This window comes from Aegilops tauschii, chromosome 2, assembly GCF_002575655.3.
Source record: "Aegilops tauschii subsp. strangulata cultivar AL8/78 chromosome 2, Aet v6.0, whole genome shotgun sequence".
Classification (NCBI taxonomy): Eukaryota; Viridiplantae; Streptophyta; class Magnoliopsida; order Poales; family Poaceae; genus Aegilops; species Aegilops tauschii.
In genome coordinates this window covers 18321784-18465962 of record NC_053036.3, presented here as the reverse complement: position 1 = coordinate 18465962, position 144179 = coordinate 18321784, and the positions used below count along the sequence as shown (strand labels likewise).

The window sequence follows — 144179 nt, the reverse complement described above, 5'->3', positions numbered from 1 at the left end:
CACTAGTGCAAGTTCTCTCAACAATGATAACAAAATTAGATCATATGACAATCCCTCAACGTGGGACAGAAGTCACTCCAAAGTTCCTATCGCGGAGAACATAAGATGAAATTGCTTGTAGGGTACGAAACCACATCAAAGTTATTCTTTCTGATCAATCCATTGAGCTATTCCTATAAGTGTCACAAACAGCCCTAGAATTCGTAGTAAAATAACACCATATGACACACATCAATCAACCCTAGTGTCACCTGATACTCCAATGTCACCACAAGTATCCGAGGGTCAATTACATGATATGCATCAAACAATTTCAGATTCATAATATTCAATCCAACACAAAGAACCTCAAAGAGTGCCCCAAGATTCCTACCAGAGAAACAAAGACGAAAACGTGCATCAACCCCTATGCATAGATTACCCCAATGTCACCCCGGGAATCCGCGAGTGGAGTGCCAAAACATACGTGAAGTGAATCAATAGAACACCCCATTGTCACCACGGGTATCCCACGCAAGACATACATCAAGTATTCTCAAATCCATAATAGTATTCAATCCGATAATAGTGAAACCTCAAAGATAAAACTCTGAAACACCATATGATCCAACTATAATAGCAAAGCTCGCGGCACATCAAGATCGTGCCAAATCAAGAACACGAGAGAGAGATCGAACACGTAGCTACTGGTACATACCCTCAGCCCCGAGGGTGAACTACTCCCTCCTCGTCATGGAGAGCGCCAGGATGATGAAAATGGCCACCGATGATGATTTACCCCTCCGACAGGGTGCCGGAACAGGGTCCCGATTGGTTTTTGGTGGCTACAAAGGCTTGCAGCGGCGGGACTCCCGATCTAGGTTTCTTTTCGGTGGTTTTGGTATTTATAGGAATTTTTGGCGTTGGTCTCACGTCAAGGGGGTGCACGGCAGCGACAAGTCGTGGGGGCGTGCCCTAGGGGGGTGGGCGCGCCCCCCTAGCTTGTGGTTGCCTCGGGACTCTTCTGGCCCAACTCTTGTGCTTCGGGGGTCTCTTTTGATCCATAAAAAAACACCGTAAATTTTCAGCCCATTCTGAGAACTTTTATTTCTGCACAAAAAACGACACCACGGTAGTTCTGCTGAAAATAGCGTCAGCTTGGGTTAGTTCTAATCAAATCATACCAAAATCATATAAAATTATTGTAAACATGGCATGAATACTTCATAAATTATAGAAACGTTGGAGATGTATCAGCGGCCCATCATGTGGCATCGTCGAGGGGCCCAGCACGATCCAGTGTCAAGAATTCATGACCAAGGACCTTGCAAGGGCCCCCGCCTCATGAGGCGAGCATCAACAAGCATCATCAGATGCGCAAAGTACTTCCCGAGGGGCGGCCTCCCGAGGCCCCTCATGCGGCGGACATCTCTAGGTTCGCCACCCCGCCTCGCGATGCACGTGGGTGGTGCGATCCGCGACATGCGGATCCAGAAGAGGGCCAGCGGGCGCAGACAAGGACACTTTCCTCTTTGGTGCTAAGGAAACAAGATATCTCGCCGGTTCCCGAAGCGATCCCCAAAGGTTGTCGTTCCGGTGCTACAAGACCAAGTCGTGGGCTCGTCAGGACGGAGGTCATCGCCGAGCCCACCAGCGCGTCATGGACAGAAGCTTTGGAGGCGAAGACCACCTTTAGTCAGGATAGGGTGTACTGCTGCCCCCCTTCAAAATTGGCTGTTGTGGTATCCCTTCCCGCCGAGTGTTTTCGGGGAAGAGGACCAAGGCTAGTATAAGTATAGGCTAGTTTCCACCATAGAGGGGATCGAGTCCTTGGATCCCTCATCTTATCTTGAGCCCTCCCGAGGCGCCAGACTCTTGTACTAGTTCATACTCATCATCCCTTGCGAGGCAATCCAGGATACGTCTCCAATGTATCTATAGTTTTTGATTGTTCCATGCTATTATATTATCCATCTAGGATGTTTTATATGCATTTATATGCTGTTTTATATGATTTTTGGGACTAACCTATTAACCCAGAGCCCAGTGCCAGTTTCTCTTTTTTCCTTGTTTTTGAGTTTCGCAGAAAAGGAAAACCAAACGGAGTCCAATTGACCTGAAATTTGACGGAGATCATTTTTGGACCGGAAGAAGCCCACGGAGCATCGGAGATGGACCAGAAGAGTCCCGGGCTGCCCACGAGGGTAGGGGGCGCGCCCACCCCCCTGGGCGCGCCCCTGCCTCATGGACAACCCGGAGACCCCCCTGACTTGTTTCCGACGCCAATACCTCTCATATATACCCAAACTTCCAGAATAACCTAGACCGGGAGTTCCGCCGCCGCAAGCCTCTGTAGCCACCAAAAACCAATCGGGACCCTGTTCCGGCACCCTGCCGGAGGGGAGATTGTTGGAAATATGCCCTAGAGGCAATAATAAATGGTTATTATTATATTTCTTTGTTCATGGTAATTGTCTATTATTCATGCTATAATTGTATTGTCCGGAAATCGTGATACATGTGTGAATACATAGACCACAACCTGTCCCTAGTAAGCCTCTAGTTGACTAGCTCGTTGATCAACAGATAGTCATGGTTTCCTGACTATGGACATTGGATGTCATTGATAACGGGATCACATCATTAGGAGAATGATGTGATGGACAAGACCCAATCCTAAGCATAGCATAAAAGATCGTGTAGTTTCGTTTGCTAGAGCTTTTCCAATGTCAAGTATCTTTTCCTTGGACCATGAGATCGTGCAACTCCCGGATACCGTAGGAGTGCTTTGGGTGTGCCAAACGTCACAACGTAACTGGGTGACTATAAAGGTGCATTACGGGTATCTCCGAAAGTGTCTGTTGGGTTGGCACGGATCGAGACTGGGATTTGTCACTCCGTGTGACGGAGAGGTATCTCTGGGCCCACTCGGTAATGCATCATCATAATGAGCTCAATATGACTAAGGCGTTAGTCACGGGATCATGCATTGCGGTACGAGTAAAGAGACTTGCCGGTAACGAGATTGAACAAGGTATTGGGACACCGACGATCGAATCTCGGGCAAGTAACATACCGATTGACAAAGGGAATTGCATACGGATTGATTGAATCCTCGACACCGTGGTTCATCCGATGATATCATCGTGGAACATGTGGGAGCCAACATGGGTATCCAGATCCCGCTGTTGGTTATTGACCGGAGAGGCGTCTCGGTCATGTCTGCATGTCTCCCGAACCCGTAGGGTCTACACACTTAAGGTCCGGTGACGCTAGGGTTGTAGAGATATATGTATGCGGAAACCCGAAAGTTGTTCGGAGTCCCGGATGAGATCCCGGACGTCACGAGAGGTTCCGGAATGGTCCGGAGGTAAAGATTTATATATGGGAAGTCTTATTTTGGTCGCCGGAAAAGTTTCGCGCTTTATCGGTATTGTACCGGGAGTGCCGAAAGGGGTCCGGGGGTCCACCAGCCCCGGGGGGCCACATGGGCTGTAAGGGGTGCGCCTTGGCCTATATGGGCCAAGGGCACCAGCCCCAAGAGGCCCGTGCGCAAGAGATAAGAAAGAAGGGAGAGTCCTAAAGGGGGAAGGCACCTCCGAGGTGCCTTGGGGGGGAAGGACTCCCCCCTGGCCGCACCCTTCCTTGAAGGAAGGGGCAAGGCTGCGCCCCCCCCTCTCCCTTGGCCCTATATATAGTGGGGGGAAGGGAGGGCAGCAACATCTAAGCCTTGGGCGCCTCCCTCCTCCCCTGCAACACCTCTCTCTCTCTCGCAGAAGCTCGGCGAAGCCCTGCCGGAGACCCGCTACATCCACCACCACGCCGTCGTGCTGTTGGATCTCCATCAACCTCTCCTTTCCCCTTGCTGGATCAAGAAGGAGGAGACGTCGCTGCACCGTACGTGTGTTGAACGCGGAGGTGCCGTCCGTTCGGCACTCGGTCATCGGTGATTTGGATCACGGCGAGTACGACTCCGTCATCCACGTTCATTGGAACGCTTCCGCTCGCGATCTACAAGGGTATGTAGATCCACTCCTTTCCCCTCGTTGCTAGTAAACTCCATAGATGCATCTTGGTGAGTGTAGGAAAATTTTAAATTATGCTACGATTCCCAACAGTGGCATCATGAGCCAGGCCTATGCGTAGTTACTATGCACGAGTAGAACACAAAGAAGTTGTGGGCGTTGATGTTGCCAATTCTTCTTGCCGCTACTAGTCGTTTCTTGTTTCGGCGGCATTGTAGGATGAAGCGGCCCGGACCGACCTTACACGTACGCTTACGTGAGACAGGTTCCATCGATTGACATGCACTAGTTGCATAAGGTGGCTAGCAGGTGTCTGTCTCTCCTACTTTAGTCGGAACGGATTCGATGAAAAGGGTCCTTATGAAGGGTAAATAGAAATTGGCAAATCACGTTGTGGTCATACGTAGGTAAGAAAACGTTCTTGTTAGAAACCTACAAACCACGTAAAACTTGCAACAACAATTAGAGGACGTCTAACTTGTTTTTGCAGCAAGTGATATATGTGATATGATATGGCCAGAAGATGTGATGAATGATATATGTGATGTATGAGATTGATCATATTCTTGTAATAGGAATCACGACTTGCATGTCGATGAGTATGACAACCGGCAGGAGCCATAGGAGTTGTCTTTATTATTTTGCATGACCTGCGTGTCATTGAATAACGCCATGTAATTTACTTTACTTTGTTGCTAAACGCGTTAGCCATAGAAGTAGAAGTAATCGTTGGCGTGACAACTTCATGAAGACACAATGATGGAGATCATGATGATGGAGATCATGGTGTCATGCCGGTGACGAAGATGATCATGGTGCCCCGAAGATGGAGATCAAAGGAGCATGATGATATTGGCCATATCATGTCACTATTTGATTGCATGTGATGTTTATCATGTTTTTGCATCTTATTTGCTTAGAACGACGGTAGCAAATAGGATGATCCCTTATAATAATTTCAAGAAAGTGTTCACCCTAACTGTGCACCGTTGCGAAGGTTCGTTGTTTCGAAGCACCACGTGATGATCGGGTGTGATAGATCCTAACGTTCGAATACAACGGGTGTTGACGAGCCTAGCATGTACAGACATGGCCTCGGAACACACGCAATACACTTAGGTTGACTTGACGAGCCTAGCATGTACAGACATGGCCTCGGAACACGGAGGACCGAAAGGTCGAGCATGAGTCGTATAGAAGATACGATCAACATGGAGATGTTCACCGATCTTGACTACTCCGTCTCACGTGATGATCGGACACGGCCTAGTTGAACTCGGATCATGTTTCACTTAGATGACGAGAGGGATGTCTATCTGAGTGGGAGTTCATTAAATAATTTGATTATATGAACTTAATTATCATGAACTTAGTCTAAAATCTTTACACTATGTATTGTAGATCAAATGGCCCACGTTGTCCTCAATTTCAACGCGTTCCTAGAGAAAACCAAGCTGAAAGATGATGGCAGCAACTATACGGACTGGGTCCGGAACCTGAGGATCATCCTCATAGCAGCCAAGAAAGATTATGTCTTAGAAGCACCGCTAGGTGAAGCACCAATCCCTGAGAACCAAGACATTATGAACGCTTGGCAGCAGCGTGCTGATGATTACTCCCTCGTTCAGTGCGGCATGCTTTACAGCTTAGAACCGGGTCTCCAAAAGCGTTTTGAGAAACATGGAGCATATGAGATGTTCGAGGAGCTGAAACTGGTTTTTCAAGCTCATGCCCGGGTCGAGAGATATGATGTCTCCGACAAGTTCTTCAGCTGTAAAATGGAGGAGAACAGTTCTGCTAGTGAGCACATACTCAGAATGTCTGGGTTGCACAACCGCTTGTCTCAGCTGGGAGTTAATCTCCCGGATGACGCGGTCATTGACAGAATCCTCCAGTCGCTTCCACCAAGCTACAAGAGCTTTGTGATGAACTACAATATGCAGGGGATGGAAAGACCATTCCCGAGGTATATTCAATGCTGAAATCAGCTGAGGTAGAGATCAGAAAAGAACATCAAGTGTTGATGGTGAATAAAACCACTAAGTTCAAGAAGGGCAAGGGTAAGAAGAACTTCAAGAAGGACGGCAAGGGAGTTGCCGCGCCCGGTAAGCCAGTTACCGGGAAGAAGTCAAAGAATGGACCCAAGCCCGAGACTGAGTGCTTTTACTGCAAGGGAAGTGGTCACTGGAAGCGGAACTGCCCCAAATATTTAGCGGACAAGAAGAAGGCCGGCAACACCCAAGGTATATGTGATATACAAGTAATTGATGTGTACCTTACCAGTACTCGTAGTAGCTCCTGGGTATTTGATACCGGTGCGGTTGCTCATATTTGTAACTCAAAACAGGAACTACGGAATAAACGGAGACTGGCAAAGGACGAGGTGACGATGCACGTCGGGAATGGTTCCAAGGTCGATGTGATCGCCGTCGGCACGCTACCTCTGCATCTACCCACGGGATTAGTTTTAAACCTCAATAATTGTTATTTAGTGCCAGCTTTGAGCATGAACATTGTATCTGGATCTCGTTTAATTCGAGATGGCTACTCATTTAAATCTGAGAATAATGGTTGTTCTATTTATTTGAGAGATATGTTTTATGGTCATGCCCCGCTGGTCAATGGTTTATTTTTGATGAATCTCGAACGTGATGTTACACATGTTCATAGTGTGAATACCAAAAGATGTAAAGTTGATAACGATAGTCCCACATACTTGTGGCACTGCCGCCTTGGTGTCAAGCGCATGAAGAAGCTCCATGCAGATGGACTTTTGGAGTCTCTTGATTACGAATCATTTGACACGTGCGAACCATGCCTCATGGGTAAGATGACCAAGACTCCGTTCTCCGGAACAATGGAGCGAGCAACCAACTTATTGGAAATCATACATACCGATGTGTGTGGTCCAATGAGTGTTGAGGCTCGCGGAGGATATCGTTATGTTCTCACTCTCACTGATGATTTAAGTAGATATGGGTATGTCTACCTAATAAAACACAAGTCTGAAACCTTTGAAAAGTTCAAGGAATTTCAGAGTGAGGTTGAGAATCAACGTGACAGGAAAATAAAATTCTTGCGATCAGATCGTGGTGGAGAATATTTAAGTCACGAATTTGGTACACACTTAATGAAATGTGGAATAGTTTCACAACTCACGCCGCCTGGAACACCTCAGAGAAATGGTGTGTCCGAACGTCGTAATCGCACTCTATTGGATATGGTGCGATCTATGATGTCTCTTACCGATTTACCGCTCTCATTTTGGGGTTATGCTTTAGAGACTGCCGCATTCACTTTAAATAGGGCACCGTCTAAATCCGTTGAGACGACACCGTATGAATTATGGTTTGGGAAGAAACCTAAGCTGTCGTTTCTAAAAGTTTGGGGATGCGATGCTTATGTCAAGAAACTTCAACCTGAAAAGCTCGAACCCAAATCGAAAAAATGCATCTTCATAGGATACCCTAAGGAAACTATTGGGTACACCTTCTACCTCAGATCCGAAGGCAAGATCTTCGTTGCCAAGAACGGGTCCTTTCTAGAGAAGGAGTTTCTCTCGAAAGAATTGAGTGGGAGGAAAGTGGAACTTGATGAGGTGATAGTCACCCCTTCCGAGTCGGAAAATAGCGCAGCGCGGGAAAATGTTCCTGTGGTGCCTACACCGACGGGGGAGGAAGTTAATGATGATGATCATGAAGCTTCGGATCAAGTTGCCACTGAACTTCGTAAGTCCACAAGGACACGTTCCGCACCAGAGTGGTACGGCAACCCTGTCCTTGAAATCATGTTGTTAGACAACGGTGAACCTTCGAACTATGAGGAAGCGATGGCGGGCCCGGATTCCGACAAATGGCTAGAAGCCATGAAATCCGAGATAGAATCCATGTATGAAAACAAAGTATGGACTTTGACTGACTTGCCCGATGAGCGGCGAGCCATAGAAAACAAATGGATCTTTAAGAAGAAGACGGACGCAGATGGTAATGTGACCATCTACAAAGCTCGACTTGTCGCTAAGGGTTATCGACAAGTTCAAGGGGTTGACTACGATGAGACTTTCTCACCCGTAGCGAAGCTGAAGTCTGTCCGAATCATGTTAGCAATTGCCGCATACTATGATTATGAGATATGGCAGATGGACGTCAAAACGGCATTCCTTAACGGCTTCCTTAAGGAAGAGTTGTATATGATGCAGCCGGAAGGTTTTGTCGATCCTAAGAATGCTAACAAAGTATGCAAGCTCCAACGCTCAATCTATGGGCTGGTGCAAGCATCTCGGAGTTGGAACATTCGCTTTGATGAGATGATCAAAGCGTTTGGGTTTACACAGACTTATGGAGAAGCCCGTGTTTACAAGAAAGTGAGTGGGAGCTCTGTAGCATTTCTCATATTATATGTGGATGACATATTATTGATGGGAAATGATGTAGAATTATTGGAAAGTATAAAGGCCTATTTGAATAAGTGTTTTTCAATGAAGGACCTTGGAGAAGCTGCTTATATATTAGGCATCAAAATCTATAGAGATAGATCAAGACGCCTCATTGGTCTTTCACAGAGTACATACCTTGACAAGATATTGAAGAAGTTCAGTATGGATCAGTCCAAGAAGGGGTTCTTGCCTGTATTGCAAGGTGTGCAATTGAGCACGGCTCAATGCCCGACCACGGCAGAAGATATAGAACAGATGAGTGTCATCCCCTATGCCTCGGCCATAGGGTCTATTATGTATGCCATGCTGTGTACCAGAACTGATGTAAACCTTGCCGTAAGTTTGGTAGGAAGGTACCAAAGTAATCCCGGCAAGGAACACTGGACAGCGGTCAAGAATATCCTGAAGTACCTGAAGAGGACTAAGGATATGTTTCTCGTTTATGGAGGTGACGAAGAGCTCGTAGTAAAGGGTTACGTCGACGCTAGCTTCGACACAGATCTGGATGACTCGAAGTCACAGACCGGATACGTGTATATATTGAATAGAGGAGCAGTAAGCTGGTGCAGTTGCAAGCAAAGCGTCGTGGCGGGATCTACATGTGAAGCGGAGTACATGGCAGCCTCGGAGGCAGCACAGGAAGCAGTCTGGATGAAGGAATTCATTACCGACCTAGGGGTGATTCCCAATGCGTCGGGCCCAATGACTCTCTTTTGTGACAACACTGGAGCTATTGCCCTTGCGAAGGAGCCCAGGTTTCATAGGAAGACCAGACATATCAAGCGTCGCTTCAACTCCATTCGTGAAAGTGTTCAAAATGGAGACATAGATATTTGTAAAGTGCACACGGACCTGAATGTAGCAGATCCGTTGACTAAACCTCTCCCTAGGGCAAAACATGATCAACACCAGGACGCAATGGGTGTTCGATTCATCACAATGTAACTAGATTATTGACTCTAGTGCAAGTGGGAGACTGTTGGAAATATGCCCTAGAGGCAATAATAAATGGTTATTATTATATTTCTTTGTTCATGGTAATTGTCTATTATTCATGCTATAATTGTATTGTCCGGAAATCATGATACATGTGTGAATACATAGACCACAACCTGTCCCTAGTAAGCCTCTAGTTGACTAGCTCGTTGATCAACAGATAGTCATGGTTTCCTGACTATGGACATTGGATGTCATTGATAACGGGATCACATCATTAGGAGAATGATGTGATGGACAAGACCCAATCCTAAGCATAGCATAAAAGATCGTGTAGTTTCGTTTGCTAGAGCTTTTCCAATGTCAAGTATCTTTTCCTTGGACCATGAGATCGTGCAACTCCCGGATACCGTAGGAGTGCTTTGGGTGTGCCAAACGTCACAACGTAACTGGGTGACTATAAAGGTGCATTACGGGTATCTCCGAAAGTGTCTGTTGGGTTGGCACGGATCGAGACTGGGATTTGTCACTCCGTGTGACGGAGAGGTATCTCTGGGCCCACTCGGTAATGCATCATCATAATGAGCTCAATATGACTAAGGCGTTAGTCACGGGATCATGCATTGCGGTACGAGTAAAGAGACTTGCCGGTAACGAGATTGAACAAGGTATTGGGACACCGACGATCGAATCTCGGGCAAGTAACATACCGATTGACAAAGGGAATTGCATACGGATTGATTGAATCCTCGACACCGTGGTTCATCCGATGATATCATCGTGGAACATGTGGGAGCCAACATGGGTATCCAGATCCCGCTGTTGGTTATTGACCGGAGAGGCGTCTCGGTCATGTCTGCATGTCTCCCGAACCCGTAGGGTCTACACACTTAAGGTCCGGTGACGCTAGGGTTGTAGAGATATATGTATGCGGAAACCCGAAAGTTGTTCGGAGTCCCGGATGAGATCCCGGACGTCACGAGAGGTTCCGGAATGGTCCGGAGGTAAAGATTTATATATGGGAAGTCTTATTTTGGTCGCCGGAAAAGTTTCGCGCTTTATCGGTATTGTACCGGGAGTGCCGAAAGGGGTCCGGGGGTCCACCAAGGGGGTCCACCAGCCCCGGGGGGCCACATGGGCTGTAAGGGGTGCGCCTTGGCCTATATGGGCCAAGGGCACCAGCCCCAAGAGGCCCGTGCGCAAGAGATAAGAAAGAAGGGAGAGTCCTAAAGGGGGAAGGCACCTCCGAGGTGCCTTGGGGGGGAAGGACTCCCCCCTGGCCGCACCCTTCCTTGAAGGAAGGGGCAAGGCTGCGCCCCCCCCTCTCCCTTGGCCCTATATATAGTGGGGGGAAGGGAGGGCAGCAACATCTAAGCCTTGGGCGCCTCCCTCCTCCCCTGCAACACCTCTCTCTCTCTCTCGCAGAAGCTCGGCGAAGCCCTGCCGGAGACCCGCTACATCCACCACCACGCCGTCGTGCTGTTGGATCTCCATCAACCTCTCCTTTCCCCTTGCTGGATCAAGAAGGAGGAGACGTCTCTGCACCGTACGTGTGTTGAACGCGGAGGTGCCGTACGTTCGGCACTCGGTCATCGGTGATTTGGATCACGGCGAGTACGACTCCGTCATCCACGTTCATTGGAACGCTTCCGCTCGCGATCTACAAGGGTATGTAGATCCACTCCTTTCCCCTCGTTGCTAGTAAACTCCATAGATGCATCTTGGTGAGTGTAGGAAAATTTTAAATTATGCTACGATTCCCAACAGAGATCCCTCACCGGTGGCCATCTTCATCATCCTGGCGCTCTCCATGACAAGGAGGGAGTAGTTCACCCTCGGGGCTAAGGGTATGTACCAGTAGCTATGTGTTTGATCTCTCTCTCTCTCGTGTTCTTGAGGTGGTACGATCTTGATGTATCGCGAGCTTTGCTATTATAGTTGGATCTTATGATGTTTCTCCCCCTCTACTCTCTTGTAATGGATTGACTTTTCCCTTTGAAGTTATCTTATCGGATAGAGTCTTTAAGGATTTGAGAACAGTTGATGTATGTCTTGCATGTGTTTATCTGTGGTGACAATGGGATATTCACGTGATCTACTTGATGTATGTTTTGGTGATCAACTTGCGGGTTCAGTGACCTTGTGAACTTATGGATAGGGGTTGGCACACGTTTTCGTCTTGACTCTCCGGTAGAAACTTTGGGGCACTCTTTGAAGTTCTTTGTGTTGGTTGAATAGATGAATCTGAGATTGTGTGATGCATATCGTATAATCATACCCACGGATACTTGAGGTGACATTGGAGTATCTAGGTGACATTAGGGTTTTGGTTGATTTGTGTCTTAAGGTGTTATTCTAGTACGAACTCTATGATAGATCAAACGGAAAGAATAGCTTCGTGTTATTTTACTACGGACTCTTGAATAGATCGATCAGAAAGAATAACTTTGAGGTGGTTTCGTACCCTACAATAATCTCTTCGTTTGTTCTCCGCTATTAGTGACTTTGGAGTGACTCTTTGTTGCATGTTGAGGGATAGTTATATGATCCGATTATGTTATTATTGTTGAGAGAACTTGCACTAGTGAAAGTATGAACCCTAGGCCTTGTTTCAACGCATTGCAATACCGTTTACGCTCACTTTTATCGCTTGTTACCTTGCTGTTTTTATATTTTCAGATTACAAATACTCATATCTATCATCCATATTGCACTTGTATCACCATCTCTTCGCCGAACTAGTGCACCTATACAATTTACCATTGTATTGGGTGTGTTGGGGACACAAGAGACTCTTTGTTATTTGGTTGCAGGGTTGTTAGAGAGAGACCATCTTCAACCTACGCCTCCCACAGATCGATAAACCTTAGGTCATCCACTTGAGGGAAATTTGCTACTGTCCTACAAACCTCTGCACTTGGAGGCCCAACAACGTCTACAAGGAGAAGGTTGCTTAGTAGACGTCAAGCTCTTTTCTGGCGCCGTTGCCGGGGAGGTGAGTGCTTGAAGGTATATCTTTAGATCTTGCAATCGAATCTGTTAGTTTCTTGTTTTATCACTAGTTTAGTTTATAAAAGAAAATTACAAAAAATGGAATTGAGGGTGCCTCATATGCTTCATCTTTTTAATATCTTCCGTGAAAATAAGGATTTCGATAATTGTGCTCAATTGCTAGAGGAAGAATGCATTAAAATGTTTGGCACTAAATATTTGAATGATGAGCATGATTTCAATGTTGTTAGTATGAATTCTTTGAATACCCATGATGCTAATGATATGCAAAGCCACAAGCTTGGGGATGCTATGTTTGATGAAGATGATATGTTTAGTCCCCCAAGTTTTGATGACCAAATTTATTATGATGAAAGCATGCCTTCTATCTATGATGATTATTGTGATGACATGTATGCTATAAAGAATAAAGATAACCATGAAACTTGTCATCATGATTTCAATTTTCAATTGGATTATGCTTCACATGATAGTTATTTGGTTGAGTTTGCTCCTACTATTCCGAATGAGAAGAATTTTGCTTATGTTGAGAGTAGTAAAATTTATATGCTTGTGCATCATGAGAATAATGCTTTATGTGATGGTTATATTGTTGAATTCATTCATGATGCTACTGAAAATTATTACGAGAGAGGAACATGTGCTCTTACATATTGTAATAATATCAAGTTTCCTCTCTATGTGTTGAAAATTTTGAAGTTGCACTTGTTTTGCCTTCCTATGCAAGTTGATTATTGTTCCCATAAGTTGTTTGCTCACAAAATACCTATGCATAGGAAGTGGGTTAGGCTTAAATGTGCTAGTCATATGCTTCATGATGCTCCCGTTATGTTTCAATTCTTATCTTTTATGTGAGCATCATTGTCATCATCTTGCCTAGCTAAAAAGGCATTAAAGAAAAGCGCTTGTTGGGAGACAACCCAATATTTACCCCTACTGTTTTTGTGTGTTCACATGATTATTCTACTGTAGTAATCATGTTTTATAGCTTTTGCTTCAATAAAGTGCCAAGTAAGACCTTTTGGACGGCTTACGGTGATAGTTAATTTGATCTTGCTGAAAAACAGAAACTTTTGCGCGCACGAGATTAGTTTTCATAAATCACAGAAACGTGCTTTGCAGTTGATTCTTTTTGCAGAAGATTAATAAAAAAATTCTTAGGACTTCCTAATTTGGTAGAATTGTTTAGGTTCCAGAAGTATACATTTGATACAGATTACTACAGGCTGTTCTGTTTTTGACAGATTCTGTTTTCATTATGTTGTTTGCTTATTTTGATGAATCTATGAGTAGTATCGGAGGGTATGAACCATAGAGAAGTTGGAATACGGTATATATTACACCAATATGAATTTAGAATGAGTTCGCAACAATACCAAAAGTGGTGATTTATTTTCTTATACTAAACGGAGCTTACAAGTTTTCTGTTGAGTTTTGTGTTGTGAAGTTTTCAAGTTTTGGGTAAAGATTTGATGGACTATGGAATAAGGAGTGGCAAGAGCCTAAGCTCGGGGATGCCCAAGGCACCCCAATGTAATATTCAAGGATAACCAAGAGCCTAAGCTTGGGGATGCCCCGGATGGCATCCCCTCTTTCGTCTTCATTCATCGGTAACTTTACTTGGAGCTATATTTTTATTCACCACATGATATGTGTTTTGCTTGGAGCGTCATTTTGTTTTATTTTGTTTTGCTTGCTGTTTTAATAAAATACCAAGATCTGAAATTCTTAAATGTTAGAGAGTCTTCACATAGTTGCATAATTATTCAACTACTCATTGATCTTCACTTATATCTATTGGAGTAGTTTGTCATTTGCTCTAGTGCTTCACTTATATCCTTTTAGAGCACGGTGGTGGTTTTATTTTGAAGAAATAGATGAACTCTCATGCTTCACTTATATTATTTTGAGAGTCTTAAACAGCATGGTAATTTTCTTTGGTTATGAATTTAGTCCTAATATGATGGGCATCCAAGAGGGATATAATAAAAACTTTCATATAAAGTGCATTGAATACTATGACAAGTTTGATTCTTTATGATTGTTTTGAGACATGACGATGGTGATATTAGAGTCATGCTAGTTGGGTAATTATGAAATTGATAAATACTTGTGTTGAAGTTGGTAAGTCCCGTAGCATGCACGTATGGTAAAAGTTATGTGACAAAATTGTTGCATAGGGTGCTCTTTTGATTGTCTTCCTTATGTGTGGAGGTCGGGATCGCGCGATGGTTAACTCCTACCAACCCTTCCCCTAGGAGCATGCATAGTAGTACTTTTCTTCGAGGGCTAGTAAACTTTTGCAATAAGTATATGAGTTCTTTATGACTAATGTGAGTCCATGGATTATACGCACTCTCACCCTTCCACCATTGCTAGCCTCTCTATTACCGCACACTTTTCGCCGGTATCATACACCCACCATTTACCTTCCTCAAAACAGCCACCATACCTACCTATTATGGCATTTCCATAGCCATTCCGAGATATATTGCCATGCAACTTTCCACCATTCCGTTTATTATGACATGCTCCATCATTGTCATATTGCTTTGCATGATCATGTAGTTGACATCGTATTTTTGGCTAAGCCACCATTCATAATTTTTCATACATGTCACTCTTGATTCATTGCATATCCCGGTACACCGCCGGAGGCATTCACATAGAGTCATATTTACAAAAACAAGAGAGGTCGAGTTCATACTAGCTTTTGAGACCGCAAAACATGTCACTCTTGGCTAGCCCTTTCTGAGACCGCAAAACATAAATGCAGAGCACCTTTAAAGATCAAGGACTGACTAGACATTGTAATTCATGGTAAAAGAGATCCAGTCATAGTCATACCCAATATAAATTAATAGTAATGAATGCAAATGACAGCGGTGCTCTCCAGCTGGTGCTTTTTAATAAGAGGGTGATGACTCAACATGAAAGTAAATAGATAGGCCCTTCGCAGAGGGAAGCAGAGATTTGTAGAGGTGCCAGAGCTCGATTTTAAAGCAGAGATAAATAATATTTTGAGCGGCATACTTTCATTGTCAACATAGCAACCAAGAGATGGTGATATCTTCCATGCTACACACATTATAGGTGGTTCCCAAACAGAATGGTAAAGTTTATACTCCCCCTCCACCAACAAGCATCAATCCATGGCTTGCTCGAAACAACGAGTGCCTCCAACTAGCAACAGTCCCAGGGGGAGTTTTGTTTGCAATTATTTTGGTTTAGTTTGCATAAAGCATGGGACTGGGCATCCCGGTGACTAGCCATTTTCTCGTGAGTGAGGAGCGGAGTCCACTCCTCTTGAGAATAACCCGCCTAGCATGGAATATACGGACAACCCTAGTTGATACATGAGCTATTCGAGCATACAAAACAGAATTTCATTTGAAGGTTTAGAGTTTGGCACATACAAATTTACTTGGAACGGCTGGTAGATACCGCATATAGGAAGGTATAGTGGACTCATATGGAATAACTTTGGGGTTTAAGGGATTGGATGCATAAGCAGTATTCCCGCTTAGTACAAGTGAAGGCTAGCAAAAGACTGGGAAGCGACCAACTAGAGAGCGACAATAGTCATGAACATGCATTAAAATTAATAAAAATTGAGTACAAGCATGAGTAGGATATAATCCACCATGAACATAAATATTGTGAAGGCTATGTTGATTTGTTTCAACTACATGTGTGAACATGTGCCAAGTCGAGTCACTTAAATCATTCAAAGGAGGATACCACCCCGCTATACCGCATCACAACCATTTTAAAAGCATGTTGGCACGCAAGGTAAACCATTATAACTCATAGCTAATCAAGCATGGCACGAGCAACTATAATCTCTAATTGTCATTGCAAACATGTTTATTCATAATAGGCTGAATCAGGAACGATGAACTAATCATATTTACAAAAACAAGAGAGGTCGAGTTCATACCAGCTTTTCTCATCTCAGTCAGTCCATCATATATCGTCATAATTACCTTTCACTTGCACGACCGAACGATGTGAATAATAATAAGAGTGCACGTGCATTGGACTAAGCTGGAATCTGCGAGCATTCAATAAACAGGAGAAGACAAGGCAATATCGGCTCTTGGTTAAATCAACAATTATGCATATAAGAGCCATTTCAACAATTTAATTATGGTCTTCTCCTATCGACCCCCAAAGAAAAGAAAAGAAAAGAAATAAAACTATTTGCATGGGAAAGCTCCCAACAAGCAAAACAAGAACGGGAAATCTTTTTGGGTTTTCTTTTTAATTATTACTACTACAGCAAGAAAGTAAACTAGCTAAAAGCTACTACTAATTTTTTTTGGTTTTCTTAAAGTTTATCAAACACACAAGAAGAAAGCAGGAAAAAGAAAATAAACTAGCATGGATAATACAATGAAAGAGTATGAGCACCGATAACTAGCAATGAGTGTGCAAACATAAATGTAATGTCGGTGGGAAATACGTACTCCCCCAAGCTTAGGCTTTTGGCCTAAGTTGGTCTATTGCCACGGATGGCCTGGCGGATATCCATAGTTGTAACCGGGGTCGTACTGAGATGCAGCGGCTATTGCCTCCTGAGCTGCAGCGTGGCGGCGAGCTGCCTCCGCCCTCGTCTCGTACTCATCTGCCTCCTCTCTGGTAATAAAACGTCTTCCTTTTGCCTGATAGTCAAAGAAGGCAGGAGCAGGGAGAGTAATATGGACAGCACGACGTCTGTCAAAGATTAAGCGATACTGGAGGGACTGCTCGTTCCTCTCAAGAAAATGATGATGAACCATGGCATTATAATCTAAATAAACATTAGTCAACTCAACATCATACTCACGTATAAGTACCTCAAGAAAATTAGCTAGACAGGTTGCATAAATTCCTCCAAATAAATCTCCATTAATTTTATTATTATGCAACCTACGTGCAACAATAGCTCCCAAATTATAAGATTTATTTCCTAACACAGCACTCCTAAGAAACTGAGGTCGGGGACACACATGTGACATGCTTCATCCTTACCATTTATGCACCTACCTATGAAGAGAGCAAAATAATGTATAGCAGGAAAATGAATACTCCCTATGGTAGCTTGTGTTATGTCTCTAGATTCACCCACAGTTATACTGGCAAGAAAATCCCTAAATTCAGATTTGCGAGGTTCAAGGGGACTACCCCATTGTGTAAGTTTGCAAGCAGTGGTAAAATCCTCTAAGTCCATGGTATAAGAATTTTCATAAAGATCAAACAGGACAGTTTGAGAATTACGTGAAGATGAATATTCAAACCTCCTCACAAAGGAACTAGTGAGATAGTGGTACTGGGGGCACTTTTCTGCCTCGAAGCTCACGAGATCGGCGTTACGCAAATATGCGTTAAATTCTTCCTTGATTTCTGCTCGATCCATAAAGTTTTCTGAAGGCCATTCACAAGGCCTCACTGGGGCGTTCCTTGGTGGCTCATCGTCAGCATCACGCATTGCAAGCCTGGGTCCTTGCTTCCTTGAAGAACCACCTTGGTACATTTTCCTAAGCATATTTCTTCCTCTGAAAAATTTCTGAAATTTTTAGTAACTTCAAATAAAAGTGAGCCAAGCTCAACAAAATTGATAGCAACTACTCCTACAAGTGCCTAGAGACTATATCATGCATTAGAAGTACTTGGAACCATATAAATTTGACATGCAAGCTCAAGAACATGGTCACCTAGGAAGCACAAATTTGCAATAAATAAAGCACTAGAACAAAAACTAATTGGACCAATGGAGGAGTCACATACCAAGGAACAATCCCCCCAAGCAGTTTTGTGAGAGGTGCTTTGAGCAAGGAGATCAAAAATCGCAGCAAAATGAGCTAGAACTCGTGCTTGAGCTGGATGGTGATTTTTTTGGGAGGAAGAAGAAGTGTGTGGGTGCAGGAATAAGTGGAGGGGAGCCACCATGGGCCCACGAGGCAGGAGGGCGCGCCCTGGACCCTCGTGGCCAGGTGTTTGCTTCCCCTGCTGTGTTCTCAGTGCCAGATATTCTCAAATATTCCAGAAAAAATCATATTAAATTGGCAGGGCATTTGGAGAACTTTTATTTTCGGGGTATTCTTATATGCACGGATAATTCAGGAAACAGACAGAAAAATACTATTTTTACTTTATTTCTACTAAATAACAGAAAGTAAAAGAAGGGTACAGAAGGTTGTGCTTTCTAACTTCATCCATCTCATGCTCATCAAAAGGAATCCACTAACAAGGTTGATCAAGTCTTGTTAACATACTCATTCCGAATAGCATGGAACCGGAGAAATTTCGAATAACACTATGTTACCTCAACGGGGATACGCACATCCCCAATAATAAGAATATCATATTTCTTCTTGACAGTAGGAAGAGGAAATTCAAAACCTCCAATAATAATCGATGGAATTTTTCCAATAGAATTGATACTATGAACTTGAGGTTGTTTCCTCGGAAAGTGTACCGTATGCTCATTACCATTAACATGAAAGGTGACATTGCCTTTGTTGCAATCAATAACAGCCCCTACAGTATTCAAAAAGGGTCTTCCAAGAATAATAGACATACTATCATCCTCGGGAATATCAAGAATAACAAAGTCCGTTAAAACAGTAACGTTTGCAACCACAACAGACACATCCTCACAAATACCGACAGGTATAGCAGTTGATTTATCAGCCTTTTGCAAAGATATTTCAGTAGGTGTCAACTCATTCAAATCAAGTCTACGGTATAAAGAGAGAGGCATAACACTAACACCGGCTCCAAGATCACATAAAGCAGTTTTAACATAGTTTCTTTTAATGGAGCATGGTATAGTAGGTACTCCTGGATCTCCAAGTTTCTTTCGTATTACACCTTTAAAAGTATAATTAGCAAGCATGGTGGAAATTTCAGCTTCCGGTATCTTTCTTTTATTAGTAACAATTTCTTTCATATACTTAGCATAAGGATTCATTTTGAGCATATCAGTTAATCGCATACGCAAAAAAAAAGGTCTAATCATTTCAGCAAAGCGCTCAAAATCCTCATCATCCTTTTTCTTGGATGGTTTGGGAGGAAAAGGCATGGGTTTCTGAACCCATGGTTCTCTTTCTTTACCATGTTTCCTAGCAACAAAGTCTCTCTTATCATAACGTTGATTCTTTGATTGTGGCTTATCAAGATCAACAGCAGGTTCAATTTCTATATCATTATCATTGCTAGGTTGAGCATCATCATGAACATTATCATTAACATTTTCACTAGGTTCATGTTCATTACCAGATTGTGTTTCAGCATCGGAAATAGAAATATCATTTGGATTCTCAGGTGGTTCAGCAATAGGTTCACTAGAAGCATGCAAAGTCCTATCATTTTTATTTTTTCTTCTTTTTAGAAGGACTAGGTGCATCAATATTATTTCTCTGAGAATCTTGTTCAATTCTCTTAGGGTGGCCTTCAGGATACAAAGGTTCCTGAGTCATTTTACCAGTTCTAGTAGCCACTCTAACAGCAAAGTCATTGTTCTTACTATTTAATTCATTTAGCAAATCATTTTGAGCTTTAAGTACTTGTTCTACTTGAGTGGTAACCATAGAAGCATGTTTACTAATGAGTTTAAGTTCACCTTTAACTCTAGACATATAATCACCCAAGTGTTCAATCATATAAGCATTTTGTTTTAACTGTCTACCAAAATAAGCATTAAAATCTTATTGCTTAACCATAAAGTTATCAAATTCATCCAAACATTGGCTAGCAAACTTAGTAGGAGGGATTTCAACTTTATCATATATATAGAGAGAATTTACCTTTACTACCTGTGTCTGGTTATCAAGACCATGTGCTTCTTCAATAGGTGATGATTTAAGACCATAAATTTCTTCAACAGGCAGTAAATTAAGACCATGTATTTCTTCAATAGGGGGTAAATTCTTAACATCTTCAGCTTTAATACCTTTTTCTTTCATAGATTTCTTTGCCTCTTGCATATCTTCAGGACTGAGAAATAGAACACCCCTCTTCTTCGGAGTTGGTTTAGGAATAGGCTCAGGAGCTAGCTCAGGAAGTGTCCAATTATTTTCATTAGTCAACATATTATTCAATAGAATTTCAGCTTCATCCGGTGTTCTTTCCCTGAAAACAGAACCAGCACAACTATCCAGGTAATCTATGGAAGCATCGGTTAGTCCATTATAAAAGATATCAAGTATTTCATTTTTCTTAAGAGGATGATCAGGCAAAGCATTAAGTAATTGGAGAAGCCTCCCCCAAGCTTGTGGGAGACTCTCTTCTTCAATTTGCACAAAATTATATATATCCTTCAAAGCAGCTTGTTTCTTATGAGCAGGGAAATATTTAGCACAGAAGTAATAAATCATATCCTGGGGACTACGCACACAACCAGGATCAAGAGAATTAAACCATATCTTAGCATCACCCTTTAATGAGAACGGAAATATTTTAAGGATATAAAAGTAGCGAGTTCTCTCATCATTAGTGAACAGGGTGGCTATATCATTTAATTTAGTAAGATGTGCCACAACAGTTTCAGATTCATAGCCATAAAAAGGATCAGATTCAACCAAAGTAATTATATCAGGATCAACAGAGAATTCATAATCCTTATCAGTAACACAGATAGGTGAAGTAGCAAAAGCAGGGTCAGGTTTCATTCTAGCATTAAGAGATTGCTTCTTCCATTTAGCTAATAACCTCTTTAGATCATATCTATCATTGCAAGCTAAAATAGCTCTAGCAGCTTCTTCATCCAATCATATTTATTAGGAACAACAGGCAGTTCATATTTATTAGGGGGAGAGTCTTCATCATCACTATCATCGATATTATCGGTTTCAATAATTTCATTCTCTCTAGCCCTAGCAAGTTGTTCATCAAGAAATTCACCAAGTGGCACAGTAGTATCAAGCATAGAAGTAGTTTCATCATAAGTATCATGCATAGCAGAAGTGGCATCATCAATAACATGCGACATATCAGAATTAATAGCAGAAGCAGGTTTAGGTGTCGCAAGCTTACTCAAAACAGAAGGTGAATCAAGTGCAGAGCTAGATGGCAGTTCCTTACCTCCCCTCGTAGTTGAGGGATAAATTATTGTTTTCCCATCCTTCAAGTTCTTCATAGTGACCAGCAGATATAAATCCCAAGTGACTCAAAGAATAGAGCTATGCTCCCCGGCAACGGCGCCAGAAAATAGTCTTGATAACCCACAAGTATAGGGGATCGCAACAGTTTTCGAGGGTAGAGTATTCAACCCAAATTTATTGATTCGACACAAGGGGAGCCAAAGAATATTCTCAAGTATTAGCAGTTGAGTTGTCAATTCAACCACACCTGGATAACTTATTATCTGCAGCAAAGTGTTTAGTAGCAAAGTAGTATGGAAATAACGGTAACGGTAGCAAAAGTAATATTTTTGGGTTTTGTAGTGATTGTAACAGTAGCAACAGAAAAGTAAATAAGCGAGGAACAATATGTGAAAAGCTCGTTGGCATTGGATCGGTGATGGAGAATTATGCCGGATGCGGTTCATCATGTAACAATCATAACATAGGGTGACACAGAACTAGCTCCAATTCATCAATGTAATGTAGGCATGTATTCCGAATATAGTCATACGTGATTATGGAAAAGAACTTGCATGACATCTTTTGTCCTACCCTCCCGTGGCAGCGGGGTCCTAATGGAAACTAAGGGATATTAAGGCCTCCTTTTAGTAGAATACCGGACCAAAGCATTAACACATAGTGAATACATGAACTCCTCAAACTATGGTCATCACCGGGACTGGTCCCGATTATTGTCACTTCGGGGTTGCCGGATCATAACACATAGTAGGTGACTATAGACTTGCAAGATAGGATAAAGAACTCACATATATTCATGAAAACATAATAGGTTCAGATCTGAAATCATGGCACTCGGGCCCTAGTGACAAGCATTAAGCATAACAAAGTCATAGCAACATCAATCTCAGAACATAGTGGATACTAGGGATCAAACCCTAACAAAACCAACTCGATTACATGATAAATCTCATCCAACCCATCACCGTCCAGCAAGCCTACGATGGAATTACTCACGCACGGCGGTGAGCATCATGAAATTGGTGATGGAGGATGGTTGATGATGACAATGGCGACGGATTCCCCTCTCCGGAGCCCCGAACGGACTCCAGATCAGCCCTCCCGAGAGGTTTTAGGGCCTGGCGGCGGCTCCGTATCGTAAAACGCGATGAATCCTTCTCTCTGATTTTTTTCTCCCCGAACACGAATATATGGAGTTCGAGTTGAGGTCGGTGGAGCGTCGGGGGGCACGCCCAGGGGGGCAGGCGCGCCCCCACCCTCGTGGACAGGTCGAGGCCCCCCTGACATGGATTCTTCTTCTAGTATTTTTAATATTTTCCAAAAATATGTTCCGTGGAGTTTGAGGTCATTCCGAGAACTTTTGTTTCTGCACAAAGATAACACCATGGCAATTCTGCTGAAAACAGCGTCAGTCCGTGTTAGTTCCATTCATATCATGCAAGTTAGAGTCCAAAACAAGGGCAAAAGTGTTTGGAAAAGTAGATACGACGGAGACGTATCAACGTGGCGCACGGTGCGCCTCCGACTCCTCCCCTGCGCAACGACCACACCGATCTCGGGCACGACGTGAGACCTCGCGTCGCGTGGAGCGCGGGTGCCTGCCTGTGACGAAGCGAGCTCCCAGATTGTGCATCAGCTGCTGCGCGACGTGCACGCGCCACCCGCGCCACTGTGCCAGCTCCAGGGCCGGGCCATCCAAGAAGCTGTGGCACACGGACGTCATGACCGCGCCGCTCCCACGTGGGTTGCGCCCGTGAGCACCGCGGGCTACCGCGCCTTCGCCCGTGAGCTGTGCCGGGTGGTCTGGCCGGTCAAGTTCAAATCGGAGCTGCCTCCTCGCTACGACGGCGTCCCCGACCACACGGAGTTCCTCAAGCTCTACGCGCTGAGCATCGAGGCGGCGAATAACGATGAGAAGGTCATGGCGAACTGATTTCCCATGGCTCTCAAGGATGGTGCGCGCTCTTGGCTTATGAACCTTCCAGAGGGGTCAATCTCCTCATGGGAAGAACTCCATGGGCGGTTCATCGCCAACTTTCAGGGCACCCGTGACCGCGCCCTCACCATCAACGACCTGCGGCGCGTGAAGTAGCGCCCAGGCGAAACCCTCGGCAAGTACATTCAACGCTTTACTCAGATCCGCCTCAAGATCCCAAAGGCCTCGGACGAAGCCATCATCTCGGCGTTCACCGACGGTGTCACGGATGTCAGGATGAGCGAGAAACTCGCCATCAACGATGACCTCTACACGGCCTTGGAGCTGTTCAACTTGGCTGACAAGTGTGTCAGGGCAGAGGAAGGCCGCCTGTCCCTCCTCGGTAACCCCGACATCGAGCCTGAAGACAAGAAGGCCAAGGCCAAAGACGTGAAGCGCCAGGGCCCTGCCGTGCTGGCAGCGGAGCCTGAGCTGAAGCGCGGTCGTGACCGCGATGAGCCCGCCAAGGATGGTCGTCCGTTTTGCATCTTCCACAACGTGCGCACCCACAACACAGACGACTGGCACGAGCTCAGGGCGCTCCGTGATGAGCGCTTGGGCCGCCGCCCCGAGCGCAGTGACCGTGGTCTCGGTCACGGAGGAGGCCGTGGTGGAGGACGCTGGGACAACCGCAACCCTCGCCAGGGCTGGCGTAACCAGCCTCGCGAGGATGGCTGGCACGATCAGCCTCGTGACGGCGCCTGGCGCAATCAGCCTCATGAGGTCCGTCCTCAGGGCAATGCAAGCCTTTCGCCACTGCCATCACCCCCCCAGGAGGAATGCCATCAACCAGCCAAACGACGGGGCTGGGGGCTACCAGGAGCCTCACACCATAGCCTGCATCCTCGGCGAAGCTCAGGCCTCCGCGTCGAACCGCATCTTCAAGCAGTTCTCCTGTGAGGTGAACGTGGCCCTCCCGAGGCTTGAGGCTGTGCGCCCCCTCAAGTGGTCGCAATACGCCATCACGTTCGATTTCAAGAACCACCTCAGGTGCTCAGCCACCGCCGACGCGCTTCCCATGCTGTGCACGCCCACCATCAGCAACGTCTCAATCACCAAGATTCTCATCGATGGCGGTGCCGACCTCAATGTGCTCTTTGTCGAGACCTTCGAGATGCTTCAAGTGCCTTATGAACAGCTCATGCCGACCAGGCCATTCTATGGGGTGACCGACAGCTCCACCACTCCCCTGGGGTAGGTGCACCTCCCAGTCACCTTCGACACTCGCGACAACTACCACACCGGAGCTCATAGACTTCAACGTGGCCCACATTAGCCTCCCGTACAACGCTATTCTCGAGTACCCTACCCTTACCAAGTTCATGGCGGCGACCCACCACGGCTACAACGTCCTCAAGATGCCAGGATGCAGTGACATCATAACTGTCGCCTGTGATGAGAAGGATGCGGTCTGCTCCCTTGAGCACGCTTACCGGCCCGCTGCGGCCGAGAACTCCGATGGCGAGGGAAACATCACGCCTGAGGCTGTCCCTGCGAAGAAGAAGCAGCTCCTCCCCAAGAACTATCTCGAGGCAAGGAAGATGCCGGCCGACGATGCCTCGAGCACCATGCCTATCACCGGGGTGTGCCTTCCTCCTGCATAGGAAGGCGCACCCAGCACCTCCCTCAGGGCAGGCTCAGGGGCTTCCACCTGGAGAGCCACTGACCTGGCCGCCGTGACGAGGGAGGCGCTCGGGCACAACTTGGAGATGCGCTTTGACACGCGCCCTCGCAAGCAAGGAGCACGGCGTGAGGCGCCAGGAGCACGAGACTTCATCATCAAGGCGATCGGCGAACTTCAGGAAGCGCGGGCCATGCGTGGCGAGCGCCGCCCTGATGGCTCAGCTGCCGCCCCCGACCCAGGCGGCGGGCTGCGCGCCTGAGTCGACATCCCAGGCCTCAACAGGGCCGCATCTTAGGAGCTCTTTTGGCCGTCACGCGTCGGCCGGAGCGGGGGCTACATCTGCACCTACATATGCATGCCCTTCAGCCTGCTGAACGCATGCACCACATACCAGTGGTTCACGCGGCTCGCGTTGGCATCTCATGAGGCCAGGAGCTCAGCACTGGCGCCTCATGAGGCCCCGACCCTTCACGAGCCTCCCGAGCCTTAGGAGCTGCCCGGCTTGTGAGGAGCGAGCCCCCGCAACATGCTTCATAATCTTCCTCGACGCTACCACAACAACATTGCCAGGTGACTTTTTGGTTTGTTCAATTGAGGGCGCCCCCCCGGGCTGCGTTATCCTCAGGCTGAGAAGGGTCCGCCCCTACAGCTGCCTTGCTTTTGCTCATGTATCGAGACCCGTTATGTTTTCATGAATTTCTATGGCTGTTAACCCTGTGCTTGATACCGCATTGAGTTCAGAGGCGCCATCCCCAGGGGCCCTGCGCACTGACATCTCTCCTCCCGAACATCCCATGAGAGGGGGCTATTGCACAATGCCTGTGCTTGGGTCCGTCCCTGCAACGCTGATAAACTTAAGCGACCGAGCACTGGCTCGTGGGCCGGCTCCGCACACGTCACCTCGTCGGGTCCTTAAGTGCCTTACCGTCTCACGGAATAGTGATGAGCAGATTGGTCACCGTGCGTTGCCCAGTGTACTCTTTAAGCTGTCGGCATGCAGGAGTTTCGGGAACCGGGCATTCGGCGACGGTCGAGCGATGCTTTGTCGCCTGAGGAGGACCAACCTCGGTCGGGCAGAGGCCTGGCCGTACCTCCAGATGCAAAAGCTAAGTACAACCGTCTCATACGCCGTGCCCTTGCCGGACGAGATCCCCTCCTTTACGACCTCGCGGAGCATGTCGCTTCTTTTCCGCGCAAGTCGCTTGCACGTTAAATGGGAGATCTTGATCATCGTGTCTCAGGAGCTCTTACTTGCTCTTGAGCCCTCACCCCCTGGCCTTGTCCCAGGCATCGCGACCTGACATACCAGCGGCAGCTGAGCCTCGCTCGAGGGCTGGGTCTTAAGGACGTAGAGAACCCTAACGAGCAAGGAAAAGAGAGGCAGGCCTCGTGAGGAGGTTTAGGGCAGATGGTTTCAATCGATTAGGATGCAAGGACATCGATTTTTCACGCACCCCTTGCGGGACCTGTGTTGATTTGCCGCAGGACGGAAGGTGAGCAGGAAGCCAAGCTCTAAGGGAGTTCGCCCGCATGTTGCAAGGATTCTCCCAAGATTACACCCTAAGCTAAGTCGTCTCTTCCACGCCGTGCACAAGTTTTACTAACAACATTTCACCACAACTTTCACGATCTCGTCTGGGCGGAACCCCTTCTTCTCTCGTGAGTAGCTTGCGCGTCAAGGGGGACCTCCTGAGGATCACGCCTCAAGAGCTCTCAGCGGACCTCGAGCCCCTCACCTCCTGGTCTTGCCCTAGGCATCGCAACCTGGCATACCAGCGACGACTGAGGCTGACTTGGGGACTGGGTCCCGGCGACGCAGAGCACTAAGCGATCGTTAAAAAGAAGGCGGTTAAGCCCGAACGAGAAGCACCATGATGATTTAAACACAAGCTAAGCAACATTAAAGATAAAGGCGCAAGCGCGAGAGTCCTTACACGCCCCCACGGGGCCCATGGTTGTTCGACGCAGGAAATAAAGGAAAAAAGAAAAGAAAACTTCCTCCAGACCGCCGCGGCTCCCGAGACCTGGGCTCCAGCATCACCAGCGCCTAGTCGAAGTCCTCCTCCGTCTTGAGGCGACGGCGCAGAGGCTCATCGGAGTCGTCGCCGCTCCCGCATCCCCCGGAGGAGGTGCCACCGCTGCCGCTGCCACCGTCGGAGGAGGTGTAGCCGCTACTGCTGTTGTCGCTCTCCACGCAGCACTCCAGGCGGAAGCCAGCTTCCCCAAAGATCTTCGCGAAGAGCGTCGCGGCCCCGTCGAACTCGAAGTGGAGGGTTTGCCCCTCCCTCCGGCCGCGGGCGCGGGCGAATGACTTCCACCCTCGCGTCAGGTACACGAAGCCGGCAGGGATGACCTCTGCCGCCACCCAAGAAGACTTGTTGCAGTAGCTATCTGGCTACAACCACATGCCTAGGCGAAGGAGTTCATGAGCTGGAGCCAGGTGCGGGGCAGACTGTCCATCCACACCATGAACTCGCGGGCCGAGTCGGCAAAGTGAGACTGTGCCCGCGGAGGCTGGACTATGCCCACGGGCATGATTGTGCTCAATTGCTAGAGGAAGAATGCATTAAAATGTTTGGCACTAAATATTTGAATGATGAGCATGATTTCAATGTTGTTAGTATGAATTCTTTGAATACCCATGATGCTAATGATATGCAAAGCCACAAGCTTGGGGATGCTATGTTTGATGAAGATGATATGTTTAGTCCCCCAAGTTTTGATGACCAAATTTATTATGATGAAAGCATGCCTTCTATCTATGATGATTATTGTGATGACATGTATGCTATAAAGAATAAAGATAACCATGAAACTTGTCATCATGATTTCAATTTTCAATTGGATTATGCTTCACATGATAGTTATTTGGTTGAGTTTGCTCCTACTATTCCGAATGAGAAGAATTTTGCTTATGTTGAGAGTAGTAAAATTTATATGCTTGTGCATCATGAGAATAATGCTTTATGTGATGGTTATATTGTTGAATTCATTCATGATGCTACTGAAAATTATTACGAGAGAGGAACATGTGCTCTTACATATTGTAATAATATCAAGTTTCCTCTCTATGTGTTGAAAATTTTGAAGTTGCACTTGTTTTGCCTTCCTATGCAAGTTGATTATTGTTCCCATAAGTTGTTTGCTCACAAAATACCTATGCATAGGAAGTGGGTTAGGCTTAAATGTGCTATTCATATGCTTCATGATGCTCCCGTTATGTTTCAATTCTTATCTTTTATGTGAGCATCATTGTCATCATCTTGCCTAGCTAAAAAGGCATTAAAGAAAAGCGCTTGTTGGGAGACAACCCAATATTTACCCCTACTGTTTTTGTGTGTTCACATGATTATTCTACTGTAGTAATCATGTTTTATAGCTTTTGCTTCAATAAAGTGCCAAGTAAGACCTTTTGGACGGCTTACGGTGATAGTTAATTTGATCTTGCTGAAAAACAGAAACTTTTGCGCGCACGAGATTAGTTTTCATAAATCACAGAAACGTGCTTTGCAGTTGATTCTTTTTGCAGAAGATTAATAAAAAAATTCTTAGGACTTCCTAATTTGGTAGAATTGTTTAGGTTCCAGAAGTATACATTTGATACAGATTACTACAGGCTGTTCTGTTTTTGACAGATTCTGTTTTCATTATGTTGTTTGCTTATTTTGATGAATCTATGAGTAGTATCGGAGGGTATGAACCATAGAGAAGTTGGAATACGGTAGATATTACACCAATATGAATTTAGAATGAGTTCGCAACAATACCAAAAGTGGTGATTTATTTTCTTATACTAAACGGAGCTTACAAGTTTTCTGTTGAGTTTTGTGTTGTGAAGTTCTCAAGTTTTGGGTAAAGATTTGATGGACTATGGAATAAGGAGTGGCAAGAGCCTAAGCTTGGGGATGCCCAAGGCACCCCAATGTAATATTCAAGGATAACCAAGAGCCTAAGCTTGGGGATGCCCCGGATGGCATCCCCTCTTTCGTCTTCATTCATCGGTAACTTTACTTGGAGCTATATTTTTATTCACCACATGATATGTGTTTTGCTTGGAGCGTCATTTTGTTTTATTTTGTTTTGCTTGCTGTTTTAATAAAATACCAAGATCTGAAATTCTTAAATGTTAGAGAGTCTTCACATAGTTGCATAATTATTCAACTACTCATTGATCTTCACTTATATCTATTGGAGTAGTTTGTCATTTGCTCTAGTGCTTCACTTATATCCTTTTAGAGCACGGCGGTGGTTTTATTTTGAAGAACTAGATGAACTGTCATGCTTCACTTATATTATTTTGAGAGTCTTAAACAGCATGGTAATTTGCTTTGGTTATGAATTTAGTCCTAATATGATGGGCATCCAAGAGGGATATAATAAAAACTTTCATATAAAGTGCATTGAATACTATGACAAGTTTGATTCTTTATGATTGTTTTGAGACATGACGATGGTGATATTAGAGTCATGCTAGTTGGGTAATTATGAAATTGATAAATACTTGTGTTGAAGTTGGTAAGTCCCGTAGCATGCACGTATGGTAAAAGTTATGTGACAAAATTGTTGCATAGGGTGCTCTTTTGATTGTCTTCCTTATGTGTGGAGGTCGGGATCGCGCGATGGTTAACTCCTACCAACCCTTCCCCTAGGAGCATGCGTAGTAGTACTTTTCTTCGAGGGCTAGTAAACTTTTGCAATAAGTATATGAGTTCTTTATGACTAATGTGAGTCCATGGATTATACACACTCTCACCCTTCCACCATTGCTAGCCTCTCTATTACCTCACACTTTTCGCCGGTATCATACACCCACCATTTACCTTCCTCAAAACAGCCACCATACCTACCTATTATGGCATTTCCATAGCCATTCCGAGATATATTGCCATGCAACTTTCCACCATTCCGTTTATTATGACATGCTCCATCATTGTCATATTGCTTTGCATGATCATGTAGTTGACATCGTATTTTTGGCTAAGCCACCATTCATAATTTTTCATACATGTCACTCTTGATTCATTGCATATCCCGGTACACCGCCGGAGGCATTCACATAGAGTCATATTTTGTTCTAAGTATTGAGTTGTAATTCTTGAGTTGTAAGTAATAAAAGTGTGATGTTCATCATTATTAGAGCATTGTCCCATGTGAGTAAAGGATGATGGAGACTATGATTCCCCCACAAGTCGGGATGAGATTCCGGACTAAATAAAAAAAGAAAAAAAAGAGAAAGAGGCCAAAAAGAAAAAAAGAAATAGGCCCAAGAAAAAAAGGAAAAAAGAATGATGAGAGAAAAAGAGAGAAGGGACAATGTTACTATCCTTTTTCCACACTTGTGCTTCAAAGTAGCACCATGATCTTCATGATAGAGAGTCTCCTATGTTGTCACTTTCATATACTAGTGGAAATTTTTCATTATAGAACTTGGCTTGTATATTCCAATGATGGGCTTCCTCAAAGTGCCCTAGGTCTTCGTGAGCAAGCAAGTTGGATGCATACCCACTTAGTTTCTTTTGTTGAGCTTTCATACATTATAGCTCTAGTGCATCCGTTGCATGGCAATCCCTACTCTCTCAAATTGATATCTATTAACGAGCATCTCCATAGCCCGTTGATACGCCTAGTTGATGTGAGACTATCTTCTCCCTTTTTGTCGTCTTCACAACCACCACGCTATTCCACCTATAGTGCTATATCCATGGCTTGCGCTCATGTATTGCGTAAGAGTTGAAAAAGCTGAAGCGCGTTAAAAAGTATGAACCAATTGCTTGGCTGAAACCGGGGTTGTGCATGATGGGAGTATTTTGTGTGATAAAGATGAAGCATAGCCTAACTATGTGATTTTGTAGGGATAAGCTTTCTTTGGCTATGTTATTTTGATAAGACATGATTACTTGTTAGTATGCTTGAAGTATTACTATTTTTATGTCAATACTAAACTTTTATTTCGAATCATTTGGATCTGAATATTCATGCCACAATTAAGAAAATTACATTGAGAATTATGCTAAGTAGCATTCCACATCAAAAATTCTGTTTTTATCATTTACCTACTTGAGGACGAGCAGGAATTAAGCTTGGGGATGCTTGATACGTCTCCAACGTATCTATAATTTTTTATTGTTCCATGCTATTATATTATCCATCTAGGATGTTTTATATGCATTTATATGCTGTTTTATATGATTTTTTGGACTAACCTATTAACCCAGAGCCCAGTGCCAGTTTCTGTTTTTCCTTGTTTTTGAGTTTCGCAGAAAAGGAAAACCAAACGGAGTCCAATTGACCTGAAATTTGACGGAGATCATTTTTGGACCGGAAGAAGCCCACGGAGCATCGGAGATGGACCAGAAGAGTCCCGGGCTGCCCACGAGGGTAGGGGCGCGCCCCCCTGCCTCATGGACAGCCTGGAGACCCCCCTGACTTGTCCCCAATGCCAATACCTCTCATATATACCCGAACTTCCAGAAAGAAACCTAGATCGGGAGTTCCGCCGCCGCAAGCCTCTGTAGCCACCAAAAACCAACCGGGACCCTGTTTCGGCACCCTGCCGGAGGGGGGATCCCTCACCGGTGGCCATCTTCATCATCCCGGCGCTCTCCATGACGAGGAGGGAGTAGTTCACCCTCGGGGCTGAGGGTATGTACCAGTAGCTATGTGTTTGATCTCTCTCTCTCTCATGTTCTTGAGGTGTTACGATCTTGATGTATCGCAAGCTTTGCTATTATAGTTGGATCTTATGATGTTTCTCCCCCTCTACTCTCTTGTAATGGATTGAGTTTTCCCTTTGAAGTTATCTTATCGGATTGAGTCTTTAAGGATTTGAGAACACTTGATGTATGTCTTGCGTGGGATACCCGTGGTGACAATGGGGTATTCTATTGATTCACTTGATGTATGTTTTGGTGATCAACTTGCGGGTTCCGTGACCTTGGGAATCTATGCATAGGGGTTGGCACACGTTTTCGTCTTGACTCTCCGGTAGAAACTTTGGGGAACTCTTTGAAGTTCTTTGTGTTGGTTGAATAGATGAATCTGAGATTGTTTGATGCATATCGTATAATCATACCCACGGATACTTGAAGTGACATTGGAGTATCTAGGTGACATTAGGGTTTTGGTTGATTTGTGTCTTAAGGTGTTATTCTAGTACGAACTCTATGATAGATCGAACGGAAAGAATAGCTTCGTGTTATTTTACTACGGACTCTTGAATAGATTGATCAGAAAGGATAACTTTGAGGTGGTTTCGTACCCTACAATAATCTCTTCGTTTGTTCTCCGCTATTAGTGACTTGGGAGTGACTCTTTGTTGCATGTTGAGGGATAGTTATATGATCCAATTATGGTATTATTGTTGAGAGAACTTGCACTAGTGAAAGTATGAACCTTAGGCCTTGTTTCGAAGCATTGCAATACCGTTTGTGCTCACTTTTATCATTAGTTACCTTGCTGTTTTTATATTTTCAGATTACAAAAACCTATATCTACCATCCATATTGCACTTGTATCACCATATCGTCGCCGAACTAGTGCACCTATACAATTTACCATTGTATTGGGTGTGTTGGGGACACAAGAGACTCTTTATTATTTGGTTGCAGGGTTGCTTGAGAGAGACCATCTTCATCCTACGCCTCCCATGGATTGATAAACCTTAGGTCATCCACTTGAGGGAAATTTGCTACTGTCCTACAAACCTCTCCACTTGGAGGCCCAACAACGTCTACAAGAAGAAGGTTGCATAGTAGACATCAGGTATTACACCGCAAGGTGGCCCGAACTTGGGTAAATCATCTTGTTCTTTCCTTCTCCCATCGCTCGAGCACGCCGGAGCGTCGTCGTGAGGAAGTGGGCATCCAACCATAGCTTCACAGAGTTCTCCGCGCACACCCAGAGTTCGAACCTTTCTTTGGGTCTGTGGAGCCCCGATTCCGACATTTGGCGCTAGGTAAGGGTGTGCCGAAGTTTCTCCGCTTCGCCTCATCCTCGCCCCACCGTCCCCATGGCTGACGCTCGCCATGCTCACGCAGAGCGCCGCACGGCTCATGTCGCCCAGACGGCGCCGGTGGGCCACGCCGCCCATCGCCAATCCACTTCGGCCGCAGCCAACGCTGCTACCGACCCCGCCGCTCGCGAGCAGCAGGACTCTTCGCTGCAGCTATCCGTGTAGCATGAGGGCCGCACCGCCACACCCTCACTCACTCCGGCCACGGCTTCGTCTTACCACGTGAGCCGTAGTCTGGCCAACGCCTAGGCTACGCTACTCATGGCACATGAACTGTTGCACTATTGCCTCGCCAACGAAGGCTATGACGCCTGGCTTGGTCGCATCACCGAGCTCGTCAATGTTGCGGGCGCAGCCTCGGCGCCTTCCTACTCGCTCCGACCTCCGCCCTCTCACACAGGTGACGTGTGATAACCCACAAGTATAGGGGATCACAACCGTTTTTGAGGGTAGAGTATTCAACCCAAATTTATTGATTCGACACAAGGGGAGCCAAAGAATATTCTCAAGTATTAGCAGTTGAGTTGTCAATTCAACCACACCTGGATAACTTAGTATCTGCAGCAAAGTGTTTAGTAGCAAAGTAGTATGGAAATAACGGTAACGGTAGCAAAAGTAATATTTTTGGGTTTTGTAGTGATTGTAACAGTAGCAACAGAAAAGTAAATAAGCAAGGAACAATATGTGAAAAGCTCGTAGGCATTGGATCGGTGATGGAGAATTATGCCGGATGCGGTTCATCATGTAACAATCATAACATAGGGTGACACAGAACTAGCTCCAGTTCATGAATGTAATGTAGGCATGTATTCCGAATATAGTCATACGTGCTTATGGAAAAGAACTTGCATGACATCTTTTGTCCTACCCTCCCGTGGCAGCGGGGTCCTAATGGAAACTAAGGGATATTAAGGCCTCCTTTTAATAGAGTACCGGACCAAAGCATTAACACATAGTGAATACATGAACTCCTCAAACTATGGTCATCACCGGGACTGGTCCCGATTATTGTCACTTCGGGGTTGCCGGATCATAACAGATAGTAGGTGACTATAGACTTGCAAGATAGGATCAAGAACTCACATATATTCATGAAAACATAATAGGTTCAGATCTGAAATCATGGCACTCGGGCCCTAGTGACAAGCATTAAGCATAGCAAAGTCATAGCAACATCAATCTCAGAACATAGTGGATACTAGGGATCAAACCCTAACAAAACCAACTCGATTACATGATAAATCTCATCCAACCCATCACCGTCCAGCAAGCCTACCATGGAATTACTCACGCACGGCGGTGAGCATCATGAAATTGGTGATGGAGGATGGTTGATGATGACGATGGCGAAGGATTCCCCTCTCCGGAGCCCCGAACGGACTCCAGATCAGCCCTCCCGAGAGGTTTTAGGGCTTGGCGGCGGCTCCGTATCGTAAAACGCGATGAATCCTTCTCTCTGATTTTTTCTCCCCGAACACGAATATATGGAGTTGGAGTTGAGGTCGGTGGAGCGTCAGGGGACCCATGAGGCAGGGGGCGCGCCCCCACCCTCGTGGACAGGTGGAGGCCCCCCTGACATGGATTCTTCTTCCAGTATTTTTAATATTTTCCAAAAATATGTTCGGTGGAGTTTCAGGTCATTCCGAGAACTTTTGTTTCTGCACATAAATAACACCATGGCAATTCTGCTGAAAACAGCATCAGTCCGGGTTAGTTCCATTCAAATCATGCAAGTTAGAGTCCAAAACAAGGGCAAAAGTGTTTGGAAAAGTAGATACGACGGAGACGTATCAACTCCCCCAAGCTTAAGCCTTTGCTTGTTCTCAAGCAATTCAGTTGATAAACTGAAAGTGATAAAGAAAAACTTTTACAAACTCTGTTTGCTCTTGTTGTTGTAAATATGTAAAGCCAGCATTCAAGTTTTCAGCAAAGATTATGACTAACCATATTCACAATAACACTTAGGTCTCATGTTTACTCATATCAATGGCATAATCAACTAGCGAGCAATAATAATAAATCTCGGATGACAACACTTTCTCAAAATATGATATAACAAGATGGTATCTCGCTAGCCCTTTCTGAGACCGCAAAACATAAATGCAGAGCACCTTTAAAGATCAAGGACTGACTAGACATTGTAATTCATGGTAAAAGAGATCCAGTCATAGTCATACCCAATATAAATTAATAGTAATGAATACAAATGACAGCGGTGCTCTCCAGCTGGTGCTTTTTAATAAGAGGGTGATGACTCAACATGAAAGTAAATAGATAGGCCCTTCGCAGAGGGAAGCAGAGATTTGTAGAGGTGCCAGAGCTCGATTTTAAAGCAGAGATAAATAATATTTTGAGCGGCATACTTTCATTGTCAACATAGCAACCAAGAGATGGCGATATCTTCCATGCTACACACATTATAGGTGGTTCCCAAATAGAATGGTAAAGTTTATACTCCCCCTCCACCAACAAGCATCAATCCATGGCTTGCTCGAAACAACGAGTGCCTCCAACTAGCAACAGTCCCAGGGGGAGTTTTGTTTGCAATTATTTTGGTTTAGTTTGCATAAAGCATGAGACTGGGCATCCCGGTGACCAGCCATTTTCTCGTGAGTGAGGAGCGGAGTCCACTCCTCTTGAGAATAACCCGCCTAGCATGGAAGATACGGACAACCCTAGTTGATACATGAGCTATTCGAGCATACAAAACAGAATTTCATTTGAAGGTTTAGAGTTTGGCACATACAAATTTACTTGGAACGGCAGGTAGATACCGCATATAGGAAGGTATAGTGGACTCATATGGAATAACTTTGGGGTTTAAGGGATTGGATGCATAAGCAGTATTCCTGCTTAGTACAAGTGAAGGCTAGCAAAAGACTGGGAAGCGACCAACTAGAGAGCGACAATAGTCATGAACATGCATTAAAATTAATAAACATTGAGTACAAGCATGAGTAGGATATAATCCACCATGAACATAAATATTGTGAAGGCTATGTTGATTTGTTTCAACTACATGTGTGAACATGTGCCAAGTCGAGTCACTTAAATCATTCAAAGGAGGATACCACCCCGCTATACCGTATCACAACCATTTTAAAAGCATGTTGGCACGCAAGGTAAACCATTATAAATCATAGCTAATCAAGCATGGCACGAGCAACTATAATCTCTAATTGTCATTGCAAACATGTTTATTCATAATAGGCTGAATCAGGAACGATGAACTAATCATATTTACAAAAACAAGAGAGGTCGAGTTCATACCAGCTTTTCTCATCTCAGTCAGTCCATCATATATCGTCATAATTACCTTTCACTTGCACGACCGAACGATGTGAATAATAATAAGAGTGCACGTGCATTGGACTAAGCTGGAATCTGCGAGCATTCAATAAACAGGAGAAGACAAGGCAATATCGGCTCTTGGTTAAATCAACAATTATGCATATAAGAGCCATTTCAACAATTTAATTATGGTCTTCTCCTATCGACCCCCAAAGAAAAGAAAAGAAAAGAAATAAAACTATTTGCATGGGAAAGCTCCCAACAAGCAAAACAAGAACGGGAAATCTTTTTGGGTTTTCTTTTTAATTATTACTACTAAAGCAAGAAAGTAAACTAGCTAAAAGCTACTACTAATTTTTTTGGTTTTCTTAAAGTTTATCAAACACACAAGAAGAAAGCAGGAAAAAGAAAATAAACTAGCATGGATAATACAATGAAAGAGTATGAGCACCGACAACTAGCAATGAGTGTGCAAACATAAATATAATGTCGGTGGGAAATACGTACTCCCCCAAGCTTAGGCGTTTGGCCTAAGTTGGTCTATTGCCACGGATGGCCTGGCGGATATCCATAGTTGTAACTGGGGTCGTACTGAGATGCAGCGGCTATTGCCTCCTGAGCTGCAGCGTGGCGGCGAGCTGCCTCCGCCCTCCTCTCGTACTCATCTGCCTCGTCTCTGGTAATAAAACGTCTTCCTTTTTCCTGATAGTCAAAGAAGGCAGGAGCAGGGAGAGTAATATGGACAGCACGACCTCTATCAAAGATTAAGCGATACTGGAGGGACTGCTCGTTCCTCTCAAGAAAATGATGATGAACCATGGCATTATAATCTAAATAAACATTAGTCAACTCAACATCATACTCACGTATAAGTACCTCAAGAAAATTAGCTAGACGGGTTGCATAAATTCCTCCAAAGAAATCTCCATTAATTTTATTATTATGCAACCTACGTGCAACAATAGCTCCCAAATTATAAGATTTATTTCCTAACACAGCACTCCTAAGAATACTGAGGTCGGGGACACACATGTGACATGCTTCATCCTTACCATTTATGCACCTACCTATGAAGAGAGCAAAATAATGTATAGCAGGAAAATGAATACTCCCTATGGTAGCTTGTGTTACGTCTCTAGATTCACCCACAGTTATACTGGCAAGAAAATCCCTAAATTCAGATTTGCGAGGTTCAAGGGGACTACCCCATTGTGTAAGTTTGCAAGCAGTGGTAAAATCCTCTAAGTCCATGGTATAAGAATTTTCATAAAGATCAAACAGGGCAGTTTGAGAATTACGTGAAGATGAATATTCAAACCTCCTCACAAAGGAACTAGTGAGATAGTGGTACTAGGGGCACTTTTCTGCCTCGAAGCTCACGAGATCGGCGTTACGCAAATATGCATTAAATTCTTCCTTGATTTCTGCTCGATCCATAAAGTTTTCTGAAGGCCATTCACAAGGCCTCACTGGGGCGTTCCTTGGTGGCTCATCGTCAGCATCACGCATTGCAAGCCTGGGTCCTTGCTTCCTTGAAGAACCACCTTGGTACATTTTCCTAAGCATATTTCTTCCTCTAAAAAATTTCTGAAATTTTTAGTAACTTCAAATAAAAGTGAGCCAAGCTCAACAAAATTGATAGCAACTACTCCTACAAGTGCCTAGAGACTATATCATGCATTAGAAGTACTTGGAACCATATAAATTTGACATGCAAGCTCAAGAACATGGTCACCTAGGAAGCACAAATTTGCAATAAATAAAGCAATAGAACAAAAACTAATTGGACCAATGGAGGAGTCACATACCAAGGAACAATCCCCCAAGCAGTTTTGTGAGAGGTGCTTTGAGCAAGGAGATAAAAAATCGCAGCAAAATGAGCTAGAACTCGTGCTTGAGCTGGATGCTGATTTTTTTGGGAGGAAGAAGAAGTGTGTGGGTGCAGGAATAAGTGGAGGGGAGCCACCATGGGCCCACGAGGCAGGAGGGTGCGCCCTGGACCCTCGTGGCCAGGTGTTTGCTCCCCCTGCTGTGTTCTCAGTGCCAGATATTCTCAAATATTCCAAAAAAATCATATTAAATTGGCAGGGCATTTGGAGAACTTTTATTTTCGGGGTATTCTTATATGCACGGATAATTCAGGAAACAGACAGAAAAATACTATTTTTACTTTATTTCTACTAAATAACAGAAAGTAAAAGAAGGGTACAGAAGGTTGTGCTTTCTAACTTCATCCATCTCATGCTCATCAAAAGGAATCCACTAACAAGGTTGATCAAGTCTTGTTAACATACTCATTCCGAATAGCATGGAACCGGAGAAATTTCGAATAACACTATGTTACCTCAATGGGGATATGCACATCCCCAATAATAAGAATATCATATTTCTTCTTGACAGTAGGAAGAGGAAATTCAAAACCTCCAATAATAATCGATGGAATTTTTCCAATAGAATTGATACTATGAACTTGAGGTTGTTTCCTCGGAAAGTGTACCGTATGCTCATTACCATTAACATGAAAGGTGACATTGCCTTTGTTGCAATCAATAACAGCCCCTACAGTATTCAAAAAGGGTCTTCCAAGAATAATAGACATACTATCATCCTCGGGAATATCAAGAATAACAAAGTCCGTTAAAACAGTAACGTTTGCAACCACAACAGACACATCCTCACAAATACCAACAGGTATAGCAGTTGATTTATCAGCCTTTTGCAAAGATATTTCAGTAGGTGTCAACTCATTCAAATCAAGTCTACGGTATAAAGAGAGAGGCATAACACTAACACCGGCTCCAAGATCACATAAAGCAGTTTTAACATAGTTTCTTTTAATGGAGCATGGTATAGTAGGTACTCCTGGATCTCCAAGTTTCTTTCGTATTACACCTTTAAAAGTATAATTAGCAAGCATGGTGGAAATTTCAGCTTCCGGTATCTTTCTTTTATTAGTAACAATTTCTTTCATATACTTAGCATAAGGATTCATTTTGAGCATATCAGTTAATCACATACGCAAAAAAATAGGTCTAATCATTTCAGCAAAGCGCTCAAAATCCTCATCATCCTTTTTCTTGGATGGTTTGGGAGGAAAAGGCATGGGTTTCTGAACCCATGGTTCTCTTTCTTTACCATGTTTCCTAGCAACAAAGTCTCTCTTATCATAACGTTGATTCCTTGATTGTGGGTTATGAAGATCAACAGCAGGTTCAATTTCTATATCATTATCATTGCTAGGTTGAGCATCATCATGAACATTATCATTAACATTTTCACTAGGTTCATGTTCATTACCAGATTGTGTTTCAGCATCGGAAATAGAAATATCATTTGGATTCTCAGGTGGTTCAGCAATAGGTTCACTAGAAGCATGCAAAGTCCTATCATTTTTCCTTTTTCTTCTTTTTAGAAGGACTAGGTGCATCAATATTATTTCTCTGAGAATCTTGTTCAATTCTCTTAGGGTGGCCTTCAGGATACAAAGGTTCCTGAGTCATTTTACCAGTTCTAGTAGCCACTCTAACAGCAAAGTCATTGTTCTTACTATTTAATTCATTTAGCAAATCATTTTGAGCTTTAAGTACTTGTTCTACTTGAGTGGTAACCATAGAAGCATGTTTACTAATGAGTTTAAGTTCACCTTTAACTCTAGACATATAATCACCCAAGTGTTCAATCATATAAGCATTTTGTTTTAACTGTCTACCAAAATAAGCATTAAAATCTTATTGCTTAACCATAAAGTTATCAAATTCATCCAAACATTGGCTAGCAAACTTAGTAGGAGGGATTTCAACTTTATCATATCTATAGAGAGAATTTACCTTTACTACATGTGTCTGGTTATCAAGACCATGTGCTTCTTCAATAGGTGATGATTTAAGACCATAAATTTCTTCAACAGGCAGTAAATTAAGACCATGTATTTCTTCAATAGGGGGTAAATTCTTAACATCTTCAGCTTTAATACCTTTTTCTTTCATAGATTTCTTTGCCTCTTGCATATCTTCAGGACTGAGAAATAGAACACCCCTCTTCTTCGGAGTTGGTTTAGGAATAGGCTCAGGAGCTGGCTTAGGAAGTGTCCAATTATTTTCATTAGTCAACATATTATTCAATAGAATTTCAGCTTCATCCGGTGTTCTTTCCCTGAAAACAGAACCAGCACAACTATCCAGGTAATCTCTGGAAGCATCGGTTAGTCCATTATAAAAGATATCAAGTATTTCATTTTTCTTAAGAGGATGATCAGGCAAAGCATTAAGTAATTGGAGAATCCTCCCCCAAGCTTGTGGGAGACTCTCTTCTTCAATTTGCACAAAATTATATATATCCTTCAAAGCAGCTTGTTTCTTATGAGCAGGGAAATATTTAGCACAGAAGTAATAAATCATATCCTGGGGACTACGCACACAACCAGGATCAAGAGAATTAAACCATATCTTAGCATCACCCTTTAATGAGAACGGAAATATTTTAAGGATATAAAAGTAGCGAGTTCTCTCATCATTAGTGAACAGGGTGGCTATATCATTTAATTTAGTAAGATGTGCCACAACAGTTTCAGATTCATAGCCATAAAAAGGATCAGATTCAACCAAAGTAATTATATCAGGATCAACAGAGAATTCATAATCCTTATCAGTAACACAGATAGGTGAAGTAGCAAAAGCAGGGTCAGGTTTCATTCTAGCATTAAGAGATTGCTTCTTCCATTTAGCTAATAACCTCTTTAGATCATATCTATCATTGCAAGCTAAAATAGCTCTAGCAGCTTCTTCATCCAATCATATTTATTAGGAACAACAGGCAGTTCATATTTATTAGGGGGAGAGTCTTCATCATCACTATCATCGATATTATCGGTTTCAATAATTTCATTCTCTCTAGCCCTAGCAAGTTGTTCATCAAGAAATTCACCAAGTGGCACAGTAGTATCAAGCATAGAAGTAGTTTCATCATAAGTATCATGCATAGCAGAAGTGGCATCATCAATAACATGCGACATATCAGAATTAATAGCAGAAGCAGGTTTAGGTGTCGCAAGCTTACTCAAAACAGAAGGTGAATCAAGTGCAGAGCTAGATGGCAGTTCCTTACCTCCCCTCGTAGTTGAGGGATAAATTATTGTTTTCCCGTCCTTCAAGTTCTTCATAGTGACCAGCAGATATAAATCCCAAGTGACTCAAAGAATAGAGCTATGCTCCCCGGCAACGGCGCCAGAAAATAGTCTTGATAACCCACAAGTATAGGGGATCGCAACAGTTTTCGAGGGTAGAGTATTCAACCCAAATTTATTGATTCGACACAAGGGGAGCCAAAGAATATTCTCAAGTATTAGCAGTTGAGTTGTCAATTCAACCACACCTGGATAACTTATTATCTGCAGCAAAGTGTTTAGTAGCAAAGTAGTATGGAAATAATGGTAACGGTAGCAAAAGTAATATTTTTGGGTTTTGTAGTGATTGTAACAGTAGCAACAGAAAAGTAAATAAGCGAGGAACAATATGTGAAAAGCTCGTTGGCATTGGATCGGTGATGGAGAATTATGCCGGATGCGGTTCATCATGTAACAATCATAACATAGGGTGACACAGAACTAGCTCCAATTCATCAATGTAATGTAGGCATGTATTCCGAATATAGTCATACGTGATTATGGAAAAGAACTTGCATGACATCTTTTGTCCTACCCTCCCGTGGCAGCGGGGTCCTAATGGAAACTAAGGGATATTAAGGCCTCCTTTTAGTAGAGTACCGGACCAAAGCATTAACACATAGTGAATACATGAACTCCTCAAACTATGGTCATCACCGGGACTGGTCCCGATTATTGTCACTTCGGGGTTGCCGGATCATAACACATAGGAGGTGACTATAGACTTGCAAGATAGGATCAAGAACTCACATATATTCATGAAAACATAATAGGTTCAGATCTGAAATCATGGCACTCGGGCCCTAGTGACAAGCATTAAGCATAACAAAGTCATAGCAACATCAATCTCAGAACATAGTGGATACTAGGGATCAAACCCTAACAAAACCAACTCGATTACATGATAAATCTCATCCAACCCATCACCGTCCAGCAAGCCTACGATGGAATTACTCACGCACGGCGGTGAGCATCATGAAATTGGTGATGGAGGATGGTTGATGATGACGATGGCGACGGATTCCCCTCTCCGGAGCCCCGAACGGACTCCAGATCAGCCCTCCCGAGAGGGTTTAGGGCTTGGCGGCGGCTCCGTATCGTAAAACATGATGAATCCTTCTCTCTGATTTTTTTATCCCCGAACACGAATATATGGAGTTGGAGTTGAGGTCGGTGGAGCGCCGGGGGGCCCACGAGGCAGGGGAGCACGCCCAGGGGGGCAGGCGCGCCCCCACCCTCGTGGACAGGTGGAGGCCCCCTGACATGGATTCTTCTTCTAGTATTTTTAATATTTTCCAAAAATATGTTCCGTGGAGTTTGAGGTCATTCCGAGAACTTTTGTTTCTGCACAAAGATAACACCATGGCAATTCTGCTGAAAACAGCGTCAGTCCGGGTTAGTTCCATTCATATCATGCAAGTTAGAGTCCAAAACAAGGGCAAAAGTGTTTGGAAAAGTAGATACGACGGAGACGTATCAACGTGGCGCACGGTGGGCCTCCACCTCCTCCCCTGCGCAACGACCACACCGATCCCGGGCACGACGCGAGACCTCGCGTCGCGTGGAGCGCCGGTGCCTGCCTGTGACGAAGCGAGCTCCCAGATTGTGCATCAGCTGCTGCGCGACGTGCACGCGCCACCCGCGCCACTGTGCCAGCTCCAGGGCCGGGCCATCCAAGAAGCTGTGGCACACGGACGTCATGACCGCGCCGCTCCCACGTGGGTTGCGCCCGTGAGCACCGCGGGCTACCGCGCCTTCGCCCGTGAGCTGCGTCGGGTGGTCTGGCCGGTCAAGTTCAAATCGGAGCTGCCTCCTCGCTACGACGGCGTCCCCGACCACACGGAGTTCCTCAAGCTCTACGCGCTGAGCATCGAGGCGGCGAATAACGATGAGAAGGTCATGGCGAACTGATTTCCCATGGCTCTCAAGGATGGTGCGCGCTCTTGGCTTATGAACCTTCCAGAGGGGTCAATCTCCTCATGGGAAGAACTCCGTGGGCGGTTCATCGCCAACTTTCAGGGCACCCGTGACCGCGCCCTCACCATCAACGACCTGCGGCGCGTGAAGTAGCGCCTAGGCGAAACCCTCTGCAAGTACATTCAATGCTTTACTCAGATCCGCCTCAAGATCCCAAAGGCCTCGGACGAAGCCATCATCTCGGCGTTCACCGACGGTGTCACGGATGTCAGGATGAGCGAGAAACTCGCCATCAACGATGACCTCTACACGGCCTTGGAGCTGTTCAACTTGGCTGAAAAGTGTGTCAGGACAGAGGAAGGCCGCCTGTCCCTCCTCGGTAACCCCGACATCGAGCCTGAAGACAAGAAGGCCAAGGCCAAAGAGGTGAAGCGCCAGGGCCCTGCCGTGCTGGCAGCGGAGCCTGAGCTGAAGCGCGGCCGTGACCGCGATGAGCCCGCCAAGGATGGTCGTCCGTTTTGCATCTTCCACAACATGCGCACCCACAACACAGACGACTGGCACGAGCTCAGGGCGCTCCATGATGAGCGCTTGGGCCGCCGCCACTAGCGCAGTGACCGTGGTCTCGGTCACGGAGGAGGCCGTGGTGGAGGACGCTGGGACAACCGCAACCCTCGCCAGGGCTGGCGTAACCAGCCTCGCGAGGATGGCTGGCACGATCAGCCTCGTGACGGCGCCTGGCGCAATCAGCCTCGTGAGGTCCGTCCTCAGGGCAATGCAAGCCTTTTGCCACTGCCATCACCCCCCCCCCAGGAGGAATGCCATCAACCAGCCAAACGAGGGGCTGGGGGCTACCAGGAGCCTCACACCATAGCCTGCATCCTCGGCGAAGCTCAGGCCTCCGCGTCGAACCGCATCTTCAAGCAGTTCTCCTGTGAGGTGAATGTGGCCCTCCCGAGGCTTGAGGCTGTGCGCCCCCTCAAGTGGTCGCAATACGCCATCACGTTCGATTTCAAGAACCACCTCAGGTGCTCAGCCACCGCCGACGCGCTTCCCATGCTGTGCACGCCCACCATCAGCAACGTCTCGATCACCAAGATTCTCATCGATGGCGGTGCCGACCTCAACGTGCTCTTTGTCGAGACCTTCGAGATGCTTCAAGTGCCTTATGAACAGCTCATGCCGACCAGGCCATTCTATGGGGTGACCGACAGCTCCACCACTCCCCTGGGGTAGGTGCACCTCCCAGTCACCTTCGACACTCGCGACAACTACCACACCGGAGCTCATAGACTTCAACGTGGCCCACATTAGCCTCCCGTACAACGCTATTCTCGAGTACCCTACCCTTACCAAGTTCATGGCGGCAACCCACCATGGCTACAACGTCCTCAAGATGCCAGGATGCAGTGACATCATAACTGTCGCCTGTGATGAGAAGGATGCGGTCTGCTCCCTTGAGCACGCTTACCGGCCCGCTGCGGCCGAGAACTCCGATGGTGAGGGAAACATCACGCCTGAGGCTGTCCCTGCGAAGAAGAAGCAGCTCCTCCCCAAGAACTATCTCGAGGCAAGGAAGATGCCGGCCGACGATGCCTCGAGCACCGTGCCTATCACCGGGGTGTGCCTTCCTCCTGCATAGGAAGGCGCGCCCAGCACCTCCCTCAGGGCAGGCTCAGGGGCTTCCACCTGGAGAGCCACTGACCTGGCCGCCGTGACGAGGGAGGCACTCGGGCACAACTTGGAGATGCGCTTTGACACGCGCCCTCGCAAGCAAGGAGCACGGCGTGAGGCGCCAGGAGCACGAGACTTCATCATCAAGGCGATCGGCGAACTTCAGGAAGCGCGGGCCATGCGTGGCGAGCGCCGCCCTGATGGCTCAGCTGCCGCCCCCGACCCAGGCGGCGGGATGCGCGCCTGCGTCAACATCCCAAGCCTCAATAGGGCCGCATCTTAGGAGCTCTTTTGGCCGTCACGCGTCGGCCGGAGCGGGGGCTACATCTGCACCTACATATGCATGCCCTTCAGCCTGCTGAACGCATGCACCACGTACCAGCGGTTCACGCGGCTCGCGTTGGCATCTCATGAGGCCAGGAGCTCAGCACTGGTGCCTCATGAGGCCCCGACCCTTCACGAGCCTCCCGAGCCTTAGGAGCCGTCCGGCTTGTGAGGAGCGAGCCCCCGCAACACGCTTCATCATCTTCCTCGACGCTACCACAACAACATTGCCAGGTGACTTTTTGGTTTGTTCAATTAAGGGCGCCCCCCGGGCTGCGTTATCCTCAGGCTGAGAAGGGTCCGCCCCTACAGCTGCCTTGCTTTTGCTCATGTATCGAGACCCGTTATGTTTTCATGAATTTCTATGGCTGTTAACCCTGTGCTTGATACCGCATTGAGTTCAGAGGCGCCATCCCCAGGGGCCCCGCGCACTGACATCTCTCCTCCCGAACATCCCATGAGAGGGGGCTATTGCACAATGCCTGTGCTTGGGTCCGTCCCTGCAACGCTGATAAACCTAAGCGACCGAGCACTGGCTCGTGGGCCGGCTCCGCACACGTCACCTCGTCGGGTCCTTAAGTGCCTTACCGTCTCACGGAATAGTGACGAGCAGATTGGTCACCGTGCGTTGCCCAGTGTACTCTTTAAGCTGTCGGCATGCAGGAGTTTCGGGAACCGGGCATTCAGCGACGGTCGAGCGATGCTTTGTCGCCTGAGGAGGACCAACCTCGGTCGGGCAGCGGCCTGGCCGTACCTCCAGATGCAAAAGCTAAGTACAACCGTCTCATACGCCGCGCCCTTGCCGGACGAGATCCCCTCCTTTACGACCTCGCGGAGCATGTCGCTTCTTTTCCGCGCAAGTCGCTTGCACGTTAAATGGGAGATCTTGATCATCGTGTCTCAGGAGCTCTTACTTGCTCTTGAGCCCTCACCCCCTGGCCTTGTCCCAGGCATCGCGACCTGACATACCAGCGGCAGCTGAGCCTCGCTCGAGGGCTGGGTCTTAAGGACGTAGAGAACCCTAACGAGCAAGGAAAAGAGAGGCAGGCCTCGTGAGGAGGTTTAGGGCAGATGGTTTCAATCGATTAGGATGCAAGGACATCGATTTTTCACGCACCCCTTGCGGGACCTGTGTTGATTTGCCGTAGGACGGAAGGTGAGCAGGAAGCCAAGCTCTAAGGGAGTTCGCCCGCATGTTGCAAGGATTCTCCCAAGATTACACCCTAAGCTAAGTCGTCTCTTCCACGCCGTGCACAAGTTTTACTAACAACATTTCACCACAACTTTCACGATCTCGTGAGTAGCTTGCACGTCAAGGGGGACCTCCTGAGGATCGCGCCTCAAGAGCTCTCAGCGGACCTCGAGCCCCTCACCTCCTGGTCTTGCCCTAGGCATCGCAACCTGGCATACCAGCGACGAGTGAGGCTGACTTGGGGACTGGGTCCCGGCGACGCAGAGCACTAAGCGATCGTTAAAAAGAAGGCGGTTAAGCCCGAACGAGAAGCACCATGATGATTTAAACACAAGCTAAGCAACATTAAAGATAAAGGCGCAAGCGCGAGAGTCCTTACACGCCCCCACGGGGCCCATGGTTGTTCGACGCAGGAAAATAAAGGAAAAAAGAAAAGAAAACTTCCTCCAGACCGCCGCGGCTCCCGAGACCTGGGCTCCAGCATCACCAGCGCCTAGTCGAAGTCCTCCTCCGTCTTGAGGCGACGGCGCAGAGGCTCATCGGAGTCGTCGCCGCTCCCGCATCCCCCGGAGGAGGTGCCACCGCTGCCGCTGCCGCCGTCGGAGGAGGTGTAGCCGCTACTGCTGTTGTCGCTCTCCGCACAGCACTCCAGGCGGAAGCCAGCTTCCCCAAAGATCTTCGCGAAGAGCGTCGCGGCCCCGTCAAACTCGAAGTGGAGGGTTTGCCCCTCCCTCCGGCCACGGGCGCGGGCGAATGACTTCCACCCTCGCGTCAGGTACACGAAGCCGGCAGGGGTGACCTCTGCCGCCACCCAAGAAGACTTGTTGCAGTAGCTATCTGGCTACAACCACATGCCTAAGGGGGTGTCCGCCGCCAGTTCCCTGGCGAAGGAGTTCATGAGCTGGAGCCAGGTGCGGGGCAGACTGTCCATCCACACCATGAACTCGCGGGCCGAGTCGGCAAAGTGAGACTGTGCCCGCGGAGGCTGGACTATGCCCACGGGCATGATTCTTCCCACGGCTGCTTACGATGGTGAGGGCCGCCAATGGAGGGCGCCCGCGTCCCGCGGGGGGGGGGGGGGGGGGGGGTGGGGCGCCCCGGATGTAGCGGCGTGCTTGCGGGGGCGGCCCCGCCCCCTCTTGGGTTGTGGTTGCTCCGCCCCCTCCAGCACCGCCTTCTCCTTTTCGACGGCGGAAAACCTCCTCGTAGGCTCCATGGCTGTGGCGGTGGCGTTGGAGAAGACGAGCCGAGGAGTCTGTCCTTGGCCCTTATATAGCAAGGGAGGAATCGCCTCGGATCCCTTCACCTTCTAAGCAATGATGGCTCCGTGGCGTGCGCCAGGCTTTTGTCAGCCTGGGCAGTTGTCGAGGCGATGTAGGGAGGTGGGGGCCTCCCGTGCCCATCCGCGCGCCACGCGTCAAGCCGAGCCCGCATGCGCTTAGGGCCCGCGTCGCTTCGCCCCACTCTTCGGCTCCGCCTCCAAGCTAGGACATGCGCGCCACGGGCCCGGGGGCTACTGTCGGGACTCTAGGACTGGGGGTACCCAGACCCGTCTGCCTGCGGCCCATCGTGTGGCATCATTGAGGGCCCCAGCGCGGTCCAACATCAAGACTTCACAAGCAAGGACCTCGCGAGGCGAGCGTCAACAGGCATCATCAGATGTGCCAAGGACTTCCCGAGGGGCGGCCTCCCGAGGCCCCTCGCGGGGCGGACATCTTTAGGCTCGCCACCCCGCTCGCGATGCACGTGGGTGGTGCGAGCCGCGACAGGCGGAGCCAGAAGGGCGCCAGCGGGCGCAGACAAGGACACTTTCCTCTTTGGTGCTAAGGAAACAAGATATCTCGCCGGTTCCCAAACCGATCCCCAAAGGTTGCCATTCCGGTGCTACAATACCAAGTCATGGGCCCGTCAGGACAGAGGTCATCGCCGAGCCCACCAGCGCGTCATGGACAGAAGCTTTGCAGGCGAAGACCACCTTTAGTCAGCATAGGGTGTACTGCTGCCCCCCTTCAAAATTGGCCGTCGTGGTATCCCTTCCCGCCGAGTGTTTTCGGGGAAGAGGACCAAGGCTAATATAAGTATAGGCTAGTTTCCACCATAGAGGGGACCGAATCCTTGGATCCCTCATCTGATCCTGAGACCTCCCGAGGTGCCAGACTCTTGTACTAGTTCATACTCATCCTCCCTCACGAGGCAATCCACCACAAAGCCGGAGTAGGGTATTACATCGCAAGGTGGCCCGAATCTAGGCAAATCATCGTGTTCTTTCCTTCTTCCATCTCGCTCGAGCACGCTGGAGCATTGTCGTGAGGAAGTGGGCATCCAACGTTAGCTTAGAAGAGTTCTTCGCGCACACCCCAGAGTTTGAACTTTTTTTGGGTCTGCGGAGCCCCGATTCCGACAGTCACTTTTTGAAAAGTAGCAAACAAGGCAATGTCACTTTCGCATAAGTTGCAAACAAGGCAATGTTACTTTTTCCCATGCTTTTGTGAAACTAGAGAATGCATATGATGACCATTGAACCTTTTGATAGTGTTGAGTTGTTACTGAAATCTCTTGTTTGTCCCTGAAACTTGGTTCCCCGATTTTCTTTTCAAAAAAGAAAACTGGGATGGAAAGGATAGGAGACATCACGAAAATGGTTGGCAGATCATCTGTACTTAATGTTGGGTGCGTTAGTGTCTGTCGGGTACCAAATTGAAATGCATAAATAAATTGAAATGTTGCATTTTGGTATGTTAGTTTTCTAGTACAGTTAAGACAGTTTCTATGTTGATTGCATCTTTTGGGAATCTACAAACTGATTTTTATATGTATATCTTAGTTATGGCTAGCTAAGAAGTGAGAGAAGTCCACTTCACCCCTTTAAACTTGTCCTAAGGTTCAGATTACTACCTCGAACTATGATTTGGTTCAAAATACACCCCTTCTCTAAGTTGACCCTTGTTTTGTCCTGCCATGTCACCGATTTCTCCTCTCTCTGCACACTCGTCCGCCAAGTCAGCAATCTTGTGAGTTATTCTTTCTCCTCCCTCGCTTGGCTCTCTCCTTTTTCTCTAGGTAGCCTGAGAGGCGCCCAACTGCCTGTCGTTGTTGCCTGCTGGGCCCTACCTCAACCCAGCCTCCCTTCATCTCCTACAACTCACCGTCGCCTCCCATGACGCAAGCCATAGATGGATAGTCGATGATGCAAAGAACAAGGTACAACACGCCAAGGCATCAAGAGCACGGAAGGTCGACTTCACCCATCATCGTGATTTTTTTAACATAAACATACAAAAGATGATTTTGTATCCTATCGGTGTTCAACACCTAGGCATACTAGGATTCCTTCATATCCTTGAGAACTAGGGGGTTTGCTCAGACGTAACGACAACAAACATCATAAAGATAATCATGGCAATCATGGATAAATGACCTATGTAATACACATAGGGATCCACCTAGGGTTTTGGTATTACAAAGAGATGAATAGCGATGATGATGGTGACGGTGGTTGATGTCGGAGTCTCCTTGATTGGGTTGATGGCGTGGCGAAGCCCTTCTGCCGATTTCCCCTCCAGATCCCTTTTGGAGGCAGGGTTCTTGGTTCTGTCGTGTGTTCTGATTTCTCAGTATCTCCTCTCCATGATCCAAAAGCATGGGGTGCATGAAGTAGTTGACCAGGCGGTGGCGATGCTACTTTGTACGAGCGATGGTATGAGCAGGCACGCTCGTACCAGACGCAATCTTCGCCTCTGGAAGCCCCTATGTGTCTGCTTTCTCTCCCACTTGGTTGTTGCTTCATATGGTACGCTATTATCACACCAATTAGCATGATTTTCGCACACTGCTTGTTGTTCTCTTCTTTAATTCTTCAAATCCCCTCTTTCATTAAGATCCAGGTGAAATCAAACAAAAAGGATTCGCGAACGCGATAAAATCATGAAAATCCTATGACTATGTGCAAAACAAGATGCAAAATTGAACTCATCGGTTAGCCTAAATTTGTTCTTTTCACTCTCTCTTTGTCAAAAGAATCTGTATCTAAAATAATCCGGCCTTTATAGGACCCCTTTTGGAATTTGGAAAATGAGAGCACACAGAGGATCATGTTTGTGAGAACGGAATTGATCAAGGCCAGTCGCCCTCCAACGAAGAGCAATTGCCTTTCCAACTGCTCAATTGTTTCTCTAAGTGTTATTTGGCATATTTCCAATCCGCATTAGTGATGTGCCGATAATGAATCAAAATTCTCATATATGTAATTGGCAATTGACCTTGTGCACAACCAAACAAATTGGTGTGTGGCCGCCTCATTGGCTTCTACGAAACAAATCAAATCACTTTTGAAAGTTATATTTAAGCCCTTATATTTGTTCAAAAGCTGAAAACAAAAGTTTCAGATTTCTAACCTTGTCGAGATCATGTTCCTTCAAAAAAACATCTTATTCGCATTTTGCAATGTTGAGAGGGCCACATCTAGAGCTGCAAGAAAAGCTCAAGAAAAGCTCGAGGCTCGTGAGCCACTCAAGATCGACTCGTATTTTGACTCGACTCGAGATTGAACCGAAAAGAAATAAGCTGAATTTAAACACTTTATGTAGCTCGATAGAGAAATGAGCTAGTCTTGAGCCAACACTGGCTCTCTTGATTTTAACTTGATAGCCCGACGTCATATAATTATATTAAACAACCTTGGCATATATTAAAGGAAAATAAGATAATATATTGTGATATATGTTATTAATAAGAAAACATGGAAGCCTAATTAAGCACGGAGAAAACTTGGCCACAATATCATACGTGATCAGCCGTGTGTTAAATATTCTATTTTCTCGGCTAAAGTTTAAGAGGGGACGCACCTTCATTTTTTTATCTTTCTAGTTCATCCACAATCCCTAGTTATCAAGTGCTAGTCTTCAATTGAGAGAGAGTAAGTCAAAATTTAAAGTGGTTTCTTATGTTGTGTTGTGGCCTATTATTTTTGAAAAATTGTCTTAAAATATTAATAAAATTATCTTATTTAGCTCGAAACTAGCTCGAGATCGACACAATATGTGTATGAGCCACTTTCTACTGCTCGATCTTGAGCTTCACTCAGTTTGAGCTCGCTTATACTTTAGTATAATCTGAGCTGAGCCTAGTCCAACTCGCTCCAACTCGGCTCGTTTGCAGCCCTACCACATCCAAAAGGTGGGGCATCACCCCTGCAATTTGGTCATTCAGTTTGGACTGTTCAATCAGAGTAGCTAATATATCTTCAACAATGTTAAATAACATTGAAGATAGGGGGTCACTTTGACGTAGTTCTTTTTTTTTTATTTGAATCATGGCAGTATAATCATGGTCACGTTAACTTCTTTTTTGCGAGAAATTTTCAATCTATTCATTCTCAATCATGGCAATACAAAGAACAACAGAGGTAATAAAATTACAACAATGTCCTCGGACCACCTAGCGACCATAACCATGTCGATCATCATTGACTTTAATAATCACACTATCTATAGTAACAAAATTTTAGATCCACTCACACCATTCACGGGAGAAATGTTGACCATTGACCATTTGAATTTATTGCTTCCCCAAATGCTTCCGCAAAATACTCGTAGTACTAAATATTTGGCTATGGTGGAGCTCATCCATGGCTGCCCTTGCCCTTCTCGACGCCCTTGCCGTTCATCTCGCGGAAGTACCAGTCGAAGACGCAGTACGGATCGAGCTGGATCTGCTCGTCGCCGGAGCTGTCCTCCTTCTCCTTCGGTGGCAGTCCGGCCATGGCACAGACCGCCTGATTCTACTCTCGGGCAAGGGCGTGCGTGTTCCTCCGCTGCCGTTTCTTCACAATGCGGGTGCGGATGGCTTCCTCCTCTGCGGCCGCCCGCGCCGCCGCATCAGCCACCTTCGTCGTCGCCATTTCCGCCGCGATATGGGCCTCAGCGGCCCTTATCCTCTCCTTCCCACAGCGGGCCACCCATTCCCGATAGGACTCATACTCTGCCCGACCAATGATGGGGAAGGAGAGGTGTTTCGGCCGGGACCGTGAGGATCCAGTACCAGAGGACCTGAGCACCCGGTGAGCCGACGCTATGGCGTCGCGATGGACGGATCCGTCCATCAGCTGGACACTGTCCTCCCGGGAGCGGCGGAGTGCAATGTGAACTGCCATTGCCTCCTCCAACCCACATGGGACGCCATCCCAGTCGACGGATCCGGACTGGTCGGAGTCCGATCCGCTGCCTGCCATGGCGAAGGTCGCAAACCGCCGGAGGTGAGCTCGGGTGGTGGAGGGGAGTGGAGGGGAGGGAGTGAAGTGGCTAGGGTTTGGTCCAGCGAGAGGATGGGGACGAATATAAGTGGGGTCGGGTGGGCCAGCACAGGCTGGGTCCGACGTGGCGGGCGTGCCCCGGCGCGCCCGGACGCCCCCATATCCACCCTGTATTTGGGCAGGATATGGGGGTGCCGGTCAGCCCAAGCGTTTCAGGGGCCCGCCTGGGTCCAAATTTCATGACCGGGCAGCGACCGGATGGCGTTTGAGACGGATTTGAGGGGTCCGATTATAGATGCTCTTAGAGACTGTCCACAAACTCTCATATTGAGACCAAATATGGAGAGTATATAAGGGCTCGTGGACACGCTAGTCCGCCACGTAGGACATGGCCCACCTTGAACCACATTTTTTCATCCTTCTTTTTTTGTGGGGAAATTTCCAATCTATTCATTATCAATCATGGCAGTATGAACACAAAAAATAGTAAAAGTTACATCCAGATTCATAGACCACCTAATGATGACTACAAACACTGAAGCGAGCAGAAGGCGCGCCGCCATTATCACTCCTTTCTCAGCGGAGCTGGATCAAACTTGTTGTAGTAGACAGTCGGAAAGTCGTCGTGGTAAGGCCCCACAGACCAACGCATCAGAACAACAACTATCGCTAGATCAGAAGGATCCAACCTGAAGGCACACTGACGTAGACAACCGAGACCAGATCCGACCGGATCCACTAAAGACAAGCACCAATTGAATCCCGCGAGATCCGCAAGAGACACATCTTCACACGCCCTCCGACGATACTAGACACACCACCGGCCTAGGCGAAGAGAACCTTATTCCGCCTTCATGAAGCTGCCGCCGTCTCGTCTTCCTGAGCAGGACACAAACCCTAGAAAAACTCAAATAAACATATGAAAACGGAGCCCTCCCGCCGGCAAGGACCGGGATCCACCGCTCCTCCATGGCCTTAAGGCCACAGAAGACGAGGAAGATCGGCGGCGGCGCAGAGGGGGTCAACCGTTCTCTTGGCTTGGACAAGAGCGAGGAGGTTTCTTTCTTCCTTCACATGCAAGTGATCAGAAATATAGTATGGCTATATGAACGAATAAATAGGGGCTCAAAACGGACAGTCAACGGACGCATCCGTGGACGTCTGGGAGACCGGATTACGTGTGTGGATGCTCTTACACACCACGCAGCGAATACGATCGATCCCAGTGAAGCTTGCTGATAGATCATGGTGATCCATACGTTTACCTACCGACGAGTCCATGCGAGCTCAGTTAATTCATCACCAGCTTGTTAATTGCATTTGCCGCCTATATATAACACACACCAGTTACGTGCGTGTCAGTGTAGTCCAGAGGTAGCAGGTGGTACCCTCGCGGCAATGGCAACGGCGTCGAGCATGCAGCAGCCGGCGCTGCTTCTTCTTCGGCAGCTGACGCAGGACCCAGTGACGGCCTCCCTCCTCGCGGTCGCGCTCGCCACCGCGGTCCTTATGATCGCCGCCTTGAGCAGAGGCGGGGGCCGGAAGCCGCGGCTGCCGCCGAGCCCGAGGGGCTTCCCGGTGATCGGGCACCTGCACCTGGTGCGCCCGCCGGTGCACCGCACCTTCCACGACCTGGCGGCCCGGCTGGGCCCGCTGATGCACATCCGGCTCGGCTCCACCCACTGCGTGGTGGCCAGCTCGGCCGGCGTCGCCGCCGAGCTCATCCGGACCCACGAGGGCAAGATCTCGGAGCGGCCGCTCACGGCCGTGGCGCGCCAGTTCGCGTACGGCGACGACGGCTTCGCCTTCGCGCCCTACGGCCCGCACTGGCGCTCCATGAAGCGCCTCTGCATGTCCGAGCTCCTCGGCCCCCGAACCGTCGAGCAGCTCCGCCCCGTCCGCCGCGCCGGCCTCGTCTCGCTGCTGCAGAGCGTGCTGCACCAGGCGTCGGGTGCTGAGGCGGTGGACCTCACCGCCGCGCTCATCCGGCTGTCGAACACGTCCATCATCAGGATGATGGCCAGCACCGTGCCCGGGAGCGTCACGGGGGAGGCGCAGGCGCTGGTCAAGGCCGTGGCGGAGCTCGTCGGTGCGTTCAACGTCGAGGATTACATCGCCGTGTGCCGCGGCTGGGACCTCCAGGGCCTCGGCCGCCGGGCCGCCGACGTCCACCGCCGCTTCGACGCGCTGCTCGAGCAGATGATTCGGCACAAGGAGGAGGCCCGGGAGGCCAGGAAGATGCGTGGTGGAGCAGAAGGAGAGACGCCGGAGAAGAAGACAGCCACGGGAACGACGACGGAGAGCAGCAAGGACTTGCTCGACATCCTGCTGGACAAGTTGGAGGACGACGCGGCGGCGGAGGTGAAGCTCACCAGGAAGAAGATCAAAGCCTTCGTCATCGTAAGACCCAAGATTTGGATTAATCTTCTTCTTCGTGCCGTTGCGTTTATTGAATTCTTCTCGATCATGCACGTTGGATGGATTGATGTAGGACGTGGTGACCGCCGGCTCCGACACGTCGGCGGCCATGGTGGAGTGGATGCTGGCGGAGCTGATGAACCACCCGGAGTGCCTCCGCAAGGTGCGGGAGGAGATCGACGCGGTGGTGGGGCGCGACAGGATCGCGGGCGAGGGCGACGTGGCGAGCCTCCCCTACCTGCAGGCGGCGTACAAGGAGACGCTCCGACTGCGCCCGGCGGCCCCGATCGCGCACCGGCAGTCGACGGAGGAGATGGTGGTGACCGCGGCCGGCGGCGTAGGCGGGTTCACGGTGCCTGCGGGCACGGCGGTGTTCATGAACCTGTGGTCCATCGCGCGCGACCCGGCCAACTGGGACGCGCCACTGGAGTTCCGGCCTGAGCGGTTCATGGCCGGCGGGCGCAACGAGGCGCTGGACCCGCGCGGGCAGCACTTCCAGTACCTGCCGTTCGGGAGCGGCCGGCGCGGCTGCCCCGGCATGGGGCTCGCGCTCCAGTCCGTGCCCGCCGTCGTGGCGGCCCTCGTGCAGTGCTTCGACTGGGCCGTGGACGGCGACGCGAAGAAGATAGACATGGAGGAGGCCGACGGGCTGGTGTGCGCGCGCAAGCACCCGCTGCTGCTCCGCCCCTCGCCGCGCCTCAGCCCCTTCCCGGCGGTCGTCTAGGCCCGGCCGCACCACGCCGCACGGACGCCGGCGCGGCGTCGCTGTCGTCCACGTCCCTCCATACTTTTTCTTGTGCCGTCCGCACGTACACGTCAAGAGTGGTCGTTTCCTACAACTACTGCCGCTGGCACGTTAATGAAGCTGTTTACAGTCATTGTCAGGTGGTTCATAGGTTGTAACTTTTCCACTTCCATATGGATCTATGTATATTGCTGTCACATCTTACTAATAAATACTATAGGAATAATCCTACATCTACGGACATCTAGTACGTAAAGTTTTACGAAACCTTCCTAACCAACTCTTCATACTGGTGGGCCCCCTCCTTTCCCTATCTCCAATCAAAATTGTCCTTGTTGCTAATTACTAAAACACGTAGCTGATTGTACGTAGGTATAGCATTGCCTCCCTTCATCCCACAATATAAAAGCGTTTTTAACACTATAGTACTACTGTATAAATTAGGCAGCTCCACACAGTGATCTTATATTTTTATTTGGCATAGTCGATGTTATTAGAGCATCTCTAATAGCAACCGCCAAAAAAAAAAGCATCTCCAATAGATGGTCCAAATGTAAAAATATCTAACTTTTGGACCATATGTAAAAAATATATTTTGTGCTCTCGTTTGTTGTTTCAAATTGAGTGATGTTGAATGTTTGTACGTTCCATTGTAGTCTTGAAGACGAAGCTTTTTTGCACGCGGCAAATGTGGCAAATGATGATTTGGCGGCAACACGATGGGCGGCTTCGGAGGCAACATGACCGGCACGGGAGATCCCTTTGGCGGCAACACGATGGGCGGCTTCGGAGGCAACATGACCGACATGGGAGGTGGGTTTGGCGGCAACACGATGGGTGGCAACATGAGCGACATGGGAGGCAATGAAGGTGCTTTCGGTCATGCTCTCGACAACGATACTTCACCGCTTCACTACGTCGACAAAGAAGCCGATGATGATGATGATTGTACCATGGTTCACAACGCCGGAGGTGTTGATGATCCACATGAATGATATTCATGTGTATTTTAGTTTGTAGGCCAAAAAACTTTGATTGGGACATTGCACTTTTGGTAGAGGGATTTCAAACTATGATGATGATGATGCACTTTTATTATGATTCGAACTATAATGATGATGCACTTTATTTCAAATTTGAAGTGATATTTGAACGCAAAACCGCGGTTGTACAGTGGCTGAACAGCAGCCGCGCGGCCGCCGACTGGTTTTGCATCTTTTTTTTGGACCATCTGTTGGAGTTGCTCTATTTTTTACATCTCCGTTTGGACCATCTGTTGGAGTTGAGCCTTTTTCGGAGATGTAAAAAGCACTTTTTGGTGCTCCAAATATGGACCATCACCTGTTTGGACCGCCAAAATTTGGACCATCTATTGGAGATGCTCTTAGAATACATACACATTGAAGATTACGAACCAGAGATAATCAGATAATCTAGAATAACGTAGAGATAAAATATCTTCTTGGACCCAAGTCTCTAGGCTTCTTGCTCTCAACTCCCTTCGTTTTTTTTTTATTTCTGGTGTTTGTCGTACTGCCATGGTTGAAGATGAATAGATAGAAAGTTTTCTCGCAAAAAAAACACTCTCTTGGGTTTTATTAACTTTATATATTTAGCTTTGTCTCTAATCTAACTTTGTAAACTTGACCAAGCTTCAAAAAAATTATTAGCATCTACAATACCAAATCATTACCATTAGAATCATCATTAAATATTATTTCACACCATATATTTTTTGTGAAAGATTAGATTACCTTCAATAAACTTGGTCAAACTTTATAAAGCCTGACTTTGATTAAAGCTAATAGGCAGAGTAAATAAAAAAAGAAAAAGTACCACTATATTTACCCCACGAGGGTCAGAATAAGACAATACTAAATATTCAGCCCGTCTATATTTTTTACATGCATCAGAACTTAGGATCGGTGTTGTGCGACTAACTGCTCTTTTTTTCCCGCAAAAAAGAGCGGTTAGTCGCACAACACCGATCCTAAGTTCCTCTACCATTAATGCAACGCGCTGCCCTAAAGAGATTAATCACCTCTCCTCGAAACCGCAGCACCCAATTAATCAAAAGATTAAATCGATCTCCCATTCTTGAGTTCCCGGGGCCGTGTTCCCTATCATTAGAGCACTTTGAGTTTCAGTTTTCAAAATTCTATTAGATTAGTTTTTCGTAGCCACCAAATAAACCTTTTTGAACCTTGAAAAAATAAAAAATAAACGCGCGGCATGCAGATTGCTTCTGTCTGCTTCCAGCGCAAGCAAGACGCGCGAGCCGCAAAACGAGAGAGCCGGCCAGCTCGCCATCTCCACGCGCTACGGCGGCCGATCCCATCAATCCACGCATGCATGACTGCATGAGTGGCAAAGAGAAAGAAACCAATCCAGCCAAAGGTGCACGCATGGGTTATGCATGCATTTTAATTTTAATCTTTTATGCGGTGCGACAAGTAGAGCATCGGATCCCGTGTGCACAAACTGTGGACAAGACCCATGCATGTGCGTGCAGCATGACTGGGATCACATGATGACAGGAGCACCACATTACCACATGACATGTGTGGTCAGCTATCTTAAGTTAAGTTATGACAAGTATTTGTGGAAGAAGAAGAAGAAGAAAAAGGAGGAGAAGACAAACAGACAGGAGCACCACATCGAAGAAAAACCACGTAGCTTCATTCATATTGGGCCGAGCGACATCACCTGCTCCGAGCGATCTTCACCGACCCTGCGCCATGACGTCAAAGCTGTAATGACTACGTCGGGCGTGAGGGGAAAAAACGTCGAGCAAAGCCACATCAACCACACGCAGGCAGGCCGGTGTGAAACACGACTTCTCCGGCAGCAAGGCATCAACACACGATCGTCGACGAGGGACGCTTTCAAATGACACGGTGTTTTACGTCTGCTGTTTTTTCACCGACACGTCAATCTATATTAACATGCTCTTCACCAACAACATCGTCTACACACCATCGATGCCTCGTTCATAAATGGACACCTAGCATTCTTGGACAGTATAACTCCAGAGGTGACCACCAGACGGTAATGACCGCGCCATATACAGTGACACGAATGCATCCACATGGCGTCATTGTAGTGGTGACCCCATTCATAGCCACACGGTCCTGGCAAAATTGATGTGTGCTCGATGGGTTTCCTAGAAAACCGGTGGACTCATCGCCGACGGTACCCTCTGACATCTGCAAGATGCATCGTCCATGATTGCAGCTTCGTCATGTATAACATAACATAATTTTTTTGCGCCTCCGACTTTCTGCGGCTTCATCATCCACGACGACTACAACATCGAGCACGACTACTTCATGATCGGCTACCTTGACATCCACAACTACGTCTACAGCTACACATCGGCAACAACTCTAGTCAATAGCGTCCATCTCGTCATCTGCGCTCACGACACTCCTGATGTGATTGCGGGAGGGAATAGAGGAGAAGACAAAGAAGGCACCAAAAGGAGACACACTCACCGCCCTAGGTGCAGACCGGTCAATCATGGTGCTGCGAAGAAGATGAGTGAAGCGCAAGACTTCAAATTCAATCATAATTGTCTGCTTCACCGCCGCTACAACTCAAAGTGAATTTTAGAATACATACACACTAGAGATTATGAACTAGAGATAAATTAGAATATTGTAGAGGTAAAACATTTTCTTGTATCACAAGTCTCCAGCCTTCTTACTCTCTAAGTTTGTATCACTATACATACTTCATGAGCGTCAGATCAATACGACACCAACTATTTAGACTATCTATATTTTCTACAGTCGGCAGTAAAGTTCTTGTCTTGATCTTACAAAGACGCTCCTTCTCTGTCTTGCGATGACAGAAGATGCTTCCTCTGCAGTCACGCTTAGGAAACACCAAAGAGTATTTTTATAGCTTGGAGAATCACGAATACGTTAGGAATTCCACTTGGAACCTCTCACAGAATTACTCTATATTAATCCATGGTTTATGTATGATACTCCCTCTGTCCATAATATAGTGCACGTTGATTTTTGCAAAAGTCAAGCTTAACATATTTTGACCAAGTTTATACATAAAAATCATCTATAGCTAAAGTACCAAATATATACCAAATGAAAATATATTTCATAATGAACCTCATGATATTGATTCAACATTTTAAATGTTAATATTCTTTTTGTATAAACTTGATCATAGTTTAGCAAGTTTGACTTTAAGAAATGCTAATATGTGCTATATGTTGGGACGGAGGAAGTACATACTTTCAATTATGAGAAACACCTTTATAGAACAAAATCTAGTAGTATCAATTTCATCTCATAGAAATCACATACTAGCACTAGTAGAAAACTGGGCTTTGGTCACAGGGGCCTGCCGGGCCTCGTGGAGGCATTGGTCCCGGTTCGTCCGGACCCTTTGGTTCCGGTTGGTGGGACAAACCGGGACCAATGGGCCACGCTCCTGGCCCACCACCCTTTAGTCCCGGTTCATAACACAAACCGGGACTAAAGGGTTGATCCTAGTTGCGGCCAGTGTTTAGTCCCACCTCGCCAACCAAAGGGCGCTCACACCAGTTTATAAGCCCGTCCCTCTCTGCCTTGTTGAGCTCCTCTCAAAGTGAAAATAGATGCCCTTATACAGGGAATTTGACCTAAATTCACAGTAAATTTCTTTGAATTTCATAGAAGTTTATTATGAATTTAGGTTGAATTTTCTCTATAGGCGCATCTATGTTCATTTTTTTATAGTAAATAAAAATAAATAAACCTTAATAAAATAAAATAAAATAAACTATAGTAACTAAAATAAATAAACCTTAATAAATTAAATAGAAATAGCAGCAGTAAAATAAATAAAAATAGCAGCAGTAAAATAAATAAAAATAAAATAATTAAAGTAAAATACATAAGTAATTCGAAATAAAATAAATAAGTTTTTTGTTGTAAGTAGAAACAAAACAAAACAAATAAAGCAAAAGAGAAAACAAAAAATAGAGAAAAAAATTATGCCACCTACTGGGCCACCACGGCCTGAATACAACTTGAAACCCATCCGTGGGCCAGGATTCAGGCCCGCAGAAGGCCCAGTAGGCCCCACAGGCAAAGAGAACGGTTAGGCCCGAAAGCCTGCAGTTGAGAGGAGCTCGAGAGGGTGGGCGCAGCAGCGCTTATAAATCACTCTCGAGCCCTCTCAACTAGCGAGGTGGGACTAAACTTTTGACGCGGGGCAGCACAAGGCCTTTGGTCCCGGTTGGTGCCACCAACCGGGACTAAAGGGGGCATTGGTCCCGGTTCGTGGCACCAACCGGGACCAAAGGCCTTTAGTCCCGGTTGGTGCCACGAACCGGGACCAAAGAGTTCCCTATATATACCCCATCGCCACAGCAGAGCACTCCACAGTGCTCTGTTTTTTCTGGCCGGCGAGGGGAGGGCATTTGGGTGCTCTAGCTCACCTCCTATGCACATGAGGTGTTCGATGAAATGTCTGAGCCACACTACTTAATCTTTCTCCTCTCGAAACTCGACCTCCGAGCTCCATTTTCCCCGAGGTTTGTCTAGGTTTAGCGGTCCGTCACGTCCCGTCCCCGTCTTCACCGCCATCGATCGCCCGCGCCGATCTCGTCGCCAGCACCACCGTGGTGAGCCTCTTGTTCTTATCTTTTTTCTGAAAGGAAAAAATTCTTACTTTAGATAGTTACTTGTCTAATTTTGTTACTTTTATTATTCCTTCTTATTACATAGTGCGATGGTTTTGGTATCCGCCCCCGTCGTCCCTCGTCCTGTCTATGATTCGGATGTGGTATATATTATCTTTTTATAACTATTTGGTTCATTTATTGTTTATGACAAATATACCGACCAACGTGACATAGATTTTATTTATCTAGGAGGTGGTTGAACCGGAAATTCTAACCGACCCTATTGTCGAGAGGTTAAATTTAGTTGAAGAAGAAAACAATTACTTGAAGGAAAAAATAAAAAAAATTGAGGAGGAGAAGATGATATTGGAGTTGCATGTTGCGGATGTCGTCGATGATCACAAGATCAAGATGGATGCAATGCGCTTGAAGATTAGAAAGATTAGAAAATATGCCATTCATACCGAGGCTTGGTATCATTATGCCGTTGGATCAATTGTTACCTTGGTTGTGATTATGATCGCATTTGTTTTCGCATTGAAATGTTTTACATAGTTTCAATGTATGGTTTAATTAATTTGATGCTCTGGAGAGCTATATATATGTTGTTAGATGAGAACTATGTATGTACTTTGGTTTTAATGTGATGATGAACTTCTATTAATTTGGTCACTTAATTATCTATTCATGATGTTCTGCAATGGTTTTTGACACACTTAATTATATATAATGCACGCAGATGAACCGGCAATGGATGTACGGTGACAGACACACCTCCGAGTACATTAAGGGCGTGCATGATTTTCTCGAAGTGGCTGAGGCAAACAAGCAGAATGGTTTTATGTGTTGTCCATGCCCTATATGTGGGAATACGAAGTCTTACTCTGACCGGAAAATCCTTCACATCCACCTGCTTTACAAGGGTTTCATGCCACACTATAATGTTTGGACGAGGCACGGAGAAATAGGGGTTATGATGGAAGACGGCGAAGAAGAAGAGGACGATGACAACTATGTGCCCCCTGAATACGGTGATGCTGCAACGGGGGAAGCTGCTGAAGATCAAGAGGAACCAGACGATGTGCCCAATGATGCTGCAAGGGGGGAAGCTGCTGAAGATCAAGAGGAACCAGTGCCCGATGATGATGATCTCCGCCGGGTCATTGTCGATGCAAGGACGCAATGCGAAAGTCAAAAGGAGAAGCTGAAGTTCGATCGCATGTTAGAGGATCACAAAAAAGGGTTGTACCCCAATTGCGAAGATGGCAACACAAAGCTCGGTACCGTACTGGAATTGCTGCAGTGGAAGGCAGAGAATGCTGTGCGTGACAAAGGATTTGAGAAGCTATTGAAAATATTGAAGAAGAAGCTTCCAAAGGATAACGAATTGCCCGACAGTACATACGCAGCAAAGAAGGTCGTATGCCCTCTAGGATTGGAGGTGCAGAAGATACATGCATGCCCTAATGACTGCATCCTCTACCGCGGTGCGTACAAGGATCTGAACGCATGCCCGGTATGCGGTGCATTGCGGTATAAGATCAGACGAGATGACCCTGGTGATGTTGACGGCCAGCCCCCAGGAAGAGGGTTCCTGCGAAGGTGATGTTGTATGCTCCTATAATACCACGGTTGAAACGTCTGTTCAGAAACGAAGAGCATGCCAAGTTGATGCGATGGCACAGTGAGGATCGTAAGAAAGACGTGAAGTTGAGAGCACCCGCTGACGGGTCGCAGTGGAGAAAAATCGAGAGAAAGTACTGGGCTGAGTTTGCAGCTGACCCAAGGAACGTATGGTTTGGTTTAAGCGCGGATGGCATTAATCCTTTCGGGGAGCAGAGCAGCAATCACAACACCTGGCCCGTGACTCTATGTATGTATAACCTTCCTCCTTGGATGTGCATGAACCGGAAGTTCATTATGATGCCAGTTCTCATCCAAGGCCCTAAGCAACCCGGCAACGACATTGATGTGTACCTAAGGCCATTAGTTGAAGAACTTTTGCAGCTGTGGAATGGAAACGGTGTACGTACGTGGGATGAGCACAAACAGGAGGAATTTAACCTGCACGCGTTGCTGTTTGTAAACATCAACGATTGGCCCGCTCTCAGTAACCTTTCAGGACAGACAAACAAGGGATACCACGCATGCACGCACTGTTTAGATGACACTGAAAGTATATACCTGGACAAATGCAGGAAGAATGTGTACCTGGGCCATCGTCGATTTCTTCTGACCAACCATCAATGTCGAAAGAAAGGCAAGCATTTCAAAGGCGAGGCAGATCACCGGAAGAAGCCCACCATGCGTACCGGTGATCACGTACTTGCTATGGTCAATGATTTACATGTAATCTTTGGGAAGGGTCCCGGCGGACTAGCTGTTCCGAATGACGCTGAGGGACACGCACCCATGTGGAAGAAGAAATCTATATTTTGGGACCTACCCTACTGGAAAGAGCTAGAGGTCCGCTCTTCAATCGACGTGATGCACGTGACAAAGAACATTTGCGTGAACCTGCTAGGCTTCTTGGGCGTGTATGGGAAGACAAAAGATACACCTGAGGCACGGGAGGACCTGCAACGTTTGCACGAAAAAGACGGCATGCCTCCGAAGCAGTATGAAGGTCGTGCCAGCTACGCTCTTACAAAAGAAGAGAAAGAAATCTTCTTTGAATGCCTACTCAGTATGAAGGTCCCGACTGGCTTCTCGTCGAATATAAAGGGAATAATAAACATGCCAGAGAAAAAGTTCCAGAACCTAAAGTCTCATGACTGGCACGTGATTATGACGCAACTGCTTCCGGTTGCATGGAGGGGGCTTCTACCGGAAAACGTCCGATTAGCCATTGTGAAGCTATGTGCATTCCTCAATGCAATCTCTCAGAAGGTGATCGATCCAGAAATCATACCAAGGCTAAGGAGTGATGTGGCGCAATGTCTTGTCAGTTTCGAGCTGGTGTTCCCACCATCCTTCTTCAATATCATGACGCACGTCCTAGTTCATCTAGTCGACGAGATTGTCATTCTGGGGCCCGTATTTCTACACAATATGTTCCCCTTTGAGAGGTTCATGGGAGTCCTAAAGAAATATGTCCGTAACCGCGCTAGGCCAGAAGGAAGCATCTCCATGGGCCATCAAACAGAGGATGTCATTGGGTTTTGTGTTGACTTCATTCCTGGCCTTAAGAAGATAGGTCTCCCTAAATCGCGGTATGACGGGAGACTGACTGGAAAAGGCACGCTTGGAGGGGACTCAATAATATGCAGGGACGGATATTCTTGGTCTCAAGCACACTACACAGTTCTACAGAACTCTACCTTGGTGACCCCGTATGTCGATGAACACAAGAACAGTCTGCGCTCCAAACACCCGGAGCAGTGTGACGACTGGATTACATGTGAACACATCAGGACTTTCAGGAGTTGGTTGGAAACACGTCTCAGAGGTGACACCACTGTTTGTGATGAGTTGTACTCGTTGTCCAGGGGACCATCTTCGACTGTATTGACTTACAAAGGATACGAGATAAATGGGAATACATTTTACACGATCGCCCGAGATCAAAAGAGCACCAACCAAAACAGCGGTGTCCGCTTTGATGCAGCAACCGAGAGGGGAAAGGACACATATTATGGTTACATAATGGACATATGGGAACTTGACTACGGACATGATTTTAAGGTCCCTTTGTTTAAGTGCAAATGGGTCAATCTGTCAGGAGGCGGGGTACAGGTAGACCCACAGTACGGAATGACAACAATGGATCTGAACAATCTTGGGTACACTGACGAACCGTTCGTCCTAGCCAATGATGTGGCACAGGTTATCTATGTGAAGGACATGTCTACCAGACCGAGGAAAAGAAAAGATAAGGAAGTGAATACATCATACGATGAGCCAAAGCGCCACATAGTTCTTTCAGGAAAAAGGGACATTGTGGGAGTGGAGGGCAAGACAGACATGTCTGAAGATTATGAAAAGTTTCATGAAATTCCTCCCTTCAAAGTCAAGGCTGACCCAAGCATCCTGATAAACGATGAAGATTATCCATGGTTACGGCGCAATAAGCAAATGACACAAGCGAAGAAAAAGTGAAGACTTTCTCCCGCAACTATTATGATGATACCATGCCAACTTTGTAACAGACGAGTATGATACCATTGTCCGTTTTGTACACGAAGTGCATCTAGTTTTTGCCGTAACCCTCTCAACTTTCTTGCACATGCTATGTGGATGAAATGATGATATCATGCCAACTTTCAACCTTTTCAGAGTTTATTTGAAATGCTTTTCAATTTTAGGGTCTTATAGCTCAAAATAATTAGTAAATGCATGAAAAATAACAGGCCAAAAATTAAAAATTATGCCACCTACTGGGCCACCACGCCCTGAATACGATTAGAAACCCATCCATGGGCCAGGATTCAGGCCCGCAGAAGGCCCAGTAGGCCCACAAGCATGTACAGAGAGGTTAGGCCCGTAAGCCTGCTTTAGAGAGGAGCTCGACAGCTCAGGCGCACCGCACCTTATAAACAGGTGCGGCTCTCTCAGCTAGCGAGGTGGGACTAAACTCACCACCATGCCGCTGTGCAAGGCCATTGGTCCCGGTTGGTGGCACGAACCGGGACCAATTCCACCCTTTGGTCCCGGTTGGTGCCACGAACCGGTACTAATGAGGCTATGGCCCCACGAGCACCTTTAGTACCGGTTCGTGGCACGAACCGGTACTAGAGTTTCTTACTAAGCAGTTTTTTAGTCCCACCTCGCTAGCTGAGAGGCACTAGGAGCGGTTTATAAGCCCTGAGTGCAGAGACGATGAAGAAGAGGTGCAATGCTCACGTTGCTTAGCTTCAAACCTTGAGGAATAAGGTAGACTGCATGGAGCTATGTGCAGTGCAGTCTACACTATTCCGAAAGGCTTGAAGCAAATCAACGAGCATTGCACCTCTTTTTTATTTTTAATAACTTATTACAACTCCGGACTTCTTGTGTTCCGACAAAATAAAATAAACTTTAATAAAATTTATGAAACTAAAATTAACAAAGTATTTTCTGTTCAAAACATTATAAGAAACCTCTAGTATTATTGAAACTAAAATCATATAAAATTGATGCAACCAAAATTATCGAAGTATTTTCTGTTCAAAATCATTAAAAGCAAAAAGAATTTTCATAAAGAACTTTTTTTGATAGAAACTTTAATAGCAAAAAGAATTATCATAAGTAAAATAAATAAGTAATTAGAAACAAAATAAAATAAAATAAATAAGTTTTTTTTGTAAGTAGAAACAAAACAAAATAAATAAAGCAAAAAAGAAAACAAAAAAACTAAATACAGCAAAAAGAATTTTCATAAAGAACTTTTTTTGATAGAAACTTTAATAGCAAAAAGAATTATCATAAAGTAAAATAAATAAGTAATTAGAAACAAAATAAAATAAAATAAATAAGTTTTTTGTTGTAAGTAGAAACAAAACAAAATAAATAAAGCAAAAATGAAAATAAAAAAACTAAATACAGCAAAAAAAATTGTTGGGGCGCTGTCCGCTGGGCCCTCCAACCCTCGGGTTTGCAAATACAGGCTCAGAAGGGCTAGAGGGCTCAACGGGCAGCGCGCCAAAGTTAGGCCCAGAAGCCTGCTATAGAGAGGAGTTCGAGACAGCAGCCGCAGCGGGGCTTATAAACCACTCCGAGCCCTTCTCAACTAGCGAGGTGGGACTAAACTTTTGGCCGCGACGCAGGCAGCAAGAGGCCTTTGGTCCCGGTTGGTGCCACCAACCGGGACTAAAGGGGTGCATTGGTACCGGTTCGTGGCACCAACCGGGACCAATGCCCCCCCTTTAGTCCCGGTTGGTGCCACCAACCGGGACCAAAGGCCGCCGCTTCGCGCCCTTTGCGCTGCTGAAAAGAGGGCTTTGGTCCCGGTTGGTGGCACCAACCGGGACTAATGCCTACCTTTAGTCCCGGTTGGTGCCACGAACCGGGACTAAAGGCTTTGCTATATAAGTTCACACTTAGGAAATTTTTAGAGTTACCTAGCAGTTGCCGCCCCGACGACGCCGACGCCGCCCGCCGCCCCCTAATTCCTCCCTGTTTTTTCTGCACATTTATATGCTTATATGTATATGTATGTGTGGATATCTGTTTATATGTCCTTTTTTTAGATCTTTTTTTTTGCATTTTCTCTATGTATATGTATGTATATATGTTCTCTATGTATATATATGTTCATGTATATATGCAAAAGATAGATTTTTAGAAAAGTTAGGATTTTTTTCTGTTCATAGATTTTTTTTGGTGATATTAATTATTGTAGAATATGCAAATGTTTGTATATTCATATGAGCAGTGCATTAGGCAAAACCTTTACTTTTTTTCGAAATTTTCTATTTGAACATTTTTTTATGAATGAGAGGAAAAAGGAAAATAAGAAGAGGAAGAAAGGAGAAGAAGAGGAGAGGAAGAAGAGGAGAAATAAATAAGAAGAGGAAAAAAGAAGAAAAAGAAGAGGAGAAGAAGAAAGGAATAGAAGAGAAGAAGAAAAAATAGAAAAAAAAATTATTTTTTCTTCTTCTCTCCTCTATTCCTTTCTTCTTCTCCTCTTTTTTTTCTTCTTTTTTTTCTTCGATCTTCTCCTCTATTCCTTTTCTTCTTCTCCTCTTTTTGTTTCTTCTTCATTTTCTTATGTTTTATCGGGTCTGTCGTCGTCGATATACCCCTCTCCCGATAACTTCAACACGAGGGGGGGTCGATATACCCCCTCCCCGATAATATTATTTTCCCATGTACGTTCATTGTCGTTGTCGATATAACCCCCTCCCGGTAACTTCAACACGTGGGGGGGGGTCGATATACCCCCTCCCCGATAACATTATTTTCCCATGTATGTATGTCGTCGTTGTCGATATATATAACTCCCTCCCAGATAACGTCGACATGATGGACGGTCGATATTTATACCCCCTCTCGACCGTGATAACTTATACCACGGGAGCACCCCCCAGCCCTCTCGCTCGACCAAAACTCTCGATCACACCCAAACCGTAGAAAAAAACGATGTCGGTCTCCTACCCCCTCCCGCCGCGCCCCTACCCTTGAAGCGTTGCTGAGGCCACCCCAAACCCGGAATAAGCTAGGTCTACATTTGCACTAACCACCTGCTGTCATGTTTGTGTAATAATTGCCATGTTGTAATATTTGCAGAAACAATGGAGCACGGACGAGACGAGCAAGCAGAAGAGGTGTTGGGGGACATAATCTTAGCCGGAGGTGATATCTTGTCGTATCTTAACGACAATGATGGTCTGGAAGAACAGGGTGAAGAAGCAGGCTACGGTGATCGAAGAGTGGAGGAGGAAAGACATGATTATGATGGCTCCGGTGACCCAATGCTGGTGCAAGAAGGAGCCCGTGGTGACGGCTCCGGTGACCGAACAGAGTCCGGCCAGGTAAATATATTAGTTAAGCCTGTCCTGACTAGCTAATTGATGCATTCATTGTTTTGGTATGTACACATATTAATTAACACTCGTCTTTCTTCTTTTTTCTAGCCCTCCGGATCGAGCACAACTGCGGTAAAGAGATGAGGCCCGAAGAGAAAGTTGCGCTCGGATGAAAGGTTTGAGATCACAGCAATCACGCGCGACGGCCAACCGATTGAACCCATCCGGACAAAGGATGCATTTGCTGCTCAGTGCGGGGTTCTAGTTAGGGACAAGATCCCGATCAGCATCCACCAATGGTATAAGCCTAAGAAGGAAGACCCTGAGGTGTCTTATGTCAATGATATGCAGAAAGATGATCTTTGGACTGAGCTGAAGGAAAATTTCACCCTACCGCCAGAGGAGGATCCGGAGAAGCCAGTTAAAGAGCAATTAATCAAGTCTCATGCTCTTAAGAAGATGGCAGACCTATTCAGGAGGTGGAAGAATGAGCTGAAAACGTTTGTCGACAAAGAAGAGACACCAGAATTCATCGGCCGGTATGAGAAGATCAGAGATCACTGGCCCGCATTTGTGGCCCACAAGACATCGGAAAAGAGTAAGAAGATGTCAGCGACAAACAAGAAGAATGCTGCGAAGAAGAAGCTTCACCATCGCACGGGGTCAGGTGGCTACCTCAAAGCCCGGCCTAAGTGGGCCAAGGCTGAGAATGATCTGCTTGAAAAAGGGATCGAACCACAGACAATGAACTGGACAGACCGTTGCCGGACTTGGTTCTTCGGGGCTGGCGGAATCTTGGACCCTGTATCAGGGAGGTGCGTTTGGACGAACGATCTTTTGAGAATACCAGTCAAGAAGATTCAGCAATATATCGATGCAGCGCAGGAAGGGACGTTCGTTCCAGACAGAGAGAACGACGAGCTCACAATGGCCCTCGGGAATCCTGAGCGCCCTGGACGGACACGAGGCACGCCAGGCTCCGTTCCGTGGAAGGCTGGTTTTCCGGACGCAGGCGGTTACAAAAGCCAGGAGAGGAGGAAAAAAATGGAGCAGACCCAAATTCAGAAGCTGCACGAAAGGGTTCAAGCGCTAGAGGAACGAGACAGCAATCGACAAGCCGAAACTACCCCCGAAGCTACCCCGCCATCTCAGCGGAGAAGCAGCGTGGCTTCCACCGAGCTGCTTCAGCTGGAGCATGTCTTGACGGCTCCTGCTAGCTACCCCGTGGATGCTATCACGGAGTCTCAACATTGCCACCTTATGGCGCAATGGCAGAACTTCGAAGTCAAGGCGGCTGTTGGCTCTGTTTTACCTCCTGAACCCGGCGCAACCTATCATTGCCGGCCGATTCCAGAAGGATATGCTAGGGTGATGGTGGATGAAATAACGGAGGGATTTGAGGACCTCCAGCTTGACCACCCTACCGGTGAAGGGGAGACTCGGCTGGGTTTAGCTCTGAAGACTCCGTGCCTATGGCGGAAGGAGCTCATCAACCTTCCAAACTGGACGGCTCCGGCGAGTAAGGGCAGTCCACCTCCTCCTCCGCCTCCTCCTCCGACGAGTGATCAGGGCACTCAGCCTCCTTCTCCGGCGCGTGGCGGCACTCCGCCTCCTCCTCCGGCGAGTGATCAGGGCACTCAGCCTCCTTCTCCGGCGCGTGGCGGCACTCCACCTCCTTCTCCGCCTGCGCCGGCGCGCCAGAGCAGCCAGCCTCCTCCTTCTCCGCCTCGTCAGCAAGGGCGGAAGAGACCCGCCGCCGTTGCGGCTGCTCCGGCGCGTCGTAGTCCTCCTCCGCCTCGTAAGCAAGGAAAGAAGACAGCCGCAGCCGCTCCGTCTGCTCTGCCGGCGTCTAGCAGTACAGCTGCCAGAGGCGGGAGGCAATACAGATTCGGTCCTTCTCTGAAGACTCCAGAGAAGTTACCATACGAGAGGACCGAGGAGGAAACCAGGAAGATCGTGCGAGCCGAAGTGACAAACTTCTTTGAAGGGGTGAAAGCAAAGAAACATCCACCTCCGGAGGAGAAGGTAGATCCGGTGAAAGCAAAGCGCACTCTGGCTGCCCTGACAAAACCACCAAAGTCTCCGCCGAGAGGCAACTATGAGCGCATTCTTGCAAAGACATATGCCGAAGCGGAGCGGTCGGGAAGTACTGTCAGTGATCAAAGGTTAAAAGAACGACGAGCTGGGAAAAAAATTGCCCAGCTCGGCGAACAAGCGAACCAATCGTGCCCCCCGCTCAAGGTGTCAAAAGACATCGTCGCTAATGAACCGAGGATGGTGCCCGGTTATAGCAATCTTGGAGATTACCTGCCCGACGATGTACATTATGAAATCATGGAGGTGGACGAACACAAATACCATTACGGGAAGCCTCTCATCAAAGATGAAAGATCTCTAACAACGATGATACGAAGATTACATGATTGGTACATGAAAACCTGCAGAGAGTCTGATGGGACGAGTACTTTGACGCTGAGAGTTAAACCGGAGCATGACCTCGTTGGAATTGAACTGCTGAATGTTCCATTTGAGGATTTCTTCCAGTTTTACAATCAAAAGGCCCTTGATAAAACAATGATCACTTGCTACTGTCTATAAGTAGTACTACTTTTGTCATTAAGTCTCTCTATATAGGTCAGCTCTTTCATTGCATGTATTTATAATTATCCTCACTATATTATGCAGATTGAAGATCGCCGAATTGAAGAAAAGACAAATCGGTGATATTGGGTTCATTAACACAAATCTCATAGATGCATATACGGTTGAAAAACATCCCAAAGAAGCCGAGGCCAACTTGCTACAATCGTTGGTATTAAATCAAAACAAAGATATAATACTCTTTCCTTACAACTTCAAGTGAGTGTTACTGTCTTGTGCATATTCGGTTTCCCTTATTAGTCCAGGTTATGATAATGTAATTGATGACTTATGCATGCATGCGCAGCTTCCACTATATTCTCCTAGAGATTAAGCTTGAGCAGGGAGTAGTAACCGTCTTAGACTCGAGACGAAAAGATCCCCAGGACTATGCGAATATGACTCAAATGCTCGAGAAGTAAGTTAAATCGATCATTATCCACCATATCAGCAACTTTGTTCATTTCCTGATATCAAGTAATTGTTTTCTTTGTCTGGCAGGGTTTGGAGAAAATTCACCACAAAAGCTCTGGGACTGCCGAAGAAGCTGCAATTTAAACACCCGAAAGTAAGTACTATAGTAGCATGTTCCGCGCATCTCCTAGTGATTCAAGCGCTAGTTTCATCAATACCATTTAGCATGCTTGCTTATCAGTTTGATTGACCTCTATTTCTTGAAAAGTGGTTGTGGCAGGAATCCGGCAATAATTACTGTGGATACTACGTTTGCGAGTCCATCCGCTACACGACCTATGAGCGGGGCTACTCTGAAGAACAATATGAAGTGCGTAAGCAATAATATTCACAATTTTATTTTATTACCGTCATTTGTGTTGAGTTTCATTTATTCATATATATATATATATATATATATATATATATATATATATATATATATATATATATATATATATATATATATATATATATATAGTGATGCTATTCATCACCCAGGGTGCATAAAAAGTTATTCTTCACCCTAGGTAATCTTACTATGACTTCATAATTAAATTACATTGGGAATTCAAATAGTTACATTCATATTGATTCACTACCTAAAATTTGATATAAGAAAAAAAAATAGGTCATAAGACAAGAAAATTTGGAGTTTATGTATATTTTACACTATGTTTTTACGTTTGTAATTTTACATAACATAAAATATTTTTTACGGAGATTATATATTTTCTTACGATCTCTTTTTACGTAAAAAATAAGACAAAACTTACGAAACGTAATTACAGTGCATTGGTGGTAAAATAGAGGGGGGTGAAGAATAACTATTCCTCACCCAGGGTGACGAATAGTCAATCCCTATATATATATATATATATATATATATATATATATATATATATATATATATATATATATATATGTGTGTGTGTGTGTGTGTGTATTGACCCCCTTCTTCAAATTAGATGTTTCGGAAGCGGGATGAACTCCTAGCACCAGATCGTATGCGAGGAATTCAAGAGGAATTGGCGGCATTCTTCCTTGACCACGTGATCGCTGAAAACGGAGAATACTATGTGGACCCTGTGTTCTTACAATTTAATTAGGAGATTGTATTGTAAGAGATAATTATTGTATATATGTAGCCGGTAGTGTCGGATAGATATACGAGAACTTGTTGTTCGACCAATCTCTCGGAGAAGGAGAGGTGGTCGATATCACTTCTCTCTGTATGCATATGTTCATGACGATCTTCTGTTTCCTTCATTTGATTACTAGCTAGCGTGTCTACTCCTCTCCATACGTATATAGTACGTAGCGTCGACCAAGCACGGAGATAAGAGAGGACACTTCTCTCTATTAATTAGCTAGCTAACACAATATATGAAACACCTAAATTAACCCCCCAACCCCCCCCCCCCCTTCAAAAAAAACAAAAACCCCAGCCCCTGAAATGCTGACGCGTGGATGCATATTGGTCCCGGTTGGTGACACCAACCGGGACAAAAGGCCCTGCCTATTGGTCCCGGTTGGTGGCACCAACCGGGACCAAAGGCCCCCCTGCCTGGGCTGACAGCAGCGGCCACGTGGAGGACCTTCTGTCCCGGTTCGTGTAAGAACCGGGACTAAAGGGTTAGGGCTTTAGTAACGACCCTTTAGTCCTGGTTCGAAAACCGGGACAAAAGGCCCTTACAAACCAGGGTAAAAGCCCCTTTTTCTACTAGTGTAGCAAGATAATAATTCTCATTGAAACCACATGCAGGTCGGTATGACACACGACTTCTCCAACAGCAAGGCATCAACATACGTCATCAGCGAGGGACACCCTCAAACGACGCACTGTTTCACGTTTGCTTCTTCGCCAACACATCATTGTCAAGGTCTACCTCGACGTGGTCTTCACCAATCACCAACATCATTGTCCACACACCGCCAATGCCTCATCCACAAATGACAAATGGACACATAGCATCCTTTGAGAGTATAATTGCAAGACGCGACCACGACGACGACATTGACCGCGTCATATATGACGGCATGACTGCATCGACACGGCGTCATTGTAGTGACGACCCCATTCATGGCCACACGGTCCTGGAAAAAACGACGTGTGCTCGATGGGTTTCCTTGGGTCCTAACAAAACCGATTGGCTCATCGCCGACGACACCCTCTAACATCGACAAGTTGCATCGTCCACGAGTGCAGCTTCGCATGTACAAGATAGCATAATTCTTTTGCGCCTCCGACTTTGTGTGACTTCATCATCCATGACGACTACACCATCGACCATGACTACCTCATGATCGGTACTTTGACATCCACAGCTACGATTATAGCTACAGGTCGGCAACAACTCCAGTCAATAGCGTCCGCCTCATCATCTCCATCCACGACACTTCCGCTGTGACTGTGGGAGGGAATAAAGGAGAAGACAGTGGAGGCATAGAAGGGGACGTAGTCACCATCCTAGGTGCCAACCCATCAGTCATTAAAGAGCAGTCGATGATGATGATGTGATGGAGAAGACGACAGAAGCGCGAGACTTGTGTCGCTTATTTTGCACTACTCCACGTCTCCACGCCACTCATTCAGCCTAGCTGTGATCAAGCTTCACACGAGACAAGGAAGAAGACGACGAATACATGGCTCAATGTACTATAGAATAAACATTGAATACACTTGATACAGATCCCTATGTTATGATCAGATGGGCCGGATTGCCGCTGTTGCAAAACGGGTTGCATCACCTTATTTATTTTTCCTAGTTGACGGCCTTTTCGACTCCGATTTAGTTACATCGTTTGCCCAGACGGGTTCGGGTATTATCCGGAACGAGGTGAATCAACATGTAGTTGTATGGTCGGGAGGGCAGTGGTATCTTCAGCTCACCAAGGTTCAAATCCTAAACTTAACATTGCGCTAGCATTATTTCTGAATTTATTTCAGGCTTTCGAAGATCGCCGTTCAGTGAGAAAAGACGTTTGCTATAAAGGCTCAGTCTTTCGAATGTGCTCATAGAGATAAGGTGTGCATGTGTGCGTTCATAGAATGAGTGTATGCGAGCGACTGTGATTGTACTATGTTAGGTGTGTTAGGGTGTGCATGCGTGTGTTCACAGAGGTGAGTGTATGATCGTGTATGCAAGCGACTTCGATTATACTGTATTAGAAAAAGAAACAAGTGCAATACCGCAGCACCCGCACCAAAACACATATATCAGAGTTAAGCAAGTAACAGAAGAAACACGCTAGCTCCCTATACTTGGGCTCTTCACGCAGAAGTTACCAACGTCTTTATAAGCCGTACTACAATTTCAAATCATTCAAAAAAAATATCTGAAATATAGCACGTACCATTTGCGAAAGCAGGCGCCAAGGAAACAGAAATCCAGAAAAATAACTGTACTCAATTTGAAAGAGGAACCCAAATTCATATGCCTCCCTTCCCGTTTGTATTGTGTATTAGGTTTCGTTAAAACAATCATCAGTGAGCACTTTAAAAAAGATCTAGCGATACCAATCATGCCATATAAACCACATAGGTAATTCTTGGGCCAGACCTTGTCCTAACGAAAACTAATACTCCCTGCTCCTCCCAAAAAACAAAAACAAAACTAATACGCCCTGCACGGGAATGGAAGGGGCACTCGCAATTTGGTGTTGTTCAAAGAAGGAAATTATTCAGAGTTCGCAAGAAAACAGAGAGATTCTGCAAATGTACACTAGTGAACTGATGTAGGACAGTCTCAGGGGCACCACACAAATGCAAGGATTTTGTACCTAGGCCAACAGTGATGTTGGACAGGTCAGCTACATGAACTTGTTGTTAATAAGCAGAGCGGCGATCGACGGTCACGGGTCACATCCCACAAAACATCCATATCCAAGCAACAACCAGACTATGAGGTGTGAGCTACGCAGTACAAATCTAGCAGTGGATGGCACATCCGACATACAGATACCAACGTTTGCTTCTACTTGCCTTTTGCCCCATCGGCGCCTTTGGAATCGCCGTCGTACGCAGAAAGGAAGAAATGGGCTTGGTTCTTCTGCAGAAACCTGACAATTTGGTCCATATGATAAGCAAGCAGACCAGTTTGGCTTCAACCAAGAATCAAGCATACGCTGACAATTTAATCAAGAGTTGCTTACTTGAGAATGTCCAGTAATTTCTGCTGCAGTTTGTTGAGTGCATCTTCTTCCATGTTCACAGAAGAAAGTAGCTCTGGTAGTTTCACTGTAAAGCCGTTCAGACACCATGGTAACGATGTCATGGCAAGGTGACAGTCAGAAAAACAATATTGACATAATCAAGTTATCAATCCTACTAAACTAATCAAAACATAAGCAATGGGCTTTCTGAGGTACTGACAACTATCCCAGATCAGTTCAGCAAACATATAATGTACTTGGTGAACAAGTTTCCGCATAAAAGTAGAAAGCTAGTGGTGCATGGCCACTGTTTTCAACCCCTTTGCAAGGCAAGAAACATGGTTTGCTTCCAAGTAAATATGCCAGCTTTTTTTTTATTTGAGTTTTGGGGTGCCTTGCAGAAAGAGGACCAAACTGGGCTAGAGTCCCTTTGGAAGACCAGAAATTGTGCACCGAGCTTTATAGGAAGACTAAAATTATAATGCCTCCATGAGTAAGGCATCTTATCAGTTCAAACAACAATACCAAGGATGATACATACTGCTACAACTGACTGGCAGTGGATCAAGGAAAGTCAAGTAATAAGATAACATTGAATGTCATTTTCCAAAGCTCTGATGAGCACTTCCAACTGAGTCACTGGGGAACTATATGAAAGGATAAATCGAAGAAATAAGACAGCTCCTGTAGTGGAAAATTTGGACATACCAAACAGCCGTAGTAGATGCTCAGCTCCATATACAGTCGAGGGTGAAACGTCACCTTTAATTTCTTCCTTATACTGCTTTTGCTCTTTCTTGTATAAAAGCATGGCAGGCAATGCTTTATCGAAGTAACAGCGTAATCCTTTTGTTACCTCAGCACAAGAGTCACTTATCCTTCAAAACAAAAGGTAACTTTAATGGAGAGAACAATGCTTGACAAATGACACAAGTAGCTTTGGGTCACAATTGGAACACTATTGTGCAAGAACAGAATTTGCAACATTTAGACAGCCAACTGAATAAATAAAACAACTGTGCTTCATTAGCTTAAGTTGTTGGGAACTTCCCCACCCTGACTTGATCCAGGAAGGTTAGAAGGCCAATTGATGTTTTTTTTTCTTTCTGCCATATTAGTACACCTAAAAGAATTGGCACATAAATTATCTGCTGCATTGTAATAACGATCACTAGTAGGGGGCGCAAGGCACATCAGCAAAACTATAAGCCCATAATACAGATGACAATAAATCTGTGCAGATGGGATAAGTTTCAGCAAGTCTGATATGAATTGTTAGTATCCTAGCTGCAACAAATCATCCCAAGCGCATATGACAAGCCCAACAAGCACACAGTAGTAAAGAAATGGTGATTCATTTAAGAAAATTACAGACCCCGCTACAAATAAAAAAAGAATTGTTTTTGGTAATATTGCTGGAAGAAGCCACCTGAAGTTATGGAAGGCTTGAGTTCAATCTCGACATAAGACGCCATTTTTCTCACACAAACAAACAAAAACAGGTCTTTGTGCCTTACATATGCAAGCTATAACTTCCATCAGAACTAATCAGACCAAACGTTTTTGCTATATTGCTGGAAGAAACCATCTGAAATCAGGGGAAGCTTGAATTCAATCTCAACCTAAGAAATTCATAAAAAAAAATCCACACAACAAGCAAAAAGCAGGTATGTGTGTCTTGTACTACTGCCTAATTTTTATCTGAATTTCGCATGGAGCGGTTTTCCCTGACAGTAATTAAAATGGCACTATGATGCTTCAGCATTATGCAGTCAAGCCGTTGCTTAATAAGAAAAAAAAATGGCAAGTTCACAATTCTAGTAAACTACTTGTGTTACAGTCACAAAATACAAATGTGAGCAGAAAAAGAGAGGCTGATAAACAAGATATCATAACATAGATTACTGACTTGTTATCCTTCTTTACCCGATACTCCAAATACTTCGTTAGAATACCATCAACAGTGGGCGATCGAGGTAGTTTTACAAGCTGCAGGACAAGGAAAATGCTCAGATGATGTCATCAAATTATAGTAGAGAATTTCCTGGAAATAATCGAGCCAAGCAATGAGATTCAGCCCACAAGTCTGCAAGAACAAAGATATGGTTCTCTCTCTTTGATGACAAAAAACTGATGAGAATGATACCATGCTGAAAATGCAGGATTCTCATCAGTCATCATGATTTTCTAACAAATAGCAAAGTAAGTCCAAGTCTAGCACGGTGGCAATCGACTTAATGGAGACTGTTATGGATGGAGGTGCAGGATTATCCAAATTTCTAGCTCGAGGATAAGCTATTTTGTAAAGCGGGTGGAAATGTTACTTCTTTATGGGTGCACATTTTGAGCGTTGGAATCAAAGAAGGCCAGTAACTAGTAACATGACGAGTTTGGGGGTTTTGAATATATTTTATCAAAAACTAGGACTAGCAAATTTCTGCAGATTTTCTCAAGTTAATTAAAGCTCAAATGGGAATTTCATAGTCTTTTGTGTTCAGTATGATTAAATTATACTTCAACATAAGTTGCATGTACTTTATTTGGTTTCAGCATATTATAATATGCCTCACTGATTCTTCATGGATTTCCTGGAGTTCATTTGGTATTTTTCTTGCTTTATTTTATCTCAGATTTTCTTAATTTGAAAATGCCTATTTAATCCATCCAGCCTCACAGGCCAAATCTCCTCCCGGCCCATCTCGCTTCCCCCCTCAGTCAGTTTCCCAATCCACTGACCATGTAGTCCACACGCCGCCGGCTTAGGATAGGATTAGGTATCCTTTCCGGATACGATTAAGTAAACTAGAAAATGATATGATGATTGAGTAAAAAATCAGATTGCCAATTTAGTTTGGTTGGTCCTAAAAGGGCACATCCTATGTGATCTTTTCATCAATCAAGAAAAATTGCATCCCCCAAACAAAGCGCAGCTCAGAACCTTTTTGCTCCTGGCACAAGAGGGAGAGCATGAGCTATTTGTGCTACCCTTTTCAATCTCCCCGAGACAATTTCTTCTTCAATCGCCTCTTTCCCATCAACGAAAATCAGCCCCGTAAGAAGTAGAAAATATGTTTGAACAGGAACTAAAATCTCAACTACTGGATCATGTTTGGAAGTTAAATAATGGTTTCTTTTCTAGTAAATGTTGGTAGCTGTCTGATCCGAACCACATCTTATCGAATGGCAAAGACTGCTAATCCGTTATTTTATTCTAAGGCTTGTTCCTATTTAATACATGTCCTTCCATTCGCTACTTGTTTCCTTTTCTTGGTACATGTTATTTCCCAACCAGCTGAAACACTATATGCAACTACCAACTAGTGATGTATAAGAAAGAAGATGAGTGCAATTCAGATATAAATAAATGAATGAAAGATAGTGCAGTCAAGAATTGAATACCTTACCCAGCTGCGTGACAAACTCCCAATCATCAACAAGTTGCTTCTTTAGTGTTACAGGAAACTGTGACATTAGGAGACTCTCTGATGATCTTCTTTCCTTTTCCTGAATCAACCAAGGTGGAGTCATTAATACGTTACAGCAACATCATAAGACTATGCAAACTAATTTGTTAGTCTACCAATTTGGCAAAGATCTGAGCATCAAAGTTATTAGTCTATTTCATTAAGGTGGACCATAACTTCATACTGGATAAAATGATGGTTCCATTTCAAGCTATCGAAACTAGGTAAGTGATGCTCGCCAGGTCGCCTCAACTAGTGGCGATTTCAATTTTTATGATACAGACCATGCAAATGCAATAACTTGAACATTATGCAGATTAAGCTGTTGGCTCATTCGCCAAAAAAAGAAACTGCTGCATGCTGTTGCAGGCCATTATGCAGATGCTGCCTAAAAAATGAATTTGGAGGTCAAAGTGTTACAAGACGGCAAGAGAATGGTGTCATGTATTGCACAGTAGTAAACAATAAATAAGTATTAGCATTTTGGAAGAGCACAGAAGTGCAAAAGGAGATATGTTTAATATTAGTATCGTTCTGTAATATGGATAATATGCATAGAGTATGAACTTTATAGAAAATAAAATCAAATACTTCAGAATGTACATGTTTGGGGATCATAGCCACCTCAACGCCAAGCTGATTCTTGCGCTTCTTCCCCTTGACTGGAATTTCAACATAACAAGTATTATTAAAGTATGTATTATACAACTAAGTAGCTGGGGAAAATCTGAAAACAGATAAATGCACCAATAGAATAAAAGAAACAGACGACATAAGGAATTTTGTTAAAAAGAAGAGCAAACTTACCAAGACCCTTGGTGTCCTCTTTATCGGCTTTTGCATCCACTGAAAGCAAATATGAGAGCCAATCAGGAGAGATTTCAACCAAAAGACCATAAGTGTATAAATATGGTCGAGATATGTCGACTTTCTAAATGCCCTATCAAAGTTCTGAAAGACGGCCACCTAGCCTACCAAGGCTCTAAGAGACACCCTTACTAGAACAAAGCACCTTTTAGAACATTCATTACTTATCTATATTCATTACTGCATTAGTGCAGACAGGTTTGGGACTAAAGGCTTTGATGTTGTTGTTGTTGTTGTTGTTGTTGTTGTTGTTGTTGTTGTTGTTGTTGTATTAGTGCAGACAGGTATAACCGTATAACTAGTGACATACTTATCTATCACCAAAAGTTGTTTCAGCACCTATCACAAAATCATTCCAACAATGGGTTGCAACTATACAATTTACTTCAAAAGAAGATATGCAGGATGGAATCTGAGCTACATCAGTATGAGAAGATCAAAATGTTCAGTTATAGCCATCCCATCGATAGAAATGAATTGCTGCCATTACTGCAAAATGTCACCAACCATTAGAGCCTTTTGGGTTATGCTGTGCTGACCGTCCACCAGTCCTGACGGTCTTGTCCCCTGACTGGTTTTTCAGCTCTAGTTGTTTTCGAACATTCTCTTCAGTCAACTTCAATAAACGATCACTTGCGACCCATTCATCCCAACTATAACCATTGAAAACTGAATAAGTTGAAAAGAATGCGTACGACTGTACATGGAGGATTAGAACAGCAGGGATGGAGAATTAATTAACTGCAGTGATGCTGACATAATTAAAATGATAGAAGCAAGCACTAAACAGGGAATCAGGGATTCATGAAAAAGTTAATGGAATATAACTGTGCACAACCATAAATCTGAAGATGAAATACCATCAAAAGATGGCCTGCACGTCAACTCTTTTTAGTTGTTCATATTAACAGCAGGTAGCACCTAACATAGGAACCCTCTTCCGCAAAATTCACCAAGCCACTCAAACAGCTGTATTAGCTCATTCAGAAGTCCATATAAACAGAGGACAAACCATACACTTTAAAACTGGCAAGTGCATGAAAGCAGAATTTCGATTGGCACAATTACTGAACCAATCCCTCCGTCCTTCTGCTTTATTCATATTGCCAAATCCCATCCACCACCCACTCAAAACTCAGCCATACAAAGAACATGGAATCACTTAGGCTGCTGAGACATATCAATACCCTGTCTAAGATGCCTTCATTACCACAATCTTCGAACTTCAGGAAATGAAATGCACAGCTAAAAACAAATTGAGTAATAAAAAAATCAAGAATGGAACCATTAGACATCCGCATGGGACACAATCCAGGGCCTTGACTGTGATAATGAACAAAAAAAGTATCATTGCTGTAATATATTATCACTTTATTTTGCAATATTAGTACAAGTCCATTGTGTGTACAAATCACAGAGCTGCCTAATCTTAGTAATGAGTAATGACATTGGATCATACATAACACTGTCGATTGACAAACTACAAGTCTACAGCCACTTAACCTCCTTTATGGCATTAAAGTGGGAACAGAGAGTCGAGTATTGCAATAATTACAGTCTTGACTTCTTCGACGTACATCGTGAAATGATGGTGCACAAGTAAATGGCCTTATATTGTGAAATGGGTTTGCTTACTGTTAAGTTTACGAGGAGTATGTTGGCAACAGGCAACGAAATCAAAGGTATAATAGAATAGTACATAGACATCAAAGGACCAAACATATGATCATGCATAAGACTAGCACTGGCGCATTATACAACATCAGTCAACTGCATTAAACTAGAACATAAATTATTATGTTATAAGGGATCAAAACTGGCCGTGTTTAACATAACTTATGTACAATACAGGCAGAACATGCAGCTCAAAGTCAAGGCTTTTGAAATAATGTGATGTTACATAAAAAGAAGCAACATCATTTGATACAAATATATTTGGGTAAACGAAAAGGCATTTGGTTTAGTCAATGCTAAAAAGTGAAAAGTCATGCATAATTTCGTAACCCTCATAAAAACTAGGTCGTTGCACAGTATTCCATGATTCCAAAGATGTGCAGACAAACAAAACTGAACAAGTTCAACTATTTCCAAGACGCAGCGTGAAATTTTATTTCTTGAGCTTGAAATAAGAGCAGCAATAGTGCATCTGTGTTTAACTAAGTTTAGAACATTTCCTTTGTAGAGAGTTCAACTTGTAATGATAGAATGGCTACTGTATGTGATGATGATATCAATTGCTTGACCAATAAGAACATCGAATAAAGTATATTGCAACCAAAGAACTACATATCTTAGAAAGAACAGGAACAGCATAATGATACATTTGTAATTCCAAGTGAATATGGAAGACTTATCTAACAGCCACTGTGGTATGCACTTACTTTTTATTCCATCCCTGCAAAAAGGGAAGAGACAAAGTTAATAACAGAGGGAAAAAGGACCTACAAGGAAGAGCGGACACATATATAGAGATTATATCAACCGATATCTTAATGCTAAGAGTGGCCAATAATTTCAAAACAATGAGGAAACAATGCTTTGAGGTAATTATCATGTTTTACAATGGCGATTTGGGTGACTTACAAGATAATGGACGAAATACCGCCACTCGTCCTCCCGATTTTCAGTTTTTTGAACCTTCAGAAGATTCAAAAAGAATTGTCATCAGCAACATATTCAGCATGTATCAAAAAAAAACATCAGCAAAAAAATATACACCAAGGGAACATACACCGCATACGCTTATATCATGCAATCCCCAACCGGACATTTACAGCTTAGTTCCACACGCCAGCACTTGAGAAATGTTGGGAAAGAGATACTACTACATTTTAGCAGAAACGAAAGCGGTCTACTACAACTGAAGAAAGAAAATAAAGAGCACCCGTTTTGTTCTCCGTTTACTTGGGTTGCGTTCGTTTCTCCCATTACTGAATCAGCATTGCTGAGGGAAGAATTGCAGGTGTGGAGCTGGTAAATGCCATATAGCCTTCAGGTGTGCATCTTAATAGAAGTAGTACAAATGTAGTCCCATCTCCCACTCCTTGTTACTAGTACATGAAGTACCCATAGCAGAAGAAAACAACACACCTGGTGCTAATCAGGGTCTGGTACTGAGATACTCACAAGCTCGTGTCTATATGTGCTCTCTAAATAAATTTAAAAAAAAATTATGCCCTAAATGTAAAAATCTGGGCGGCGCGGAGGAGGAACGGCGCTGCGCTCCTTCCTTCTCTGAAGAAAAGAAGAGTGCTGTGCCGTCCGATGCGATATACACGGCCTCGGATTACAACTCCCAGAACCCTCGTCTACTCTCACGGCCCTGCCCCAAACCCTAGCCGCGGACGAAAAAAAACGGAACGGAGAAGCGGGACCTCCGGGGAGCCGACGCGGCGGCGGGCGAACCCTAGACCGGAATGGGAGCCGCGCGGAGGCGGCGAGAGAGGGGGAGGGGGGAACCTTGGCCTCGTAGAGGAGCGGGCCGTGGTAGGCGAGCACCTTCTCGCCCTCCGTGAAGGAGACCGCGGAGCCCCTGGCCCTGTCCCTGTCCCTGTCCTTGTCCTTCCCGCCGCCGCCGGCGCCGCCGCCGCTCGTGGTCGTGGTCGTGTTGGAGCTGCCGCCCATGGCGCTCGAGCCGGGGCGCACGCCGATGGGAGGGGGGGTGGGGGGTGGGGGGAGTGGAGCGGAGCGGAGTGGGGGCGAATTCGGAAATGGGGAGGGGGGAAATTGGAGGAGGCGAGGACAGGAGACTAGGAGAGCGAGGAGAGGAAACCGGCCGGCAGCGGTTAGCGGAAAGAAAGAAGAGGGACGCGGACGGGCCTGGAGCAAAGGCCCAAACAGAACGAACGAACGAACGTGGCCTTTCCTTCTCACTAGGCGGCCCTTCTTTCTCGGGGAAGGAAGGGCAATTCAAATGGGCCGACGCAAACAGACGCAGATTTTTTTTCCCGCTTTTTGTCCGGTTTCTTCTTTATCTCGTACCATCGTCGAACCCGCCTGGGCTCAAGTCAACGGAAGCGGAGCCCTCTTCCTCCTTCTCTCCGACCGAAGCGCCCTCTTTTGCCACTTAAGATACGGGGAAAGAATATACCTCCGGACGGGGCTCCCGGCAGTCCGGTTGAGCGGGCTGCCGGACATGGGGATAACAAAGGGATCCGTCGCGGCCAGCTATATACTCGTGTAGTGTATCCCTATCCTGGGATTGGAGCTCCACGCAAATGTACATGCATATAGTTTCATCCTTTTAGTTAAAAATATGTCCAAAATGTAATCTTTTTTCCGGTTTGTATGAAATCCGTCCATATTTGCATGAATATCGTCCGGTTTGTTGAAAAATAGTTTACAATGTATCAGTGTCTGCGGACGGATGCGGGAGAAAATTTATGAGTCGCCGTTCAGAGATGCCCTGAGTATGAGTATGTGCCACGACCGAGGGGCGCGGCGCAATTGAGCCGCGCGTCTTTGCCGGGGAGGGAGCACGCTCCAGGTGAGAGCTAGCGTTCCCAGCTGCGTTGGGTAGCGCTGTCCTCTGTCGCACTATGCGAAGAACCAATGTGCACGCAAATGGAGTTCTGAGCAACAGCGATTCCAATCAAACAACAGACCTACGCCGTTGGTGTCCATTCAGCTGCTCCACCGTTGCATAATGTAATATATCCACTCGATTTTTCCTACACCGCGTAGATTTCGCACTCAGGTAACTCCTGTCCTGCGGCATTTTCTTTCATGGCAGAGTTTTCTGTAACTCCTTAGTAACAACAGACCTAGTACGCCGCATCGATAGTCAGATGAAAGAGAATGCACTAGCCAATGTGAGAAGCTATGATCGTCACTATTTATTATACACTCTACTCTAAATATGCTTTTAAAAGCAGCCATAGGTTTGGAGAAACCAACTTTTTGGTGTGGCCTTAGCATCATGTTGGGATCCATGAGGGGAACTAATAAGATGCAGATTTGAATGTAGACAAGGCAAGTTGCTTTTCTAATGCGAAGGATACGCATCATAACAAGGCAGTAATTGGCAGTTTAGCACCAAGGCTTAGTGTAAGACATGGCTATAGCCAGGCGCAGCCGAGTGCGCCCTTCCATCTAGTCACCATTTAAACCTCGACATTATGATTGAAAATTGGGATTGCTAAGGGTTTCAAGACGCCTGGCCTGCTCCGCCTCCGCTTGCTTCTTTATGGTTTCTTCCCGCCCTTGTTTGACTTTGATGATCCGAGCATCTGATTGCTCTTTCCACTTCACCGCGTCATCGAGTACATTTTTGCGGGTTGCCTGCTCCGTCTCCGGTAGCTTCTTTATGGCTTCTTCCAGCTCTTGTTTGGCTTCGATGAAGAGAGCATCTAATTGCTCTTTCCGCTTCATCAGGAGGTCAAGCACATTTTCGAGGGCTGCTATACGCCTTCTTTCCGCCTTTATTAGAATCACGAGGACACGAACACTTGTCGACTCCACCTGGCACGTAGGACTAGCCTCAAAACCTGATCTTGGGGTTGAGCATACTTCCCTCCTCGCATGAACTGCATCCTACCATGAAAAAGTTACAACAACAAACCTGGCAAGACCGACTAACTTCTACATGGTAAATTACAAAGGTTACTGTTTTGCATCCTACAACATGATGGGTCCATTGAGTACTTGAGATCCTAGAAACTATAGGGAGCCTGATAAAGTGCACAGACAATTGTTTGTCCCGCATATTATTGTTTAATAATTTGCCACACTACTTGATTACAAGACGGCAAGAGAATGCGTCATGTATTGCACAGTAGTCATACTTTTTTAGTGAAATATCATCCTCGGTCAAGGAAATTTCAAGATATTTAGAAAGAAATAAACTAGCCTTCGGCCCACTGGACTTATGCAAATTACAAAATAAAGTAAACAATACGTAAGTATTAGCATTTTGGAATAGAACAGAAGTGCAAAAGGAGATATGTTTAATATTAGTATTGTTTGTTCTGTATATGGATAATACGCAAGAATATGAACTTTATAGAAAATCAAATCAAATACTCCCATTTCTCCGACAAGTATTTCCGGACGGAGGGAGTATTTCACAACGTACATGTTTGGGAATGATAGCCACCTCAACGCCAAGCTGATTCTTGCGCTTCTTTCCCTTGACTGGAATTTCAATATAACAACTATATTAAAGTATGTATTATACAAATAAGTAGCTGGGAAAAATCTGAAAACAGATAATGCACCAATAGGATAAAAGAAACAAATGACACAAGGAATTTTGTTAAAAAGAACAGCAGACTTACCAAGACCCTTAGTGTCTTCTCAATCGGCTTTTGCATCTGCTGAAAGCAAATATGAGAGCCAATCAGGAGAAATTTCAACCAAAAGATCATAAGTATATAAATAAGGTCAAGATATTTGGACTTCCTAAATGCCCTATCAAAGTTCTGAAAGGCGGCTAGCCTACCTAGGCTCCTAGAGACACCCTTACTAGAACGTAGCACCTTTTAGAATATTGTGCTCTATATTCATTACTGCGCTAGTGCAGACATGTATAACTAGTGACATACTTATCTATCACGAAAAGTTGTTTCAGCACCTATCACAAAATCACTCCAACAATAGATTGCAACTTAACAAACTTCAAAAGAAGATATCCAGGATGGAATTTGAGCTACATCAGTCAATGAGATGATCAAGATGTTCAGTTGCAAGATGATGCTACTACTGCAAAATGTCACTAACCATTAGAGCCTTCTGGGTTATGCTGCGCCGACCGTCCACCAGTCTTGATGGTTTTATCCCATGACTGGTTTTTCAGCTCTAGTTGTTTGCGAACATTCTCCTCTGTCAACTTCAATAAACGATCACTTGCGACCCATTCATCACATCTATAACCATTGAAAACTGAATAAGTTGAAAAGAATGTGTACAACTGTACATGGAGGATTAGAACAGCAGGGATGGACAATTAATTAACTGCAGTAATGCTGACATAATTAAAATGACAGAAGCAAGCACTCAACAGGGATTCATGAAAATGTTAATGGAATATAACTGTGTCCAACCATAAATGTGAAGATGAGATGCCGTCAAAAAGATGGCCCTGCAAGTCAATTCTTTTTGGTTGTTCATATTAACAGCAGGTAGCAACTAACACAGGAACCCTCTTCCGCAAATGATTTATTTACCAAGCCACTCAAACAGCTGTATTAGCTCATTCAGATGTCCATATAAACAGAGGACAAACCATACACTTCGAAGCTGGCAAGTGCATGAAAGCAGAATTTTGATTGGCACAATTACTGAACCAATCCCTCCATCCTGCTTTATGCATATTGCTGAATCCCATCCACCATCCACTCAAAACTCAGTCATATAAAGAACTTGGAATCACTTAGACTGCTGAGACATATCAATACCCTGTCTAAGCTGCCTTCATTACCACAATCTTCGAACTTCAGGAAATGAAATGCAAAGCTAAAAATAAAATGAGTCATAGAAACAAAACAAAAACAAGAATGGGACCATTAGACATCCTTATGGGACACAATCCAGAGCCTTGATTGTGATAATGAGCAAATAAAGTACTCCCTCCGATCCATATTACTTGTCGCAGCTCAGTACAACTTTGTGCTCAAGTTGTACTAAAGCTGCGACAAGTCTAAATCAATGCTTTTGAAATAATGTAATGTTACATAAAAAGAAGCACATTATTTGAGACAAATATATCTGGCTAAACGAAAAGGCATTTGGTTTAGTCAATGCTAAGAAGTGAAAAGCCATGCATAATTTCGTAACCCTCATGAAAACTAGGTGGTTGCTCAGTTTTCCATGATTCCAAAGATGGGCAGATACAGAAAGCCAAATAAGTTCAATTATTTCCAAGACACAGCACGGAATTTTATTTCTTGAGCTGAAATAAGAGGAGCAATAGTGCATCTGTGTTTAACTAAGTTTACAACATTTCCTTTGTAGAGACTAGAGAGTTGAACTTATAATGATAGAACGGCTACTGTATGTAATGATGATGTCAATTGCTTGACCAATAAGAACATCGGATACGGTACATTGCAACCAAAGAAGTGCATATCTTACAAATATCACTGACGTATGCATCAATAGAAAGAACAGGAGAACAAAGTAATAATTAGTTGCTAATCCCAAGTGAACATGGAAAGACTTATCTAACAGCCACTGTGGTACGCACTTACTTTTTATTCCAGCCCTGCAAAAAGGGAAGACACAAACTTAATAACAGCAGGGAAAAAGGACCTACAAGGAAGAGCAGACACATATATAGAAATTATATCTTCTTCCGTCTTAATACCAAGAGTGACCAATATTTTCAAGACAATGAGGAAACAGTGCTTTCAGGCAATTATCATGTTTTACAATGGCGATTTGGGGGACTTACAAGATAATGGACGAAATACCACCGCTCGCCCTCCCGATTTTCAGTTTTTTGAACCTATACAAAGCCAAAACAAAAAGTTGTCATCAGCAACATATTCAACATGCATAGAAAAATACCAGCAGAAAGTATGTACAGAAAAAACATATACCGCATACACTTATATGCAATTTCGAAGCAGACATTAACAGCTTAGGTCCACATGTCAGCACTTGAGAAAAAAATCCAGAAAGGAACACTACTTTTTAGCACATACTAAAGCGATCTACTGCAACTGAAGAAAGAAAACAAAGAGTAGCCGTTTCCCTTTTACTCTCTCCCGTTTAATCAGTAGTATTACTGAGGGAAGACTTAGAGGTGTGCAACTGGTAAATTTTGTTCAATTTGGGTGCGCATCGTGATAAAGTACAAACGTAGCCCCATCTCCACGTGCACTCCTGGTTATACGTACAACATTAAGTAGCCATGGTCCAAGAAAACAATTCTCACCTGGTGCTAATCATGGTCTGGTACAAACTCGTCTCTAGCTCTGAATAAAAAATTTAGCGCCTACAGCATGCAACAGCGCATAGGTAGCTTTTGGTTGGCAACTTGTGCATGGGTTCATGGCAGAGCGGAGAAGAGTTGGTTTGCATCCCCGAAAAATGGGAAGAACGGTGTTATGTTTTCTCTGAAAAAATAACAGTGTGTGTGTGTGTCATGCCATCTATGGCCTTGGATTACAAGTTGGCAACTCCCTAAACCCTCGTCTACTCTGACCGCTCGCCCCAAACCCTAGCCGCAGCCGGAAAAAATGGAACGAAGAAGCAGAAATAACCTCCGGGGAGCCCACGCGGCGGCGGGCGAACCCTAGACCGGAATGGGAGCTGCGCGGAGTAGGAGAGAGAGGGAGAGCGGGGAAGGGAAGGGGAGGGGACAACCTTGGCCTCGTAGAGGAGCGGGCCGTGGTAGGCGAGCACCTTCTCACCCTCCGTGAAGGAGACCGAGGAGCCCTTGCCCTTGTCCTCCTTGTCCTTCCCTCCGGCGCCACCGCCGCCGCTCGTGTTGGAGCTGCCCCCCATCGCGCTTGAGCAGGGCCGCACGCACGACGAGGAAGTCTGAGGGAGAAGAGGAAACCGACGGGCCGGGAAGGAGGAGTTGGGAAGGGCCTTGGGCCATGGCCCAAACAGAACACTTCCATTGGGGCTTTGGCACTTCCTTTAATAAAAATATAAAAATAAATAAAATAAAAGGTGGGCTTTGACATTTTTGTTTTACAAAAAACTCAAAAAGACGGCAGGCCTTTGAGACAATCATCTCTGAAAACAATGGATTGGAAATGATTGTCTGTGAAAATGTTTCGGGTCAAAGGATCACACGACAACAGAAGCCAGCCTTCCGGGCAGACAATGATGTTGTGCATTGGAAAACATCTCCATTTTAATATGTTCCACCGTACTAGTACATGACATATGTTTATTTCTTCTTTGGTTAAGGAGACAAAAGCTGCTCCTAAACCTTCGGAGAACTAGTATTACTCATGTTAGACGCCCCAATGACTTGGTTAGGGTCTAGACCTCCAGCTGCGATTGATTGAGCTGAACAATGTTGATTGTAACACTCATGTGATTGAGTAATACAAGTGTTTTACCCGCAAAAACAAAACTTGTTGATAAGTTCCGTGCCGCATAGACTAAACTCCGAGCGCATGTATCAATAAATATTCAAGCGAACTTCATGCCCAACCTGTATCAATAAATATTCTTAAAATTTCTGAAAATAATTGAGTAGATTGAAACAATAAACATTTATCATGTCAGATTTTTTTCCTGTGATTTATACTCGCAGCTCGAGAAACAAAAATAACAAATCATGTAACGGATAGTGTGTAATTCAAATTGGGCTATGAACTAGGCACGTTAAGGAATTAACACCGGCCATGCTGAATGTGTTATTTTTATTTCTCAAGCTGCGAGTCGAAGTTGTTATTGATTTTTCTTTCCATGTTAGATACACACTATGTCCATCAACTCGTTATTTTCAGAATTTCTTTTAACTTGTAGCATCTCATTTTTAACGTTTGGTGCACAGGTTGCATACAAAGTCTGAGTGGGCAAGATAGGTCCTCAATAAACTGCTATGCTAGGATGGAAATCATGTCGATTACAACACAACTACTAGCCAAACACTTTTATTAAAATGTATTAAAATAAATAAGTGAAAAGAAAGAGACAATTTACTAAAAAAATACCAGGAAAGAAAATTTATAATGTATATATAAAAAACAAATAACAGCTGTAAAAAGGTAGGCCTTACCACGTCATAGTCCTCAATACTCTAGTATTGTCTTTATTCGGTTTATATATTTTTAAAAACTATAATTCAAAAATTTTAATGTGAAAAATGAACTTTCCACGTGCCAAAACCCCGCTTAAAGTTTTCTGAATTTCTTGATTGGAAATTACTATGTCATCATTTTTAAATCTGGAAGTAAGTTTTCGAATTTTATAGTTCGAACACAACACTTTTTATTGTTAGTATTTCTTATTCTATTTTTTGCAATTCGTGTGCTTTGAAATTTAAGTTTGATTTTTCTTTGCATAGTTTCAAACATGTAGGATAAGAAGTAGAGATAAAAAAGGTCACTTAGCATAAGCAACGAGGGGTGTCTCATCTGAATTTTGTCCCTAGCAATATTTAAAATAATTAACATTTTAAGCTCTAGATGATAATTACACCTATTTGACAGAGTTCCTTTCTATAAAGACTCGTTTTCTCTTAACTAGATGAACTAGCCATCATATTGATAGTTAGAATATCATCTGCAAAATATTTGCACTAATTTGGGTGGAATGGATAGAACTAAGCTGAACAATTTGAACTATTTTCCTAGAATTCTCTTGCATACTTTCAAGTACTCCAACTGATATAAACTTCAAGCTGACTTTTTTAAGATCAAGTGACCGACAACATTGTCTAACCATCTCACATTTCAAATCACAAAATGCAGGGCGTCTAACATACAATTCAGCACCTTCCTGTGCCATGTTCCAATCTCAACGGGATGTTGTTATGTGAGCGTCTCTGCAAGACATGTTTGAATTTCTTTGGGTAATGTAAAGAATTTGTGGTGGCCTTATACTCACACTACTTGGAACCGGCCGATCCACGGGGGGGGGGGGGGGGGGGGGGGGGGGGGGGGTGTGGGTGTGTAGAGTTTGAAAATGGGACCTTTAGTACCGGTTGGTGCCACGAACCGATGGCACCAACCGGTACTAAAGGTCCCATTTGAACCGGGACTAATGCCTGTACGGTGCCCTAGCCGCTCGAACCGGGACTAATGCTCACATTAGTCCCGGTTCGTAATGCAACCGGGATTAATGCTCTTTTCTGGCCGAACCAAAGCCCTGTTTTCTACTAGTGTAATAAGCTTGGTACAAGACACACTGTTATAGCTCATTCTCTTGCGTCTCCATTACAAGAACGTTGGATTGTTGCCAAGTACTCCATCCGTAAAGAAATATAAGAGCATTTAGATCATTAAGTAGTGATCTAAATGCTGTTATATTTCTTTATAGAGGGAGTAACTATCTAATCTCTAAATACATAGTATCTCTACTCTATAATTCTCTGGAAAGATATCCAACCCTTAGATATTCTTGTAATATCTCCTTGGTTCTCCCCCACAAAAAAAATATCTCCTTGCTTCTCTAGAACATTACAGCTAATTTCTCGACATTTTTAGAATACTCAAATTGTGCATTGTTCATTTCTCAATGGCAGGTAATAAATCTGCAGAGTTTGCACCGGTGAAAAGCTGAACTTTAGCTCGATCATACACAACTCCAGATATATAGTGCAAATCAATCTTACAAGAAAGCATGTACTGTATATAGGAAAATCATAATTTAGGGTTTTTTGGCGCAGTTGACCGGTTGGAAACAGAGAATTACTTATATAGCTGTATCTGGTCTCCTAGAGAATCGCTATGGAATCAAAGATCTTCAGCAGTGTGATTTTTTGCTATGCAGAGGTTGTATTTTGTATCCTCTTGATGCCACATTATGAGTCAATAAAAACACCCTTTATCGGAAAAAAAAGCAATGTGATTTTTTGACATGTGTGTATCTTATGCTGGAAAAGGGTGCAAAGCACCCTAGAAAAAAAAGACACCCGGTCGCATGTATAATTAGTTGGCGAAGACTAAGTAAAAGTACAGAAGGTAAGATTACAAGCAGTCAATTGACCTGACCTACCATCCACATCCCCTTAACTACCCTACCTACGCTGGGATCTCATCCCATCGCTCTAACAACAGTGTGATGTGAAATGCAGAATGATACATACATACAGACAGACATATATACATACATAGCAGAGGTCAAGGCTGCTCCTCCTTTCCTTCATGTGTATGCTCTTGCCATCCATGAGGTACCTTGCCATGATCATGATTGATGTAGCTAGCCTAGAAAGCTAGGTGTTAGTCAGAATCAGAGCTGGAGCTGCTGTCCGGCTTTGCCCTCCGGCCTTGGATCGCGGGCTTGAGAGCTTGCCGAGGGTCGCGGAAGGATTGCTGTGACTGGGACGGCTGCTTGCCCCCTTTCGCCGGTGCTGCCGCTGCCGCCGGTTTCTTGTTGGCAGCGGCTGCTTTGGCGGCCAAAGCAGCCGCGTCTTTCACCTCCTTGCACACCTTCTCCAGTATCACCAGGAAGTCGCGCACGACGACGAACAGGCGCAGGCCCTCGTCCTTCCCCTTGCTGCCGTGGAAGTAGTCCACGGTGGAGCGCACCATCAAGCGGAGCTTCTTCTCCTCCTCCAGCAGGCGGGTCACCTGCGCCTGGGAGTTCTCTACGAACTGGGCCAACTTGCGTTGGAACCCGCTCTCCTCCTCCAAGCTCTTAATGCCCGTGTTCAAGAACTCGTTCGCCTTCACCAGCCTGTGCCCGAGGCTCGCTACCGCGATGGTAAGCGCGTCCGCGTCGAGGATCGCTGCCTTGCGGACATTCTGGAGGTCGTCAGACAGGCCGGACACCATTTCGAGGCCAAGCTGCTTGTAGTGCTCCGTGTCGTCGCCGACATCCTCGGAGAGATCATCGGTGCCGCCGCTCACGCTGGAGACACTGCTGTTCTGCTCCTTGGCCGCCCGCGCGGCACGGACACCCTCCGAGCGGATGATCTCCTGGACGACGAAATGCAGCAGCGTCGTCTTGCCATCGAGCCCCTTGACATCAGCCAGCTTCAGGAGGGTGTCCAGTTTGAACGCCTGTGCTCCCCCTCGAAAGGTGCCATCATTCATTCGGTTGCCAGTTTTAAGTACAGCCTCCAGTAGCTTCTTGAAAAGACGGCTGTGCCTAAGCTCGTCGCAGGCAACCTGATTGACTAGTAAATCTTAATCAGTGCATATATTGGTCAGTAGAATGAGGCATCTGCTAAATCTTAGCTTAATTTACCTCTAGGGTTTTGAATGACTGCTCCACACTTGTAGCTTCTTCCGTCAAACTGGCCATCAAAAGCAAAGTCTCCAAGCGCTGGAAAATGTATGGGATGTCAATGATGGTCTTCAAGAATTGCTCCGCTTGACCAAGTTGACTCATTTCTCCAGTGTACAGCCGAAGCCGTAGCTCCTCATCACTGGTTGGGGTCCACCGTAGCAAGGTTGTTATCAAATCGGCTGGGAGATCATGCCCTGCATGCAATTACCAAAGGGAACAAACATGCCCAACTATTTATTGGTCCCAGCTTACCACAGAACAAAATTCAAGAGTTTATATTGTAAAGTGCAGTGCTTGACTCAAACAAGAGATCCATCCATGTATTTGTCACCTCCTCACCATGCATATGGAGCACAGTTCATGTATCCAAGAGATAGTCGATTTTAGACAGGAGAACAAAACACAAACTGGGCACTGCAATGTGCTTGTGGAGGGCAACTTTTAAAGTAAAAACACAATGTGTCGCTTTACCTTCTGTAACTGCAGTATGCACGTCTTGAGCTGTAACACTGAGTGCCTTCAGTGATATTGATAAATTCTGTGCCTTCTTAGCATCTAGGATCCTAACGACTTGAGGAGCTTCCTTTGCTGGCTCTTTTTTGCTATCATTACTTTTGTCAACAGGTTTGCAACCAAAAAGAGATTCGATCATCTCCTCATTAAACCTACAAATGAATTAGTACGATTGAAGAGTTAATCGCAACAGCAAGTAAGAAGTTGAGTGAGATATAAAACAACATCAGCAGCATAAGCAGAAGTAATAACAAAAGAGGATCGGCTCGCTTACTGGAAGGATCCTGCTTTAATTTGATCCCACACCATTGCTTGATCTGTTGCAGTAACTTTATCCCAGAAGAAGGGCTTCAACTTTGTTTTCGAAGAGTCTGCAACAGGAGCTGCAGCTCCTGGCTTCTTAAGCGGCGGAGGTCCTTTTCTTGGACCACCGGGCATTGCTGGTGGCGGAGGTCCCCCCGGTCCACCACCTTTTAGAGGTGGAGGTGGAGGTCCAGGTCCTGCTCCAGCCCTTGCACCAGGAGGTGCTGGTGGCCCTGGAGGAGGAGGCCCGCCCGGCTTTGGAGGTGGTGCGGGTGCACCTGGCGCAGGTGGTGGTGCGGGTGCACCTGGTGCAGGCGGTGGTGGGGCGGGTGCACCTGGTGCAGGCGGTGGGGCGGGTGCACCTGGTGCAGGCGGTGGTGGGGCGGGTGCACCTGGTGCAGGCGGTGGTGGGGCGGGTGCACCTGGTGCGGGCGGTGGTGGTGCGGGTGCACCTGGTGCAGGCGGTGGTGGTGCGGGTGCACCTGGTGCAGGCGGTGGTGGTGCGGGTGCACCTGGTGCAGGCGGTGGTGCTGGTGCACCTGGTGGCGGTGGTGGTGCTGGTGCACCTGGTGGTGGTGGTGGTGCTGCTGCTGGTGCACCTGGTGGTGGTGGTGCTGGTGCACCTGGTGCACCTGGTGGTGGTGCTGGTGCACCTGGTGCACCTGGTGCTGGTTCTGGTGCACCTGGAACTAGAGGAGGAGGTGGTGGTGCTGGTGCACCTGGAAGTGGAGGAGGAGGTGGCGGAGGTGGACCTGCAGAAGAAACTGCAGCCTTCTCGGGTTTGGCCGTCGGCTGTCCAGCGATGGTCGTTACTTCGTATGAAGCAAACCTGCTGTGTCTCTCCATTAGTTCTGCCTTCATTGATGCTGCTCCTACTGACTTCAGTTTCGTGGCTGGTTTTTCAACATTCAACCTCATCACTGGCACTGTAAATTCAGGCTGCTGTTTCTCAGATGCACTGTTTGTCAATCCTCCCAGCCTACTGACATCGATCTGGGTGGCGGAATCCTTACGGGAAGAACCTGATGCACGCAAAGGAATAAATACAAGTAAATGACATGTAACATAATGAATGGAAACTAAACAAAACTGAGCTAACACCACCTGTTAGTTCACCACCCCCCACTAGATCATACGGTGATGCTGGCTCTTCGTCACACATCCCACACAAGCTACCGACAAGGGCCACCAATGCTACACAAGCCACTGCACCAATGACAGCAGTGGATGAACCCGAGTCATCATCCTTGCGCTTCTTTCCCAAAGAAATTTTTATGCTAACGGCTAGCGGACGATCCTCTGCTTCGGAAGAGAAAAGACCCCTGATTGCTTGTTTTGCTGGCGGTGACAAAGAATAATGTGATGTTGAAGCTCCTTCAAGAAGGTATCTTATTTTTGATGCAAAAGACAGTTTGAAATTATTGGAATGTGGCAATAAGCTTCCTGCCTCCTCCTCAGCATCTTCCTCCTGTGTATGCCCAGAGCCATGTGGCGAAGGAAAATTATGCTTGCTTAAGCAGTCCAGAATAGTATCAGCAACTTCTGGAGACATATAAGTGCTCATTCCTTCCTTGGTGCTGAGTGCAAGGGTGTGATGGGACTGGTTTTTAACATCTTGAAGGATTATCCTATCTAGACTACAGTTGAGCCATAATTGTTCCACCTGAGTGTAATGCAATGTACGAGAAATAACAGTTAGTTAAAATGTGGATATTGTACTTTAACTTACAACATGAATCATATAGTCAGCACTTGATGGTTCTTGAGAAGGCGGGTGTTTCTCATTTATAAGAAGGATATATAGCTAACATTCCTAGAAGTTGGCAGGGTACACATATAGAAGTAATTAACAATTAGATAGGGGGGAAAAACTACCAGGCTGAAAAGGTGTGATGGCAAAAACACTACTAAGGAGAAAAAAAATAGTAACAGGATGAGAGAGTGATGGTCATGATGCTACTGATCAGTTCTTGTCATTTTCACCTGGTCTAATGAGCATGGACGAAAGACGTAAGACATTTCTAAAATGCCTCGGAAATCTGCCATATACCAATGTAACAAAGTTAAAAAGCCACAGCATTGCGCTTTTCTTACCAGAGCGCACGCTTAAGCGCATTTAAGCTAGGCATTTTACTACCGAGCCTAGGCGCGCCTTTTGTTAACTATGCAATGCAAGACAGAATAACTCCAATTCTTACCAATTCGTCACCTATTCGGCTCGGGGGAGACGGCTGGGGAGGCGGCGGCGGCGGCCAAAACAAGTTCTTCCTGATGGCGGCGACGAGCAGCAGCCCGCCGCGGTCCGTTGGCGTGAGCAGCAGGAGGGAAATGAGGCATGCGCTGAGGAGCCATTTCAATCTGCTCCTCGGCCACCTCATCCTATATGATCTGCTTGCTTGCCTAATCGACCCCTAATTCCTCGCCCAGCCGGCCATTGCTCCCCGGTGGGGATCGGCACCTCAAGAACACCGAAGGACCGAGCACCGATTCTTCCTCGCTTGATTCTCCTCCCCAAATCGCTGGTCTTGGGACCAAAACTTGTGGAGGTGATTTGCCCAACCAAATTTGACAGGCTGATGCCCGCGCTAGGGGTTGCCACCTGTTGATGTTGGATCTGGGTGCCTCTGCATTCGGATTGAGCCACGGAAAAGGGGAGAAAATTAGAAACTTTTGGCAAGAAGAGGACGAACCCAATAATAATGATTAAAAAAATCCAAAAAATCTAAAGGGATCTGCGGTTCGTCGATCGAACCATGCGGCGGGAAAGGAATTCGGATGGATGGGGGGAAGAAGGGGGGAGAGAAACCTCCGGTTGTCGGCGGCCCGGACCGAATCTCGCCGGAGGAAAACGATGAGCCGCCACCAATCCACCAGCCTGGGCACCGCATGATACGGCGGACGGGAAACGAAAAAAAGATGAAAGGGGAGCAATCTCCCGTCCCTTGTTGCCTCATAGCGATCTATTTTTGGGGGAATGCTTTGGTGTGAGATGGGGGTGGAAGAAGAGAGGCCGCCCTTGAGGCTAGGAGGGAGGGGAGCAGCCATTGCTCGACCACAGTCTGATTCTCGTGCTTGGTTCTGCAATTTAGGCACAGCCTGAGTCACGGGATATGTTTCCCAAAGATTACATGAAAATTGTACTACTTCCTACAGTATATTCTCTCTAAGACGTTTTACTGCTTTCTTTTTTTGCCCGAACAGATCCATAAAAATGCCCCCCCCCCCCCCCCCCCCCCCTCAAAAAAAAAAAAAATGGCCCGGCCTGTAAAATTTATACAGGGGGCTCGTATATTTTCCCCTCCACCGCTCTATTTACCGAACATCGGCCGATCTAGAGTTCATATCCTTCATTTTTCACACCTGCCTCCGCCGCAATCCCCACTACTCAGGCGTGCAATCCCACTTCTCTGACGGCCGATTCCGTGCGCATGCACCCATTTCTCGCAAATCAATGGCCGGTGGAGGTCGCGGGCGTGGGGCCGCGGCAGATCACCGGCTCACTGCCGACAGCTCTAGTCAGCTCGTCGTCGAGCCGTGGCGCTCGAAGCAGGCTGGTGAGCGCGGCGCCCTCTCCCGCATCGGTGGCCGGGGCGCGTGGGGGCGCTTCCTCGAGCTCAGCGACCAACTTTAGCCAACTACCAATAGGCTCCGCAACGAGGAGCTCGAGCTCGATGCCACGAAGGATGCGACAGCGGCCGGTGAAGAGGGCGCCGCCGAACGGCTCGAGGCGACGTAGGAGGAGTACCAGCTCGCCAACATTCTCTGCTGGTCGGCGACCGAGTACTACCTCAGCGTCAAGCCATGAACTAGTTCTAGATTTAGTTTGATCTACTATGTGTTTATGATTGCATGTTTGAATGTATGAACTCCGGTCATGAACTATCGTGGCGCGAACTAAGTTTTAAATATGCAATATGGTTTTTAGTGGATCTATTCTTAGTTGCGGAGACAGAAAGAAAGGATCAAGGGGCCGAGTGCTGCCAAAACAGACCAGGGAGGGCCAAACCATATAAAAATATGATTTGAGCAGCAAATAATCACTAAATTTACATTGTTTATCAACAAATTGGCAATAAATCTCTGATGTTAGGGAGGGCCAGGGCCCTTGCTGGTCCCCTGTCTCCGTCACTGTCTATTCTGCCATGCCATCTGCGGTACCGTAAATTCGTTTTATAGGATTCCTTAAATGAAATTTACGGTATAGAGTTTTACAGGATCGGCTAGAGTTACTCGGTACTTTCCCACCATCTGAGTTGCACACCGACATGCGCTTCAACAACGACAACGATGCACCGCCGCCTGTAATAGCTAACCTGTAATTTCGTGTGTTCGCGAAAAACAAAAATAAAATCTGAAATTTCGTGAGAGCGGTTGTTCTCTATGGACCCGGACACCTCGCTCGTCTGCACGGGAGACGGCGAGTTATGCGCCCTGGAGATGGACGGGCCGCGTGCTTCGTCTCGCCAATTTGCTCTCTCCTACCGTGTCCGCAAGCAGTTCACCTAATTTGTGTTGTCGCTCGCGGCAAGCTAATTTGTTGAAGATTCTGCACAGCTCAACCAGCTCAAGCAGTTTCACATAAATATTTTGGAACATTAATTTTGTTTTTTTCTCACACCTTCACAAACGTAATTTCATCATGAAAATGTGCATGCACGTAGACAAAACATAAATGTTTCTTGCAAAAACAATTCAGATTGTTTTACTATTTTTGTTTGAATTTTACTGTTCATCCGGGATCACTCTGGAACTCGGGATCACATACTCCACGTCTTCTGTTTTTACCTATTCTCAAATGGAATATAAAAACTTGTCGTGGTGCTATATCTTCTCTTGTTCTTGCCAGTCATCCATCCTTGTTCTTGCACGTCCTCTCCTCTAGTTTTTGGCGGATCGGTTGGTAAACTAAAAAAAAATTGTACACAAGGAATTCTTACAACATTTGGGGCCGGGATGCACTACGTCAGAATTTTCAAACATTGTATCCGGACTTTGTTGAAAAATTCAAAGAACTGCTATGGCTTCACATCACAGAACTTTCTAACAAGTTGTCCGGTCGTATAGTTAACTAACTGAAGAACGTTAGTAACTATGAATTAATTACTATGTTGGCGGAGCTCATAGAGCTGGCTGTGTGTTTTAGTTCTGTTGGTCATGGTTACTTGTTTGCTTTCTATAAAAAGCGGGGCAGAAATGCCATTTCTGTAAAAGCTTAAAATTGCAGAGGAGAAAGATAATCCATATGCGGGTCCAAGATTAAATCTGCGTCTCGCAAGCAGGGTTTCATGTTGTTCGGAAATTACTTAAATTTGAAACTTACTATTACATGCTTGACCAACACAATAAACATCACCAGCAAAACATTAAACAGCAAGGGACCAATCACTAACACCAACATTAACATTAACGCACGGAGAGCAACCTGCCAGTCGGGGTAGCTAGCGTGCTGCCGCCTTATTGAACAACGAGGTACACGCACACACGCACACACGCACACACACACACACGCACACACGCACACACGCACACACACACAAAGTAACCTTCTGGCTAGTCTTGGTAGCTAGCGAACCGAATCATATGTAGATCATACATATGATGGGTCAATCAGATCTTGAGATAAGCACCAATGGCGCTGAGGTAGTCGTCGGCTTGGGCGCAGAAGGCGACGATAGAGCCGTTCATGAGAGGGATGCGGAAATGGGTGTCGGCTCCAGCTTTCGGCCTCACTTTTCCGAACGGGCCATGGTGCTTCTGGGCGTCGGTGGTGCGGAAGGTGAGCGAGGTGATGTATCCATCGTAAGTGTAGCCGGAGAGCTCGGTGATACGCACGTTTGTCAAGTGGATAGTCTGCACGTACGCATAATCACAAGAAATAACAGACGGTTAAACATGGATTGAGAAATTATTACTCATTTACCAAGAGTAAGTTATCATCGAGAAGATGTAATAATCCAACCTGCTAATATGCACAGTATATATATTTTGTTTTGACGTGGAGGGAGTACCTTGCTCTTCTGGCCAGGAAGCGGGGTGCCCCATGGACCTGCTTTGTTCATATGGTTTTTGCTGTCCACGAAGGTGAAGGATATGGCGTTGATGATCCCTTCGTGGCCCGACGTGCTCCAAATCTCCAAGCTCCTAAGGCTTGACGGCGCAGAGCTCGTCAATTCGGCGATGTCGTAGACATCACCATTTGACCCACCAAACATCCCAACCTTCACCCCATATGTCGACATCGGCCGCTTGTTTTGAGAGAGAACGGTCGCTAGTCTTTGATGGAAAGGCTATGGCTGCTTGCTTGTTTTCTGCTCCGGAACCAAGATGCCGGACGTTATTTATAGATAGAATTCAATAGGCCGGGTTGTTCAAGTCAATGCCTTATCATGGCGTACCTACGTACTGTACCCATATGCAACCACTAGCTGCATGTCATTGATTCATTTCATACACGAAATTTCCTACTCCACTTGCTTCTTTCAGAGGTTCGTTCGTGGTGCTTCACTTCTGCTACTAGGGACCCCCTTTTGCATTAATCCGCTAGTGCCCCTATTTTCACTGCAATTTCTAGGCCTAACTCTTCCGAGACCCCGAACCAGCAGATCTTAAGATTGACGAAGTTGTTAGACCATTAGTAGAAAAATGGCCATTTGTCCCGATTCGTAAGGCCCATTTGTCCCGGTTGGGGAACCGGGACTAAAGGGTCGGTACTAAAGCCCTAAACCTTTAGTCCCGGTTCTTACACCAACCGGGACAGATGAGCCTCCACGTGGCCGCTGCGGCGAGCCCAGGCAGGAGGGCCTTTGGTCCCGGTTGGTAGCACCAACCGGGACCAAAAGGCATCCACGCGTTAGCAGCTGGCAGGAGCTGAGGTTTTTTTTGAAAGGGGGTGGTTTAGGGGGTTTTGGGGGGTTAATTTAGGGTGTTAGCTAGCTAATAGAGAGAAGTGTCCTCTTTTATCTCCGTGCTTGGTTTACCAATGCTACTGCTATGCCTAAACATGGCTTAGATTGAAGTGAAGGCAACATGTGGTGCATGTCGAAAGTAATACTAATCCTAACTTGATCAAGTTAGGATTAGTAGTACTTTCGACATGCACCACATGTTGCCTTCACTTCAATCCAATCCATGTTCATTTCACCCACTGATATATAATAACTCTTCATGCTCGCATCATGCATCATCATAATAACAAGTCCTACTAATCATCATCATACAACTTCTACTCGTTATTAATAACAAGTCATACGATCATCATCCTCATAGTCATCGAACCAACCCAACTTAATTGTTCTTAGCACATGCTCATCAGTATTAGGTAGGACCTAAATACCCTCTTTAAGGTAAAATAACATAAAACAATATAGGCCCTGACTCTCCATTATGGAGAATGAAGATCATCCTGTCTCCAATTCTTACGCTTCGCTTCCTTTTGCTTCCAAGAACCTCCTTATGATTGTCCATACATTTTTTCCATTCTTTGATTAGCATGTGTTCACCGGTTTTAGAAATCCGGTATGGACAGGTCAGATTCGTAGGATGACCTGACTGTATGTTCAAAACATCAAGGCGACCATTCTGATACATCAAACGAGGCACACAATTCATCGGGATTCTCTGTTGAAAAAGATAGTAATAACTTCGTAGTTAGCAATGATGTACTAGTTTTAGAAGTATGCAAAAGATGCACGGATGTCGTAATAGTAAAAAAACTTACCAGGGTATCTCCATAGAAGTTACCGTGGTTCAACACGTGCACTAGTGGCACGTATTGACCATAATTTGGAGGAGTATCATAATAGGTATTGTAATTCTCAAGGTCAGTACAAAATGCGATCAGATGATTTTTCTCCTGATAAGTTAATTCGGAGCCATCGGTGTAGTGGGTTTTGTCTACCATCTTCCGCACATTGTTTGAAGAATGAAAATAAGCTGCCAATGGAAATAAGCTGTCAACTATTTTGAAATAAACAATATAAATTAGCTAATAACTATGTTTGAGAAACTCACATAGCGGTAGAATTGGAAGCGTATCAACAAGGACCCAAATGTCCATATTGTCTTGCTCGATGTCAGGATCACCAAGATCCATGGTGACAAGCATATCCTCATAAAAACCATACATCTTGCAAAGTGCTTCCCAATTTGGGCAACCAAAATGGGTTACGCTATGAGAATTGTACAAATTTATTTTAAAATCGATACCATGATGGGTCCTTAGGTGAATTTTCTTTGTTTCGAAACTTTCATGGTCTTCAAAACCCATCCTCTCCAAGACATAGCGTCTTGCATGGCATGGGATAAGCTAGCCGAATTGTAAAAGATGAAAATTACACATTGAAATAGTTGAAGTCGTGCTTAATTACGAAAAAAAACACTTGTCGTCGTTGCGTACCGTTTCAACATCGAAGGTTTCCTGGAGCTTAATGCTGAAGCGCCGATCTTCGTCCAGGTGAGGGCACCTATCACACAGACCTCGGTCGTCGTTGCACCAGGAGCACTCCCCCGGGAGACTTTCGTCGTCCGAGTACGACATTTCCTATGTTCATAATTCAAAGATTAAACTTGTACAATTAAATATATGTACTATAAAAACTAAATTAGAACATTATTATTCATCACGGGTTGACTATCGGTCTGTCGAGTCTTTTCTTGAAAACTCTCAGCTCACGTGGTGTATATATTTGACCGTCGGTGATGGTAGCTCCTTCTTTCGTTCCCGAGTGCATTATACCAAATTGTCTAGCTAGCACACGGGAACGAAGGAGAAGCTACCCCACGACAACAGTCGGGATTCTTCGTCCTCTGATCATATATGGTGGAGACTCTCCTTCACTGATTCCGCTCTGACATTTGCGACCGTCGGTGATGGTAGCTCCTTCTTTCATTCTCGAGTGCATTACACCAAATTGTCTAGCACACGGGAACGAAGGAGAAGCTACCCCCACGACAACAGTCGGGATTCTTCGTCCTCTCATATATGGTGGAGACTCGACAGAATTAACGTCAACCCGAAATATCGTTTAATTATCTTTCTAAAAAAGGACATATCAAGCGCCTGAAAATTGCCGGAACGGAAATATACATGTTTTTATCTACATCATATGAGCATTCAAACTTGATGGCCATTACATTTCAATGGTTGAAAATATGAGCAAAAACATTCAAAATATCTTATAGGACTCATATTGACATGGAGATTTGGCTGGCCTCACCTCAAGGTCGGAGGGGGGTCGGTGACGGGGACGACGGCGGGGATGATGGAGGGGGCTCCTAGATTTCTGCAAAAACAAAAACCCTATAAGCTATCAACTAATCAAATGCATACACCTTGCATAGTGCTCTCCAATTTTAGCATTAAAAGTAGGAGTAGTTTTCCAATTAGAGCATTCAATAAGCAAAACCAAATCGTAAAATAAATTAGTATTCAAATTAGCATGCATTCAATAAGCAAAACTAGATCATCTCTCGCATCCGTACATCATCGAATATTATCACTAATACACCTCGAATAGTATCATACATATAGCATCGCTAATACAGCTAGAACCGTAGCACCCGACGGGTATCGGCGCGGGCGGTGGACACCCAAAGAGAAGGAACCATCACAGGATCATAGCTCCAGTGAGATCCCTAAAGAACCTCCCAGGTATTGGAGAACCTACCCTCCAACGCAACCATGTAGCGACGGACGTGCTCGTCCTCCTCGCTGACACGGTGACGTACCACCTCCACGGTGTACGGAAGCCTCAGCACCGTCACTGGCCCATGCGACCGCCACCAAACAAGGTTCGGGTCAACGATGGGCTGCTCCTCACTAAGCTACGCCCCCCGGAAGGTAGCACCTCCCAATACCAGCCCGGCGGAGCCCAGTCCCGGACATGGCCCCTCTGATCAAGCAGGCCTCCTCCGCCGAGTCGACGACGAGGATGCGGGATAGGCATCGTCGACGTCGATGCGGGAATAATTGCTTTAACTAAAAAAATAAACTAGTTCTATTAATTTTTTACTAAAAATAAACTACTTCTATAGTAAAATAAATTAGTTTTATTAAATCAATTAGTTCAACTACTAAGCACTTACTATAAATAAAATAAAGTAGTACTTACTATAAATAAACTACTTCTATAGTAAAATAAAGTAGTTTTATTAAATCAACTAGTTCAGCTACTAAGCACTTACTATAAATAAAATAAAGTAGTACTTACTAAAAATAAACTACTTTAACTAGCTAGTTCTATTATTTTTCTAACTAATTCTATTAAACACTTACTAAAAAATATCTAATTCAACTAATCTAAAATGCACACTAACCTAACATCTAATGCACTAACCTAAATCAGAGAATGTTCCAATAAAGTAGTATTGCTTGGTTTTTAAAGAAATGTTCTAATAGAAAATTTAGTCAAAAAGTAAAGGTTTTGCCTAATGCATTCTTCATACAGAAAATTGTTACTCTGTAATTTAATAATTTACTATTGCGTGACTATACATAATTACCAGTATATATACATGGAAAAAATACATATATGAAAAAAATGAAAAAAAGAGAGCTGGGGCGGCGGCGGCTCACAGCGGGGCCGGCCGGCGAGGGCGACGGCGGGGGCGGCGAGGGCGGGCGACACGAGCGACGGTGACGGCGTGCGGGGGCGCGCGGGGGCAGGGGCACGGGCGACGGCGACGTACGGCGTGCGGGGGCAGGGGCACGGGCGACGACGACGGCGTGGGCGGCGGACGGCGTCGGCGTGGGCTCCGGGGCGGGGGCGACGGCGACGGCGTCCGGCTTCCTGGCCGCGTCGAGGAGGTCCGCACGCGCGTCGTCGGGGCAACTGCTAGATGAAATGTGAAATTTTCTAAGTGTTTGCTATATATACATGAAGCATTGGTCCCGGTTCGTGGCATCAACCGGGACCAATGCCCCCTTTAGTCCCGGTTGGTGCCACCAACCGTGACCAAAGGTCTCTTTTCAGCAGCCCAAAGGGCGGGAAACAGAGACCTTTGGTCCCGGTTGATGGCACCAACCGGGACCAAAGGGGGGCATTGGTCCCGGTTGGTGCTACGAACCGGTACCAATGCCACCCATTAGTCCCGGTTGGTGCCACCAACCGGGACCAAAGGTCGTGTGCTGGAACTGGCGCGGTGCGGTGCGATGTTTAGTTCCACCTTGCTAGCCGAGAGGGGCTTGGAGTGGTTTATAAGCCCTGCCGAGCCGACCACTTCGAGCTCCTCACTACTGCAGGCTTACGGGCCTAAATCCACTCTCTATGCCTGTGGGCCTACTGGGCCTACTGCGGGCCTGCATCCTGGCCCCACTAGCGGGTTTCTAGTCGTATGCAGGCCGTGGTGGCCCAGTAGGTGGCACTTTTTTTTAATTTTTCCATTTTTTTGCTTTCTTTTTTGTTTTATTTATTTTATTTTGTTTCTACTTACAGCAAAATACTTACTAGTTTTTCAGTTATTCTTTTTAGTTTTAGGTAATAAAAATTATAAACTTTCTGTTAGTGCCATTAATTTTCCAATTTGAATTATTTGAAATTTGTGTGAATCACTAGTTTGTGATTAACTTTACTATAAAAATAGATTTTGGAGTGATTCCTTTTCCTGCTATTTAATATTACTGTGTTTTATCATTATATTCAAAAAACGTTTTTGTTATTTTAGTTTCTAACAAAAGAAATCTTTATGATAATTCTTTTTGCTATTAAAATTTCTAACAAAAAAAGTTCTTTATGAAAATTCTTTTTGCTTTTAATGTTTTGAACAGAAAATACTTTGATAATTTTAGTTGCATAAATTTTAGTTTATTATTTTTGCTATTAGAGTTTCATAACAGTTTTCTTGTTCATTCTTTTTTATATTAGTTCATTCTTTGAGCTAAATGACCATGAAATTGAAAAGCACTACAAATGATCTCTGAAAAGGTTGAAAGTTGGCATGGTATCATCATTTCACGCACCTAGCATGTGCTAAAAAGTTGAGAGGGTTACGGCAAAAACTGGATGCACTTCGTGTACAAAACGGACAATCTCTTTCGAAGTATCAGGGTTTCGGACGAAAACTCATTTGTTACAAAGGGATTTCATTTTTTTGAACTTATTTGAACTCCAGACTCTTTGTGTGTTCAAAATGCACCATTCAAAGCCACATCAACAATTTTCAACCCTTTCTGACTTCATTTGTTATTTTTAGTGCATTTACTGTTTTTTTGAGCTAAATGACCCTGAAATTGAAAAGCACTACAGATGAACTCTGAAAAGGTTGAAAGTTGGCATGGTATCATCATTTCACCCAAATAGCATGTGCTAAAAAGTTGAGAGGGTTATGGCAAAAACTGGATGCACTTCGTGTACAAAACGGACAATCTCTTTCGAAGTATCAGGGTTTCATACGGAAACTCGTCTGTTACATAGATATTCTAGATCAAAGGCATCATCATAATAGTTGTGGAGAGAAAGTCTTCACTTTTTCTTCGCTTCTGTCCTTTGCTTATTGCGCCGTAACCATGCATAATCTTCATCGTTTAACAGGGTGCTTGGGTCAGCCTTGACTTTGAAGGGAGGAATTTCATGAAACTTTTCATAATCTTCGGACATGTCTGTCTTGCCCTCCACTCCCGCGATATGTCTTTTTCTGAAAGAACTATGTGGCACTTTGGCTCATCGTATGATGTGTTCGCTTCCTTATCTTTTCTTTTTCTCGGTTTGGTAGACATGTCCTTGACATAGAAAACCTGCGCCACATCATTGGCTAGGACGAACGGTTCGTCTGTGTACCCAAGATTGTTCAGATCCACTGTTGTCATTCCGTACTGTGGGTCTACCTGTACCCCGCCTCCTGACAGATTGACCCATTTGCACTTAAACAAAGGGACCTTAAAATCATGTCCGTAGTCAAGTTCCCATATGTCCACTATGTAACCATAATATGTGTCCTTTACCCTCTTGGTTACTGCATCAAAGAGGACACCGCTATTTTGGTTGGTGCTCTTTTCATCTTGGGCGATCGTGTAAAATGTATTCCCATTTATCTCGTATCCTTTGTAAGTCAATACAGTCGAAGATGGTCCCCTGGACAACGAGTACAGCTCATCACAAACAGTGTTGTCACCTCTGAGATGTGTTTCCAACCAACTGCCGAAAGTCCTGATGTGTTCACATGTAATCCAGTCGTCACACCGCTCCGGGTGTTTGGAGTGCAGACTGTTCTTGTGTTCATCGACATATGGGATCACCAAGGTAGAGTTCTGTAGAACTGTGTAGTGTGCTTCAGACCAAGAATGCCCGTCCCTGCATATTATTGAGTCCCCTCCAAGCGTGCCTTTTCCAGTCAGTCCCCCCTCATACCGCGATTTAGGGAGACGAATCTTATTAAGGCCAGGAATGAACTCAACACAAAATCCAATGACATCCTCTGTTTGATGGCCCATGGAGATGCTTCCTTCTGGCCTAGCGCGGTTACAGACATATTTCTTTAGGACTCCCATGAACCTCTCAAAGGGGAACATATTGTGTAGAAATACAGGGCCCAGAATGACAATCTCGTCGACTAGATGAACTAGGACGTGCGTCATGATATTGAAGAAGGATGGTGGGAACACCAGCTCGAAACTGACAAGACATTGTGCCACATCACTCCTTAGCCTTGGTATGATTTCTGGATCGATCACCTTCTGAGAGATTGCATTGAGGAATGCACATAGCTTCACAATGGCTAATCGGACGTTTTCCGGTAGAAGCCCCCTCAATGCAACCGGAAGCAGTTGCGTCATAATCACGTGGCAGTCATGAGACTTTAGGTTCTGGAACTTTTTCTCTGGCATATTTATTATTCCCTTTATATTCGACGAGAAGCCAGACAGGACCTTCATACTGAGCAGGCATTCAAAGAAGATTTCCTTCTCTTCTTTGGTAAGAGCGTAGCTGGCAGGACCTTCATACTGCTTTGGAGGCATGCCATCTTTTTCGTGCAAATGTTGCAGGTCCTCCCGTGCCTCCGGTGTATCTTTTGTCATCCCATACACGCCCAAGAAGCCTAGCAGGTTCACACAAAGGTTCTTCGTCACGTGCATCACGTCGATTGAAGAGCGGACCTCTAGGTCTTTCCAGTAGGGTAGGTCCCAAAATATAGATTTCTTCTTCCACATGGGTGCGCGTCCCTCAGCGTCATTCGGAACAGATAGTCTGCCGGGACCCTTTCCAAAGATCGCGTGTAAATCATTGACCATAGCGAGTACGTGATCACCGGTACGCATGGCAGGATTCTTCCGGTGATCTGCCTCGCCTTTGAAATTCTTGCCTTTCTTTCTACATTGATGGTTGGCCGGAAGAAATCGACGATGGCCCAGGTACACATTCTTCCCGCATTTGTCCAGATATATACTTTCGGTGTCAGCTAAACAGTGCGTGCATGCGTGGTATCCCTTGTTTGTCTGTCCTGAAAGGTTACTAAGAGCAGGCCAATCGTTGATGGTTACAAACAGCAACGCGTGCTGGTCAAACTCCTCCTGTTTGTGCTCATCCCACACACGTACACCTTTTCCAATCCACAGCTGTAAAAGTTCTTCAACTAATGGCCTTAGGTACACATCAATGTCGTTGCCGGGTTGCTTAGGGCCTTGGATGAGAACTGGCATCATAATGAACTTCCGCTTCATGCACATCCAAGGAGGAAGGTTGTACATACATAGAGTCACGGTCCAGGTGCTGTGATTGCTGCTCTGCTCCCCGAAAGGATTAATACCATCCGCGCTTAAACCAAACCATACGTTCCTTGGGTCACCTGCAAACTCAGCCCGGTACTTTCTCTCGATGTTTCTCCACTGCGACCCGTCAGCGGGTGCTCTCAACTTCCCTTCTTTCTTACGGTACTCACTGTGCCATCGCATCAACTTAGCATGCTCTTTGTTTCTGAACAGTCGTTTCAACCGTGGTATTATAGGAGCATACTGAGGGAGTCCTGGACTAAGGGGTCCTCGGGCGTCTGGCCTGTTAGCCATGGGCCGGACTGATGGGCTGCGAAGACATGAAGACCGAAGACTGCGCCGTGTCCGGATGGGACTCTCCTTGGCGTGGAAGGCAAGCTTGGCGTCCGGATATGTAGATTCCTTTCTTTGTAACCGACCTTGTGTAACCCTAGATCTCCCCGGTGTCTATATAAACCAGAGGACTTAGTCCGGAAAAGGGAGAGACTCATTACCTTAGTCATACAGGCTAGGCTTCTAGGGTTTAACCATTACGATCTCGTGGTAGATCAACTCTTGTAACACTCATATTCATCAAGATCAATCAAGTAGGAAGTAGGGTATTACCTCCATAGAGAGGGCCCGAACCTGGGTAAACATCGTGTCCCCTGTCTCCTATTACCATCGGACTTAGACGCACAGTTCGGGATCCCCTACGCGAGATCCGCCGGTTTTGACACCGACATTGGTGCTTTCATTGAGAGTTCCACTGTGTTGTCCCCAAAAGGTTCGATGGCCCCTTCAATCATTAACAATGACGCTGTCCAAGGAGAAACCTTCCTCCCCAGACAGATCTTCGTGTTCGACGGCTTCGCACTGCGGGCCAACTCATTTGGCCACCTGGAGCAGATCGATAGCTACGCCCCTGGCCATCAAGTCAGATTTGGGAGCTTGAATTACGTTGAGGACATCCGTGGAGATTTGATCTTCGCCGGATTCGAGACCGCGGCGATCGCTCCTGGTCACCTTGACGAACATGACCTAAATCTGTCGTCAGACCACATCCAGGAGATAGCTCCTGTGACCCCTCTGGCCTAAGATCCAGAGCACACTGCGGCATCCCAGGATCGGAGGCTCGACCGCACCACGGAGGCCGCAGATTCCACGCCGTTGGAGCCGCACATGGACTTAACCTCACACAATATCTGTGTCACCGGAATTCCGCACTCGTCTCTGGTTATAAGTTCCGAACCAGGTGAACCCGCGGACGCCGAACTTGATCATTTATCGATCTTCGAATTCAGCGCCGCAGACATCTTCCAACACTCGCCCTTGGGCGATGTGCTCAATTCGTTGAGAAATCTGTCCTTGGCGGGGGACTCACAGCCGAATTATGTCCGGTTCGAACTGGAGGCTGATGATGAAGGAGAATTTTGCTTCCCACCCACCACCCACTTCATAGCCACTGTCGAAGACTTAACCGACGCGCTTGACTATGACTCCGAAGACATCGACGGTATGGACGACGATGCCGGAGACGAGGAGGCCCAAAACCCGCCGTTCACTGGACGATGGACGACCACTTCCTCATATGACGTCTACATGGTAGATACGCCAAAAAATAATAGTGGCGATGACAAAGAAAACCCAGAAAAGGAGGACCCTCCTAAAACATAGCCAAAGCGCCGGCGTCAGCGGCGCCGCTCTAAATCCTGCCGCAACAGGGACAACAACACTGGCACAGGAGATGACAACACTCTGGATGGTGCCGAAGACACAGAAGAACCCAATGAATAAACTGCCGAACAAGACAATCGAGAATCAGGGCATGCCAGCCCTGACGAACAGGCCATAGAAGAAGACTCAGAGGACGGTAGTTACCGTCCGCCCTCCGAGGAGGAGGTGAGCCTCGGCAACGAAGACTTCATCGTGCCCGAGGAGCCCCTGGAGCAGGATCGCTTTAAACTTCAGCTAATAGCCACTGCGAGGAGCCTGAAAAAGAAGCAGCAGCAGCTTCAAGCTGATCAAGACCTGCTCAATGACAGATGGACCGATGTCCTGGCAGCCAAGGAATACAGACTTAAACGCCCAGCCAAAAGTTACCCAAAGCGCAGATTACTACCTCAGTTCGACGATGAGGCGCCAGATCCCGCACCAGCATCACGCAACGCGGCTGATCGGCCACCGCGCGGTCGGGATAAAATTGCAACCCGAGCTGAAAACCAGACTGTCCCACCTCACCTTAAAGGCAGGGATAAGACAGCTCGGGACTATACATATGACCTTCGTCAAGACCTGGACAGTAGAGCAGGACATACAAGATCAATCTACGGATCGCGAGGACGTGCATTGACACACGATGACGGCTACCTATTTGGACGTGATAAACCCAATCACGCCCGGGCCGAATGCCGCAGACGGAGTCCATCAGAGCTACGACGCGATGTGGCCCTCTTTGCTTCACTGACGAAGTAATGGATCATGAATTCCCAGAAGGGTTCAAACCCGTAAACATCGAATCATACGATGGAACAACCGATCCCGTGGTATGGATCGAGGATTTTATTCTCCACATCCACATGGCCCGCAGGGATGATCTTCACGCCATCAAATACCTCCCACTAAAACTAAAAAGGCCAGCCCGACACTGGTTAAACAGCCTGCCCGAGAATTCTATTGGCAGCTGGGAGGACCTGGAAGAGGACTTTCTCGACAACTTCCAAGGTACATATGTTCGGCCGCCAGATGCCGATGACTTAAGCCACATAGTTCAATAGCCCGGGGAGTCAGTCAGGAAGTTCTGGACTAGGTTCCTAACTAAAAAGAACCAGATCGTCGACTGCCCGGATGCCGAAGCCTTAGAAGCCTTTAAACATAGCATCCACGACGAATGGCTTGCCCGCCACCTCGGCCAAGAAAAGCCAAAATCTATGGCAGCATTCACGGCACTCATGACCCGCTTTTGCGCGGGTGAGGATAGTTGGTTGGCTCGCAGCAAAAACACAGCCAGCGAGGCAGGCCCCTCCGAGGCTAAGAATAACAACGACAATATCCAACGTAATAGACACAAACGCTGAAGCAATGGTGATAATACCGACGACACTACAGTTAACGCCGGATTCAGTGGCTCCAAGTCCAACTAGCGGAAGAAACCATACAAGAGAAACAATCAGGGACCATCCAGCCTTGACCGCATACTCGATCGCCCGTGCCAGATACATGGCACCCCAGAAAAACCAGCCAATCATACCAACAGATCTTGTTGGGTTTTTAAACAGGCCGGCAAATTAAATGCCGAGAACAGGGAAAAGGGATCACAAAGCGAGGACGACAACGAGGAGCCCCGGCAACTGAACACAGGGGGACAGAAGAAGTTTCCCCCTCAAGTGAAAACAGTAAACATGATATATGTTACACACATCCCCAAAAGGGAGCGCAAACGCGCACTAAGGGACGTCTATGCGATAGAGCCAGTCGCTCCCAAGTTCAATCCATGGTCATCATGCCCGATCACTTTTGATCGTCGGGATCATCCGACCAGTATCCGGCATGGTGGATCAGCCACACTAGTCCTGGACCCAATCATTGATGGGTTCCACCTAACGAGAGTCCTCATGGACGGTGGTAGCAGCCTCAATCTGCTCTATCAAGACAAGGTGCGCAAAATGGGCATTAATCTATCAAGGATCAAGCCAACGAAGACTACCTTCAAGGGAGTCATACCAGGTGTAGAGGCCCGCTGTACGGGCTCAATCACACTAGAGGTTGTCTTGGGATCCCCCGACAACTTCCGAAGCGAGGAGTTAATCTTCGACATCGTCCCATTCCGCAGCTGTTATCACGCATTGCTCGGACGGACGGCGTTCGCTCGGTTCAACGCGGTGCCGCGCTATGCTTATCTTAAGCTTAAGATGCCTGGTCCACGCGGCGTCATAACGGTCAACGGAAACACAGAACGCTCCCTCCGTACAGAGGAGCACACCGCCACCCTAGCAGCAGAAGTACAGAGCGGCCTTCTCAAACAGAACCTTAATCCGGCTGCCGAGCCCCTGGATATCGTAAAGAGGGTCCGGACTGAAGGAAATATGCCCTAGAGGCAATAATAAAGTTATTATTTATTTCCTTATATCATGATAAATGTTTATTATTCATGCTAGAATTGTATTAACCGGAAACATGATACATGTGTGAATACATAGACAAACAGAGTGTCACTAGTATGCCTCTACTTGACTAGCTCGTTAATCAAAGATGGTTATGTTTCCTAGCCATAGACAAAGAGTTGTCATTTGATTAACAGGGTCACATCATTAGGAGAATGATGTGATTGACTTGACCAATTCCGTTAGCTTAGCACTCGATCGTTTAGTAAGTTTCTATTGCTTTCTTCATGACTTATACATGTTCCTATGACTATGAGATTATGCAACTTCCGTTTACCGGAGGAACACTTTGTGTGCTACCAAACGTCACAACGTAATTGGGTGATTATAAAGGTGCTCTACAAGTGTCTCCGAAGGTACTTGTTGGGTTCGCGAATTTCGAGATTAGGATTTGTCACTCCGATTGTCAGAGAGGTATCTCTGGGCCCACTCGGTAATGCACATCACTTAAGCCTTGCAAGCATTGCAACTAATGAGTTAGTTGTGGGATGATGTATTATAGAACGAGTAAAGAGACTTGCCAGTAACGAGATTGAACTAGGTATTGAGATACCGACGATCGAATCTCGGGCAAGTAACATACCGATGATAAAGGGAACAACGTATGTTGTTATGCGCTCTGACCGATAAAGATCTTCGTAGAATATGTGGGAGCCAATATGAGCATCTAGGTTCCGCTATTGGTTATTGACCGGAGACGTGTCTCGGTCATGTCTACATAGTTCTCGAACCCGTAGGGTCCGCACGCTTAAAGTTTCGATGACAATTATATTACGAGTTTATATATTTTGATGTACCGAAGGTTGTTCGGAATCCCGGATGTGATCACGGACATAACGAGGAGTCTCGAAATGGTCGAGACATGAAGATTGATATATTAGACGACTATATTCGGACACCGGAATGGTTCCGGGGTTATCAGATATATACCGGAGTACCGGGGGTTACCGGAACCCTCCGGGGGATTAATGGGCCTACATGGGCCTTAGTGGAGAAGAGGAGGGGCGGCCAGGGCAGGCCGCGCGCCCCCTGCCCCTCTAGTTCGAATTGGACAAGGAGGGGGGGGGGCGGCGCCCCCCTTTCCTTCTTCTCCTCCTCCTCTTCCCCCTTCTCCTAATCCAACAAGGAAGGGAGGGAGTCCTACTCCGGGTGGGAGTAGGACTCCTCCTGGCGCGCCCCTCTCCTGGCCGGCCGCCTCTCCCCCCTTGCTCCTTTATATACGGGGGCTGGGGGGCACCCCAAAGACAACAATTGATCTGTTGATCTTTTAGCCGTGTGCGGTGCCCCCCTCCACCATAGTCCACCTCGATAATACTGTAGCGGTGCTTAGGCGAAGCCCTGCGTCAGTAGAACATCATCATCGTCACCACACCGTCGTGCTGACGAAACTCTCCCTCAACACTCGGCTGGATCGAGTTCGAGGGACGTCACCGGGTTGAACGTGTGCTGAACTCGGAGGTGCCGTGCGTTCAGCACTTGATCGGTCGGATCGTGAAGACGTACGACTACATCAACCGCGTTGTGCTAACGCTTCCGCTTTCGGTCTACGAGGGTACGTGGACAACACTCTCCCCTCTCATTGCTATGCATCACCATGATCTTGCGTGTCCGTAGGAATTTTTTTGAAATTACTACGTTCCCCAACAGTGGCACCCGAGCCAGGTTTTATGCGTAGATGTTATATGCACGAGAAGAACACAAGTGAGTTGTGGGCGATATAAGTCATACTGCTGACCAGCATTTCATACTTTGGTCGGCGGTATTGTTGGATGAAGCGGCCCGGACCGACGTTACGCATACGCTTACGCGAGACTGGTTTTACCGCCGTGCTATGCACATAGGTGACTAGCGGGTGTCAGTTTCTCCAACTTTAGTTGAACCGAGTGTGGCTACGCTCGGTCCTTGCGAAGGTTAAAACAGCACCAACTTGACAAACTATCGTTGTGGTTTTGATGCGTAGGTAAGAACGGTTCTTTATTGCAACAACAAAGTAGAGGACGTCTAACTTGTTTTTGCAGGGCAGGTTGTGATGTGATATGGTCAAGGCATGATGCTATATTTTATTGTATGAGATGATCATGTTTTGTAACCGAGTTATCGGCAACTGGCAGGAGCCATATGGTTGTCGCTTTATTGTATGCAATGTAATCGCCCTGTAATGCTTTACTTTATCACTAAGCGGTAGCGATAGTCGTACAAACATAAGATTGGCGAGACGACAACGATGCTACGATGGAGATCAAGGTGTCGCGCCGGTGACGATGGTGATCATGACGGTGCTTCGGAGATGGAGATCGCAAGCACACGATGATGATGGCCATATCATATCACTTATATTGATTGCATGTGATGTTTATCTTTTATGCATCTCATCTTGCTTTGATTGACGGTAGCATTATAAGATGATCCCTCACTAAATTATCAAAGTATAAGTGTTCTCCCTGAGTATGCACCGTTGCGAAACTTCTTCGTGCTGAGACACCACGTGATGATCAGGTGTGATAGGCTCTACATTCAAATACAACGGGTGCAAAACAGTTGCACACGCGGAATACTCAGGTTAAACTTGACGAGCCTAGCATATAACAGATATGGCCTCGGAACACGGAGACCAAAAGGACGAGCGTGAATCATATAGTAGATATGATCAACATAGTGATGTTCACCATTGAAACTACTCCATCTCACGTGATGATCGGACATGGCTTAGTTGATTTGGATCACGTGATCACTTAGAGGATTAGAGGGATGTCTATCTAAGTGGGAGTTCTTAAGTAATATGATTAATTGAACTTAAATTTATCATGAACTTAGTCCTGATAGTATTTGCATATCTATGTAGTAGATCAATAGCTCGCGTTTAGCTCCCCTGTTTTATTTTTGATATGTTCCTAGAGAAAACTAAGTTGAAAGATGTTAGTGGCAATGATGCGGATTGGATCCGTGATCTGAGGATTATCCTCATTGCTGCACAGAAGAATTATGTCCTTAATGCACCGCTAGGTGACAGACCGATTGCAGGAGCAGACGCAGACGTTATGGACGTTTGGCAAGCTCGATATGATGACTACTTGATAGTTTAGTGCAGCATGCTTTATGGCTTAGAATCGGGGCTTCAAAGACGTTTTGAACGCCACGGAGCATATGAGATGTTCCAAGAGTTGAAATTAGTATTTCAAACTCATGCCCATGTAGAAAGATATGAGACCTTTGACAAGTACTTTGCCTACAAGATGGAGGAGAATTGCTCAGCTAGTGAGCATGTGCTCAGTATATCTGAGTACTACAATCACTTGAATCAAGTGGGAGTTAATCTTCCAGATAAGATAGTGATTGACAGAGTTCTCTAGTCACTATCACCAAGTTACTAGAACTTCGTGATGAACTATAATATGCAAGGGATAACGGAAACGATTCCCAAGCTCTTCGTGATGCTGAAATCGACGAAGGTAGAAATCAAGAAAAGCATCAAGTGTTGATGGTTGACAAGACCACTAGTTTCAAGAAAAGGGCAAAGGGAAGAAGGGGAACTTCAAGAAGAACGGCAAGCAAGTTGCTGCTCAAGTGAAGAAGCCCAAGTCTGGACCTACGCCTGAGACTAAGTGCTTCTACTGCAAAGGAAATGATCACTTGAAGTGGAACTGCCCTAGATACTTGGCGGATAAGAAGGATGGCAAAGTGAACAAAGGTATATTTGATATACATGTTATTGATATGTACTTTACTAGTGTTCATAGCAACACCTCAGTATTTTGATAATGGTTCAGTTACTAAAGAGTAGTAACTCGAAACGGGAGTTGCAGAATGAACAGAAACTAGTTAAGGGCGAGGTGACGATGTGTGTTGGAAGTAGTTCCAAGATTGATATGATCATCATCGTACAATCCCTATACTTTCGGGATTAGTGTTGAACCTAAATAAGTGTTATTTGGTGTTTGCGTTGAGCATGAATATGATTTGATCATGTTTATTGCAATACGGTTATTTGAAGGAAATATGCCCTAGAGGCAATAATAAAAGTTGTTATTTATATTTCCTTATATCATGATAAATGTTTATTATTCATGCTAGAATTGTATTAACCGGAAACTTAGTACATGTGTGAATACATAGACAAACAGAGTGTCACTAGTATGCCTGTACTTGACTAGCTCGTTGATCAAAGATGGTTATGTTTCCTAACCATAGACATGAGTTGTCATTTGATTAACGGGATCACATCATTAGGAGAATGATGTGGTTGACTTGACCCATTCCGTTAGCTTAGCACTTGATCGTTTAGTATGTTGCTATTGCTTTCTTCATGACTTATACATGTTCCTATGACTATGAGATTATGCAACTCCCGTTTATCGGAGGAACACTTTGTGTGCTACCAAACGTCACAACGTAACTGGGTGATTATGAAGGTGCTCTACAGGTGTCTCCGAAGGTACTTGTTGGGTTGGCGTATTTCGAGATTAGGATTTGTCACTCCGATTGTCGGAGAGGTATCTCTGGGCCCACTCGGTAATGCACATCACTATAAGCCTTATAAGCATTGTAACTAATGAGTTAGTTGCGGGATGATGTATTACGGAACGAGTAAAGAGACCTGCCAGTAACGAGATTGAACTAGGTATTGAGATACCGACGATCGAATCTCGGGCAAGTAACATACCGATGACAAAGGGAACAACGTATGTTGTTATGCGGTTTGACCGATAAAGATCTTCGTAGAATATGTAGGAGCCAATATGAGCATCCAGGTTCCGCTATTGGTTATTGACCGGAGATGTGCCTCGGTCATGTCTACATAGTTCTCGAACCCGTAGGGTCCGCATGCTTAACGTTCGCTGACGATTTGTATTATGAGTTTATGTGTTTTGATGTACCGAAGGTAGTTCGGAGTCCCGGATGAGATCGGGGACATGACGAGGAGTCTCGAAATGGTCGAGGCGTAAAGATGGATATATTGGACGACTATATTCGGACATCGGAAAGGTTCCGAGTGATTCGGGTATTTTTCGGAGTACCGGAGAGTTACACGAATTCGCCGGGGAGTATATGGGCCTTATTGGGCTTTAGGGGAAAGAGAGAGGAGAGGCTGCGCGCCCCCCAAGGCCTAGTACGAATTGGACTAGGGGGAGGGGCTGCGCCCCCTCCTGCCTTCTCTTCTCTCTTCTCTTTCCTTGACTCCTACTCCTACTACTTGGAAGGGGGGGGGGAATCCTACTCCCGGTGGGAGTATGACTCCTCCAGGGCGCGCCATAGGGGCCGGCCCTCTCCCCCCTCCTCCACTCCTTTATATACGTGGCCAGGGGGCACCCCATAGACAGAACAATTGATCTCTTGATCTTTTAGCCGTGTGCGGTGCCCCCTCCACCATATTCCACCTCGATCATATCGTAGCGGTGCTTAGGCGAAGCCCTGCGTCGGTAGCAACATCATCACCGTCATTACGCCGTCGTGCTGACGGAACTCTCCTGTGAAGCTCTGCTAGATCAGAGTTCGCGGGACGTCATCGAGCTGAACGTGTGCTGAACTCGGAGGTGCCGTGCGTTCGGTACTTGGATCAGTCGGATCGTGAAGACGTACGACTACATCAACCGCGTTGTGCTAACGCTTCCGCTTTCCGTCTACGAGGGTACGTGGACACACTCTCCCCTCTCGTTGCTATGCATCACCATGATCCTGTGTGTGCGTAGATTTTTTTTTGAAATTACTACGTTCCTCAACAGTGGCATCCGAGCCAGGTTTTATGCGTAGATGTTATATGCACGAGTAGAACACAAGTGAGTTGTGGGCGATACAAGTCATACTGCTTACCAGCATGTCACACTTTGGTTCGGCGGTATTGTTGGATGAAGCGGCCCGGACCGACATTACACGTACGCTTACGCGAGACTGGTTCTACCGACGTGCTTTGCACACAGGTGGCTGGCGGGTGTCAGTTTCTCCAAATTTAGTTGAACCGAGTGTGGCTACGCCCGGTCCTTGAGAAGGTTAAAACAGCACTAACTTGACGAACTATCATTGTGGTTTTGATGCGTAGGTAAGAACGGTTCTTGCTCAGCCTATAGCAGCCATGTAAAACTTGCAACAACAAAGTAGAGGACGTCTAACTTGTTTTTGCAGGGCATGTTGTGATGTGATATGGTCAAGACATGATGCTATATTTTATTGTATGAGATGATCATGTTTTGTAACCGAGTTATCGACAACTGGTAGGAGCCATATGGTTGTCGCTTTATTGTATGCAATGCAATCGCCCTGTAATGCTTTACTTTATCACTAAGCGGTAGCGATAGTCGTAGAAGCAATAGTTGGCGAGACGACAACGATGCTACGATGGAGATCAAGGTGTTGCGCTAGTGACGATGGTGATCATGACGTTGCTTCAAGATGGAGATCACAAGCACCAGATGATGATGGCCATATCATATCACTTATATTGATTGCATGTGATGTTTATCTTTTATGCATCTTATTTTGCTTAGATCGACGGTAGCATTATAAGATGATCTCTCACTAAATTTCAAGGTATAAGTGTTCTCCCTGAGTATGCACCGTTGTGAAAGTTCTTCGTGCTGAGACACCACGTGATGATCGGGTGTGATAGGCTCTACGTTCAAGTACAATGGGTGCAAAACAGTTGCACACGCGGAATACTCAGGTTAAACTTGACGAGCCTAGCATATGCAGATATGGCCTCGGAACACTGAGACCGAAAGGTCGAGCGTGAATCATATAGTAGATATGATCAACATAGTGATGTTCACCATTGAAACTACTCCATCTCACGTGATGATCGGACATGGTTTAGTTGATTTGGATCACGTGATCACTTAGAAGATTAGAGGGATGTCTATCTAAGTGGTTCTACTGCAAAAAGGAGTGGTCACTGGAAGCGGAACTACCCCAAATAATTGGCGGATGAGAAGGATGGCAAAGTGAACAAAAGTATATTTGATATACATGTTATTGATGTGTACTTTACTAGTGTTTATAGCAACCCCTCCGTAATTGATACTGGTTCAGTTGCTAAAGAGTAGTAACTCGAAACGGGAGTTGCATAATGAACAGAAACTAGTTAAGGATGAAGTGACGATGTGTATTGGAAGTGGTTCCAAGATTGATATGATCATCATCGCACAATCCCTATACTTTCGGGATTAGTGTTGAACCTAAATAAGTGTTATTTGGTGTTTGCGTTGAGCATGAATATGATTTGATCATGTTTATTGCAATACAGTTATTCATTTAAGTTAGAGAATAATTGTTGTTCTGTTTACATGAATAAAACCTTATATGGTTACACACCCAATGAAAATGGCTCGTTGGATCTCGATCGTAGTGATACACATATTCATAATATTGAAGCCAAAAGATGCAAAGTTAATAATGATAGTGCAACTTATTTGTGGCACTGCTGTTTAGGTCATATTGGTGTAAAGCGCATGAAGAAACTCCATGCTGATGGGCTTTTGGAATCACTTGATTACGAATCACTTGATGCTTGCGAACCATGCCTCTTGGGCAAGATGACTAAAACGCCGTTCTCCGGAACAATGGAGCGAGCAACATATTTGTTGGAAATCATACATACTGATGTATGTGGTCCGATGAATATTGAGGCTCGCGGCAGGTATCGTTTGAGGGAGTCCAGGATTAGGGGGTCCTCGGACGGCCGAACTATATACTTTACCCGGACTGTTGGACTATGAAGATGCAAGATTGAAGACTTCGTCCCGTGTCCGGATGGGACTCTCCTTGGCGTGGAAGGAAAGCTTGGCAATACGGATATGTAGATCTCCTCCCTTGTAACCGACTCTGTGTAACCCTAGCCCCCTCCGGTGTCTATATAAACTGGAGGGTTTAGTCCGTAGGACAACAACAATCATACCATAGGCTAGCTTCTAGGGTTTAGCCTCTACGATCTCGTGGTAGATCAACTCTTGTAATACTAATATCATCAAGATCAATCAAGCAGGAAGTAGGGTATTACCTCCATAGAGAGGGCCCGAACCTGGGTAAACATCGTGTCCCCCGCCTCCTGTTACCATCCGCCTTAGACGCACAGTTCGGGACCCCCTACCCGAGATCCGCCGGTTTTGACACCGACATTGGTGCTTTCATTGAGAGTTCCACTGTGCCATCATCATAAGGAGGGATGGCTCGTCTCGTTGTCAAGGACAACATCACCTCTGGGGCAGCCCTGGCTGTAGGCCAAACTCTCCGACTAGGTGGCTTCGTCATGACCGCCCGTTCGGCCACTGCGCCGACGATGACTTCTCGGGTCATCAAAAACAGTCTCCACGTCGGCTCGGAATTCGCCGAGCAGATGGATCCAATGGAGCTCTCCTCTTTGAACGAGCTCTTGGATCGCATCGCCGCTTTGGGAGTCGCTACGGACTATGATCGGATTGGGCTTAAACCCGACCAAAGGGAGATTAACTCTCCGCCGGTCACCCATCAGATAGCGGTGGTGGAGGAGCAACTCGGCAATTCTTCCTCCATCTTGAGGACAAATTATGTCCGGATTCCCGAGCTCTCCGAGCCGGATACTCGTCCACGGGAGGACATGGCCCAAACCCTGAACTTAGAATCAGGCAGCGGGCCAGACCTATTGGGCAACATCCCGGAGCCCGAACTTCCAAGATCGGAAACTCCTCCGCCCCTGGGTCTCAGATCGGGTCAAGGTTCGGACTTAAATCCACCCGCCCACCCAGATATAAGAGATCTTTCCCACATTAGACAAGAGCCCCAGGAGACAATACACCACTATTGGGCCAGATTCCTCCTTGTAATGAACAAGGTCAAGGACTGTTGCGAGGAAGACACAATTTCATTCTTTTGCAATAATTGCACGGACAAGGGAATCCTCAACGCCATAAGTCGCCGTGACATAGCACACTTCGCTGACTTGGCGGCCATAGTACAGAAGTACTGTGCGATAGAAAGCGCCTGGAAAACCCAAACAAAATTCTGGGATCCTCCGGCTCTCACTAAAACCCCCGTCCGAATTAAAAGGGTGTACTCTCATAAATCACCCGATCCAATTACAAAGAAACAAAAGCCCACTACAGGGCGTGGAACCGTACTGGAGGGATGGCTCAATGGGCCATGCAAAATTCACAGTACAGCGGATACCATACCAACACACAGCCTTAGAGCATGTTGGGTACTCCAGCAGGTGGCCAAGAGCGGTGAGGATATCCTCATCAACAATACCGCAGAGCACCATCCCGTGGAGAACAACAATATAGTATTGACAGTCTTCGAGACCTTCGCCTCAAATAATAGGCGTAAGCGAGCACTCCGCAGCCTTGCCGAAGTCTACCACGTAGCAGCAATAAATCCATGGAGCGACACGGCTATCACCTTCAATGCCAGTGACGAACCTAAATTCCGAACAGCCCGAGCACTAGCCGCCTTGGTCCTTAGTCCAATTGTGGACGGCTTCCGGCTTACTAAAGTGCTCATGGACGGCGGTAACGGACTAAACCTCATCTATGAGGAGACCCTTAGAAAAATGGAAATAGACAGAAGCCGCATTGAGCAAAGCAGCACGACCTTCAGAGGAATCATCCCTAGTCGGGAGGCACGATGTGCTGGCAAAATCACACTAGATGTGGTATTCGGCACGCCGGAGAATTATAGGTCCGAAGAAATCACATTCCAAGTGGCCCCGTTCAATAGCGGATACCACGCCCTTCTAGGGCGGGAGGCATTCACGATCAAGCTATACCCCATTATGGGTATATGAAGCTCAAAATGCCCGGACCCAATGGAATCATCACTCTAGCTAGTGATCCGGACATAGCACTCTGCGCCGAAAATAAAACAGCCGCACTGGCCCTCGAGGCGTTATCCAAAGCCCTCGCGGCCGAGGAATTAACCGCGCTGCGCTCCACAGTGGACAGGGACGATGTGATACTCGATAAAAGATCCAAGTCCACCTCTTTTAAACCAGCGGATGAAATAGTCAAATTCCAAGTCCATCCAACGGACCCTACAAAAACAGCATCCATCGGGGCACAGTTAAACCCCACAGTAGACGCCGCACTACGGGAGTTCTTGCGCGAGAATTGGGACATCTTCGCCTGGCATCCTTCAGACATGCCAGGAATCCCACGCAGGCTGGCCGAGCATAGCCTTAACATTCTAAAGGGATTCAAGCCGGTCAAGCAAACTCTTCGGCGCTTCTCTGAGCCTAAGCGACAAGCCATGGGAGAAGATCTAGCCAAGTTACTGGAAGCCAGATTCATTCGAGAAATAAAACATCCGGACTGGCTAGCAAACCTGGTGATGGTACCAAAGAAGGACAAATCCTGCGCCTATGCGTCGACTTCAAGGACCTTAATAAGGCTTGCCCAAAGGATCCCTTCCCCCTCCCTTGCATCGATCAAATTATCGACGCTACCGCAGGACACGACTCATTGTGCTTCCTCGACGCATACTCCAGATACCACCAAATTAAGATGGCGGAATCTGACCAAGCCGCAACGGCATTTATCACTCCATACGGCCCCTTCTGTTTTAACACCATGCCTTTCGGGCTCAAAAACGCTGGTACAACCTATCAACGCATGATTCAGACATGCTTGGAGACACAGATTGGCAAAACAGTGGAGGCATACGTAGACGATGTGGTCATTAAAACCAGCCACGTCGAATCCTTAATAGACGACTTCAGGCTCACGTTCAATAATCTCTGAACATACGACATCAAGCTCAATCCGGAAAAATGCGTCTTCGGCGTGCCCGCCGGAAAGCTCTTAGGTTTCATCGTCTCTAATAGAGGAATCGAAGCAAACCCGGCTAAAATCCGAGCTCTGTCACAGTTGGCTATCCCAACAGACCTCAAGCAAATCCAGAAACTAACTGGATGCGTGGCTGCTTTAAGCCGCTTTATCTCCCGATTAGGAGAAAAGGCACTACCCCTTTATCGCCTCCTGTGACGCACCGAACTCTTCGAGTGGACGGATGCAGCCACGGCCGGATTAGAAGAAATAAAAGCCGTTTTGGCCACAAACCCAATCCTGGCCGCACCTAACGTCGGCGAACCAATGTTGCTATATATAGCGGCAACACACCAAGTTGTAAGCATAGTGCTCGTCGTCGAACGAGGGATGGACGGACATAAATTCCCGCTTCAAAAGCCGGTATACTATGTATCCATCGTCCTCACTCCATGCAAATCACGGTACCCACATTATCAAAAGATATCACATGCGGTCTTCATGCCATCCCGGAAACTACGACACTACTTTCAAGAGTGTTCAATTACGGTAGCCTCTGAAGTGCCACTCAACGACATAATAAACAACCGCGAGGCCACGGGCCGGATTGCTAAATGGGCTATTGAGCTCCTCCCGTTCGACATAATATACAAACCACGACGAGCCATTAAGTCTCAAGTACTGGCTGATTTCGTCACCGAATGGACAGAAGCCGAACTCCCTAAAGAGTACGACGCGTACTCCAATTGGATTATGCACTTCGACGGCTCTAAAATGCTAGCTGGTCTGGGGGCTGGCGTCGTCCTGACGCCCCCACCGAAGATACAGTCCAATACGTACTCCAAATACTATACACAGACTCCAACAACGCAGCCGAATATGAGGCCCTGTTACATGGTCTCCGGATGGCAGTCTCCATGGGCATTCAACGCCTGGAGGTGCGTGGGGACTCGAACCTCGCAATATCTCAAATAAATGGAGACTTCGACGCCAAGGATCCGAAAATGGCGGCTTATCGCAACGCCGTCCTCAAAATGTCAGCTCGGTTCGAGGGGCTTGAATTCCACCATGTGGCTCGGGAAAACAATCAGGCGTCGGATATCCTCGCCCGTATCGGCGCTAAGCGCGACCCTGTCCCACCTAACATCTTCTTGGAAAGGCTGTTTAAGCCATCCGTGTTATGGGAAGGGGAGACCGGTAATAATAGTCCGAACGGCCACAACACCAGATACCGAACACTCTGACACAATCGGAGGCTCTGCCACCGAAATAACACCTTCAGCCCACGTGATAATGGCTGTCATCGCCCCGTGGACAGAACCATTCCTGGCCTACCTAACTAGGCAGGAACTACCCGAGGACCAAAATGAGGCACGCTGCATAGTGCGGCGGTCTAAAGCCTACAAGGTCCACGAGGGAGAGCTTTATAAGAAAAGCACTACCGGAGTCCTTCAAAGATGTATCTCCGAAGAGGAAGGGCGGAAGCTTTTGGCAGAAATCCATGCTGGACTCGGCGGCCACCATGCCGCAGCCCGGGCCCTCATAAGCAAGGCCTTACGTACAGGTTTCTATTGGCCGACAGCCCGAGCAGACGCACAGGATCTTGTTCAATGTTGCGTCGGTTGCCAGCTTTTTGCAAACCAAAGCCATATGCCGCCTACCGCTCTCCAAACAATCCCCATTACTTGGCCCTTTGTGGTCTGGGGGCTTGATATGGTCAGACCGCTCAAAGGGGGAACCCATAAGAAAAAATACCTATTGGTCATGGTGGATAAATTCACCAAATGGATAGAAGCCAAACCAGTTAAAACGGCCGAATCCGGACCAGTGATAGACTTCATATCCGGGGTTGTACACCATTATGGCGTCCCCCACAACATCATCACCGATAACGGCTCGAACCTTACAGCCGACGAGGTAAAACTTTGGTGCAGCAACATGGGCATTAAGCTCGATTATGCTTCTGTCTATCACCCGCAAACTAACGGTCAAGTCGAGCGAGCAAATGGTCTTATCATGAGCGGCATTAAACCCAGATTAGTGTGGTCCTTAAAGGAATCAAACACGCACTGGGTAGAGGAGCTCGACGCCGTACTATGGGGGCTGCGGACCACGCCGAATCGCACTACCGGATACACACCGTTTTTTATGGTGTACGGCGCAGAGGCGGTACTGCCCTGCGACATAATTCATGACTCACCTCGAGTGCGCATGTATGAAGAAAAAGAGGCCGAGCTTGATCGGCAGGACAGTTTGGACGCCCTGGAGGAGGAGCGTGACGTGGCAAAAGCCCGTTCCACATTCTATCAGCAACAGGCTCGAAGGTATCAAAGCAGAGAAGTACGGGCCAAAACCTATAATGTTGGCGAACTTGTTCTACGCCTACCGGAGAAGAAAAAGAACAAGCTCAAGCCCAAATGGGAAGGTCCATTCATTATTGACCAAGTTCTGACCGGTGGAGCGTACCGTTTGCGGGATGCATCGAACAATCGACTCTAGCCAAACCCATGGAACGCAGCCAGACTCCAAAGGTTCTACGCCTAGTGCCGGACTCCACGTTCGTCTCCTCACCTCCGTCAATTTTTTACATATCCGTTATCTGTCTTTTATCTCTTTCTTTTTTCCTTTTTCTTCAAGGCCTTAAAAGGCTAAAATGTGTCTTGACTACACAATCTTGACGCGCTAGTTGTGCTCATGATACCTGGGGGCTTCTTATACAAAAGCTTAATATAACTATCTTCCGGGCTCTATGCCCCACACATGTGTTATTCTTCCGCATGGACCTTTTTTCACCATTATATGCATCGATATGACTTAAGTTTTGGCCAAGCTGGGTTGCCTGGCTCTTGTGTTTATGCCCTACATTCCCGTTAATTTGACTAGGGCATAAGGGGAGCACCTCTGTGATTGTTACTGCCAGGTCAGCCGGATGTGTACCTCAGACTGGGTGAAGCCGAAAACTAGCGTTCTTAAGGGAATACTCGGTCGGTGAACAAAAGATGACTTTTATTTATTTTAATACATGCCCCCAGATGTTTATAGCCTGCGTCTCTTTTCGCAGTTCGGACATGCACATTAGGGCATGCGTACCCAGGGAAAGGAACCCTTAACGGAACTATTCTCCCTGGAAGATGTTTCTTACTATCCATGTAATATAACATAGCTAGTTGGGTACTTGTCTGTTCAAGCACTTATGACCCCTACGCTTGGTTTCCACGCATACCCCGGTTTTTACATAACTGAGCGGGTATTCGGATACACTCTGGACTGTCGGGTCCAGAGGTTGAACCGAAAAGGTCCGCCATGACAAATGATTTACAATCCGGCTAGGGACAATACATGTCACTTGAAGTACACATTCACTTAGACTGACTAAATTCTTCTTCTATACCATCGAACAGGCTGTCTAGCCTACAATCCTGTTGGGAATACTTTGCGGCTAATTCTACTTGGTCATACACCAAACTACGGGGATCTCTTTCCCATCAGGCCCCACAGGTCCGACCTCGGCCATGTGGTTTGGGTCAGCCTTGGTATATTGCGTCTTCACCATGGCCCAGGCTTCCCTTGCACCTTGTCGGCAGGCTGATATCTTCCATAATCAGAAGTGCCGCCGCGCTCCCTTGAGCTTCTCTACGAGCTCCCCCATGCCTCCTGGCAGGAAGGCGGATGGCCACAAGGCTTGGGCAATGCCCTCCATCACCTGCCGAACTTGTTCATGCAGTTGTGAGAGCTCTGACAGAAGATCACCTGCAGACCCGGGCATTTCCTCTGCGGGATGACCCGTCAGCATACCTACAGATATAACTCTGTTAGCCGGTTTCTTCGCCGAACTCTATAAAAAGTTCGTTCAAGCACTTACTAAAAATGCCGCGTCAAAGCCTCTTATTCTCCTTTACGGAGTCAGCAAGCTGGGCCCGAACATCTTTCAGTTCCACGCCCAGCTGGATATTGGCATCTTGGAGATTGTTTTTCTCCTGCCTAACCTTTTTAAGCACGCGCTCACCAGCCTTTAGCTGTCGTTGGGCATGCGGCTCATTCCCTATCACGACCTCCGGATTCACTCCAGAGTCATCTGCAGAATCTATTATTAGATTTGCATGCGTGCCGCATACTATCTGGTACCTGTCATTCTTTGCAATAGAGGCAAATGTTACCAGAGGGGGCCTTCTCGGATGCCTTCAGCATGGCAACTGCGGCCCGTAGCTGGGCTTTGCACTCTTCCAACTCTTGAGACAATTGGGTATTCTTCTCTATAAGAACCTGCACAAATAATGATCCTTAAATCAGTTGTGTCAACTGTTTCAAGTCTCAGGGGCTACTGATATATATAATTATCAGATTTTCTTACCCGTATATCCTTTACATACTGGTCCGTGGCTCTGGCAAGACCATTTTGAGCAGCTCGGATGTACGCGTCTCCTGAGTTGAAGGCATCAAACGCCTCTTGGGAGAAACAAGCGTCACGGAGTACGGCCTGGCGACGCCTGTGATTCATAGCGCTCTCCACTTCGGAATTTGTAGTGGATAGCCTATCCGCATCCTCTGTAGGAGGAACATCCGGCGTTCGCCCCATGTTAGCTTCCGCCTCTATGTCCGGCCCTGGAGCCCGACTGGTGGAGGCGTGATCGGCAACCTCTCCGGATATAGTCGGGCGAGCGTTTTTCCTACTAGGAAACATGGACGTTATTATATTTTAAAAGACGACAACCACGGAGCGGAGTTTTGTTTCATACCTCTGCAACGGCGTCTCAGTCCTGACCGCCTTCCTTTTAAGCCTACCCGGCTTCGGTGCCCCTTGTTGGTGAGTCACTACGGGTTCGGCATGACGTCCCAAGGGCCTTCCCTATAAGACACCATATGTGTGCAATAGGTGAAGTGCAGAAAAGGGGATCCTTCTCGGAAGTTGGGACTCTGGTTTTACTTACATGCGACGTAGGGAGTAGTCCAGGATAATCGGCTATGATGGCCACCATGGCATTATCGCAGCTCAATTGATAGAGCGTCCTGTCTATCAGCTCCACAAATATGTCCGGATCCTCTTCGAGTCCGGGGTCGAGGGCCCAGTCAGGGTCCTCTGGTTGTGGAGGCGGACTGTGGACCTCCCTCACAACTTTTCGCAGCTCCTGCTATGAAATGGTAAGGTAAATATTTATGACAAAGAATGCGGGAAGGTCTGGAGTGAAAAGTGACAGCTCACCCAGCTTGGAGGGTTGTACATGGAGAATCCATCTCGTGGCTTAATGTGGATGAACTCCTCTTCCTCCCCCTTATATAAATAGGACAATATCTTCGCTAGAGCAGCGACGGAGTCCGGCCCCTTACGACCGCAGCGGGTAGCATCGTCTTCTCCATTGAAGTGCCACATGGGTTGTCCACGGTATTGAAGTGGCTGCACCCCCCGCATTATGCATATTGACATAACCTCGATTATTGTCAGTCCTGATTGAGCCAGTATTTTTATCTGGCCCATCAGGTAAAGGACTTCTCCGTTATCTTCCTCCTGGGGGCTCCGAGGGCGCCAGCTGCGGCGTTTCTTCAGGGGAGCGTTGTCGAACTCAGGAAGGCCCATCCGAATAGGGTCTGGAAGGGGGACGTCCTCCATATAAAACCACTCCGAAGGCCAGTCCTCGGATGTCTTCTTCGGAGTACCGGACAGGTATCCGGTCCCGGCGATGCGCCATATTTCGGCTACGCCCACTTGGTATATTGACCCCTCCTGTGTACGGGGTACGAGGCAGAATAGCCTCTTCCATAGCTCGAAATGAGCTTCGCAGCCCAGAAACAGCTCGCAAAGGGCGACATAGCCGGCAATGTGTAATATGGAGGCGGGAGTGAAATTATGCAGCTGGAGGCCATAGAACTCCAAGAGCCCACGGAGGAATGGATGAATCGGGAATCCAAGCCCTCTTAATAAGTAAGGGACTGTGACGCCCGGATAATTAAGCTACAGTAACCCTCTACTAATGATGCCACGTCACTTCGATTACTGTTGCTAATCTCGCGTTAGTTTGAAACCGATTCAAATTCAAAATCAAGCAAACAATAAAAAATTTCAAATATTAAAACTAAAATGGTCGGAGTGAACCAAAAATTGCATAGGTAATTAGGGTGGAGAAACCACATTTTTATAAGATAATTAAATGCACTTACGTAATTAAAACAACAGCTAAAACATTAATAAAATGCCTTTTATAAATTATATAATATTAAGACATCTTAATTAGGGGTCAAACTTTCTGTGGCAGTGGGTTTAAAGATAATACTAATTTAGAAGTTTGTTTTGTATTTCAGTTAAACTAAAATACATTAAAGACTAAAAGAAAACAAATAAATAAAAGAAAAGGAACAAAAAGAGAAAACAAAACGAAAAGAAAGGAAAAGAAAGCACCCCCACTAGGCTCCGGCCCAGCAGGCCACCGGCCCAACTGGGCCATCTCCCAGCCAGGCCGGCCCACCCCGGCCTACACATACCCCCCACCGAACCGAACCCTAGCCCTGCACGCCCACGACCCCCCACTCTCTCTCTCTCGCCCCCAACTCTCGCTGGATCTGGATCGGGAGGGCCCGATCCCGACGCCCCTCGCCGGAGCTGCCGTGCCATCGCCGCTCGTCGGACTGTCGCGTCCTCATCTCCTCCCCAACGAGCTACCCCGAGCCTCGCCGCCCCGATCCCCTGCGACGGGGGTGAGCCACAACCCCTCTGCCTCCTCTCTCCTGTGGTCACCACGTCTCGCCCCGCCATGCCGCTCGCGCACTCCCGCGCGTGGCCTCGCCTCGACCACCTGCTGCCTGCCTGCACGCCGCCCGCTCCATCTACCCCCCCGCCGCGGCCTCGTCCCCTCGCCGCTGGCATGTGTGCCCCCACGCGCCCGTCCCCTGCTGCGACGCCTCGCCGCTGGTGCCGAGGTTCCCCCCAGTGCTGGTCTGCTGCGGAGGCTGATGTTGCGGGCCTTGCCGCCGCCGTCCCCCCGCGCCCGCCGAGGCCTACGGCCACTTCCGCCCGCACTGGTCACGCCCATGGCGCCCCACCTGCGCCTGGCTGCTCCTCCTATGCCTTCCCGTCTCAGGCACCACGGCCGCCGGCGCCCTGCCGCGACGGGCTATGGCCTCTGCTAGTCAACGGGCGCCCGCACCTGCTAACCACCGCTCTGATAGGCCCCCTGCCTATGACACAACGCCCCTAGAACGATTAAAAAAAAGAAAGAAAAATGTTAGAATAAAATAATTCTTAATTAATTAATTAATGAGTTAATTAAGTTAATTAATCATGTTTAACTAATCTAATTAAAATAAATTAGCCTAATCACTTAGTTAGTCTAATTAACCCGGTTTAGTTAACCTGAGTCTATGACCAGTGGGACCCACATGTCAGTTTGACCCAGTCAACACCTCTGTTGACTGCTGACGTCATGCTAATGCAGTAAAGTTGATTTCGAATTAATTTAGTAATAATAATTTAGAAATTGATTAAAACTTTGAAAATTAAAATAAAATAATCCATAGCTCGGATGAAAATACTTTGTACATGAAAGTTGCTCAGAGCGACGAGACGAATCCGAATACGCAGCCCGTTCGTCCGCCACACACCCCTAGCATAGCAAACACGCAACTTTCCCCCTCCGGCTCATCTGTCCGAAAACGCAAAACACCGGGGATACTTTCCCGATTGTTTTCCCCTTTCGCCGGTATCACCTCCTACCGCGTTAGGGCATACCTAGCACCACGTATTGCCATGTTATGCTTTGTGATGCTTTGATTGCTATGTTATTTATTGTGTTCTCCCTCCGTTACTTCTTTCAGGTAGACCCCGAGACTGCCAGATCGACTACGGTGTCGACGACCTCTCCTTCTTGCCAGAGCAACCAGGCAAGCCCCCCTTGATCACTAGATATCGCCTATTCTTCTCTATACTGCTTGCATTAGAGTAGTGTAGCATGTTACTGCTTTCGGTTAATCCTATTCTGCTGCATAGCCTGTCATTGTTGCTACAGTTGTTACCCTTACCTGCTATCCTACTGCTTAGTATAGGATGCTAGTGTTCCATCAGTGGCCCTACACTCTTGTCCGTCTGCCATGCTATACTACTGGGCCGTGATCACTTCGGGAGGTGATCACGGGTATATACTATATACTTTATATATATGACACATGTGGTGACTAAAGTCGGGTCAGCTCGTTGAGTACCCGCAAGTGGTTCTGATGAGGGGGCTGAAAGGACAGGTGGCTCCATCCCGGTAGAGGTGGGCCTGGGTTCCTGACGGCCCCCGACTGTTACTTTGTGGCGGAGCTACAGGGCAGGTTGAGGCCACCTAGGAGAGAGGTGGGCCTGGCCCTGGTCGGCGTCCGCGGATACTTAAAATAACACGCTTAACGAGATCTTGGTATTTGATCTGAGTCTGGCCATTTGGTCTATACGCACTAACCAACTACGCGGGAACAGTTATGGGCACTCGGTGTCGTGGTATCAGTCGAAGCTCTTTTTGACGTCAGCGACTGAGTGGCGCGCGCCGCATTGGACCGTAAGCTCGCGCTTGTATTAAGGGGGCTAGGTCTGCTTCCGGCCGCGTACGCAACATGCAGGTGTGCAATGGGCGATGGGCCCAGACCCCTGCGCGCATAGGATTTAGACCGGCGTGCTGACCTCTCTGTTGAGCCTAGGTGGGGCTGCGATGTGTTGATCTTCCGAGGCCGGGCATGAGCCAGGAAAGTGTGTCCGGCCAAATGGGATCAAGCGTGTTGGGTTATGTGGTGCACCCCTTCAGGGAAGTTTATCTATTCGAATAGCCGCGTCCCTCGGTAAAAGGAAAACCCGGAGTTGTACCTTGACCTTGACAATTAGAACTGGATACTTAATAAAATACACCCTTCCAAGTGCCAGATATAACCCGGTGATCTCTCTCTAACAGGGCGACGAGGAGGGGATCGCCGGGTAGGATTATGCTATACGATGCTACTTGGTGAACTTACCATCTACTCTCTCCTACATGCTGCAAGATGGAGGTGGCCAGAAGCGTAGTCTTCGACAGGATTAGCTATCCCCCTCTTATTCTGGCATTCTGCAGTTCAGTCCACCGATATGGCCCTTTACACATATACCCATGCATATGTAGTGTAGCTCCTTGCTTGCGAGTACTTTGGATGAGTACTCACGGTTGCTTTTCTCCCTCTTTCCCCCCTTTCCATTCTACCTGGTTGGCGCAACCAGATGCTGGAGCCCAGGAGCCAGACGCCACCGTCGACGACAACTCCTACTACACCGAAGGTGCCTACTACTACGTGCAGGCCGCTGACGACGACCAGGAGTAGTTAGGAGGATCCCAGGCAGGAGGCCTGCGCCTCTTTCGATCTGTATCCCAGTTTGTGCTAGCCATCTTATGGCAACTTGTTTAACTTATGTCTGTACTCAGATATTGTTGCTTCCGCTGACTCGTCTATGATCGAGCACTTGTATTCGAGCCCTCGAGGCCCCTGGCTTGTATTATGATGCTTGTATGACTTATTTTTATTTTTAGAGTTGTGTTGTGATATCTTCCCGTGAGTCCCTGATCTTGATCGTACACGTTGCGTGTATGATTAGTGTACGATTGATTCGGGGGCGTCACAGGGACAAGGCATACCCGCTCCCCCATGGATGGGTTGGGAAAGCTCTCCGCTTGCTCCCCGCCATTATAGGTGGCGAGCCCGGCTCGAACGGGGACCATATACGCTGGAGGGAGAAATCCCTGGGTCTGTAACTCTACTAATTGGCTGTGGGGGACGGAACACTTTTTCCAATTGCCGAGCTTAGGGCTACGGGAGCGAGAAGAGGAGCTGCGACGACCGGCCATGTTGGAATGAATTTTTTCCAGGCGCGCTCCGATGGATACTCGCTGCGGGAGGATGGTGTGATCTGGATCTGAGGATCCCCGTCTCTTTAAATAGACGATTTACTCGCATGGCTAGGGTGGCAAATGTAAAAATGCCTCGGCTTCTCGCATTCGCTCGACACGTGGAAGATAGCCATTATTAGGCACGGAAGCCAAGGAGTGCAACATTTATGGGAAGCCGGACACTACTCAACAGGTATTTAGAATTTGGAGAAGAACCCGCGTTGCAATGCCGAAGACAATCTGCGCGCCGGACTCATCGCCATTAAAGCCTGTTTCGGGGGCTACTGAGGGAGTCCAGGATTAGGGGGTCCTCGGACGGCCGGACTATATACTTTCGCCGGACTGTTGGACTATGAAGATGCAAGATTGAAGACTTCGTCCCGTGTCTAGATGGGACTCTCCTTGGCGTGGAAGGCAAGCTTGGCAATACGGATATGTAGATCTCCTCCCTTGTAACCGACTCTGTGTAACCCTAGCCCCCTCCAGTGTCTATATAAACCGGAGGGTTTAGTCCGTAGGACAACAATAATCATACCATAGGCTAGCTTCTAGGGTTTAGCCTCTACGATCTCGTGGTAGATCAACTCTTGTAATACTCATATCATCAAGATCAATCAAGCAGGAAGTAGGGTATTACCTCCATCGAGAGGGCCCAAACCTGGGTAAACATCGTGTCCCCCGCCTCCTGTTACTATCCGCCTTAGACGCACAGTTCGGGACCCCCTACCCGAGATCCGCCGGTTTTGACACCGACATCGTTATTTTCTGACCTTCACAGATGATTTGAGCAGATATGGGTATATCTACTTGATGAAACATAAAGTCTGAAACATTTGAAAAGTTCATATAATTTCAGAGTGAAGTGGAAAATCATCGTAACAAGAAAATAAAGTTTCTACGATCTAATCGTGGAGGAGAATATTTGAGTTACGAGTTTGGTCTTCATTTGAAACAATGTGGAATAGTTTTGCAACTCACACCACCTAGAACACCACAGCGTAATGGTGTGTCTGGGCATCATAACCGTACTTTATTAGATATGGTACGATCTATGATGTTTCTTACCAATCTACCACTATCGTTTTTGGGGTTATGCATTAGAGACAGCTGCATTCACGTTAAAAAGGGCACCATCTAAATCCGTTGAGATGACACCTTATGAACTGTGGTTTGGCAAGAAACCAAAGTTGTCGTTTCTTAAAGTTTGGGGTTGCAATGCTTATGTGAAAAAGTTTCAACATGATAAGCTTGAACCCAAATCGGAGAAATGCGTCTTCGTAGGATACCCAAAGAAGACTATTGGGTATATCTTCTATCACAGTTCCGAAGGCAAATTCGTTGCTAAGAATGGATCCTTTCTAGAGAAGGAGTTTCTATCGAAGGAAGTGAGTGGGAGGAAAGTAGAACTTGATGAGGTAACTGTACCTGCTCCCTTATTGGAAAGTAGTTCATCACAGAAACCGGTTCCTGTGACACCTACACCAATTAGTGAGGAAGCTGATGATAATGATCATGAAACTTCAGATCAAGTTAATACCGAACCTCGTAGGTCAATCAGAGTAAGATCCGCACCAGAGTGGTACGGTAATCCTGTTCTGGAGGTCATGTTACTTGACCATGACAAACCTACGAACTATGAGGAAGCGATGATGAGCCCAGATTCCGCAAAATGGCTTGAGGCCATGAAATCTGAGATGGGATCCATGTATGAGAACAAAGTATGGACTTTGATTGACTTGCCCATGATTGGTGAGCATTGAGATTAAAATGGATCCTCAAGAGGAAGACGGACACTGATAGTAGTGTTACTATCTACAAAGCGAGAATTGTCACAAAAGGTTTTCAACAAGTTCAAGGTGTTGACTACGATGAGAGTTTCTCACTCGTATTTATGCTTAAGTCTGTCCGAATCATGATAGCAATTGCCGCATTTTATGAAATCTGGCAAATGGATAACCAAAACTGCATTCCTTAATGGATTTATTAAAGAAGAGTTGTATATGATGCAACCAGAAGGTTTTGTCAATCGTAAAGGTGCTAACAAAATATGCAAGCGGCAGCAATCCATCTATGGACTAGTGCAAGCATCTCGGAGTTGGAATATACGCTTTGATAAGTTGATCAAAGCATATAGTTTTATACATACTTGCGGTGAAGCCCGTATTTACAAGAAAATGAGTGGGAGCACTACAGCATTTCTGGTAAGTATATGTGAATGACATATTGTTGATCAGAAATAATGTAGAATTATTCTGCAAAGCATAAAGGAGTGTTTGAAAGGAGTTTTTCAAAGAAAGACCTCGGTGAAGCCGCTTACATATTAAGCATCAAGATCTATAGAGATAGATAAGGACGCTTGATAAGTTTTTTTCAATGAGTACATACCTTGACAAGATTTTGAAGTAGTTCAAAATGGAACAGTCAAAGAAAGAGTTCTCGCCTGTGTTGCAAGGTGTGAAATTGAGTAAGACTCAAAGCCCGACCACGGCAGAAGATAGAAAGAGAATGAAAGTCATTCCCTATGCCTCAGCCATAGGTTCTGTAAAGTATGCCATACTGTGCACTAGATCTATTGTATATCCTACACTGATTTTGGCTAGGGAGTACAATAGTGATCTAGGAGTAGATCACTGGACAGCGGTCAAAATTATCCTTAGTGAAATAAGGATATGTTTCTCGATTATGGAGGTGACAAAAGGTTCGTCGTAAAGAGTTACGTCGATGCAAGCTTTCACATAAATCTGGATGACTCTAAGTCTCGATATAGATACATATTGAAAGTGGGAGCAATTAGCTAGAGTAGCTCCGTGCAGAGCATTGTTGACATAGAAATTTGCAAAATACATACGGATCTGAATGTGGCAGACCCGTTGACTAAATTTCTCTCACAAGCAAAACATGATCACACCTTAGTACTCTTTGGGTGTTTATCACATAGCGATGTGAACTAGATTGCTGACTCTAGTAAACCCTTTGGGTGTTGGTCACATGTCGATGTGAACTACGGGTGTTAGCCACATAAAGATGTGAACTATTGATGCTAAATCACATGGCGATGTGATCTAGATTATTGACTCTAGTGCAAGTGGGAGACTGAAGGAAATATGCCCTAGAGGCAATAATAAAAGTTGTTATTTATATTTCCTTATATCATGATAAATGTTTATTATTCATGCTAGAATTGTATTAACCGGAAACTTAGTACATGTGTGAATACATAGACAAACAGAGTGTCAATAGTATTCCTCTACTTGACTAGCTCGTTGATCAAAGATGGTTATGTTTCCTAACCATAGACATGAGTTGTCATTTGATTAATGGGATCACATCATTAGGAGAATGATGTGATTGACTTGACCCATTCCGTTAGCTTAGCACTTGACCGTTTAGTATGTTGCTGTTGCTTTCTTCATGACTTATACATGTTCCTATGACTATGAGATTATGCATCCCGTTTACCGGAGGAACACTTTGTGTGCTACCAAACGTCACAACGTAACTGGGTGATTATAAAGGTGCTCTACAGGTGTCTCCGAAGGTACTTGTTGGGTTGGCGTATTTCAAGATCAGGATTTGTCACTCCGATTGCCGGAGAGGTATCTCTGGGCCCACTCGGTAAAGCACATCACTATAAGCCTTGCAAGCATTGTAACTAATGAGTTAGTTGCGGGATGATGTATTACGGAACGAGTAAAGAGACCTGTCGGTAACGAGATTGAACTAGGTATTGAGATACCGACGATCTAATCTCGGGCAAGTAACATACCGATGACAAAGGGAACAACGTCTGTTGTTATGCGGTTTGACCGATAAAGATCTTCATAGAATATGTAGGAGCCAATATGAGCATCCAGGTTCCGCTATTGGTTATTGACCGGAGACGTGCCTCGGTCATGTCTACATAGTTCTCGAACCCGTAGGATCCGCACGCTTAACGTTCGGTGACGATTTGTATTATGAGTTTATGTGTTTTGATGTACCGAAGGTAGTTCGGAGTCCCGGATGAGATCGGGGACATGACGAGGAGTCTCGAAATGGTCGAGGCGTAAAGATGGATATATTGGACGACTATATTCGGACATCGGAAAGGTTCCGAGTGATTCGGGTATTTTTCGGAGTACCGGAGAGTTACACGAATTCGCCGGGGAGTATATGGGCCTTATTGGGCTTTAGGGGAAAGAGAGAGGAGAGGCTGCGCGCCCCCCAAGGCCTAGTACGAATTGGACTAGGGGGAGGGGCTGCGCCCCCTCCTGCCTTCTCTTCTCTCTTCTCTTTCCTTGACTCCTACTCCTACTACTTGGAAGGGGGGGGGGGGATCCTACTCGCGGTGGGAGTAGGACTCCTCCAGGGCACGCCATAGGGGCCGGCCCTCTCCCCCTCCTCCACTCCTTTATATACGTAGCCAGGGGCACCCCATAGACACAACAATTGATCTCTTGATCTCTTAGCCGTGTGCGGTGCCCCCCTCCACCATATTCCACCTCGATCATATCATAGCGGTGCTTAGGCGAAGCCCTGCGTCGGTAGCAACATCATCACCATCATCACGCCGTCGTGCTGACGGAACTCTCCCGTGAAGCTTTGCTGGATCGGAGTTCGAGGGACGTCATCGAGCTGAACATGTGCTGAACTCGGAGGTGCCGTGCGTTCGGTACTTGGATCGGTCGGATCGTGAAAACGTACGACTACATCAACCGCGTTGTGCTAACGCTTCCGCTTTCCGTCTACGAGGGTACGTGGACACACTCTCCCCTCTCGTTGCTATGCATCACCATGATCCTGTGTGTGCGTAGGATTTTTTTTTGAAATTACTACGTTCCTCAACATTATTTATTTAAGTTAGAGAATAATTGTTGTTCTGTTTACATGAATAAAACCTTATATGGTTACACACCCAATGAAAATAGTTCGTTGGATCTCGATCGTAGTGATACACATATTCATAATATTGAAGCCAAAAGATGCAAAGTTCATAATGATAGTGCAACTTATTTGTGGCACTGCCATTTAGGTCATATTGGTGTAAAGCGCATGAACAAACTCCATGCTGATGGGCTTTTGGAATCACTTGATTATGAATCACTTGATGCTTGCGAACCATGCCTCTTGGGCAAAATGACAAAAACGCCGTTCTCCGGAACAATGGAGCGAGCAACAGATTTGTTGGAAATCATACATACTGATGTATGTGGTCCGATGAATGTTGAGGCTCGCGGCGGGTATCGTTATTTTCTGACCTTCACAGATGATTTGAGCAGATATGGGTATATCTACTTGATCATAAGTCTGAAACATTTGAAAAGTTCAAAGAATTTTAGAGTGAAGTGGAAAATCATCGTGACAAGAAAATAAAGTTTCTACGATCTGATCGCGGAGACAAATATTTGAGTTACGAGTTTGGTCTTCAATTAAAACAATGTGGAATAATTTCACAAATTCGTGCCACCTGGACCAGCACAGCATAATGGTGTGTCCGAACGTCATAACCGTACTTTATTGGATATAATAGTGAAATCTATGATGTTTCTTACCGATTTACCACTATAGTTTTGGGGTTATGCATTAGAGACAGCTGCATTCACGTTAAAAAGGGCACCATCTAAATCCGTTGAGATGACACCATATGAACTGTGGTTTAGCAAGAAACCAAAGTTGTCATTTCTTAAAGTTTGGGGTTGCGATGCTTATAAGAAAAAGTTTCATCCTAATAAGCTCAAACCCAAATCGGACAAATGTGTCTTCATAGGATACCCAAAGGAGACAGTTGAGTACACCTTCTATCACAGATCCGAAGGCAAGATATTCATTGCTAAGAATGGATCCTTTCTAGAGAAGGAGTTTCGCTCGAAAGAAGTGAGTGGGAGGAAAGTAGAACTTGATGAGGTAACTGTACCTACTCCCTTATTGGAAATTAGTTCATCACAGAAATCAGTTCCTGTGACTACTACACCAATTAGTGAGGTAGCTAATGATGATGATCATGTAACTTTAGATCAAGTTACTACCGAACCTCGTAGGTAAATCAGAGTGAGATCCGCACCAGAGTGGTATAGTAATCCTGTTCTGGAGGTCATGTTACTTGACCATGACGAACCTACGGACTATGAGGAAGCGATGATGAGCCCAGGTTCCGCGAAATGGCTTGAGGCCATGAAATCTGAGATGAGATCCATGTATGAGAACAAAGTATGGACTTTAATTGACTTGCCCAATGATTGGCGAGCCATTGAGATTAAATGGATCTTCAAGAGGAAGACGGACGCTGATAGTAGTGTTACTATCTACAAAGCTAGAATTGTCGCAAAAGGTTTTCGACAAGTTCAAGGTGTTGACTACAATCAGAGTTTCTCACTCATATCTATGCTTAAGTCTGTCCGAATCATGTTAGCAATTGCCGCATTTTATGAAATCTGGCAAATGGATAAACAAAACTGCATTCCTTAATGGATTTATTAAAGAAGAGTTGTATATGATGCAACCAGAAGGTTTTGTCAATCCTAAAGGTGCTAACAAAATATGCATGCTCTAGCAATCCATCTATGGACTGGTGCAAGCATCTCGGAGTTGGAATATACGCTTTGATAAGTTGATCAAAGGATATAGTTATATACAGACTTGCAGTGAAGCCTGTATTTACAAGAAAGTGAGTGGGAGCACTACAACATTTCTGATAAGTATATGTGAATGACATATTGTTGATCGGAAATAATGTAGAATTATTCTGCAAAGCATAAAGGAGTGTTTGAAAGGAGTTTTTCAAAGAAAGACCTCAGTGAAGCTGCTTACATATTGAGCATCAAGATATATAGAGATAGATCAAGACGCTTGATAAGTTTTTCAATGAGTATATACCTTGACAAGATTTTGAAGTAGTTCAAAATGGAACAGTCAAAGAAAGAGTTCTTGCCTGTGTTACAAGGTGTGAAATTGAGTAAGACTCAAAGGCCGACCACGGCAGAAGATAGAAATAGAATGAAAGTCATTCCCTATGCCTCAGCCATAGGTTCTATAAAGTATGCCATGTTGTGTACCAGATCTATTGTATACCCTACACTGAGTTTGACAAGGGAGTACAATAGTGATCTAGGAGTAGATCACTGGACATTGGTCAAAATTATCCTTAGTGGAATAATAATGTGTTTCTCGATTATGGAGGTGACAAAAGGTTCGTCGTAAAGGGTTACGTCGATGCAAGTTTTGACACTGATCCAAATGACTCTAAGTATCAATCTAGATACATATTGAAAGTGGGAGCAATTAGCTAGAGTAGCTCCGTGCAGAGCATTGTTGACATAGAAATTTGCAAAATACATACGGATCTGAATGTGGCAGACCCGTTGACTAAACTTCTCTCACAAGCAAAACATGATCACACCATAGTACTCTTTGGGTGTTAATCACATAGCGATGTGAACTAGATTATTGACTCTAGTAAACCTTTGGCTGTTGGTCACATGATGATGTGAACTATGGGTGTTAATCACATGGTGATGTGAACTATTGGTGTTAAATTACATGGTGATGTGAATTAGATTATTGACTCTAGTGCAAGTGGGAGACTGAAGGAAATATGCCCTAGAGGCAATAATAAAGTTATTATTTATTTGCTTATATCATGATAAAAGTTTAGTAGTCATGCTAGAATTTTATTAACCGGAAACATGATATATGTGTGAATACATAGACAAACAGAGTGTCACTAGTATGCCTCTACTTGACTAGCTCGTTAATCAAAGATGGTGATGTTTCCTAGCCATAGATAAAGAGTTGTCATTTGATTAACGGGATCACATCATTAGGAGAATGATGTGATTGACTTGACCCATTCCGTTAGCTTAGCACTCGATCGTTTAGTAAGTTGCTATTGCTTCCTTCATGACTTATACATGTTCCTATGACTATGAGGTCATGCAACTCCCGTTTACCGGAGGAACACTTTGTGTGCTACCAAATGTCACAACGTAACTGGGTGATTATAAAGGTGCTCTACAGGTGTCTCCGAAGGTACTTGTTGGGTTGGCGTATTTCGAGATTAGGATTTGTCACTCCGATTGTCGGAGAGGTATCTCTGGGCCCACTCGGTAATGCACATCACTTAAGCCTTGCAAGCATTGCAACTAATGAGTTAGTTGCGGGATGATGTATTACAGAACGAGTAAAGAGACTTGCCGGTAACGAGATTGAACTAGGTATTGAGATACCGACGATCGAATCTCGGGCAAGTAACATACCAATGATAAAGGGAACAACGTATGTTGTTATGCGGTCTGACCGATAAAGATCTTCGTAGAATATGTGGGAGCCAATATGAGCATCCAATTTCCGCTATTGGTTATTGACCGGAGACGTGCCTCGGTCATGTCTACATAGTTCTCGAACCCGTAGGGTCCGCACGCTTAAAGTTTCGATGACAGTTATATTATGAGTTTATATATTTTGATGTACTGAAGGTCGTTCGGAATCCGGGATGTGATCACGGACATAGCGAGGAGTCTCGAAATGGTCGAGACATGAAGATTGATATATTGGACGACTATATTCGGACACCGGAATTGTTCCGGGGGTTATCAGATATATACCGGAGTACCGGGGGGTTACCGGAACCCCCCGGGGGATTAATGGGCCTACATGAGCCTTAGTGGAGAAGAGGAGGGGCGGCCAGGGCAGGCCGCGCGCCCCCTCCCCCTCTAGTCCGAATTGGACAAGGAGGAGGGCGGCACCCCCCTTTCCTTCTTCTCCTCCTCCTCTTCCCCCCTTCTCCTAATCCAACAAGGAAGGGAGGGAGTCCTACTCCAGGTGGGAGTAGGAGTCCTACTCCAGGTGGGAGTAGGACTCCTCCTGGCACGCCCCTCTCCTGGCCGGCCGCCTCTCCCCCTTGCTCCTTTATATACGGGGGCAGGGGGCACCCCAAAGACAACAATTGATCTGTTGATCTTTTAGCCGTGTGCGGTGCCCTCCTCCACCATAGTCCACCTCGATAATCCTGTAGCGGTGCTTAGGCGAAGCCCTACATCGGTAGAACATCATCATCGTCACCATGCCATCGTGCTGACGAAACTCTCCCTCAACACTCGGCTGGATCGGAGTTCGAGGGACGTCATTGGGCTGAACGTGTGCTGAACTCGGAGGTGCCGTACGTTCGGTACTTGATCGGTTGAATCGTGAAGACGTACGACTACATCAACCGCGTTGTGCTAACGCTTCCGCTTTCGGTCTATGAGGGTACGTGGACAACACTCTCCCCTCTCGTTGCTATGCATCACCATGATCTTGCGTGTGCGTAGGAATTTTTTTGAAATTACTACGTTCCCCAACAGGGACTATGCCGCAGCAGGACAGAGCGGCTCATCAAGAGC

General features: G+C 45.9%; 5 protein-coding genes across 7 annotated transcripts; 1 reads left to right on the top strand and 4 right to left on the bottom strand.

Moving 5' to 3' along the window:
* Positions 1–54024: 54024 nt before the first annotated feature.
* Positions 54025–56292, top strand: LOC109733276 (cytochrome P450 93G1). The gene is made up of 2 exons (XM_020292471.4): positions 54025–55292; positions 55384–56292. The coding sequence occupies exons 1-2, from the start codon at positions 54291–54293 to the stop codon at positions 56032–56034; spliced, it is 1653 nt and encodes a 550-aa protein (XP_020148060.1). The 5' UTR covers positions 54025–54290; the 3' UTR covers positions 56035–56292.
* A 19643-nt stretch (positions 56293–75935) lies between these two features.
* On the bottom strand, positions 75936–84476 carry LOC109733286 (protein MRG1). 2 transcript variants are annotated; one of them, XM_020292482.3, is made up of 11 exons: positions 84171–84476; positions 83295–83348; positions 83093–83106; positions 81219–81364; positions 80652–80690; positions 80448–80506; positions 79780–79884; positions 78290–78369; positions 77089–77258; positions 76381–76465; positions 75936–76287 (listed from the first exon to the last, which is right to left on the bottom strand). In XM_020292482.3, exons 1-11 carry the CDS (start codon positions 84333–84335, stop codon positions 76203–76205), a joined length of 1002 nt encoding a protein of 333 aa, XP_020148071.3. In that variant the 5' UTR covers positions 84336–84476; the 3' UTR covers positions 75936–76202. The 2 variants fall into 2 exon arrangements, with proteins under 2 accessions (XP_020148071.3, XP_073363832.1); XM_073507731.1 differs by having other exon boundaries at positions 80469–80506.
* Positions 84477–87423: 2947 nt separating this feature from the next.
* On the bottom strand, positions 87424–90158 carry LOC141040626 (uncharacterized). Its single transcript, XM_073506743.1, has 6 exons — positions 90018–90158; positions 89101–89154; positions 88898–88911; positions 88106–88163; positions 87875–87947; positions 87424–87590 (listed from the first exon to the last, which is right to left on the bottom strand). Exons 1-6 carry the CDS (start codon positions 90156–90158, stop codon positions 87424–87426), a joined length of 507 nt encoding a protein of 168 aa, XP_073362844.1.
* Positions 90159–93239: 3081 nt separating this feature from the next.
* Positions 93240–98453, bottom strand: LOC109733300 (uncharacterized). Of its 2 annotated transcripts, XM_073507730.1 has the most exons (8): positions 98191–98453; positions 97583–98008; positions 96489–97047; positions 96068–96406; positions 95356–96037; positions 95040–95233; positions 94527–94762; positions 93240–94447 (listed from the first exon to the last, which is right to left on the bottom strand). In XM_073507730.1, exons 2-8 carry the CDS (start codon positions 97760–97762, stop codon positions 93557–93559), a joined length of 3081 nt encoding a protein of 1026 aa, XP_073363831.1. In that variant the 5' UTR covers positions 97763–98008; positions 98191–98453; the 3' UTR covers positions 93240–93556. The 2 variants fall into 2 exon arrangements, with proteins under 2 accessions (XP_073363831.1, XP_045088424.2); XM_045232489.2 differs by having other exon boundaries at positions 95356–96406.
* Positions 98454–100665: 2212 nt separating this feature from the next.
* LOC109733341 (protein GOS9) lies at positions 100666–101681 on the bottom strand. Its single transcript, XM_020292538.3, has 2 exons — positions 101393–101681; positions 100666–101234 (listed from the first exon to the last, which is right to left on the bottom strand). The coding sequence occupies exons 1-2, from the start codon at positions 101621–101623 to the stop codon at positions 100992–100994; spliced, it is 474 nt and encodes a 157-aa protein (XP_020148127.1). The 5' UTR covers positions 101624–101681; the 3' UTR covers positions 100666–100991.
* Between the last annotated feature and the right edge of the window lie 42498 nt (positions 101682–144179).

What these genes read in the sequence shown, in the direction of transcription:
- LOC109733276 (XM_020292471.4), top strand. Translation starts at nt 54,291, where the DNA reads ATGGCAACGGCGTCGAGCATGCAGCAGCCGGCGCTGCTTCTTCTTCGG. An exon ending in AGATCAAAGCCTTCGTCATC is followed by an intron (nt 55,293 to 55,383) that starts GTAAGACCCAAG and finishes GGATTGATGTAG; the next exon opens with GACGTGGTGACCGCCGGCTC.
- LOC109733286 (XM_020292482.3), bottom strand. Translation starts at nt 84,335, where the DNA reads ATGGGCGGCAGCTCCAACACGACCACGACCACGAGCGGCGGCGGCGCC. An exon ending in TTGTCACGCAGCTGGGTAAG is followed by an intron (nt 78,370 to 79,779) that starts GTATTCAATTCT and finishes CTTGTCCTGCAG; the next exon opens with CTTGTAAAACTACCTCGATC. An exon ending in CGGGTAAAGAAGGATAACAA is followed by an intron (nt 77,259 to 78,289) that starts GTCAGTAATCTA and finishes TTTGTTTTGAAG; the next exon opens with GATAAGTGACTCTTGTGCTG.
- LOC141040626 (XM_073506743.1), bottom strand. Translation starts at nt 90,158, where the DNA reads ATGGGGGGCAGCTCCAACACGAGCGGCGGCGGTGGCGCCGGAGGGAAG. An exon ending in CGCTCCTCTACGAGGCCAAG is followed by an intron (nt 89,155 to 90,017) that starts GTTGTCCCCTCC and finishes GGCTTTGTATAG; the next exon opens with GTTCAAAAAACTGAAAATCG. An exon ending in ATGAAGGCAGCTTAGACAGG is followed by an intron (nt 87,948 to 88,105) that starts GTATTGATATGT and finishes TGCACTTGCCAG; the next exon opens with CTTCGAAGTGTATGGTTTGT.
- LOC109733300 (XM_045232489.2), bottom strand. Translation starts at nt 97,762, where the DNA reads ATGAGGTGGCCGAGGAGCAGATTGAAATGGCTCCTCAGCGCATGCCTC. An exon ending in GCCGAATAGGTGACGAATTG is followed by an intron (nt 97,048 to 97,582) that starts GTAAGAATTGGA and finishes CATTACACTCAG; the next exon opens with GTGGAACAATTATGGCTCAA. An exon ending in GGGGGGTGGTGAACTAACAG is followed by an intron (nt 96,407 to 96,488) that starts GTGGTGTTAGCT and finishes TGCGTGCATCAG; the next exon opens with GTTCTTCCCGTAAGGATTCC.
- LOC109733341 (XM_020292538.3), bottom strand. Translation starts at nt 101,623, where the DNA reads ATGTCGACATATGGGGTGAAGGTTGGGATGTTTGGTGGGTCAAATGGT. An exon ending in TTCCTGGCCAGAAGAGCAAG is followed by an intron (nt 101,235 to 101,392) that starts GTACTCCCTCCA and finishes GCGTACGTGCAG; the next exon opens with ACTATCCACTTGACAAACGT.